This window comes from Eublepharis macularius, chromosome 15 (genome assembly GCF_028583425.1).
Source record: "Eublepharis macularius isolate TG4126 chromosome 15, MPM_Emac_v1.0, whole genome shotgun sequence".
Taxonomy (NCBI): Eukaryota; Metazoa; Chordata; class Lepidosauria; order Squamata; family Eublepharidae; genus Eublepharis; species Eublepharis macularius.
In genome coordinates, this window is record NC_072804.1 from 27,190,757 (window position 1) to 27,309,205 (window position 118,449).

Sequence of the window (118,449 nt, forward strand, 5' to 3'; positions counted from 1 at the left end):
ATGCCGTAGGTCACTGAAGCCTCATGGAATGCACTTCCTGCCAAATTTCAGTTGTTGAGAATTTTCTGGAACTCTTGACAAACTCCTAAAGGAGGATTAGAGTTACAGGACTAAATGTGTAATCCAAAGACCAATCATTTCTTTGGATGCTGTTGAAAAATAAATTTAGCTATGATCTCTGCTGGTTCCATTTCTGGAAAGGAAATACAGATGAATTACCTCCAGATCACAGAGGTCTGTCTGGTCGGCAGCTTGTTCTGAAGGGCTTTTCTTTCTCCCTGAGATTTTAACAGGGGTCTTCTTCTGGCCTTGCTTTCCTTTCTTAGGCATTTTACTCGAGGCCATGTCTTGAAGGAACTGCGGCACCTGTAGATAAATATTGGAAAACTGAATGAGTCTGTGGTTACTCAGCATGATTAGGTTAGTGTAGCTTATCTTTTAAAAAGATAAAGCCTTCCTGGGACATGCGCTTGTGACTTCTGGTGGTTCTTTTGGCTCCTCTTTAAGAAAAAGGAGACATCTGAGATTGTTCCCTCCAAAATGCCAACAGTTCTCCCCCTTTTTGCTTTGAACTTACAACAGACTGTCTCGGGACCACCTCCAGGTTCTTCTGGGCAGCTTTCCTTGTCACACTGCCGTCCGTTACTGGCTGGTTTTTCAGGATTGACTGGACCTGTGGAAGGACATTTCAATGGTGGATCATTTTGGAAGAGAGGAGAAAAATATTAGCCCTACCATTCCATATCCCTTCTCTCTTTTTTCTTTGGCCAGGGATTATCCTTATTTCCTGACTACAGGTTCTGAAAAATCACCATCCCTTTTGCGCCTGGAAAATGACAGTTGTATTTTTGGCTGCTTCCAGTCCTAACGGTTCAAGTCTCCTCCCTGCTTTTCTATAAGCTGACTCTCTGAGAGACGAGCTACAAGTGACGCCTGACACAGGTTGGACACTTATTAGCTTCCCTCAAGTTTGGATGGGAAATGTAGGCATCCTGGTCTTGCAGCTGTAATGGAGAGCCAAGACCAGGACGCCTACATTTCCCATCCAAACTTGAGGGAAGCTGACAAGTGTGCAACCTGTGTAAGGCGTCACTTGTAGCTTGGCTCTGAGTGGGCAGAAGGATTGGAGACTTGGGCAGAAGGTTGGACACTTGTCAGCTTCCCTCAAGTTTGGATGGGAAATGAAGATGTCCTGGACTTGCAGCTGTAATGGAGAGCCAAGCTGTAAGACCAGGACGCCTACATTTCCCATCCAAACTTGAGGGAAGCTGACAAGTGTGCAACCTGTGTAAGGCGTCACTTGTAGCTTGGCTCTGAGTGGGCAGAAGCACGTATGTTCCCTCTAGGGCACAGCAGTGAAGATACATGCCGTAGGTCACTGAAGCCTCATGGAATGCACTTCCCGCCAAATTTCAGTTGTTGAGAATTTTCTGGAACTCTTGACAAGCTCCTAAAGGAGGATTAGAGTTACAGGACTAAATGTGTAATCCAAAGACCAATCATTTCTTTGGATGCTGTTGAAAAATAAATTTAGCTATGATCTCTGCTGGTTCCTTTTCTGGAAAGGAAATACAGATGAATTACCTCCAGATCACAGAGGTCTGTCTGGTCGGCAGCTTGTTCTGAAGGGCTTTTCTTTCTCCCTGAGATTTTAACAGGGGTCTTCTTCTGGCCTTGCTTTCCTTTCTTAGGCATTTTACTCGAGGCCATGTCTTGAAGGAACTGCGGCACCTGTAGATAAATATTGGAAAACTGAATGAGTCTGTGGTTACTCAGCATGATGTGGCAAAGGGGAGAAATGGAGGATAGATAGCAGGATCTCTCTTCTTCCGCAAGGTGGGCCTTCCTTTGGAACTACGGCTACATCCCAGGAACAGTCAGCGTTTTGGGAGAAAGCTGTAGAAATCACCTGCTCTCTCCAACTTGCACAATGACCAAGGACATATCTGCAGTATCAAGCTGGCTGGGGGGAGACTGTATGTTAGAAGGGGGCCGGCCATTTCCATCTGCTTTGTTCCAACTAAGTTCCTTCCTCGATCTGCAGGTACATCGCAAAGATGCTCAGTAGTTGGCAGAAAAGCTCTAGTCAAAGCCAACCATTACTACCCCCCCACAATGTCCAAGGGCCTGTGCAAACTACTAACTGATTTGGTTTTCATACCAGTTTAGGTCCCTTGACTTTCCCTAATGAATCCTATCAAGTTTGTTGATCTTTTTTTGTTGGAGAAATCCCACTGAATTATATTTCCCAGAGTTCCCTGGCATCGAGACCCTCTCCTTTTGGGGGGGGGGCTTCCCCTTTTGATGGGGCCTGCAAGGGAAAGAGTCCACAGTGAAACTGGAGTATATGGGTATTACAAGATCCCATCAGCCAATGTGAGAGTGAGGTCACAGGAAGTAGGGCTCAGGTCAACAAGTGAGTGGTGTCTGGTGTCAGCTATCATCATGTCTCAGTCACATCCTTGTTGCTCCTGGCTTTGATTGTCTGTACAATGCCCATCAGTCTACTCAGACCAAAGAACCCCTCTTACAGGAGCGTGTGGGTAATATCTGCTGAAATTTCAGAGGCTGTCTAAAATGGAAAGAGACAAGAAGTAGATGCTCTGTAATCAAAGCACATGGCTGACTAGAGCGTTCTTGCAAACTCATAGATATTCTGAGCTTTCAATTTCGAGTATGGTGGTTGCGTTACAAAGCCATGGAACAGCCAAGTGGAGTGGGGTGGGTTGGATAGCAAGAATGGGTGTGTCATGCGAAGGCAGTGTGGTTGCAGAGGGTGGGGGTGGGACTTGCTTGGGGCTGTTCCTCAACGCTTAATCCTTCACTCTGCATGGTGTGACAGTGGAGGGAGTGTCTCTGCCCAAGTGTGGTGCAGACAAGGAAAAGCAAGCCATGGCATTCAGGGTTGTTGGGCTTGGAGCCAGGGTCCATTGCCCAAAGCCTTGCAGAGCGGATGGGGGCAGCCTCTTCGGGATCCTGCATTATGGGGGGGAGCGTTTCATCTTTTGGGCAATTTGGATTGTAATGAAGAAATCTTAGTGTCAGCTTCATGTTTGGTCCGATGTGTTTCTTTTGGCTACGGGGGCAATTAGGTTAGTGTAGCTTATCTTTTAAAAAGATAAAGCCTTCCTGGGACATGCGCTTGTGACTTCTGGTGGTTCTTTTGGCTCCTCTTTAAGAAAAAGGAGACATCTGAGATTGTTCCCTCTAAAATGCCAGCAGTTCTCCCCCTTTTTGCTTTGAACTTACAACAGACTGTCTCGGGACCACCTCCAGGTTCTTCTGGGCAGCTTTCCTTGTCACACTGCCGTCCGTTACGGGCTGGTTTTTCAGGATTGACTGAACCTGTGGAAGGACATTTCAATGGTGGATCATTTTGGAAGAGAGGAGAAAAATATTAGCCCTACCATTCCATATCCCTTCTTTCTTTTTTCTTTGGCCAGGGATTATCCTTATTTCCTGGCTATAGGTTCTAAAAAATCACCGTCCCTTTTGCGCCTGGAAAATGACAGTTGTATTTTTGGCTGCTTCCAGTCCTAATGGTTCAAGTCTCCTCCCTGCTTTTCTATAAGCTGACTCTGAAAGATGAGCTACAAGTGATGCCTGACACAGGTTGGACACTTATTAGCTTCCCTCAAGTTTGGATAGGAAATGTAGGCATCCTGGTCTTGCAGCTGTAATGGAGAGCCTGGTCTTGCAGCTGTAATGGAGAGCCAAGACCAGGACGCCTACATTTCCCATCCAAACTTGAGGGAAGCTGACAAGTGTGCAACCTGTGTAAGGCGTCACTTGTAGCTTGGTTCTGAGTGGGCAAAAGCACGTATATTCCCTCTAGGGCACAGCAGTGAAGATACATGCCGTAGGTCACTGAAGCCTCATGGAATGCACTTCCCACCAAATTTCAGTTGCTGAGAATTTTCTGGAACTCTTGACAAGCTCCAAAGGAGGATTAGAGTTACAGGACTAAATGTGTAATCCAAAGACCAATCATTTCTTTGGATGCTGTTGAAAAATAAATTTAGCTATGATCTCTGCTGGTTCCATTTCTGGAAAGGAAATACAGATGAATTACCTCCAGATCACAGAGGTCTGTCTGGTCGGCAGCTTGTTCTGAAGGGCTTTTCTTTCTCCCTGAGATTTTAACAGGGGTCTTCTTCTGGCCTTGCTTTCCTTTCTTAGGCATTTTACTCGAGGCCATGTCTTGAAGGAACTGCGGCACCTGTAGATAAATATTGGAAAACTGAATGAGTCTGTGGTTACTCAGCATGATGTGGCAAAGGGGAGAAATGGAGGATAGATAGCAGGATCTCTCTTCTTCCGCAAGGTGGGCCTTCCTTTGGAACTACGGCTACATCCCAGGAACAGTCAGCGTTTTGGGAGAAAGCTGTAGAAATCACCTGCTCTCTCCAACTTGCACAATGACCAAGGACATATCTGCAGCATCAAGCTGGCTGGGGGGGAGACTGTATGTTAGAAGGGGGCCGGCCATTTCCATCTGCTTTGTTCCAACTAAGTTCCTTCCTCGATCTGCAGGTACATCGCAAAGATGCTCAGTAGTTGGCAGAAAAGCTCTAGTCAAAGCCAACCATTACTACCCCTCCACAATGTCCAAGGGCCTGTGCAAACTACTAACTGATTTGGTTTTCATACCAGTTTAGGTCCCTTGACTTTCCCTAATGAATCCTATCAAGTTTGTTGATCTTTTTTTGTTGGAGAAATCCCACTGAATTATATTTCCCAGAGTTCCCTGGCATCAAGCCCCTCTCCTTTTGGGGGGGGCCTTCCCCTTTTATGGGGCGTGCAAGGGAAAGAGTCCACAGTGAAACTGGAGTATATGGGTATTACAAGATCCCATCAGCCAATGTGAGAGTGAGGTCACAGGAAGTAGGGCTCAGGTCAACAAGTGAGTGATGTCTGGTGTCAGCTATCATCATATCTCAGTCACATCCTTGTTGCTCCTGGCTTTGATTGTCTGTACAATGCCCATCAGTCTACTCAGACCAAAGAACCCCTCTTACAGGAGCGTGTGGGTAATATCTGCTGAAATTTCAGAGGCTGTCTAAAATGGAAAGAGACAAGAAGTAGATGCTCTGTAATCAAAGCACATGGCTGACTAGAGCGTTCTTGCAAACTCATAGATATTCTGAGCTTTCAATTTCGAGTATGGTGGTTGCGTTACAAAGCCATGGAACAGCCAAGTGGGGTGGGGTGGGTTGGATAGCAAGAATGGGTGTGTGATGCGAAGGCAGTGTGGTCGCAGAGGGTGGGGGTGGGACTTGCTTGGGGCTGCTCCTCAGCGTTTAATCCTTCGCTCTGCATGGTGTGACAGTGGAGGGAGTGTCTCTGCCCAAGTGTGCAGATGAGGAAAAGCAAGCCATGGCATTCAGGGTTGTTGGGCCTGGAGCCAGGGTCCGTTGCCCAAAGCCTTGCAGAGCGAATGGGGGCAGCCTCTTCGGGATCCTGCATTATAGAGGGGGAGCGTTTGATCTTTTGGGCAATTTGGATTGTAAAGAAGAAATCTTAGTGTCAGCTTCATGTTTGGTCCGATGTGTTTGTTTTGGCTATGGGGGCAATTAGGTTAGTGTAGCTTATCTTTTAAAAAGATAAAGCCTTCCTGGGACATGCGCTTGTGACTTCTGGTGGTTCTTTTGGCTCCTCTTTAAGAAAAAGGAGACATCTGAGATTGTTCCCTCCAAAATGCCAACAGTTCTCCCCCTTTTTGCTTTGAACTTACAACAGACTGTCTCGGGACCACCTCCAGGTTCTTCTGGGCAGCTTTCCTTGTCACACTGCCGTCCGTTACGGGCTGGTTTTTCAGGATTGACTGAACCTGTGGAAGGACATTTCAATGGTGGATCATTTTGGAAGAGAGGAGAAAAATATTAGCCCTACCATTCCATATCCCTTCTTTCTTTTTTCTTTGGCCAGGGATTATCTTTATTTCCTGGCTACAGGTTCTGAAAAAACACCATCCCTTTTGTGCCTGGAAAATGACAGTTGTATTTTTGGCTGCTTCCAGTCCTAACGGTTCAAGTCTCCTCCCTGCTTTTCTATAAGCTGACTCTCTGAGAGACGAGCTACAAGTGACGCCTGACACAGGTTGGACACTTGTCAGCTTCCCTCAAGTTTGGATGGGAAATGTAGGCATCCTGGTCTTGCAGCTGTAATGGAGAGCCAAGCTGTAAGACCAGGACGCCTACATTTCCCATCCAAACTTGAGGGAAGCTGACAAGTGTGCAACCTGTGTAAGGCGTCACTTGTAGCTTGGTTCTGAGTGGGCAGAAGCACATATGTTCCCTCTAGGGCGCAACAGTGAAGATACATGCCGTAGGTCACTTAAGCCTCATGGAATGCACTTCCCGCCAAATTTCAGTTGTTGAGAATTTTCTGGAACTCTTGACAAGCTACTAAAGGAGGATTAGAGTTACAGGACTAAATGTGTAATCCAAAAACCAATCATTTCTTTGGATGCTGTTGAAAAATAAATTTAGCTATGATCTCTGCTGGTTCCATTTCTGGAAAGGAAATACAGATGAATTACCTCCAGATCAGAGAGGTCTGTCTGGTCGGCAGCTTCTTCTGATGGGCATTTCTTTGTCCCTGAGATTTTAACAGGGGTCTTCTGCTGGCCCTTCTTTCCTTTCTTAGTCAGTTTAATCAAGACCATGTCCTGAAGGAACAGCGGCACCTGTAGATAAAGGTTGGAAAACTGGATAAATCTGTGGTTACTCAGCATGATGTGGCAAAGGGGAGAAATGGAGGATAGATAAGAGGATCTCTCTTCTTCTGCAAGGAGGGCCTGTCTCTGGAACTACGGCTACATCCCAGGAACACGCAGCGTTTTGGGAGAAAGCTGTAGAAGTCACCTGCTCTCTCCAACTTGCACAATGACCAAGGACATATCTGCAGTATCAAGCTGGCTGGGGAGGGGACTGTATGCTAGAAGGGTCCAGCCATTTCCATCTGCTTTGTTGCAACTCAGTTCCTGCTTCTGGATCTGCAGCTACTTTGCAAGAATGGTCAGTCGTTGGCAGAAAAGCTCTAGTCACAGCCGACCATTGCTATCCCTCCACAATATCCAAGAGCCTGTGTGAACTACTAACTGATTTGGTTTTCATACCAGTTTAGGTCCCTTTACTTTCCCTAATGAATCCTACCAAGTTTGTTGAGCGTTCGTTGTTGGAGAAATCCGACTGAATAATGTTTCCCAGATCACTGAAGCCCCATGCAATGCATTTCCCACCATATTTCAATTGCTGAGAATTTTCTTAAATTCGTGACAAGCTACTAGAGGATGATTAAAGTCACAGGAGTAAATGTGTAATCCAAAGACCAATAGTGTCTTTGGATGTTGTTCAAAAATAAACTCAGCTGTGTTCTCTGCTGGTTCCTCCATTTCTGGAAAGGAAATACAGATGAATTACCTCTGGATCCAAGCGGTCTGTCAGGTCAGCAACCTGTTCTGAAAGGATCTTCTCTAGCCGTGCGATTTCAGCGCTGGTCAGCCGGCCCACCTCTCCTTTCTTAGCTGGTTCATTCTGGAACAGGTTTTCAAGGAAGAGCAGAATCAGTGGATGAAGGTTGGAAACCTGGTTGAATCTGTGTATACTCAGCATGTAGCAAAGGGGAGAAATGGAGGATAAACCATAGGATCTCTCTACTTCTGCAAGGAGGGCCTGTCTCTGGAACTATGGCTACATCCCAGGAACACGCAGCATTTTGGGAGAAAGCTGTAGAAGTCACCTGTTGTTTCCAACCTGCACAATGACCAAGGACATATCTGGAGTATGAAGCTGGCTGGGTGGAGACTGTATGTTAGAAGGGGGCCGGCCATTTCCATCTGCTTTGTTCCAACTAAGTTCCTGCCTCTGGATCTGCAGTTACATCGCAAAGATGCTCAGTAGTTGGCAAAAAGCTCTAGTCAAAGCCAACCATTACTACCCCTCCACAATGTCCAAGGGACTGTCCAAACTATAAAGTGACTTGGTTTTCATACCAGTTTAGTTCTCTTGGCTTTCCCTAATGAATCCTATCAAGTTTGTAGAGCTGTCTTTGTTGGAGAAATCCCACTGAATTATATTTCTCAGATCACTGAAGCCCCATGGAATGCACTTCCCACCAAATTTCAGTTGCTGAGAATTTTCTTGAATTCTTGACAAGCTACTGGAGGATGATTAGAGTCACAGGAGCAAATATGTAATCCAAAGACCAATAGTGTCTTTGGATGCTGTTCAGAAATAAACTCAGCTGTGATCTCTGCTGGCTCCTCCGTTTCTGGAAAGGAAATAAAGATGAATTACCTCCAGTTCACAGAGGTTTGTCTGGTCGGCAGCTTGTTCTGATGGGCTATTCTGTATCCCTGAGTTCTCAACGCTAGTCTGCTGGCCCACCTCTCCTACCATAGCCGGTACACTTGGGGATATTTCTTCAAGGAACAGCGGAACCTGTAGATGAAGTTTGGAAAACTGGTCTACTCAGCATGTAGCAAAGGGGAGAAATGGAGGATAGATAACAGGATCTCTCTTCTTCCGCAAGGAGGGCCTGTCTCTGGAACTATGGCTACATCCCAGGAACACGCAGTGTTTTAGGAGAAAGCTGTAGTAGTCACCTGCTCTCTCCAACTTGCACAATGACCAAGGACATATCTGCAGTATCAAGCTGGCTGGGGGAACATTGTATGTTAGAAGGGTCCAGCCATTTGCATCTGCTTTGTTGCAACTCAGTTCCTGCCTCTGGATCTGCAGCTACTTTGCAAGAATGGTCAGTCGTTGGCAGAAAAGCTCTAGTCATAGCCGACCCTTGCTACCCCTCCACAATGACCAAAGGCCTGTGCAAACTACTAACTGATTTGGTTTTCATACCAGTTTAGGTCCCTTGGCTTTCCCAGATCACTGAAGCCCCATGCAATGCACTTCCCACCAAATGTCAGTTGCTGAGAATTTTCTTGAATTCTTGACAAGCTACTGGAGGATAATTAGAGTCACAGGAGCAAATATGTAATCCAAAGACCAATAGTGTCTTTGGATGCTGTTCAATAATAAACTCAGCTGTGATCTCTGCTGGCTCCTCCGTTTCTGGAAAGGAAATAAAGATGAATTACCTCCAGTTCACAGAGGTCTGTCTGGTCGGCAGCTTGTTCTGGAGGGCTATTCTGTATCCCTGAGATCTCAACGCTAGTCTGCTGGCCCTCCTCTCCTACCATGGCCGGTACACTTGGGGATATTTCTTCAAGGAACAGCGGAACCTGTAGACGAAGTTTGGAAAACTGGTCTACTCAGCATGTAGCGAAGGGGAGAAATGGAGGATAGATAACAGGATCTCTCTTCTTCCGCAAGGAGGGCCTGTCTCTGGAACTATGGCTACATCCCAGGAACACGCAGTGTTTTTGGTGAAAGCTGTAGTAGTCACCTGCTCTCTCCAACTTGCACAATGACCAAGGACATATCTGCGGTATCAAGCTGGCTGGGGGAACACTGTATGTTAGAAGGGTCCAGCCATTTCCATCTGCTTTGTTGCAACTCAGTTCCTGCCTCTGGATCTGCAGCTACTTTGCAAGAATGGTCAGTCGTTGGCAGAAAAGCTCTAGTCATAGCCGACCCTTGCTACCCCTCCACAATGACCAAAGGCCTGTGCAAACTACTAACTGATTTGGTTTTCATACCAGTTTAGGTCCCTTGGCTTTCCCAGATCACTGAAGCCCCATGCAATGCACTTCCCACCAAATGTCAGTTGCTGAGAATTTTCTTGAATTCTTGACAAGCTACTGGAGGATAATTAGAGTCACAGGAGCAAATATGTAATCCAAAGACCAATAGTGTCTTTGGATGCTGTTCAATAATAAACTCAGCTGTGATCTCTGCTGGCTCCTCCGTTTCTGGAAAGGAAATAAAGATGAATTACCTCCAGTTCACAGAGGTCTGTCTGGTCGGCAGCTTGTTCTGGAGGGCTATTCTGTATCCCTGAGATCTCAACGCTAGTCTGCTGGCCCACCTCTCCTTCTATAGCCGGTTCACTTGGGGATATTTCTTCAAGGAACAGCGGAACCTGTGGACGAAGTTCAGAAAACTGGTCTACTCAGCATGTAGCAAAGGGGAGAAATGGAGGATAGATAACAGGATCTCTCTTCTTCCGCAAGGAGGGCCTGTCTCTGGAACTACGGCTACATCCCAGGAACACGGAGTGTTTTTGGTGAAAGCTGTAGTAGTCACCTGCTCTCTCCAACTTACACAATAACCCAGGACATATCTGCAGTATCAAGCTGGCTGGGGGGAGACTGTATGCTAGAAGGCGTCTAGCCATTTCCATCTGCTTTGTTCCAACTAAGTTCCTTCCTCGATCTGCAGTTACATCGCAAAGATGCTCAGTAGTTGGCAGAAAAGCTCTAGTCAAAGCCAACCATTGCTACCCCTCCACAATGTCCAAGGGCCTGTGCAAACTACTAACTGATTTGGTTTTCATACCAGTTTAGGTCCCTTGACTTTCCCTAATGAATCCTATCAAGTTTGTTGAACTTTCTTTGTTGGAGAAATCCCAATGAATTATATTTCCCAGATCACTGAAGCCCTATGGAATGCACTTCCCACCAAATGTCAGTTGCTGACAATTTTCTTGAATTCTTGACAAGCTACTGGAGGATGATTAGAGTTACAGGAGTAAATATGTAATCTAAAGACCAATAGTGTCTTTGGATGCTGTTCAAAAATAAACTCTTTTTTAAAAAAAAAATTATAGGATGGGTTAACATATACAAATCATAATATCTAATATCAATCTCCATCGCATAATATTATTCCCACCCATTCCCCCCTTTTTCATTGACTTCCAACAGTTTTCCATTCCCTTCATATCCATTACATCACATTACATCTCTATCTCCTATAATAATAATTTCTATAATATTAGTTTCTACATTATACTGTATAATATATACTGTATAATATATAATATATAATATATATATATCCATCTTCATCTACATTACATAGCTATCTCCTAAGCTTAGTACAATTCATCATTTATAATATAAACTTCTAATTTATATATTATATATTATATATAATATAGTATATGCTATAACATACCACTATCTACAACATTTAAGCCAGCTTTCTATTATTATTAAATTCTAACTTATAATATGTAATATAGTACCTTATTTTAACCTCTAAATAAAATAAAGACCTATCTTTCCCTTAACAATTAATCAAAGACCACATCTTCCCTTTCATGTTCCACTTTTTTTCCAAAAAATTCTTAAGTTTCTCCCAACTCATAATGTATTCCTCTGTATCTTGTTCTTTAAGCTTCCTTGTAAGGTTATCCATTTCTGCCATATTTAATAGCTTCAAAATCCAATCTTCTACTGGTGGTGTTTCTTGTGTCTTCCACAACTGTGCATATAACATTCTAGCCGCAGTAATCATATAAAAAACCATTACTCTGTCCATTCTATCAAATTCTTCCAGGTTCATACATAATAATAACAATTCTGGGTTTTTAACAACATTTTTCTGTAAAATCTCTGACATAACTTCTACAATTTCCCCCCAGAACTGTTTAGCTTTTTCACAAGTCCACCACATATCATAAAATGAACCTTCATGTTTCTTACACTTCCAACATTTGTCTGACATTTGATTATTACCATTAGCTAACTTTTTTGGTGTTAAATACCATCTATACATCATTTTATAAACATTTTCTCTTATAGTGGTACATGTTGATATTTTCATAGTATTTTTCCACAACCTCTCCCAAGTTTCCATCGGTATATCTTTATTACAGTTTATTGCCCATTTTACCATTTGCACTTTTAACTACCTCATCTTCAGTAAACCATATCAACAAAATCTTACATATTTTAGATATCATTTTTTCCCCCTCTTGAAGTAGACACTCTTCTAACTCTGAGTTTTCCATCCTAAATCCTACTTTTCTTCGGTCTATATCATACAAATCTTTTATCTGTCTATATTGAAACCAACCATACTGAAATAACAGCTCTTCATTAGTTTTGATAGTATATACATTCTGATCCACTCTACGAATTTCTTTATATGTCAACCACTCCTCCCCCTCATACTCCGTCTTTGGATTCACAACTTCCGCTGGAATAATCCACATAGGAATCTTCTCTTCTAGGTATCTCTTGTATTTTGTCCAAACCGCAAATAAGCTCCGTCTCACAAAATGGTGTAGAAACATAGCATCAGCTTTAGTCTTTCCATACCACAAGTATGCGTGCCATCCAAAAAGTTTATTTTATCCTTCCAGAGTCAATGGTTTTTCAATAACATCCATTCTTTCAACCATACCAAACATATAGCCTCATGATATAATTTTAAATTTGGTAGTTGTAATCCATCTCTTTCCTTGGCATCATATAATACCTTCATCTTCACTCTAGGCTTTTTCCCTGCCCACACAAAGCTCAATATCTTTCTTTGCCATTTTTCAAATTGCTTATTGTCTTTCACAATTGGTATTGTTTGCATTAAGAACATAATCCTCAGCAACACATTCATCTTAATAACAGCAATACGTCCCAGCCATGACAAATTCATCTTGTTCCAATTCAACATGTCCTTATCAATTTGTTGCCATAGCTTATCATAATTATTCTTGAATAAATCAATATTTTTTGCAGTCAACTCAATACCTAGATATTTTGTTTTGTGAACTACCTCACAATTCGTTATCTCCATTAGTTCTTGTTGTCATTGTTTAGACATATTTTTACATAATATTTTAGATTTGTCTTTATTAATATAAAATCCTGCCAGATCTCCAAATTCTTTTATTTTCTCTATCAGTCTTGGCATATTTTGAATAGGATCTTCAATTATAACCATCACATCGTCTGCAAAAGCTCTAACTTTGTAGGAAAGACCCTTAATTTTCAAACCTTTTATCATGTCATCATCCCGTATTTGTCTAAGTAAAATTTCCAATACCATCACAAATAACAATGGAGAAAGTGGACATCCTTGTCTCGTTCCTTTTCTTATCTCCAACTTTTTTGTTATATCACAATTTACAACTACAGCTGCAGATTGATTCTTATATATAGACTTCACTGCTTGAATAAACATTTCTCCCATTTGCATCTTTTCCATCGTGGCAATCATAAAATCCCAATTTAAGTTGTATTGTCGAAGGCTTTCACGGCTGGAGAACGATGGTTGTTGTGGGTTTTCCGGGCTGTATTGCCGTGGTCTTGGCATTGTAGTTCCTGACGTTTCGCCAGCAGCTGTGGCTGGCATCTTCAGAGGTGTAGCACCAAAAGACAGAGATCTCTCAGTGTCACAGTGTGGAAAAGATGCAGGTCATTTGTATCTACTCAGGAGGGGTGGGGTTGAGCTGAGTCATCCTGTAAGAGTTTCCCAGGGTGTGGAATGCTAATGGCGGGAGGCTTCACTGTATCCTGAGGAGGTTCTTTTGCATATGGATTGGTACTTGATGTGCTAATCTTCTCTGCAGGGCTATTGTCGGGGATAGAATGTTTTGTTAGCCTGGTGTTTTTCAGAACTGGAAACCATGCTCTGTTCATTCTTAAGGTTTCTTCTTTCCTGTTGAAGTTTTGCTTATGCTTGTGAATTTCAATGGCTTCCCTGTGCAGTCTGACAAAGTAGTTGGAAGTGTTGTCCAGTATTTTGGTGTCCTGGAATAAGATACTGTGCCCTGTTTGCGTTAGGCTATGTTCAGCCACTGCTGATTTTTCAGGTTGTCCAAGTCTGCAGTGTCTTTCATGTTCTTTTATTCTTGTCTGGATGCTACGCTTTGTGGTCCCGATGTAAACTTGTGTGTAAAGTTGTCAAACGCTTTTTCTGCATCAACAAAAAAGAATCCAACTTCCTTCCCTGGATTCTTATCATAGTACTCTATAGTGTTCAAAACTACTCTTAAATTGTCTTTTATTTGTCTATCCAGCAAAAAGCCCGCTTGTTCTTCTGTAATAAATTCCACCAACTAGGTTTTGAGTCTTTCAGCCAAAATTTTGGCAAAAATCTTATAGTCATTGTTGGTTAACGATATCAGTCTGTAATTTTTAACATTTGTTAAATCCTGTGTTTCTTTCAGTATCAATGTAATGTTGGCTTCATTCCATGTTTCCGGTATCTCTTGTCCTCCCAATTTTGCATTCATTACTTTTAGCATCAGCTGCTTTAATTCATCAGCCATCACTTTATAAAATTTAGCTGTAAGTCCATCTGGTTCTGGCGCCTTCCCCACTTTTGTGCCTTGTATCGCATCCATAATTTCCATTACTGTAATTGGGGCATTCAACTTATCTTTCAGTATCTTAGGCACTGTTGGCAAACTCAATTTATGAAAATATTCCTCTATTAATCTTTTATCCACAGATTTTTTCTGATATAATCTCGCATAGTATTTGTAAAATGCTCTCTGAATTGAAGTTTGATCCAATAACTCTTTTCCATCTTCAATTATTTTACTTATTATTTTCTTCTCTTTTTTTCTTCAGCTGCCAAGCCAAATATTTCCCGGGTTTATTGGCTCTTTCAAATGACTTTTGTTTCAGTTTTTTTCAGTTCCCATTCCATCTCCTTATTTTCCATCACTTTTATTTGTTCCTGTAGTATTTTAATTTCATATTGCAATTTCTTTTTGCCTGGTCTTTTCCTTAATTGCTGTTCTTTTTGCGCTATTTTTTTCTTGCATTTCCTTCATTTTCATTTCTTTATTTTTCTTATCTCTTGCATTTAAATCTATAAGCACTCCTCGCATAACCGCTTTATACGTATCCCAAATTTTATGAATTGACACCCCTTGGTCCACATTATATTGAATAAAGCATTTAGTCTCTTTTTTGAGAACCTCTAAATTCACCTGACTACTCAGAATGTCTTCATTTATTCTCCATCTTAATTTTGTACTCCTCATTCCAAATCTCCATAACATAGGATTATGATCTGAACTAATTTTGGGCAAAATGTCAGTTTCTTTTGTACAAACTACCAACTCTTTTGATGCCCAGATCATATCTATTCTCGATAATGATTGATGACTTGCCGAAAAAAACGTGTATTGCTTGGTTTTAGGATTATATTTTCTCCAAACGTCCTCTAATTCTTCTTGCCTTTGCAACTCAAAAAAAGACTTTGGCAATTTTCCCACATTGTTTTTACTCAAACATGTTTTTTTATCTAGTTGTAAGTCCACCACTCCATTAAAATCCCCTGCCACCACCACTTGATCATATGTCACTTGTCCCAGCTGAATCATAATTTCATTAAAAAAATGTTCTTTTGCTCCGTTTGGCGCATAAATTCCCAAAATTAATGCTTTTTTTGCATTACACACAAACTCCACCGCCAAATATCTACCATCTTTATCAGTAGCAATCAATTTAGGTTGCAGTTCTTCTTTAATATAAATTACAATTCCCCTCTTTTTTTGCTTTGTTGCTGCTACAAATTATTTTCCCAGTTTTTTATTTTGTAGATACTTAACATCTTGATCTCTTATGTGGGTTTCTTGCAGGCAAATCATATTACATCTTTGCTTGGCAAGCCAATGAAATATTGCTTTTCGTTTTGAGGGTGAATTAAGTCCATTTACATTCCATGATAATAATTTGTACTCCATAATTACAGCCTAGTTGCTTTAGGTAAGTCCTTTTCTTGTTCTAACAAAAACATTTCCATTGCATGCCTTGATTTGATCACTTGTCTCATGGATTGGAACTCAAAGCTCAAGCCTTCTGGTATTTCCCATCTATATCTTATGTTCACAGTTTTCAGTTTTTGCGTTTGATCTCTATTTCTTTCTCTCTTGCAAAACTCTCCTTGGTAGCTCCTTCATGATTCTGATCCGTGCCCCTTCAAGTACTAATGGGGATTCAAAATGTTTTCTGATAATCTCCTCCTTCATTCTCTTTGTAGTCAACTGGGCAATAATATCTCTTGGTAAATCCTTTTGCTGTGCATACTTTGAATTTACTCTGTAGGCTATATCCAGATTAGCTAACTCCTCTTCTTTCTCTTTGTTTAAACATTCTGCAATTATTTCTGTGATTTGTTTCAAGGTTGATTCAGCCATTTTTTCTGAAACGCCTCTAAAACGAAGTTGTTTTTCCGTTGCTTTACGTTCCATCACAACCATCTTATCACTCAAAACTGATGTTTCTGCTTTTAGACTTTCCGTCTTCGTTTCCACCTCTTGTACCTTCTTTTGTGTAACTTGAAGCTCCATTCTTATCTCATCAATACTTTTCGCCAGCTCAGCAACTTCTGACCTTATAGCCTCTTTAATATCCTTCAATAAGTTTTGCTGTGACTCTTGAATTTGCTTTTGTGACTCCCGCACCATTTTTTGTGTTTTTTGTATGGTTTTTTGTATAGTCTCATTTATTTCTTTATTGCCCTCTGTTACTTTCTTATCCAAGTTCTCAATCGCTGCCTGCCAGTCTTTGTCTTTATCTTTTTTTGCCATCGCTGGGCTTGCCTTGGCACCCCACGAATCCGCTCTCTTTCTCAGCTCCGTCTTCTTATCTGTCTTTTTACTCTCGTGTCAAACTTTAACTCAATAATGCCCCCCAAAAAAACAAAAGAAGAATTTTACCGCATTCAAAATGTCAGGCATTTTTTCTCTATGGTACAGCCTATAGTAAAATCTTCAGCTTTTCCCTTACTCAAAATGGCGAATTTCACTTCCTTTTCAAAATGTCAGGCATTTTTTCTCTATGATATAGTCTATAATGAAGTCTTCCAGCTTTCCCACTTTCAAGATGGCGAACTTCCTCTTCCTCTCCAGATCCTCTGTCGCCTGTTGTTTTCCTTCCGCTGCTCCCCTGACGCGTTTCATGCCCTTCTAGCCACGGCTCACTGCTATTACAAACAGACTACTTCTCGCGATCTTTCCGCTGCTTCCCACACTCCTTCCCTTCACGTCGTTATCTCACAAACCACAGGTATGCAAAACAAAAAGTTCTTTTCGCTCTTTTTCAACTCTTTAGTTCAAATGATTCACAAATTTCCACTCCCCACCACTTTTTAAATTCTTCCGCTTTAGGTATCTGTCTCTTTAAATTAGTAAACGTTGATCTTTGTGTAGTAATCAAGCCCATTAGGGGAGATAGCAATCTTTACTTCTTTCGTTCTTCTTGGGTTGTACTCACTGTTTCTTTTGTTCAATTCTACTTCCTGTTTCTGAAGTTTGGGTACAACGGTCCTGTGCCAATTAAATGACTCCAAAAGCTGCTACAGAGATAATAGCCTCCCTTCTATGAGGGGATCTCAAGGCAGGGGGAGAATCCTTGATTCAGAACCCCCCTCTGCCGAGATCACACCCTCTTGGGGCTGTAAAAGTGTTCCTGCCCGATTTCTGCCTGAAATCAGGGGGCTGCGGGTGGTCAAAGCACCTTGCCAGCCAAAAAACAGCACCTCAGATGATCCAGCTCCCTGGATCACTTCAGATCCGCCATAATCCCAAACCGGAAGTCTGTTCAAAAATAAACTCAGCTGTGATCTGTGCTGGTTCCTCCGTTTCTGGAAAGGAAATAAAGATGAATTACCTCCAGTTCACAGAGGTCTGTCTGGTCGGCAGCTTGTTCTGATGGGCGATTCTGTATCCCTGAGTTCTCAATGCTAGTCTGCTGGCCCACCTCTCCTTCTATAGCCGGTTCACTCGGGGACAGTTCTTCAAGGAACAGTGGAACCTGTGGATGAAGTTCGGAAAACTGGTCTACTCAGCATGTAGCAAAGGGGAGAAATGGAGGATAGACCAAAGGATCTCTCTTCTTCTGCAAGGAGGGCCTGTCTCTGGAACTACGGCTACATCCCAGGAACACACAGCATTTTTGGAGAAAGCTGTAGAAGTCACCTGCTCTCTCCAACTTACACAATAACCCAGGACATATCTGCAGCATAAAGCTGGCTGGGGGGAGACTGTATGCTAGAAGGTGTCCAGCCATTTCCATCTGCTTTGTTCCAACTAAGTTCCTTCCTCGATCTGCAGTTACATCACAAAGATGCTCAGTAGTTGGCAGAAAAGCTCTAGTCAAAGCCAACCATTGCTACCCCTCCACAATATCCAAGGGCCTGTGCAAACTACTAACTGATTTGGTTTTCATACCAGTTTAGGTCCCTTGACTTTCCCTAATGAATCCTATCAAGTTTGTTGAGCTTTCTTTGTTAGAGAAATCCCACTGAATTATATTTCCCAGGTCACTGAAGCCCTATGGAATGCACTTCCCACCAAATGTCAGTTGCTGAGAATTTTCTTGAATTCTTGACAAGCTACTGGAGGATGATTAAAGTTATAACACGAAGGCTGCTTCCACACTACTCATCTTCAGGAATGCTGTGGAACATTCGCAAAAAAAAATGGGGAAGAGAGTGTCTTCCTACTTGAGTATTGCACAAGATCATGCAAAACTCGTGCAAGAAGACACAATCTTCCACTTTTTTTCATGACGTTCCGCAGCCTTTTGGAGGAAGGCGAGTAGTGTGGAAATGGCCTAAATGTGTAATCCAAAGACCAATAGTGTCTTTGGATGCTGTTCAGAAATAAATTCAGCTGTGATCTCTGCTGGTTCCTCCGTTTCTGGAAAGGAAATAAAGATGAATTACCTCCCGATCCAAGAGGTCTGTCTGGTCAACAGCTTGTCCTGAAGGACTATTCTGTGTCCCTGCGATGTCAGCACTGGTCTGCTGGCCCACCTCTCCTTCCATAGCTGGTTCACTCAGGGTCAGTTTTTCAAGAAGCCGCTGAATCTGTGGATGAAGGTTGGAAAACTGGTTGAATCTGTGTCTACTCAGCATGTAGCAAAGGGGAGTAATGGAGGATAGACCAAAGGATCTCTCTACTTCTGCAAGGAGGGCCTTCCTCTGGAACTACGGCTACATCCCAGGAACACTCAGCATTTTGAGAGAAAGCTGTAGTAGTCACCTGCTCTCTCCAACTTGCACAATGACCAAGGACATATCTGCAATATCAAGGTGGCTGGGGGGGGGGGACTGTATGTTAGAAGGGGTCCTAATGAATCCTATCAAGTTTGTTGAGCTTTCTTTGTTGGAGAAATCCCACTGAATTATATTTCCCAGAGTTCCCTAGCATCGAGACCCTCCCCTTTTTGGGGGGGGACCTTCCACTTCTGAGGGGGCCTGCAAGGGAAAGAGTCCACAGTGAAACTGGAGTATATGGGTATTACAAGATCCCATCAGCCAATATGAGAGTGAAGTCACAGGAAGTAGGGCTCAGGTCAACAAGTGAGTGATGTCTGGCGTCAGCTATCATCATGTCTCAGTCACATCCTCCTTGCTCCTGGCTTTGATTGTCCGTACAATGCCCATCAGTCTACTCAGACCAAAGAACCCCTCTTACAGGAGCGTGTGGGTAATATCTGCTGAAATTTCAGAGGCTGTCTAAAATGGAAAAATGTCAGGAAGTAGATGCTCTGTAACCAAAGCACATGGCTGTCTAGAGCGTTCTTGCAAACTCATAGATATTCTGAGCTTTCAATTTCGAGTATGGTGGTTGCGTTACAAAGCCATGGAACATCCAAGTGGGGTGGGGTGGGTTGGATAGCAAGAATGGGTGTGTCATGCGAAGGCAGTGTGGTTGCAGAGGGTGGGGGTGGGACTTGCTTGGGGCTGCTCCTCAACGCTTAATCCTTCGCTCTGCATGGTGTGACAGTAGAGGGAGTGTCTCTGCCCAAGTGTGGTGCAGACGAGGAAAAGCAAGCCATGGCATTCAGGGTTGTTGGGCTTGGAGCCAGGGTCCGTTGCCCAAAGCCTTGCAGAGCGGATGGGGGCAGCCTCTTCGGGATCCTGCATTATAGGGGGGGAGCGTTTGATCTTTTGGGCAATTTGGATTGTAATGAAGAAATCTTAGTGTCAGCTACATGTTTGGTCCGATATGTTTCTTTTGGCTATGGGGGCAATTAGGTTAGGGTAGCTTATCTTTTAAAAAGATAAAGCCTTCATGGGACATGCACTTGTGACTTCTGGTGGTTCTTTTGGCCCATCTTTAAGAAAAAGGAGACATCTGAGATTGTTCCCTCCAGAATGCTATCATAAACTCAGCTGCAATCTCTGCTGGTTCCAAATCACAGAGCTCTGTCTTGTAGGCAGCTTGTCCTGAAGGGCTATTCTGTCTCCCTGAGATTTCAACACTGGTCTGCTGGCTCACCTCTCTTTCTATAGGCGGTTCACTCAGGGACAGATTTTCAAAGAGCTGCTGAATCTGTGGGTGAAAGTTGGAAAACTGGTTGAATTTGTGTTTACTCAGCATGACGCAAAGGGGAGAAATGGAGGACAGACCAAAGGATCTCTCTTCTTCCTCAAGGAGGGCCTTCCTCTGGAACTACAGCTACATTCCAGGAACACTCAGCGTTTTTGGAGAAAGCTGTAGAAATCACCTGCTCTCTCCATCTTGCACAATGACCAAGGACATATCTGCAGTATCAAGCTGGCTGGGGGGGGGGGACTGTATGTTAGAAGGGGTCTGGCCATTTCCATCTGTGTTGTTCCAACTCAGTTCCTGCCTCTGGATCTGCAGCTACTTTGCAAGAATGCTCAGTAGTTGGCAAAAAGCTCTAGTCACAGCCAACCATTGCTACCCCTCCACAATGTCCAAGGGCCTGTGTGAACTACTAACTGATTTGGTTTTCATACCAATTTAGGTCCCTTGGCTTTCCCTAATGAATCCTACCAAGTTTGTTGAGCTTTCTTTGTTGAAGAAATCCCACTGAATTATATATCCCAGAGTTCCCTGGCATCGAGATGCCCCCCCTTTTTGGGGGGACCTTCCCCTTTTGATGGGGTCTGCAAGGTAAAGAGTCCACAGAGAAACCTGTGTTGGAGTATATTGGGTATTACAAAATCCCATCAGCCAATTTGAGATCAGAGTCACAGGAAGAAGGGCCCAGATTAGCAACCAAGTGATGTCTGATGTCAGCTACCATGATGTCTTGTTGACATCCTCATTGCTCCTGGCTTTGATTGTCTGTACAATGCACATCAGTGTACACAGACCAAAATACCCTTAGTCCCACTTCTTCTCTTTGAACCATCACCATTTGCACCAGTTAACTCTTTATGTCCCTTACACAGACACACACCAAGACACAAAGAAAATTAAGCTGAATCATAGTTCTAGTATCATGGCATTGTTATATTCTTATAACTATGAACCAAAGAGAAGGCAGGGGTAATTCTTTCCACAAACCAGACAGAATGTACTAGGGAACAGAAAAGGGGATACAAAGTGATTAAACCCTACACGATTACTCCCAAAGCCCCACTTGGTCAATGTATGCAGGTATATTTTCACTGGCTGCAGCTGCAGAGACCAATGTTTTCTTGTCTTTTGAACTAGAAGAACAGTCATCTTTGGGAAAGATTTGACCAACAACACGACCTTGGGAAGAATTACCTCCAAGTCTTCTTCTTCCCGTGGTGGGGTTTCTCCTTCAAGTCGCCCTGAAACCCTCCTCTCGAGTGTTGGACTTTCCGGTGGCCTCCGCTGGACGGTTTCCCCTGAATTTCGGTACTGGAGCCATGTGCGTTGGTGCTGCTGGACCTGTGGAAGAAAGTTGCATGCCTGGAATAGTCACTGGAAGTTTTGCAGCTGTTTCCTCACGACTTGGAGCAAGAAGATACAAACGGCATTTGACCCATGGATCTGAATATTGTAGAGCCAACTGCTGGGACTCCAGCCATGTGCCAGGAATGCTCAGCATTTTGGCAAAATGCCCCTGGAAAGTCAGTGCCCTGTCCAGAACTCAAAGGTGATATACTGTCTATACTCCTGGAAGTACAGGAGGACAGCCATGGCTTTCAAAGGCTGGTGAAGAAACCTCTTAAAATGGATTAGAAATCCCTAATCTCTCGTATTGAACTGCAGTTCATTCAGTTTCCTGAAAAAGGGAATAATTTTTAAATTACTTCATGTCCGTACCATGTGTGAACCCAAGAGAATGCTCTGAACAGAAGCATATAGGCAGACACATCGAGGCAAGTTTGAGTAAATCCAATAGTATGAAATGAAGGTACTGTGCATAACCTAGCATTGTCCTTTTCACAGACAGATGTCAAGGAACTAACATTCCCAAGCATGCCAGGCCCCAATTCAGATTGGAAGCTTGGTGCAAGGGAGAGGAGCTTTGGCCTCCCCCCCCCCCACCGCCATTTTCCTCAACTGAAACTATCGTGAGAGGGCATATTTAAAACGCTGTGGAGCTTCGCGGGAAGGCTGAAGCCCAGCTTCTCCTGCTGCTGCGCTCCCAAGCCAAACCAGGTGCAGCATGCCAAATGTCCAGTCTGTTTGTGAGAAGATCAATTTGGGCTGGAGAAAGGCCAACTCACCTCTTCAAAGAGAGAATGTTAGTTTGGCCCTCCTATGAGACTGGAACTCTAGATAGGATACTTAGAACTCTCTCTTCGTAGCAGAATCCCTTTCACCCAAACAACTGCCATGTTTGGATGTTGTTCAGATCGGAACCTAGTTCCATCTTCTGTTCTCTTGCCTTTCCTCTAAGGAATGGGAGCCCTTTGCGTGCATTACCTACCTCCATTGTGTTGCTGCTCCCGCTATTGAGCCCTGTCTTGTCCTGCCACAGCTGATCGATCTGCAGAGGAAAGTTTGGGGTTTGAACTGGTGTTTCCTCAAGTTCTTGGTGAAGGACCCACATACCATTTCAGTTGCGGTGCCCACTTCTGCATGCCCTACTTTTGCAACTCCAGGGACAGCCGCAGAACAGTCAACATTTTTGCACATATGCTGAGTGCAAAGGGGTGCAGACCTATTTTGCCCACTTTCACAATACTGGCTTTGACACCAGGGCGAGAGTACTGCAAACTCTATCTTCGAACCTAGAGTTCTCTGGTAGGGGCCAAGACTGTTAAACCCATTGAAGCCTGGTAAAGATCGACTGACCCTTTTCTTTTTGCCATATTCATTGAGCACTGGTCCCTCTCCCTCTTTGGTAATACATGATTGAAAATGGGGCCATATCTTTTCCCACTCTACAGAGAAACCAACATCCAAAGAAAAGAAAAACTGGTTCGTAAAATGCTTCTAAATCTTATGCCACTGTTCCAGATCACTCCCTAAATCTTTTTCTGATCAAGTCTGAACTCCACCTGCCTATCCTCTTTCTCCACTGTTGCCCCCATCCACTCCAACAGCCCCTACCAAGCAAGGATTGTCCCTTTTTACTGGTGTCCCTTTTTTCTGAACAATCACATCTTATCCTGAGTAAAATAAGGTCAGGATCTCTGCAAGACCCCAGTCTCTTGAAAGGTTAAGTCCTTGAGAGGGTGGCAGAACACCTCGTTTCCATTGTGCATGAATATTGCCTAGAACGCAAGTCAGCCACTTTACATGTGGCAGCTCCTGAAGTTCCTTTTGGCGCGCTGAAAAGGAAGTTCTATGATATCCCTAACCAGGGCTTTTTTTCAGCTGGAACGCGGTGGAACAGAGTTCCGGAACCTCTTGAAAATGGTCACATGGCTGGTGGCCCCGCCCCCTGATCTCCAGACAGAGAGGCGGGGCCACCAGCCATGTGACCATTTTCTCTGAGGGCAACCCACTGAGTTCCACCACCTCTTTTCCCAGAAAAAAGGGCCCTGTCCGTAACCAAGCACCATCACCTTTTTGGCAGCTACGGAGAGACAATGTCAGCCTAAATGGCTTTTGTACATTGTTCTTTCTGCATCCTCTATCTCCTTGTCAAAAATGAATATTATCAGTGTTACCAGTGAATCACAGAGTTTGAGTTGCTTCTGTATTTGCTGGCCCTGGATTTTTCTCTTCTGAGATGCCAGCATTTCCCGTTTCTGACGCTCCTGTGTGTGAAAGATTCAAGCTTGGATCAGTAACTGGAGTGTTCAGACCTTCTGTTTTATACTAGTTGAACTGTTTAGACAAGTCCAAGAACAACCAAAGAGGTCTAAATTGGGGGAAGGATTGAGAACTTGGCAGTTCGTTATCTGGAAAACAATTCCTTTGCAGACTTCAGAATGTTTAGTGGAGAGTTGCCCAATGGGCACCCTCGTGCCTCTCAGCACTTCCCTTTCTTCTCATTCCTCCCCCTTTCTTTCTCCCTTCCTCATCCCAGGCTCTCTTCTGGTTCTTTTCACTCCCCTTCTGAATGTCTTTTCCAAAAGGAGGAGGGAGACACTGTATTTGGCTCTGCTTCCTTCAGCGGCCCATCTGGGGTCTCGCTTGCTGCTCCCTCTCGGAATTCTCAAGGTGCCCACAGGTTAAAATAAGGTTGGGAACCCCTAGGGTTTCCTGGGGAGGGGAATTGTTATTAACCCCGTTGAAGCCTGAAGCCCAGATAAGCCTCAAGGGAAAGTCCTGAACACGAGTATACCGGTAGGGTTTCTTTAAAAAACCCTTCACCCCAAAGGTGTATTTTATAAGGTTTATCTCTTGATCCCTTTAGTTAACCTGAACCGTTTTTATCCTACACCTTTAGACAAAAATTCCTCCCAAATACCACTGAACCAAAGAGTTGGGGAAATAGGATGAGGAAGAAGGTTGTCTCACAAGGTCACCATGTGCTCATCTTCCTTGGTAACTTCTTTTATTCTTTCATTTTGTAGCTTGACCCTGAGAGCTAAGAGCCAAGCTACAAGTGATGACACTTGCCTGGCAAGTGAACAGACTCACGTGTATTCCTCCCTATTCACTTGCCATTCACTTGCTCTCCACGTGATCAAGTGGAGCGCAAGTGAACGGCAAGTGACCAGGGAGGAATACACATGAGTCTGTTCACTTGCCAGGCAAGTGTCATTCGTCACTTGTAGCTTGACCCTGACACCACTTTTTGGTCTGTTTGTGGTCTGGGATCCTAAGCAAAGCAGTCGGAGGGACCCAACAGCCTAAGCAGGCCAAACAATCTCTTGCACTCAACGGTTGACCTTTAATCAAGTCCCACTTAGCACTAGCCATCTCTTTGGCCATGCCTCTTCTTTAAAAGAATAACACAGCTCAATGATATTAGATGATTATAACTCCAGACTAGAAAGACTATAGAATCCAAGCCACAGAGGGGGAAGGTGCCGCCAAAATCTTACAGTTTATTGCAGTAATCCTGCACCAAAACACAGGTTAATCTTTGTAATTGTATTGCTGTGTTAGTGATTTGTTTTTCTCATGGAGGCTCAAAGCTTTGCCCAGAATCAAAAAGGGAAATTCTAGACAATTCAGGAATTCTCCAGCTCCTAAATGCCATTGAAAAAGATGTCTTTGACTACTAACATCCATGTGACCCCACTGCTGCTGGCTCTCCCTCCTGCTTGACAGGGAACATAATAATTTTAGATGCTTTACCTGTGCAAAGGCGATTTTTTGTTGTTCTTTCAAATCATCCTTTTTCCTTCTTCTGGTGCATAGTAGGAACCCAGGAAACTGGGACAAAGAAAAAAAACTTGGCAACTTCACAAATGGAACTCCCAACACCACTTCCAGTCATAAATACATGATAGACCATTGCTCTAACATCTAGAGCTGTGTCATGTACTCTGTCTGACAGCAGGTCTCCAGCATCTAAGGCAGGCCAGGTACAGGTATAGGTAGTCCCCTGTGCAAGCACTGAGTCATAACTGACCCATGGGGGACATCACATCATGACGTTTTCTTGGCAGACTTTTTAAGGGGTGTGTTTGCCATTGCTTTCCCAAGTCCTCTACAGTTTACCCCCAGGAAACTGGGTACTCATTTTACCAACCTTGGAAGGATGGAAGGCTGAGTCAACCATGAGCCGGCTACCTAAACCCAGCTTCTGCTGGGATAGAACTTGGGTCGTGAGCAGAGCTTGGGCTGCAGTACTGCAGCTTACCACTCTGCGCCATGGGGCTTCTATGGCAGGCCAAGATCTTTCTCAAACCAGATTTCTGAGTCCCTTCTACTAGCGATTACACCTTCTGCATGTGAACCAGGTCCTCTCCCCTCTAAGACCAGAAATGAGGGGGCACCCAATGAAGTTGAATGAAGACAGTGTGAATTCAGGATTCACAACAAGATGTCATTCTATGCACAATGAAGACATTGACTTGTTTGGCTAGAAAAAGGGATCGGACAGATTCGTGGTGCAGCCCTGATTTGTGAAGGTATCTCATACTGTTGGAGAGAATAATGGTATGAAGAACTCCCTTAGTACACATTAAACATCTGACACCATTTACAAATCAAATATCCAGTTGCTTTCTCATTTATGTGTGTCTCTTTAAAACTCTTTGGCTGTTAAGTGTCAGCTTTCTACTTGAGTCTGATTTTTGAGCACTTAATGACATTTCTGGGGTGGGAAGTAGGTAATTAGAATACCTTACTCAACCCAGAAAAATTGGGATGTTCCTTTAGGTTAGACTTCTCAGCTAACATAAGAAACCAGTCCCAAGTCCACAGGTGTTATTGCACTAGACATAGGGTCGCACTACAAGTGACGAATGACACTTGCCTAGCAAGTGAACAGACTCACGTGTATTCCTCCCTGTTCACTTGCTATTCACTTGCTCTCCACTTGATCAAAATGGAGCACAAGTGAATGGCAAGTGAACAGGGAGGAATACACGTGAGTCTGTTCACTTGCCAGGCAAGTGTCATGCGTCACTTGTAGTGCGGACCCGTAGCCCTACTGGCCCTGTTCTATCACTTGTTCCATCCTGAATATGCAGGGCTCATTTTGAGGGGGGACACACAGGAACGCAGTTCCAGCAGTTCTCCCAAGAGGTCATGTGTCTGGTGGCCCCACCCACCTTATTTTTGGCCATTTGGGGCCCGTTTTGGCCTGGATTGGGGCCAAAACGGCCTGGATCGTGTCGGTGCTGGGTGGGGGAACCCTCCCCCACCCAGCACCAACCTGGTCCCAGCTGTTTCGGTCCTGATACGGGCCCAAACAGGCCCAAAATGGCCATTTTCTGCCCCTTTGGGCCCATTTCCGCTGGGATTAGGGCCAAAACCCCTCCACTGACTGGAACCAACCTGATTTGGGCCATTTTGGGCCCAATGCAGGCCAAAACATGCCCGAAATGGCCATTTTGAGGCATTTTGGGCCCATTTCGGCCTGGATTGGGGAGTTTCGTACCAAATTGGGGCCAAAATGGCCCTGATCAGGCCACTGCCAGGTGGGGGACCACTCCCCCATCTGGCAGCAGACGAATCCTGGCTATTTTGGGCCCGATCCAATTAATTATGCTAATGACAAACTTCCGGTGATGTTTAGTGGTGCGGCATATGCTAATGAGTTCCTGCAGCTCTCTTTCTATGAAATGACCCCTATGAATATGTGTTGCTGTAATACTACCAGTGGCCACCCAGAGTGAAGGTGCTGAAGAGCAGACCATCAGCTCGCTTCTCTGTCAAGCTTCCTCCCAGTTGCAAAACCAAGGGCCTCGGTCCCGCAGCTAGAATCCCCACTGCTAGGCCTTGTTGTTTATGCACTGATGCTCCACTGTCTTTCTGGGAAATGTGGGGTGCTAGGAAGCGGTGCATCAGAGACTGATAAGGCAACTTGGCATTTTTTTCTGCCTCAAATACCCGCTACAGGTTTAACAATTGAGATGGGTTTCCTAAGAAACATCCCAAGGACTGCAGCAATGATTTGGTAGCCTTGATCCCAGAGTTCTTCAAACATCATTCCAGAAAAATGGGTTTCAAACCTCCCATTTAGGCACAAGGGGAACTATAACTGCTGGGGTAGGGGGCAGGGAATGTCTTCCACAAGCTCCTAGTACATTGCTGTATCTCCTTGGCCTTCACACGTGGGGGAAGTGGGAAAGCAATTTCAGACGGTTATTGCTGCACTCCCATGCCAGAGCATAAACCTCCAGGAGACTGCTACGGTACAAATGATGTTGTTGGCCCACTTTGTACATCCATGCCCCACAAGCTCCAACTTTACCAGGGGCAGGGCTTTTTTTCTGGGGGAAAAGGTGGTGGAACTCAGTGGGTTGCCCTCGGAGAAAATGGTCACATGGCTGGTGGCCCCGCCCCCTGATCTCCAGAAAGAGGGAATTTAGATTGCCCTCTGCGCCGTTTGGCGGCGTGGAGGGCAATCTAAGATTCCCTCTGTCTGGAGATCAGGGGGCGGGGCCACCAGCCATGTGACCATTTTGAAGAGGTTCCGGAACTCCATTCCACCACATTCCAGCTAAAAAAAGCCCTGACCAGGGGGAATCTCAGCTTTTGTGTCCTCACAAAGTCACGTTCATTTTTTCTATTCCTCCCTCCCCCCAAACTCTCGGCTGTCTGAATGGTCAGTTTTGACATTCTTCAATGCCCAGAAGGACCTCATATCCTTGGTGTGTTGCCTGTCTCGAACTGATGTTAAGGTAGGTACACAAAGGCTAAGGATTGAGAACTTGACTGTTCGTTATCTGGAAAACAATTCCTTTGCAGACTTCAGAATGTTTAGTGGAGAGTTGCCCAATGGGCACCCTCGTGCCTCTCAGCACTTCCCTTCTCATTCCTCCCCCCTTCTTTCTCCCTTCCTCATCCCAGGCTCTCTTCTGGTTCTTTTCACTCCCTTTCTGAATGTCTTTTCCAAAGGGAGGAGGGAGACACTGTATTTGGCTCTGCTTCCTTCAGCGGCCCATCTGGGATCTCGCTTGCTGCTCCCTCTCGGAATTCTCAAGGTGCCCACAGGTTAAAATAAGGTTGGGAACCCCTAGGGTTTCCTGGGGAGGGGAATTGTTATTAACCCCGTTGAAGCCTGAAGCCCAGATAAGCCTCAAGGGAAAGTCCTGAACACGAGTATACCGGTAGGGTTTCTTTAAAAAACCCTTCACCCCAAAGGTGTATTTTATAAGATTTATCTCTTGATCCCTTTAGTTAACATGAACTGTTCTTATCGTACACCTTTAGACAAAAATTCCTCCCAAATACCACCGAACCAAAGAGTTGGGGAAATAGGATGAGGAAGAAGGTTGTCTCACAAGGTCACCATGTGCTCATCTTCCTTGGTAACTTCTTTTGTTCTTTCATTTTACTGCCCAAGTTCCCAGTTTGTTTGCTATTCGTACTTATTTTATCAAAGGAAAACCACTTCAACAAAAGATTCTTTTAAAGCATGTCTGAGGGGACAGTGGCTGACCAGGGAATTGAGACCCTGTGGTTATCTGACACCACTTTTTGGTCTACTCCTCTTCTGGGATCCAAGCAAAGCAGTCGGAGGGACCCAACAGCCAAAGTAGGCCAAACAATCTCTTGCACTCAACGGTTGACCTTTTCAACTCACATATTTTTCTTTAATCAAGTCCTATTTAGCACTAGACCAACATCTCTTTGGCCATGCCTCTTCTTTAAAAAAAATAACACAGCTCAATGATGTTAGACGATTATAACTCCAAACTAGAAAGACTAGAGAACCCAAGCGGGGGGGGGGGAGGGGGCGGGGGGGGGGAGATGCCACCGAAATCAATCTTTGTAATTGTATTAGATCCTGAGGAGTTAGCCGTGTTAGTCTGTAGTAGCAAAATCAAAAAGAGTCCAGTAGCACCTTTAAGACTAACCAATTTTATTATAGCATAAGCTTTCGAGAATCAAGTTCTCTTCATCAGATGCCTGATCAAAACTGGGCAGATACTCTTTCCCCTCTTTCCCTCTTTCTCTCTCTTTCCCCCTCCTCTTCTGTATCTGCCCAGTTTTGATCAGGCATCTGATGAAGAGAACTTGATTCTCGAAAGCTTATGCTATAATAAAATTGGTTAGTCTTAAAGGTGCTACTGGACTCTTTTTGATTTTGTAATTGTATTGACTTTGTTAGTGATTCGTTTTTCTCATGGAGGCTCAAAGTGAATCTCCTTTGTCTCCCCCTCCCCCCGCCACCTCTTGTGCCGAATGCTTCATTTGTTGCCCTTTGCCCAGAATCAAAAGGAGAAATTCTAGGCAATTCAGGGATTCTCCCGCTCCTAAATGCCACTGGAAAAGATGTTTTTGACTACTAACATCAATGTGGCGCCACTGCTGCTGGCTCTCCCTCCTACATGACAGGGAACATAATAATTTTAGATACATTACCTGTGCAAAGGTGGTCTTTTTTTGTTCTTTCTCTTCATCCTTTTTCCTTTTTCTGACACATATTACGTACCCAGGAACCTGGGACAAAGAAAACAATCTTGGCAACTCCACAAATGGAACTCCCAACACCACTTCCAGTCATAAACACATGATAGACCATTGCTCTATCATCTAGAGCTGTGTCATGTACTCTGTGTCACGTACACCAAACTCTCCACTGCCGGAATGGTCAGTTTTGACATTCTTCAGTGACCAGAAGGACCTTATATCCCTGGTGTGTTGCTTGTATCTCTAACTAATGTTAACTCAGGCACACAAAGGCTAAGGCCCAAGCAGTGCATATCCTGCTGGACTGAGGTTCATTTCGGATGGCTGATAACCCACTGTATGAAAATTAGGTTGTTAAATCATGTCTTCGAGGAAAAGATTCATCGGTCTCCTGGAAGAAGCAGGCTATACCACACTGGAATGTTTCATACCTTGTTGACAAGAGGCCCTTTCTGTTCACACTCAGTGGCCTTTCTGTACATGACTGGTCCGCTCGTTATCTTTAATCTGTCCATCGACGACATCCTCGTCCCAAATCGGCATGCCTGTGGATTCTATTTATGAAAAAACATGTTGGCAATTCAAAACATGACACTTCTAACACCACCTCCAGTTAGGGACAAATGAAGTCAGCTTCGACCATTGTTTCCCCTGCCTGGCAGCAGGTCTCCAGCATCTCAGAGGCAAGTTACAAGTGACCCCTTACACAGGTTGGACACTTGTCAGCTTCCTTTAAGTTTGGATGGGAAATGTCAGCGTCCTGGTCTTGCAGCTGTAATGGAGAGCCAAGCTGTAAAACCAGGATGCCTACATTTCCCATCAAAACTTGAGGTAAGCAGACAAGTGTCCAACCTGTGAAAGGCGTCACTTGTAGCTTGGCTCTCAGACAGAGAAAATTCTTTCCCAAATCAGATTTCTGAGGGCCATTTTCTAGTCTCTCCAGGAGCTGAGCCCTGCTTTCACCATCCTCTAAAAGTTTCCCTTGAGCAACAGTCAAGGCTGGCTAGTTTCTTTATGGAACCAAACAAGCAGTCCACTGGAGAGAAAAACTGGAATTATCAGTGCTGAAACCACAGATTATTTCATGTAACTGGCCAGGTGTTTCCCAGGAACTTTGGTAGTTGTTGCCAGTGAAACCCATAGCTTAAGAAGGATGGAGTAATCTCTCTCTCCAGAGTGTCTCCACTGAAATGCCATCTTTTCAAACCTTCCCATGTTTACATCTTGAGGCAAGAGGTTCCCATGTTTACATCTTCAGGCTTGCCATCTTCCTTACCTCAATGCCCTAGGATGTAGTGATGGCTGCTAACTTGGCTGGGCTTTCCAGGGGACTGGATGAAGGGGAAGTGTAGGAATGACTACTATGCATGCTATAGCTTAAGAAGGATGGCGTAATCTCTCTCTCCAGAGTGTCTCCACTGAAATGCCATCTTTTCAAACCTTCCCATGTTTACATCTTGAGGCAAGAAAGATGTGTCACGTACACCAAACTCTCCGCTGCTGGAATGGTCAGTTTTGACATTCTTCAATGACCAGAAGGACCTTATATCCCTGGTGTGTTGCTTGTATCTCTAACTAATGTTAACTCAGGCACACAAAGGCTAAGGCCCGAGCAGTGCATCTCCTGCTGGACTAAGGTTCATTTCGAATGGCTGATAACCCACTGTATGAAAATTAGGTTGCTAAATCATGTCTTCAAGGAAAAGATTCAACGGTCTCCTGGAAGAAGCAGGCTGTACCACACTGGAATGTTTCATACCTTCTCAACAGGAGGCCCTTTCTGTTCACACTCAGTGGCCTTTCTGTACATGACTGGTCCGCTCGTATAGGTTAATCTGTCCATCGACGACATCCTCGTCCAAGATCGGCATGCCTGTGGATTCTATTTATGAAAAAACATGTTGGCAATTCAAAACATGACCCTTCTAACACCACCTCCAGTTAGGGACAAATGAAGTCAGCTTCGACCATTGTCTACCCTGCCTGGCAGCAGGTCTCCAGCATCTCAGAGCCAAACTACAAGTGATGCCTTAAACAGGTTGGACACTTGTCAGGTTCCTTCAAGTTTGGATGGGAAATGTAGGCTTCCTGGTCTTGCAGGTGTAATGGAGAGCCAAGCTGTATAACCAGGACGCCTACATTTCCCATCAAAACTTGAGGTAAGCAGACAAGTGTCCAACCTGTGAAAGGCGTCACTTGTAGCTTGGCTCTCAGACAGAGAAAATTTTTTCCCAAATCAGATTTCTGAGGGCCATTATCTAGTCTCTCCAGGAGCTGAGCCCTGCTTTCACCGTCCTCTAAAAGTTTCCCTTGAGCAACAGTCGAGGCTGGCTAGTTTCTTTATGGAACCAAACAAGCGGTCCACTGGAGAGAAAAACTGGAATTATCAGTGCTGAAACCGCAGATTATTTCATGTAACTGGCCGGGTGTTTCCCAGGACGTTTGGTAGTTGTTGCCAGTGAAACCCATAGCTTAAGAAGGATGGAGTAATCTCTCTCTCCAGAGTGTCTCCACTGAAATGCCATCTTTTCAAACCTTCCCATGTTTACCTCTTGAGGCAAGAAAGATGTGTCACGTACACCAAACTCTCCGCTGCTGGAATGGTCAGTTTTGACATTCTTCAGTGACCAGAAGGACCTTATATCCCTGGTGTGTTGCTTGTATCTCTAACTAATGTTAACTCAGGCACACAAAGGCTAAGGCCCGAGCAGTGCATATCCTGCTGGACTGAGGTTCATTTCGGATGGCTGATAACCCACTGTATGAAAATTAGGTTGCTAAATCATGTCTTCGAGGAAAAGATTCAACAGTCTCCTGGAAGAAGCAGGCTATACCACACTGGAATGTTTCATACCTTGTTGACAAGAGGCCCTTTCTGTTCACACTCAGTGGCCTTTCTGTACATGACTGGTCCGCTCGTTATCTTTAATCTGTCCATCGACGACATCCTCGTCCCAAATCGGCATGCCTGTGGATTCTATTTATGAAAAAACATGTTGGCAATTCAAAACATGACACTTCTAACACCACCTCCAGTTAGGGACAAATGAAGTCAGCTTCGACCATTGTTTCCCCTGCCTGGCAGCAGGTCTCCAGCATCTCAGAGGCAAGTTACAAGTGACCCCTTACACAGGTTGGACACTTGTCAGCTTCCTTTAAGTTTGGATGGGAAATGTCAGCGTCCTGGTCTTGCAGCTGTAATGGACAGCCAAGCTGTAAAACCAGGATGCCTACATTTCCCATCAAAACTTGAGGTAAGCAGACAAGTGTCCAACCTGTGAAAGGCGTCACTTGTAGCTTGGCTCTCAGACAGAGAAAATTCTTTCCCAAATCAGATTTCTGAGGGCCATTTTCTAGTCTCTCCAGGAGCTGAGCCCTGCTTTCACCATCCTCTAAAAGTTTCCCTTGAGCAACAGTCGAGGCTGGCTAGTTTCTTTATGGAACCAAACAAGCAGTCCACTGGAGAGAAAAACTGGAATTATCAGTGCTGAAACCACAGATTATTTCATGTAACTGGCCAGGTGTTTCCCAGGAACTTTGGTAGTTGTTGCCAGTGAAACCCATAGCTTAAGAAGGATGGAGTAATCTCTCTCTCCAGAGTGTCTCCACTGAAATGCCATCTTTTCAAACCTTCCCATGTTTACATCTTGAGGCAAGAGGTTCCCATGTTTACATCTTCAGGCTTGCCATCTTTCTTACCTCAATGCCCTAGGATGTAGTGATGGCTGCTAACTTGGCTGGGCTTTCCAGGGGACTGGATGAAGGGGAAGTGTAGGAATGACTACTATGCATGCTATAGCTTAAGAAGGATGGCGTAATCTCTCTCTCCAGAGTGTCTCCACTGAAATGCCATCTTTTCAAACCTTCCCATGTTTACATCTTGAGGCAAGAAAGATGGCCTCTTTCTTGAGGCAAGAAAGATGTGTCACGTACACCAAACTCTCCGCTGCTGGAATGGTCAGTTTTGACATTCTTCAATGACCAGAAGGACCTTATATCCCTGGTGTGTTGCTTGTATCTCTAACTAATGTTAACTCAGGCACACAAAGGCTAAGGCCCAAGCAGTGCATCTCCTGCTGGACTGAGTTTCATTTCGGATGGCTGATAACCCACTGTATGAAAATTAGGTTGCTAAATCATGTCTTCGAGGAAAAGATTCAACAGTCTCCTGGAAGAAGCAGGCTATACCACACTGGAATGTTTCATACCTTCTCGACAGGAGGCCCTTTCTGTTCACACTCAGTGGCCTTTCTGTACATGACTGGTCCACTCGTATTCTTTAATCTGTCCATCGACGACATCCTCGTCCAAGATTGGCATGCCTGTGGATTCTATTTATGAAAAAACATGTTGGCAATTCAAAACATGACACTTCTAACACCACCTCCAGTTAGGGACAAATGAAGTCAGCTTCGACCATTGTCTACCCTGCCTGGCAGCAGGTCTCCAGCATCTCAGAGCCAAGCTACAAGTGACCCCTTACACAGGTTGGACATTTGTCAGCTTCCTTTAAGTTTGGATGGGAAATGTCGGCGTCCTGGTCTTGCAGCTGTAATGGAGAGCCAAGCTGTAAAACCAGGACGCCTACATTTCCCCCTACATTTCCCATCAAAACTTGAGGTAAGCAGACAAGTGTCCAACCTGTGAAAGGCGTCACTTGTAGCTTGGCTCTCAGACAGAGAAAATTCTTTCCCAAATCAGATTTCTGAGGGCCATTATCTAGTCTCTCCAGGAGCTGAGCCCTGCTTTCACCGTCCTCTAAAAGTTTCCCTTGAGCAACAGTCAAGGCTGGCTAATTTCTTTATGGAACCAAACAAGCAGTCCACTGGAGAGAAAAACTGAAATTATCAGTGCTGAAACCGCAGATTATTTCATGTAACTAGCTAGGTGTTTCCCAGGAACTTTGGTAGTTGTTGCCAGTGAAACCCGTAGCTTAAGAAGGATGGAGTAATCTCTCTCTCCAGAGTGTCTCCACTGAAATGCCATCTTTTCAAACCTTCCCATGTTTACATCTTGAGGCAAGAGGTTCCCATGTTTACATCTTCAGGCTTGCCATCTTTCTTACCTCAATGCCCTAGAATGTAGTGATGGCTGCTAACTTGGCTGGGCTTTCCAGGGGACTGGATGAAGGGAAAGTGTTGGAATGACTACTATGCATGCTATAGCTTAAGAAGGATGGCGTAATCTCTCTCTCCAGAGTGTCTCCACTGAAATGCCATCTTTTCAAACCTTCCCATGTTTACATCTTGAGGCAAGAAAGATGGCCTCTTTCTTGAGGCAAGAAAGATGTGTCACGTACACCAAACTCTCTGCTGCCGGAATGGTCAGTTTTGACATTCTTCAATGACCCGAAGGACCTTATATCCCTGGTGTGTTGCTTGTATCTCTAACTAATGTTAACTCAGGCACACAAAGGCTAAGGCCCGAGCAGTGCATATCCTGCTGGACTGAGGTTCATTTCGAATGGCTGATAACCCACTGTATGAAAATTAGGTTGCTAAATCATGTCTTCGAGGAAAAGATTCAACGGTCTCCTGGAAGAAGCAGGCTATACCACACTGGAATGTTTCATACCTTCTTTATAGGAGGCCCTTTCTGTTCACACTCATTTCTGCACCCACACCAGCCAGCAGAACCAGCTCACAACCACCTATAATCATGCTTCCACTGCTAACTCTGCTAACAGCCCAAACATGGAATCCTTTAATTAGGTTTCTGTGGCCAACATATGATTTATTTATGAAAGACCTCCCTCCGTCTGGACTAATGAATGCTCCTTGAGTCCAACTTTCTAAGCAACTATGAATCCACCCAATGATGCTATTGTCTAGCCCACACCAAACCCATTTCCTTGCTCAAATATACATGGGACGAAGTCAACTGTCTTGTTGAAATCAAGATAAATGTTTGAAAAGTGTCTTAAAATGTTTGAAAAATAAATTCATTTTTTAAAAAAGATATGTTCGCTCAGTGATGTTCTCACCATCTAGGACAGTCACCCAAACCCTGAGGGCCAAGCTACAAGTGATGAATGACACTGGAACAGCAAGTGTATTTCTCCCTGTTCACTTGCCCTCCACTCAATCCACTTGCCATTCAAGTGTCATTTGTCAGTTGTACCTTGGCCCTAAAGCAGTACGGTTTTTCCACCAGGGGTTATGGTTAGGGCCGGTCACTTCGGGTTTCGCTTCGGGTAAAGTTACCCGAAGCTACCCGCTTCGTGTAAATTTGGAATTTCCCGAAGTGGGGCCAGCAAGATGGCCCCGCTTCGGAAATACTGAAGCTAAGCAACCCGAAGCGATTCGTGTCGCTTGGGCTCCGAGCGCCGTTATTTTTTTTTTTTTAGCACGGAAAGCTTTTTGCTTGCTGCTGCTGATCTCCATTGCTGGCTGCTTGCAATTCCAAGCAACCGCAATGGAGATCAGCAGCAGCAAGCAAAAAGCTTCCCCTGCTTAAAAAAAAAAAGGCAACGTTTTGAAGCCTATTCAAGGCTTCCAGCTCCGGCTTTGGAGAGGGGAGGGGGAGTAGTAGTAAGTGACTCACTCTAACCTCCTCCTTCCCCCTCCCATCCCTGAAAAAGTGGCGGAAGTTTTTGCTTGCTGCTTGATCTCCATTGCCAATGCACTGCAAAATCTGCAAACAGTGCAAACCTGCACATTTGGAGAGATTCTTTGCACTGTTTGCAGACTTTGCAATGAGTGCAAGGGGGAGGAGGGGTTAGGAGTGGCCAATCCTGCAGTAGCATTCTCCTTCCAGCCCAGCCAATGGGGATTCTCTGGAAGTAGAGTGCCTTTTTTAAAATGCTGCAGCGCAGGGCTATAAATTGGAGGCTTCCCTTTAGGAATCTTCCAATTTACCCTGACATTGACAGAGCAGCTTGCCTGGACAGAAATTGGAAGAGGAGGACCCTGCTGTGGAGCACTGCTGACTGGCCCTGCATCTCACGGGTAAGTGAGTCCCACTGACTCACAAGATTCTTTGATCTTTGGGGGAGGGGGTGGTTGGGGGGCAATGGGTTTGGGAAAGAATTTGTTTTAAGTTTGCATTTTATTTTTATTTTTTTAAATTTAACATTGGCTTCCCAGGGACAGACTCATGCCAAGTCCTGGTGTGTGCCAAGGCTTTGGCCTAGGTGTGTGTGTGGGGGGGTTAACTTGAAGCTGGCCCACTGCTGCTCTGTTTAAAGGTTTTTTTTTTTACTGTGCGTGCCTTTCATTTCTACAGTGGGTGGCTTCCCTGGTGTGTGCCAAGGCTTTGGCCTAGTTTTTTACTCTGGCTTCCACACTTTGGGACTGAGGGCTTAGAATTTAGAAGTAGTTGTTAAAGAGTTAATATACTTATTTAATAACCAGTTTCCATTCTGCTTTTTCCTAGACTGAGAGACTTGAGAGACTCCTGCTGCTGCTGATGTGGCTGGTCGAGCATCTCTTCTCTGCAGTCTTGCTGTGGAGGACTTCCCCCGTTGAATTCCTGCCTGTCGCCTGACCATCGCTGGACTGCAGGAGTGGTGAGCAAGTCAGTGACTCACAGGGTTTTCTCAGGGGGGTTGTCTTGGTGGGTGTGGGGAGGGGAGGGGAGGATTAAGGGCTTGACTGGGTGGGAGTGAATTTTTTTTAAAAAAAATAATTTTTTTCTACATTTTTTCAGAATTTTTTCTTGATTCATTTTTACTGTTGTTGGTTGGGGGAGGGAATTTGTACCTGTTTAAAGCATTTTAAGTTTTCTTGGGGGGATTGTCTTGGTGGGTGTGGGGAGGGGAGGGGAGGATTAGTGGCTTGACTGGGTGGGAGTGAATTTTTAAAAAAAAATTTTTTTTTTCTACATTTGGTGTGTGTGTGGTTAGGGGGGGAGTGTTTCCTGGTGTGTGTGAGTGTCTGCCCCAAGCTAAGATTTTAAAGGGTTGGGAGGGGGAGGAAGGGTGTTTCCTGGTGTGTGTGTGAGTGTCTGTGTGTCTGCCCCAAGCTAAGATTTTTAAGGGTTGGGGGGAGGAGGGGTGTTTCCTGGTGTGTAGTGAGTTGTGTTCCTTTGGGATGGGGGCGGCGGCGGCTGCGATGCCCTTGGGGTTGTGTTCATGCTGTGTAACTTGAATCACAACAGGAAATAAAGATTTTTTGCATGCAACTGTGTTTTTCAGATTCTCTGGTGTGTAGTGAGTTGTGTTCCTTTGGGGTGGGGTGGGGGAATGGTGTGCTGTGCCACACTATTGTGCCTTTTTTCTGTATTTGAAGGTTGAAAAATAAAGATTTTAAGCTTTATTCATTGTGTGTTTGTGGTTTTGTTCTTTGGTATTAGGTTAGTTCCCCTCATAGGGAACAGTGGGGCTGGCTGGCCAGCCCTCTCTGTAGGTGGTGGGGGAATTTTGGGGAGGGTGTCTGGGGTTCAGGTGTGCTTTCACAGGGACAAGCTTGCACTCAGGAGTGTGCCCTCCATTATAGCACCCCTGGGATGTGCATAATTGCCCTGGGAAAGAGAGTTTAAAAGTTCCCATCATAGGGAACAATGGGAGATGGCTGGCCAGCCTGCTCTTGGGGTAGGGGGAAAGAGTGGGAATGTTGGGGAGGGTGTCCTTGGGGCTGTGTGGGGCTGTTGGGGGTTTCAGGTTAGGCCCCCCCCCAAATGGCCCCACAAAGTCGGAGCAGGTTGAGCCTTGGTGGGGAGTGGGAGGACAGGTAGGAGGAGGTCCCCTGAGGGTTGGGGGCATTTTGCATGCAAAATGCCACCCCTAGTCTGACAAGCCTCTTCTCCCCCACCCCATAGAATATAATGGAGAAAAGGAGGGGGGCTGAGGGCAGCTCCTTTGGGAGGCCATACAATGCCCCCCCAAAGTGGGAGCAGGTTGAGCCTTGGTGGGGGGTGGGAGGACAGGTGGGAGGAGGTCCCCTGAGGGCTGGGGGCATTTTGCATGCAAAATGCCACCTCTATCAACCTAGAAAGGTTGCCTGTTTTTCCCATAGGGAATAATGGCAAATGGAGGAGGGTGGGGGTACCGTCTTTGTCCAAAGTCCAAACTTTCCGAAACTTGGGAGGTTGTTAGAGAAGAGGTAGGAGAAGGTCTCCACCAAGTTTGGTTTGCCTCAGAAAGAAATTGCCCCCCTCAGGGGCACCTTCTTTGAGGGGCCATAAAATGCCCCCCCAAAGTGGGAGCAGGTCGAGCCTTGGTGGGAGGACAGGTCCTCTCAGGGTTGGGGGCATTTTCCATGCCAAATGCCACCCCTAGCCTGACAAGCCTCTTCTCCCCCCCCTAGGATATAATGGAGAAAAGGAGGGGGCTGAGGGCAGCTTCTTTGGGAGGCCATAAAATGGCCCCCCAAAGTGGGAGCAGGTTGAACCTTGGTGGGGGGTGGGAGGACAGGTAGGAGGAGATCCCCTGTGTGTTGGGGCCATTTTGCATGCCAAATGCCACCCCTAGCCTGACAATCCTCTTCTTTCCCCCACTCATAGGATATAGTGGCGAAGGCGAGGATAGGGGCACCTTCTTTGAGGGTGCCCTAAAGTGGGAGCAGGGTGCCTCGGAAAGAAATTCCCCCCCCCAGGGCACCCGAAAGCCAGAAGTGAAATTGACACCCGAATCTTTCCGAGGCAAACCTGAAGCTATACGAAGCAGTATCTCCGAAGGAGCTTTACCCGAAGCTGTTTCCCGGTTCGGGTAAACCCGAAGCTTTAAACCCAAAGCGACCAGGGCCGATTCCAGACGGCCCTCTGCAATCCGAAACGTTGCGCGTTGTCGCGCGTCATCGCACGGAAAACACAAAATATCGCATTTTCTCGCATGAGTTTTGCGTGAACTCACGCAAGAAAACGCGATATTTCGCATTTTCCGCACGATGACGTGCGACAACGCACAATGTTTTGGATTGCAGAGGGCCGTCTGGAATCGGCCCAGGGCTTGCACAGCCCTGGTTATGGTTGAAAAAGCCATGCTGGCTTCTATTAAGTGCTTTCTTTTCACAATGCTTGCAGATTGAGGGCTTTAGAATCTGTTGCACCACCTTCCTTGTAGCAGCGTCAGGCTGACTATTCTGTAGTTCCCCATTACGCCTGTTTGCCATTATGCCTTCACCAATTCCTTTCTCAATCACGCCTTCCCATCTTGGGCTCCTTTCGTATGGGAGACCCATTTAGCAATGGGATCTTATGTGTCATTTCTCTCAAGTTATCGAAGTCCCTTTTGTGACAGGTAGAGCTCAGAAATGTACCCCAGAGATGCAGGATCTATGTAAGCAGGCCTCCATGTTAGCCAGTGGAATTGTGGGCTTGGGAATCGTTCAGGTCTGATAGCTGAGAGACGAAGGAGACATTACAGCATCCGTGGGTCAGACCGGGGGAAGCCAGGGCGCATTTCGAGCTGAAGGTGGCCATTTAGGACTGCCTTCGGGGCCTGGTCCTGATCTTGCCTGCAATGCAGAGGGACCAGGCAATCTTAGCCACCCCACCCCGCCCCGCCACCAGGTGTATGAGTTTTCTCAAGTGCCATTGGAACCAGTGGAATTGTCTTCTGTAGTCTTTACTTCCAGTGTTAAAGAATCAGATCTGAGGATTTAAACTGACAAGAGACCCTGCTCTGAATCCAACTTGGTTTGGCACATCCATTAATGACCCTTTTCTTTTCCTCTCTTCTTCTATTACCTAAAGGAGATTCTTGGGGCAAGCAACGGGCTTCATTTACTTTGCTCTGGAAAGCTCTTATGCGCTCTTACGGCAGGCTATCAGGCTATACCTGCAATGCTACTAGTTGAAGGACCAGGACTCCTGTGATCACTAGTCCTGCTTAGGACAATTTCTTCTACTATGAGTCATACTCACTGGCTCTGGAACGTGGCTTGCCTGAGGGGGCCTTCTTCGCAGATCTGTGGAAAATTTTGATCAAGACTTTGGTTATGCGGGACTTCAAGTAACTTGCTACTTTAAGAGGACTGTAGCAAGCAAAAGGGGGGCTTTGAGTGGTCTGAAAGGTGGGACCCATTGAGCTCCCCCTTCCCAGTCCCCTTCCCAGTCCCTTTATTTCTCCCACCCAAGTCAAGAGGACTCTTCTCTGATGGGCAAGAGGAAGAGCCTCCATACCAGCCCTACAAGGAGCAGAGCTCTCTGATGCTAGCCAAGGGAACTGGGATGCCTTGACAGGTGGAATTAAGGGGATGTCTCAACGGGCAGTGGACCGATCCAGCGATATCATGTGAGAGATTGTTCCCTGCTTCTTGGAGCTGCTCACACTATATCCCCAGGGCTCCTCTCCGAAAGAGATGGCCCTTCCTCCCCTAAGACAATAGTGCCTTACCATTCTCTTCTGTGCGACCGCGAGGAATCACGTAGTCCACCCACCTTGCCAACCATCTCAAGGCGAAAAGGGATGGAGCAGCCACACAGTGAACAGCCGTCCCCAAAACTCCCTGTTTTGATATCAAACACAAAGAAGGTGGGACTTAGAAGGTTATGGTGCACACCAAATTTATGTCACCAGACTCTCCACAAACTCTCTGGATCCCATCACCCATCCAGTCATCTTTCTGCAAACTTTTTTGGGAGCGCCTGTCTGCAGTTTTCTTCTTCAAGTCAGGAAGGAGATTGCTAACCTCCACTATAGTTCCACTATAATTCAACCCAACCATTTAATTCAACTCCCAAACATCTGGACTTGCGTGGCAGTTAGACTGCCATTATTTTCTTCACCCCTGTGGAAAACAGTGGCCATTCCTGAAAGTGGAGACTGGACCAAAAAGTGCAGTTCCTGCCCTAAGTCGCTATCCCTACCCAATCCAAATCTGCCCCTCTGGCTGAAACGCCAGACTTCCCACCACTCACTCCTCCATCCACTCTTAGAACCACATTTGTTCTTACCCGCCATTTACTCTCCTGGTGAGTTTTCTCTCTCCTATAGACAGGCATTTTCGTGCCTGTCTTATCAACCCTGACTCGGTTAAGAGCCTGAGGCTGACTCCTGTTCAGTTCCTAACGGCTGTTTGAAGCATTTTTCACAGTTCTCCATCGCCATGGATGCCGGAACCCCGGAATGGTGACATCAGTGCCTGGAGGTTCCGTAGTTCCACCAGCTGGGCAGAAGAGGCTGATCTCTGGGGCCGGAGGCTTGTGGGCTGGGCTGGTGAATTTGAAACCGGGCAGGCAGGGGAATGCTGCCCAGGGAAAGGATGTGAATCAAAGCAGAGCCTCCTCTACCTCCCTTTCCATCCCTCCGCGGAGCTTCAGCATTGTAGACCCTGTGGACTGCACCCTTGGTCTTTTCAAATTTATTATAAAGCACTCTGTTGTTTTTCAGCATTCAATAAAATGTTGGTATGTGAATCTATCATGTGCCTGACAATGCCCTAAACTGGTATGTGGCAGGAGTGTGATTTTATCCTCCAGAAGCCCAACAAGAGATTAGCAGAGGTATCGGGGCCTGGGGGCATGGAACCAGGTGCACACTGGCACCCTTCCTTTGAGGAGTCATGACACAATGGGATACTGGAGATCTCCGGGCCTGAGGAAGCCAGAGGTACAGGGAGACTCCACCATGTCTTAAAGCAGAAGGATTCTGAGGAGGAGCTTTGGAGACATCCGTCTTCGGCAATGAGAGAAGAACTGAGGCAGGGTGCTGCTCACGCATGCTTTTATAGCCATGTCTGAAGGGAAAGAGCCCAGTGTCTTGAGCCTTCTTGAGCTGGGGGACATCTGGGGCTGAGCTGTGCACGCACAGAACCCATGTGGGACTACGCGGAAGCCACCAGGATGATCTCCGGACCTTAGAGTTGCAATAGGGCTGTGAAAGGCTGGTGCTCAGCTCCACTCTCCATCCGCATTCTGCATCCTTTCCTGTCTTCTCTCTGATGAGTGCTGGACCCACAAATTGCAGCTTATGGCTGTTTTGCAGAGAGGAAATCACTACAGAAAAAGTCATGGGCAGCAATCTGCAAAAAATCATAGGACAAACACAGCCAATTGCAGCTGCCAATGCAGAGACAGCCTCCTGAGGAGTTCCTGCTGACACGTGGAGCAGCTGAATACAGGCAGGGCTGAGGGAGGAAGACTTCATCCATTGCCATCCACGATGGTTGGGCAACAGGACTGGGGAGGGAGGAGCACCGGAGCTAGAGGTCTCTCTCTAGAGTGGAATTGTTGGAAGGCAAGGAGAGTGCAGGGCCTGGGACAGCCACAAGAGAACGTCCAACTGTACCTTTACTCAAGAGCTCACTAAGGAAAGACAGCTATCTGGGAGATGGGAGGCACAATTTCCATTTCCAGCGGGGGCATGTTGGCCCAAAGGCAACACTTTGCTTCTGCGAGGCAGCAACAGGCCAAAGGGTAGCAGATGAAGAGGCAGAGGGTAGACTAGAACCCACACCTCAGGTCCCAAAGACAGAGAAGCAGCAAAAAGTAAAGACAAACATGACACAGGGGCAAATCTCAAGAGTGACTGGAGGTCAAGCAGGACCATCTCTTTTTTCCCTTCCCATGTGGAGACTCAACGCTGGGGCCTTGGATCCTCTGAGCTGGGGCCTTTCCACTGTGCCACCCTTTCCCCTGTGGTCTCCCCTTCCCAGCTCCAGATACCAGGTGGGCAGTGGCAGGGATGGTGAGGGTTGCCAAAGGTGCAAATGGTTCCTGCAAAAGGGAACATAATGGGGTTTCCAGCTTGAGTTGTGAACCTCCAGGTGACGGCTGGAGATCTCCTGGAATCACACCTGATCTCCAGGCCACAGAGATCAGCTCCCTGGGAGAAAATGGGTGCTTTGGTGGGTGACGGCGCTAGAACATGCTGAGTTCCAGCTCCTCCCTAAACTCTGGCTTCCCCAGACTCCAGCCCCATCCCCAAATTTCCAGGTATTTCCTAACCCAGAGCCGGCAATAGGGTTGCCAGTTTCAGGTTGGGAAATTCCTGGGGATTTGGGGTGAGGCCTGAAGAGGGTGCAGTTTGAGGAGAGGCTCCTCTTCTCCGATTTCTTGGGCTCTGCATGATGGAGGAGGGAAGGGTGTTTACTCTGGACCATGAAACCTGCCACCATCCCTCTTCAGTTCCCCTCAGAACATCCCTTTGGTTGGCATCTTGGGTGTGTTGCACTCAGCCGAAACGACTTCAGATCTGGGGGATAAACAAACGCATAGGTCTCATGGATTTAGAGACTCCTGATGAAATGAGATCACCAAAGCTTTTTAAACTGGAACACATTGTTAGCCTCTCAGATGTCACTGGGCTCCTGTTGCGATTTTGCTGCTACAGATGAATACAGCTATCTAACTTTAAAAAAAAACACCTGTAACTAAAAACATGGATTCTGCAGCATCTGGTGTTCCAAAGCACTTGTAGTCTGTACAGCAACCCTATAAGGCAGGACAGTATCAGCCCTAGTTTACAGATAAGGCTGAGAAAATGGTTAGCCTAACACGACCTCCAGAGGTTATAGTAGATACGAACTGGAGGGACCCCCTAGTGATTACAGAAGCTCCTTCTCAGTCACTGTAGGACACCAGATCCCTATTCAGAGCGGTGTCTTAGCCACTCACTGCTAACTTGTCAGCACCGGCTTTAAGAGAGAACATGGTTTGCCATGAACAACAGAAGAAAAAAGGCAAATTGATATCATGGCTGTTTTTATTGCCTGGAAGAGGGTTATATTGACTAACAGGTTGTGGTTTGTTTCTGGTTATAAACAAGATAGTCATATTCACAACTGGTTGGATTGCAGTGACTATATTTACAAAACTTTTTTGTATTTTGAGGGTATTAACAACAGTGTGGTTAAAGAGCAAGGCCAGGGAGATGCATGTTCAAATCACCAGGAAACAAAATCCAGTGACACCTTAAGGACAAAACACTACAGTTTTCTATCACTTACCTGACAAACTGGGCCATGCCTCCCCAAAGGTCCTATTGAAATAAACGTTCCTCTTTAAGGTGTCACTGTTTGTGGTTTTTGCTAGGACAAACACAAACGACCACTCCACACTCCACCATTCTCTCAGAAACATACTGGTGGGCCAAACACACTCTTCTTAGCCTAACCAACCATATAGGGATGTTAAGAGGACAAAACGGAGGGAATAATTGTGGGGGTCTCTCTGAAGAGGGCAAAAATGCTACAAATAGATGCCTCTGGCATTAATAGCTGTAGTGCTAGTTGTCTTTTTTTTAAAAAATGCAGATTAGCAGGAGTCATCATGCAGGCAAGGAAGTTTGCCAGCATCGGTATGATTGTTCTAACACTGCCAGTTCAAGCATGCAACTACAGGCAGCTGCAGAAATCTGATAGAAGCATCCAAGCATAGATGGCAAGGAAAGAAGCTTTTTCTCCCCAGCATACCACCAGGCTAGCGCTCAAGAATCATGGGTGAAAAACTAGAACCCACTCATTGGTTCTTCCAAGATTCCTCTCTAGTGGGGTAGGTGGTTAATAAATCACTAGAAATTGCTTATGGGCAGGCTACAACCACTCAGTTACTGAGAAAACAGTAGCAACGTAACCCATGAGCCATTCAAGTTCAGCATCTCCTATTTAAACAGGCCCACCCAGCTCTTACAGCAAGGTCCTTTATATTGAATTGCCCCTCCTATAAGCTCAGAACTGCATAGCGGGAAGAATGTGTGACTGACACAAGGTCACCCTGTCAGCCTCACATGCATTTGAACCCACAGGCACCACCGCATTGGCTAAACAGCAGCTCAGCAAACAAAATGGCTGACATGGAGGCCGGAACACTAGTCACAAAATACAAAGAAGCTCCAGGACAAGCATCTTTCAGCGGAGGCAGATGTTCCAAACAAGGCAGATACGAAAGTGATGCCTCCCCAAAGTGTCTGAAGCACCTCTTGCTTCAGTGAGGTGGAGCAAAGACAGGACTGGTTCTTTACTTGAAGGAATCAGCCACCACGAGGGGGGAGGGGGGTGTCACTGTTTTAAGTCCTAGCCCAACCCTCTTAAACCCCCTTAACCCTCACTTCAGCACCTAACCTCATTGCAAGGGCGAGATTTACAAATTGGCAAAGTATTTTAATCATTTAAGTGAATGGAATCAGACCCCACCCACCCACTCCAAGGCCCCTTAATTTTTCTAGAGACATCGTTTAGCTGCTTCACACCCAGTATCTATTTCACAGGTTGGCTAAAATTACTCTTAAAATAGCTCACTTAAGAGAGTTAAGCCCCAGGAAAGGTGCTGTAAGGACTGCTGTGTGGTAAGTTAAGTTAAAATACTGTGTGAAAAGCAGTATTTTATCATCGCCATCTGAAGAGAAGCTGTACTGTATAGTTGTTTTAATTTTTTTTGTATACTGTTTTATCTGTTTAACTGTATTTATGTAAATTGAAATGTTGTACTCTGCCCTAAGCCCGCCTGGTGGCGAGGTCAGACTAAAAAAAATCCAATATAATAAATTAAATTAGGCTAGTTAAATGGCCAGATAGTTGGTGTGCAAGGAGCCAATTCATAGGCTTTTAATTCATACTGTTAAATATCTGATGAGAGAAGTAAGATAAACACAACAGTCAGGAAAAGAGTGGAAATCTTTTAATTCCATATAGTTTGCCAATAGTTGACACTGACATTAAAGTTTAGGTATAAGCAATCAAGGAGAGAGAACTGTTACATATGCTAGTTGTGTTGTCACATATTTTGAATATACTTTTCTGTCGTAGCTTAAATGTAGCACTTTCTATTCTGTACTTTCTATTGTCCTTTCTATTTCTCTTTTCAAATAAACTTTATTTTTAAAAAATTCTATATAGCTTGCATTTGCTTTAAGCTCAACTGCAAAATTTTAGTCCAAAAGCTTCTTTGTAGACAGATCTGACTCCTGAAGAGCTTCTGAAATCCTAAGGAAAAAACAAACGTATTAATTTAGTAATAATTTGCCATTATCTGCACCCCACAGATCAGAATGTGCTGAGCAGAATACAAATTAAAGAGTATATATGCTTGTTCTGCAAGATTTACCAAAGTGAGAATCATTAATAGATTATTGTGTTCAAATTTCGAAAAATAAGAAGGCCTGCAGTCTTAAGTTTTATGGAAATTTACAGTTTGTTGATGTAGTCATGGCTACCGTACCAGATGGGTTAAAAGGGAGCTATAGTTTCACGGAGAACGGGACTATCAATGACTACTAGGCAAGATGACTAAAGATACTAGGTAAGATGACTAAAAAGAAGATAACCTCCAAGTACCAGCACCAGGAGACAACTCTGGCTTCTATGACCTGTTCACTGGGCACTGCGTGAGACAAGATGCAGGACTAGAGAGGCCGTTGGCCTAAGCCAGCAGGGCCCTTGAGTTGCTTTCCCTAGTTGACCAGAACTACCTACTGGATGGAAAAGTCACTGCCCCATCCTGTTGTTCTCCCCGTTCCCTGGAAAGCTAGGGTACAAAACTCAAGGAACCCTACAAACCAATCTGAGCGCATTCATCCCTTCCAAGCAGCCACCCTTTGAAAAGAGCTAGGGGTGCCCTTTCTCAGCATGAAGTTAGCAAATATAGGGAGAAAATCTGGCTCAAAGGTTTTACCCACTGGGAATTTCCTCCTTCACCCGCTGCCTTGTCTCAGCCCCATATCCGCAGGATTCATCCAGCAGTCACCATAAGAAACTCGTGTCATCACAGACCAGGCAGAGGTGGTGGATGCAGTGTTGGAACACCATCCAGGTGTTTTCAACACAAAGTAGCTGTTGATATGCTTTCTAATCCAGCTATCTAGCCATGATTGCTAACAAGATGCTGTTGGTAGCTTGGTCTTACTTTGCTGAAGAGGTCAGCCGAGATGTAGAATCCAGTCGGGTGGGTGGGTCAGGATTTGCCTGGAAAGAACAGAAGCTCGTCAAATGTTCAAAGAATTTTTAAAAAGGATTTTCATCAACTCTCAGATATTTGAACCCTGTTCTGCTGCCCAGTGGGAACTCCAAAACAACCTCCTTCTCCTCTCTCTGAATAACCCTGCAAAGTAGAACAACATTCGACTTATATGTAGGTTAGGCTGAGTGTAACTGGCTGAGGTCAAGGCACAATAGGGACGTGAACCCCGGTCTCCCAGTCACAGTCTGATATTTTAACCACTACAGCACACTAGCTCTTGAGTTTTAAGTCTGGAGAACATTACTGGTAATCTTGACACATCTGTTTATGAAATAGCCTGTAGTAACACCAAGATCGATAGCAAAGGCCAGGCATTCAGAAAGCACACGTCATTGTAAACTCTAAGACAAGCAGAAAACACTGAAACTTCTTGATAATCTGGCCCCTTCCAAGCAATGGGATCACTGTTAAGCAAATAACCTACAAAAGGTCCAGACACCAATCCAAAGCCTTGCTTACGCTGTACCTTCTTCTGCAACAGAGAGTCTTATGCGCAGAAGGTATTCTTCCAGTGCTGCACAGCACAAAAGGAGAGCAAGAAGATAGGATCCAAGCTCAATGAGAGACTCCAACGTAGACGTGTGTGTATGAATACTTGCTTATCTTTTTGAAAATCAGAATTCCCTTTCCTACAACAGCTTTAAGTCCCGGTAGGGGGGAAAGGTACAATGTAGTTGCTTTCTAAGGCCAAACACCACATCTGCTGGGTTCTAACGTCCATACTATAACACATGTTCCTGCAAGAGAACATTGTTCATATTCTTTTCAAGAGTTTGACTTTGTCTGTAACTACTTTGTGTATTGGGGGATAAAAAAGCAAAGAACCTAGGTCTCACCTCAATGGGGTAATTTATCTCTGTGACCTTTTCCCCTAGTTTTAAGACCTGACGAACCCAATTAAGCATCAATGTTAATATCAAAAATTTAAATCAAAGGTTAAGCACACTGTTTGCCACAAAATTTTGCGCAACAGCTCAATGGTATTTTCCTACGCTCAGCTGTTTTCCAGGGATTCTCTCATCTACTCAGTGTTATGTAAACAGTGTGTTGTGCATAACCCAAGTGTGTAGCTACATCCAGTGCAGCTGGGACAAGGGACCACAAGAAGGTCAAACGGGAGCCAGTATGGTACAGCTGTCAGGGAGCTGGCCTGGGACTCGGGCTCAAAACCCCACCACCGTCAGGAAGCTCACTATGTCTCAGCATAACCCACCTCACAGGGATGTTGTGAGGAAAACATAGTAGGAAACCATGTATGGAGAGGGAGCTGCCAGAAAACGGTGGGATAAAGATACTCCAGGTAACAGTCAGAACTGCACCTCCTATTCTGGCCATTCTGATTAAGGTGTGCAGAATAGCCTGCAAAGTTAGCATTTTGTTCATCCAAAGGTTGTAATATTCCATAAGAGTATAGGAGACATTTTTGAAATGTACATTATTTGTTTGGTGCGTGTGTGCCGTCAAGTCACCTCTGACCTATGGCGACCCTATGAAGACCGCCAAACGCCCTATCATTAACAGACTTGCTCAGATCCTGCAAACTGGAGGACGTGGCTTCTTTGATTGAGTCAAGCCATCCCATTTTAAGTCTTCCTCTTTTCCTACTGCCTTCCACTTTCCCTAGCATTATTGACTTTTCCAGAGAATCTTGTCTTCTCATGATGTGAGCCTCGCTATTGCACATTATTTATAGTCTACCTTTTTCACTAGGATTCAAACCAGATTAGAGACCTGCCCGCCATCCTAGAGTTGCTAGACCCAGGAGATTCTTCCTGCTACTTCACCCATCACTTTCATCTCACCCTCCTCCAAGGCGTTCGTAACAACATACCTGGATCTTTCATCCTCACAGCCATTTTGCAGGACAGGCTGGGGGTGTGACTGGCCATGGGCATCCCAGGAGCTTCTAGGCTAGGGCCAAGCTTCCAACCTGCACTTCCCCAATCCTCATCTGATAATCTAACCACTACCCCGTAGCGGCTCTTAGCCCTGTGAACTCAGCTGCAGTGCCACTCAGAATAGGATGCACTTTGTTCCAGTATGGAAAAGAGTGGAGCAAATAGGAGGTATGCCATGACATGGCACAGCAGCATCGATCCCCCCACCACAGCGTGCTGGTCCTGAAGCTGCAAAGGAGACAATTATCAGCAATGCTGCTCCATTGGAGTCCAGAGAAGTTGTTTCAAGCCAGCCTCATTCTGTGCGGAATTATCTCCACAAAGAGGGCAAGGCCGGCTTGCAGTTGAATCTCCCTCCTTTTTGACCATAAGATCGGTATTCAGATCTGATGGGAAAGGGATAGGGAGGCAACCAAGATCTGCCCTCCTTAGCGGGTTCTCCTTGTCTTACAAACCGGCACCCCCCCCTTCCAAAAAACCGTAACTGCAGATCTAAGGTGTACCTTTTAAAACAGGCCGCTAGGAACCTTCTCTGTTGCAGCAGGAAAACTGTTCCATCTGTTCCAGCTCTTGAAATGGCTCTAGATGATAGCTACTTAAAAAAAACAAAACCCGTATATACACACACTTCAAACATTTGCCAAAAGAAATGCAGCTCTCTGCATCAAAGCTACTCAGGCTCTGTAAAGACATCAAGCACGGCTGCTTGTATCTTGTACATTATCTTGTACATTAGTTGCAATCAGTTCTACAAAGTCAAGTTTCAAGAATTCATGATTCCCAAAGGGAAAAAACACCAAGAGGTGTGGGTGCCATCTATAAAGCAGCTTCATTCTGCAGCTTCCTCCAAAGGTAACCTCTGAAAATCCCACAGGCAAATGGCTCAATAAAAGGAGGGGGTTTTTTTAAAAGCCTACAAAGGAATATATTCCTGCCAGATTGCAGCAATATAGGAGAGTTGAGTGACATCCCCAACTACCAAGTCTGAAGAGTCAAAGTCTCTCCGCCTTGTTCTCGCATGTTGTTGGAGATCCAGTGGCTACTTGCAAAGCCACAGCTCTTGGTTAACATGCATTCCACTTGCCCGGTAAGAGGGCAAGCAAGAACATTAGACCTCGTGCTGAAGCATCTTCCTTACCTGTGCTCTGAACAGGCTGTGAAGAAGGCAACTTCTTGGAACTCACGGACATGTTATTCTTTCACCTGGTAGGAGAGATGAAAGGCAATGCATGACAGCAACTCACATGTCTTGTATTAGATCAAACTTCTGAGCACACATGAGCACTTTGGGAGGTTCTAAGCTAAGCCTCCTCCTACAACGGAGAGAATCAGCACTTTCTACAGACTCTAAGGCGATGCCTCCGGGGTGCTTGTGAAGCACTGTGTGCTTCAAGGACATGGAGGAAAGCCCAGCTTGGCTCCTTGCTTTGGGAAACAAGGGAATCAAGCACCAGGAAGCAGATCAGCAGGCACCACGGCACTGGGGCTCATTGGAGTCAGCAGTTCCCGGTCCATGCAAGATTTCCCCCCCTCCTCCACTACCAATGCCCCAAGATCGATCCAGACCATTCCATCCCAAAGAAACAACCCTTCTACAGTTGCATACACTTGGAAACTTGGGCTGACACTGGGTGGGTTCTAAACACTGAACTTGCATGTATTTTCCAAAAAATGTTGCTGGACAGTTACGTGGAGACCAACTGAACAGCGACCGTCAAGGAAAAGAATTACTTTTGGCACCTTTTTGACCACATCAGCCACACAAGAGACAGACGCAGCTTCGATAGGGCCAAGGGGGGACAGCTGTTAAGTCAGCTTCCAAAGGACAGAGGCAACATAGTTCAGAGGGAAAGAATACCATAGTTGCCCCATTTGGCAATCCAGGAGCAACTATACAGCTGCAATAGGAAAGCTGCATCAAGACCCGACCTGCACCCAACCAACAGAGGCATAGACATTCGTTTTAACTTACAGCCAGCAAAATCCACAGCTGCTCAGGTCACTGGCAAGGATGAAGCAAGAGAGCCATTAGTGTTACCATCTGCGGTCCAGTAGCAGAGTTGGCCTGCAGTAGAACAGCTGGACCCGAGGGAGCCACTGGACTTCATTTCCATCTTCAGTCTGGAGCTTTTTCGGAAAGAAAGATGCTTAGGTCAGAAACTGCTTTACACCTGTGTGCGCCTCTAAGGGCAGAGGACACCAAATACTTTTGCTTTCTTAGCAGGGCCTCTCTCCCAGCCACCCTCCCGCCCCTGGTTCTTGTGCATGCAAGCACTTTAGGATTTCTGAGCAAAGGTAGTGTCAGTGGCCCATCGGGGTGTCAAATTAGCAACCTGAGACCACTACAACAAAAGCCTAAGGAGCCAATGCTGGCTTTTCTAATTCACCTGGGAGCAGCTTACTGCATGGGTTAGTGCTACCCACTCCTCTCCACGTCCCCCTAAAGGAGGAGGTAAGTCTACCTGTTTTGTTTCTGGCAGAAGCCCAGCCCCACAGATAAGCCACTGGGGACTCCCAACACAGCGGTAAAACCCAGAGTCAGAAATTATTGAGCATAAGTAGCTGTGGGAAGCACCTGAGCCCCAAATCCTCTCTGGCATACATCCGCAGTTCTCCCACCTTTCCTCCAAGGAGTTCGTGATGGCATGCCGAATTCTTGTTTTAACTCCTCATCACAATCCTGTAAGGCAGACTAGCCTAAAAGGTATTTGTCCACAGTCACCCAGCAAGCTCTGCAGCCAAGCCGAGCTATGAACCACAATCTCCCTAACATTAGCTTGAGCAACACATAAAGGGGGAGAAAATTGCAAAGGCAAAAGGGGTTTTTCCATTTCACACAGTGGCTGGGAGAAGGAATCACATGTATTGTTCGCCCAATGGCTGTAAAAAGCATATACAACATTAGCACATTAAATCTAGCCCTTGTGTGATCCAACAATTGGAGTGTCAGACTAGAATCGGTATATCCAGGTTCAAATTCCTCCGCCATGAAAGCTCATTGGGTGAACTTGAGCCAGCCTCTCTCTCTCTCTCTCTCAAGCTACCTCACAGGGCTGTTGTTGTAAGGATAAAATACAGCAAAAAGGAGAGAAAACTATTGTGAGCTGCTTACAATACAACAGTTTGGTATAATGGTCGAGTGGTAGGACTCTAATCTGGAGAACCAGGTTTGATTCCCCACTCCTCCTCCATTTGAAGCCAGGTGGGTGACCTTAGAGGTCAGTCACAGCTCTCTCAGCCCACCCACCTCACAGGGTGATTGTTGTGAGGATAACATACTTTATAAACTGCTCTTAGTTGGTGTTAAGTTGTCCTGAAGGGTGATATATAAATTGAATGTTGCTGTTATTATTATGGTCCTTATTGGGAAGTAAGGCGAGGTATATCTAAATATATATTTATAAACACAGAAGTTAGAAAAATGTTATTCTGCCAGTGTCTGCAGTGGTGCATCCCTTCTCTTCCCAACCAAGCTCTCCCACCTCATCCTGCTGCGTATGCTCACCAGGATAACCGCTTTGCCATACTGGCTTCAACAGAAGGGGGAGTAATGAGAATTAAACCGCTACAAGGAGTGGCCTTAGCTTCATACTGCGGCAAGATTACAACATGTGCAAGGACAGGGTATATATTTCAATGAGGATAAAGCTCTACTTTCATCCCTAAAAGTTGTCAAGTCAGAGCAGAAAATGTTTCACCCAGAATTGTTTCTATGATCAAGCTGAACACGTCAGAGGGCTGGTTCACACATGCAAGAGCATGGGAGGGAAGAACCCAGAGTTCAGGGTGGAATACATGACATTCCCTTCCCCGTTCCATCCTCACAATAACCCTGCAAGGAAGGCAAGGTCAACTAAGGCCATCCAGCAAGCTTCATAGCCACATGGAGATTCTAACTTAGATGCTAGTCATCATCATCATAATTGCACTTATATACCACTCTTCCAGACAGATTAGTGCCTCACCCAGAGCAGTGAACAAGTTAGTGTTATTATTATCCCACAATCCAGCTGGGGCTGAGAGGAGTGACTTACCCAAGGCCACCTACTGAGCTCAGGACAGTAGTGGAATTCGAACCAGTAGAGTGCCGATTCGCAGCTGAACCCCCTTAACCACTGTGCTACAGCAGTTCTCTAAAGCTATCTAAGCCACCTCAGCTGGCTTTTACCGTACTATACCACACCATACTGCCAGCTGAGGATCATGTTTTGAAACCTCCCCCTGCCCACCAAAAAAATGTCCCTCTGAGCAATGAGGGGGAAGAAATTTGGCTCCACACCGTATTTTTTTTTGTATATGGAGCTTTTTTTAATGCAAAGAAGTATTCAAAGCAAGCATGCCCACATGTAATGGGGAGGTACCGCCTCAAACTCACCCTCCACCCATAAGCTACCAGACCTCAGTAGCACAGGTTTAGCCTGCTAAAGCATCATTTCCAATGATGATCTAAATAATACCAGGCAGTGAGGCTTTAACACACCTGCATGAAATGGGGGAGACCACCCACTTCTAACAAAAACAGTATGCTTATCTACCACTCTTCAAGACAGATCAGCGCCCCACAAAGAGCAGTGAACAAAGTCTGTGTTATTGCTATCCCCACAATACAGCAGGGGGCTGAGAGGAATGGCTTACCCAAGCCCCCCTGTAGAGCTCATGATAGTAGTGCGATTCTACCCGCAGAATGCTGAATCACAGCCCAGCCACTTAACCACTATTACGAGCAGCTTCAATGCAGGCGTTTAGGCCCCCTCCTCGAAGTCTACACTAAGCGAAATAGGAGGCACGTTTGAGATAAGCAGCACAGCCGTGCTCACTTCCCATAACCAGCAGCTTAAAGGATACTTGGCCTCTCCCCCCCGCCCCTGTACAAGGGACTGGAGAACCCCCCAGCCCAGCCAACTTTGGGGGTGGGAAGCGCCGTCAAGCTGCAGCTGATTTAAAGCAACTCCGTAGGGTTTTTAAGGCAAGAGACGAACAGAAGTGGATCGCCATTGCCTAGCATTGCATAGCGATCTTCGTCTTCCTTTGTGGTCTCCCATCCAGGTCCTGAACCGACCCTGCTTCGCTTTCGAGATCTGTTCAAACTGGACTAGCCTACACCACGCCAAATTTGGAATACTACCCGCCAGCCAATTGTTTTTTGTTATTTAACAGAAAATGAGAAACTTCAATGGATAGTATCGACACTCAACAAAGACCCCCGCCCCGGAATCACGGAGGATGGCGACGGATTACATTCCTCGCCTCCCCCCACCCCTTACCAGCCGCCTTCCAGAACGGAGAAAACGCAGGAAAGGACGCACAGCGCTCGGGATTGGCCTTTTATAGCCGCTTCAACTAACGTCGGCTCCGATTGGCTCTTTTTCAAAAAAGAAACGCCATCCCGGTGAAAAGACTCTTGGGAAATGTAGTTGCCTGAAAAGTTGGCTTCGCGCGCGATTTCTGTTGGTTAACAAAATACCGCCCCCCCCCTGCCCAGTGAAGAAGCGCATCCTTGGCATGCTAAGTGCCCGTGATTTACCTGAAAGGAACTCAGGTAGAAATAAACAGGAGTCTGATATATTGTCGAAGGCATTCACGGCCTGAGAATGATGGTTGTTGTGGATTTTCCGGGCTGTATCACTGTGGTCTTGGCATTGTAGTTCCTGACGTGACACCGAGAGATCTCTGTCTTTTGGTGCTACACCTCTGAAGATGCCAGTCACAGCTGCTGGAGAAACGTCAGGAACTACAATGCCAAGACCGCGGCAATACAGCCTGGAAAACCCACAACAACCATCAAACAGGAGTCTATTAGACCCTTAAGATTTTGTTCCGGTATTAACCATTAAGGCCTACAGCCCTTTTAAAAAAAAAAAACCAATGCAGACATTTTACATAGAAAATATGAAAATAAAAATAGTAGTGGCAAATGGGCATGAAATGCAGGAACTGAAATGGAATTGTGCAAAAATCAAAGTAAGCAAAATCAAAGACTTATGCAAAACTACTTAACACCTGAAACAGGTGGGGAGACCCCCCAAATTGCTTAAAATGGGCAACAAAAAAATCCCACATCCTTCTTGGTGTGAAACTTCTTAATCCTAATTCTGAGTCTGCTTTTAATCAGGTTGCAGGTGCTAATGAAAGCTTTAGTAAGTGAGAGGAAGAGACCGACCAACCCACCCTTGGGAGAGCCATGGATCATGGTCTAATAAGAGTATAAGACAACAATGTACTGAATTTACATAAAAGGAAGATGGCCCCAAATGTAAGACAACCCCCTTTAAAATGATTTACCCAGAAACTTTTATATTACTGGACATAACTCTAATTTGTACGTTGGCACCTTTTTATAGCATACCTGGAAAAAAGATCTGGTCTTGAATCTGAGTAGATTCAGTATTGGTATGAAGTGCTCTGGACTATTGGGAAAGGGTGCGGGATGTTTCCTGATGCCCTGCTCTGAGGTGTAACTGTATTTGGAATGCTTCTGGTCTCCATATCTCCAAAAAGATGATAGAGCTACAAAAGGGTGCCCAAAACAATCAAGGTGTTGGAGCATTTTCCCTAAAAAGAAAGGCAAAAGAATTTGGGGTTTTGCAGTACAATCCTAAACAGAGTTTCTCCAGTCTAAGCCCACTGAAATCAAAGGGCTTAGACTGGTGTAACTCTTTTTAGGATTGCACTGTTTGCCCATGGACCAAACATTTAATACCAGATGTTGGTATCAGGTTTTTTGTTTTTCTGAAAAGTCTATGTCTACATTGTCTTGCTACAATTGTCTAATATACTTTACATGACTATCCGGATTAGAAAATGCCAAATGCCATGAACCTTAAAAAAGGGATTTTTTTCAAACTTTTCCTTTGATTTATGGCTTATATCACAAAAATGGCAAAGAATAGAGGCATTATTAGCATTAGGAGGGGAATTTCTTTTTGTAAAATTTGAAATTGGTCACTTGAATGTTATAGCTCAAATTAGAAACAGTAAGAAAAATCGGCTTCAGCCATTTCAATGACATTATAAAAAGCTTAAGTGACCAATCAGAATGGGTTATCACATCAAAACATAATACATAGGCATACACCTTTCAGAAAAACATAAAGAAGTTTTGCCACTGTATCTGATACCAATGTGCCATTTTGGAGCTCTTGGCCCATGGACTGTTTAGGGGAAAACATGACTAAGGAGGAATAAGATAGAGATTTTAAAAATTATTTCCCACATAGAGAAAGCTTAGAGAAAACATTTCTCGGTACAACCCAATGAAGTAGATTGGTGGTAGATTCAGGATAGATATGAAAAAGTGCCTCTTCAAAGAATTCATTTACGCATGATGGCTACTAATTTAGATGGCTTTAAAATTGTATTAGATACATTAATGGCTATTTGTTGCCATGGCAAAATAGGAGGAGTTCTATGTTCAAAAACAGTACCTCTGAATACCCCCTGCTAGGGGGTGTTAAAAGGGGGAAAGGCTCTTGGGGCTTTCAGGGGACCTGCTTGGCCCCTGTCGCTCCTTTTATGTCCTTTCATTAGTGTCATTGTAATTATCAGCACCAAATAAAAGAGGAGTTGGTGAACCACAAGCTATGCACAGGAGGGATGTGAGGCCAGTGTCCAGCTATTAAGCAAGATGCAGATGAAGGAAGGCCATAATTTGCTCTGGGTAATTAGCAGAGCTATCCCTATGAGGTGCTTAGGTGGAGAGAATTATAGCTCATGATTAGATAGCAGAGAGAATATTCTATCCACAGGTCTGGATAAAACATTCAGAAACCTCTGCACATTGCTCAAGGACAGCCGCATGTAGAACTCATAAACTACCTATTTCAGAGCCCTCTGCAGATGATCAGAAGCGCTTTGGTCATCGCAGTGGACATCTACAGTCCAAGAGCAATGTTAATGGGGCTTGCAGAATAAAATTTCATAGGGGCTTGTGCCCAAAAACACATACAGGAGGGAAAGCTACAGTCACAAGTTGGCCTCAGCTGGGAATAGACTGTCAGCTTTTCATACAGCAAGTCTAGGTCTGCAAACAAACAAAAAAATTAAATCATAGCCTATAATCTGTGTACATTTTGTTTGTTAATTTACTTTGATCTCAGAAACAGAGTTTTCCAAGTTGCAGCTGGTACAGAATCATTCTGGTGCTGAATGTGTAAAATGTTTTGTCTCTGTCCTTTGAAACACATTCTTTAAGAAAATAACCTTGAAAAGTAGTGCAGGTGCTTTCCCCATACAATTTATTGCATTAATCAACAACTGCAGAAAAACACAGAAAGAGAGACAGGATTTGGTGGTCTGGAATGGACAGACCACTAAATAGAATTCCCTGGAATTCAGATCCCCAACTTTGGAGTGTCTCTAGTGACTGGCTGCAGCCGTTTCTTGCTCCCTTCCCCACAACAAAGTGAATACGATCTCTTTCCATGACCTAGAGATTGTTAAAGGATTTTTAGGCCCCTTTTCATAAATCCTTGTTCTGAGCATATATTCAAAGCTGACAGCACACAAAACGTGTAAACAAGTAAGAAAGCCTTGCTCTAAGTGTCACATTCCTTCCTCTGAGATATCCTGCTAGGCAGAAAGGGGTAGGTGAGAAAGATCACTGAACAAAGTATAAACATTTCCTTGTTTTGGTAATTCTAATTAGATAAATAAGATTTCAACCTTGAATGAATTCCTTCCCAAGGAATATATCAGATACATGGCTCCAGCTTCTCAAATGTTTGTAGAATTCATTTGTCACTCAAGTTTGTCAAATATCCTGTTCTCTGGGAAATGTATCATTTTGCATCACTCTGACAGTGTATGCATCATTTTGACAGGGTTTTATCCTAAAATTTGATCTTTTATTCTGTAAACAAATAGGAATTATTCTGTAAACAATCGAGGCTGAAGGGTATATAAAGCCCTCCAATGCTACTGGTCCTTACACATTTCTGCCTAAAATGGTGGATGTGTCATGGATTTATTAATGTAAACAATAAACCCATATTTCTTTGAAGATCACTGCTTTTGGTGTCTTGATTGTGTGTGAAGTTTTTTGGCTGAAAGGGGGTAATGAACAAAATACAGAGTACTTCAAATTAAATTCCCCTTCAATGATGACCAATTAAAGTTGTATTAATTATTAAAACAGTAAATGGATAAAGATGCCGAGTCATGAAAATACGGAATCTAGGCCAAATTGCAATGCGTTAATTCCACAGGACGTTTTGGCCTGGATACCGTGCATCAGATCCGTGAATGAGGTTGCTTTTCCCCACTGCAAGGAGTTTCCCCCTCGCACTGGGGAAAATGCGATGGTTTGCAGGATTCGGCTCAATAGAGCATATAGCAATACAATGCTGTATGATAGCATGGATAGTCCTGAAGAGGCAGTCCCTTGTTCAAGAAGCTCAGTTCTAATGTTGAGGTTTTACAAAATACTGTTCAGTGGCCACTTCCAAAGTTAGCAGGTCAGTTGCATATCGGCTAGTTTGTTGTATTCTTGAGGGCTGTCAGGCCAGGATCGGGTAGGTGGCCGCGGTCGCTACCCCACAGTTGTTCTCCTTCATGGACATGAGAATGTACCCGTCGTTTCCCCAGTAGGTGGACCAGGAGTTCTTGATAAGCCAGTAGCTCTCCCCGTGAAGAACCCCATATCCCACAGCTAGGACTGCATGATCCAACATCATGGTGTGATTTCCTGGAAGAAAAAATAGGGGAAAGTCAGTTCAGGACTCTCTATTTTTGAGAAGAGGTTGGACTATTATTGCAACCAATCTTACGCTCAAAAGACACTCATCTTTCAGGGCTGCTTTTTAGAGGGGAACGACCGAGAAGAGGAGCTTTTAACTCTGACCTCCCCTGCCTTTCCTCCAATACATAAAGCAGGAAGATGGCAGGGTAGGAGGAGGTTAGCGGCCCCACTGTATCTGCCCCATTTCCTCCCTTTAGAAAAAAGTCTTTCAAAATGATCGTGAAAGATGAAAGAGAAGTAGGAGCCTTAATAGACCATACCTGGTCTATTATTGCAAACATAAAAAATGAAATACCAGTTGGCAGGGGAGTCATTCAAGTGGCTTTACTATGCAGAAGCAAGAACGTTGGGACAAATGATCAAATCCGGTCTCAGCAGAATTTCAGGCTTTTAAAAAAAACCACAAAGATTTTAGTCCTCTGGTTAGAAAAGATGATGCGGAAAGAATGGAGTAGTTGTCATGCCGTACAGCTTCCAGATCTTTCAGTTCCTCACAAAGACCAAGACTTCAATCTTGGTTGTTGTACGAAGTTCTCAGGTTCTGCAAACCCCTCAACCCGTGCAAAGACATGCTATTCACAAGTGCATGCAACCGGTCTAAATTTTTTATTCAAAGCTTACATGTTCTAGGAAAGTGTGGAGAGGTCTGTCACAGACAAGAAACCTTGTATCTTTTAGGGAAGAAGAAAAGTTAGAATAGTTCCATCATGAGATGCTAAAGGGTTAAAAGGGGCATGGATAGGAATACAAAGCTTAGTTCTGCTATTTTGAAGACAAAATTTAGCTCCATATCCCTGCCTGGATTGGCTGTGGATAGAGTGTCCACATGGACTCTCTCTGCTTATCACCACCCCTATTTCTTCCTTTGAATTGGATGAGGAGGTTCTCCTTTGATCCAATTTAAACAAAAAAGACCTGCAAGTCATGCTCAGAAATTCTAAAAAATGTGGAAGGATGATGTATTCCGGGCAGGGCGGGGGGGAGCCCATGCCATGTGGAAGGAGCCATAAACTTGTCCCCCTTTTATTGATGAAGTTTATTGAGGCTTTCTATAGTGTGAGTCGAAACCACCCAAACTTCTACCCACCAAAGAGACCTCAAGCTCAGGAGCCAAATTGTACTTACCACACTCTGGTTCATAGTAGATGCCATTGGCATAGAAGGCAAAGGATTTGTGGGAGGCCTCGATGTTCACAGCCACAGGGCCATGCTTGTGTAGAGCAGCCTTGAGGGCCGTGGCATTTCCAGATTCCACATTGAAATAGCCAGAGACTTTTGCCATCAGTTCTGATTGGTTGTAGTGACAATAGCCGTTCTGGAAAGCAAGTACAATAGAAGAGGGTGAAAAAGCTCTTGTAGATCTGGCTGTGAGCCTACAGTTCAGAGATTCCATCTGATTTTTAAACTGCCAATGCTGGGTGCAAGATATGAATCTAATGGGCTACCTGGGGGATCATAATTCCGTAGGAGTGCAGAGAAGCTACAGGTTTGACAGATCCCTAAAACAGTGATTTCCTACCGGGTGGTGTCCATGGGCACCGTGGGACTTGCCAATATATTCCCAGTATGTTTCCTGGTGCCCAGATGGTTATTCCCCAAAGTGCTTTCCTCCACTTCACAGGAGTAGGAGTTGCTTCAGAAGATGCCATCTCCCTTTGCATCTCAAGGGAGCACCAATTCAAAAACAGCTGTCTCCATCACAGAAGGATGTTTGGCTAAAAAGCTCCTGTTTTGTGAAACCTCCTAATATTTTGTGATTAGACACAGCCATTTTGTGGTTGGTCCCTTCACTGTGGCAGCTATCTTGTTATTGTCTCTACTACCTGTTCGCAGAATTGCCAAAGTGTCCACAGTACGGTTGCTTGGGCTGGCCTAGCAACCAGTGGGTGATAGGAGACCATGTCGGGGAGTCTGTTTTACCATAGAGTTTTGGCCAATTCCTACAGAGGTATGACATCAGTTTTGAGTTTTCCCAGAAGTGATATCACACTAGTAGCACTTTTAATATATTTTTTATTTTTTATTTTATTAAGGTTGTCAATGCTAGTCCATGGGTTGGGGGGCTTGTTCTAAAGAGAAAACAAGAAGTGGACAAATTGCAGGGCAGTCCTAAGCACTGGATACAGAAGGTTGTAATAACTCTGATTAAATTGCACTGTTTTGGACAGACATGTATGCACTTGTTCCCAGATCACATGGCTTTAGTTTGGAACATACAATGCAGTGTGGCATTGTGGTTAGAGTTTGAACTAGGCCTGGCGAGACAAATCTCACCAGATAATCCCTTCTGAAACAAATCTCACTGGGCAGTAGGGATGCCACATGCCTGCTTTGGATGGTCATTCTCCTACTGAAGACCTCCCCTCCCTCGCTTCCATGCCTGGCAGGAGAACAGTGTGGAGTGGCAATGACATTGTGCTAACTTCCTGTCCAGGCAAAACCTCAGATGCAATGTCAGCTGATGCTCTAGAAACTGTACAGGATTAGCATAGAGTTTCTAAAGTGTCTGCTGACATGCTGACATCATGTCCAGGTTTTTGCCCTGATGTGATGTCAGCCTAGAGCAGAACATCAAGTCCAACTCTTGCCCTGTCCCCAAAGCTTCCAGGCACGCCAGGCAGTCTGACATCCCTGTTAGGTAACTCTGGGGCTAGTCACTCTCTATCTCCCTAACCTACCTTACAGGGGTTTTGCAAGATGAGGGAATGAAGAACCGTGTGTTTCTCAGCTTCTTGGGGGAATTGTGAGATAAAAATGTGAGAGGGCGATCAAGTCACTGGTGGACTCACCTGGCCCAGGTAAGGCCCATAGGACTCTGTGCTCGGAATTCCACCGTGTCTCATGATCCACTCGTATGCATACCACTCCTCGCCGCCATCACAAGCACGGTTTCCAAAGCCCCAGGAGCAATCAATCAAAGCTTGCTGAGACAGCGGAGTCAGTACTCCAGTCTTAGGGAAAGGAAGGAAAAAAGATTCCTTAGTCAGGCCAGCACCCAAATCGCCAAGGTTCAATGGACAGATCTCCAGGTTTATTAGTTGTTGCTATTGTACATTTAGGGGCAACCCCACAAACTGTGCAACTAATGGTGTGTACAGACAGGATGTATGTGAATAGAAACAGGACTGTAGGTTAAAAGCTCCTTTGTATAGTGAAAAGCAGATACCAGTCAGGGAAGCTTGGATCTTTTCTTTGTTATGTTAGTTTTGTATGTGCGGGAACATTTTTCACAAGGAAGCATTCCACTGTGCAGTCCCTTCCCCATGGAAGTCTAAGTCTACAGCGTCTGTGGCTTTTCAGTTTAAAAGAGAGAAAGAGATGGGTTGTCTATAAAATTATGCCTAACACAGAAAAAGTAGTCACACACACACACACACACACAGAGAGAGAGAGAGAGAGAGAGCATTTTTCTCCCCCTCCCATAAAGCTATCACTCTGGCTCAAACTAAATGCCATATCTTGCATGAATGTTTGTCCTCCTGACTTGCTGTCACACACTAGAATGCAGTTGATAATTTCAGATCAACAAAAAACATTTTCCAACACAATGCAGAATTAGGAAGTCACTACCCCAAGATGTAGATTTGTGGAGGAAAACTCTCTCAATCGTTATTAGCCATGAAGGCTAAATGGAACCTCCATTTGGGGGGGAAGTGTGGCTATGAATAATAGTTGCTGGGGGGGCAACTACTACTACTACTACTACTGATAATAATAACAGTAACAACAACAACAACAATAGATTTGTATACTGCCCCTCAGGACAACTTAATGCCCACTCAGAGCAGTTCATAAAGTGTGTTATTATCCCCACAACAATCACCCTGTGAAGTGGGTGGGGCTGAGAGAGCTCTGAAAGAGCTGTGACTGACCGAAGGTCACCCAGCTGGCTTCAAGCGGAGGAGTGGGGCATCAAACCTGGTTCTCCAGATTAGAGTCCTGCCGCTCTTAACCACTACACCAAACTAGGGGCAGGGGGTTGGCCTCTGTGTCTTCTAATTGTCCACTGTGGGAAAGAGGTTACTGGACTTGGCAGACCTTTGAACCGATCCAGCAGGGTTGGTCTTATGTTCTCCCATGAGCAGCCTGAAGGGGAGTATGTCCAGAAACAGGTTCACCTGCTGTCTGTGAGAGCTAGACTTGAAAATGTTCTCTCTCTCACACACACACACACACATACACCCCTTATGAAGGCACATAATGCAACAATTTTGCTGAAGCTACTCTGGTATGGACAGTGTTCTTTCTCTCTTCAAGCCTCTTGACTCACCTTGAGGAACAGAGCCCCTTCCAGGGCTCCAGTGGTAGCAAAACTCCAGCAGGATCCACACACGGCCTGGTCTTTGACAGGGGTCACAGCACCTTCATTGGTGGCCAGGGAGAAGAAAGGACACGTGTTAACGCACCACTCTCACTATCTAATTTTTAAAAACAATCCTCCCCTAATTATACACACACATTTTTTCAGGGTGCAAATGAAAGAATGACATCTTTCTTATTCTTAAGCTAATAGGCAAATATGCAAACTGAGGCCTGGTTTTAGGGTCACCAACAGGCCTGGTGAAAAACACCCTGTCCCTTTAACAGAGGCTTAATGGGATGTTATTTGCTTGGAGATAAGACTTACCTTCATGCCATGAAAATAGTCAACTGCCATTTTCTATAAATTGTCTCTAATTTCTATAAATGAAACCTCTACGTGCCATCAAGTCGCCTCCAACCTATGGTGACCCTATGAAGGAAAGACCTCCAAAATGTCCTTCATTAACTGACTTGCTCAGATCCTGAAAACTGGAGGATGTGGCTTCTTTTATCGAGTTAAGCCATCTCGTTTTAGGTCTTCCTCTTTTCCTATTGCCTTCCACTTTTCCTAACATTATTGACTTTTCCAGAGAATCTTGTCATCAAAGTATGATAGCCTCAGTTTGTCATTTTAGCTTCTAGGGAGAATTAAACTTCTAGACAGGACATTTTTCACTAAGCATACTTGCCACCCTACCTGATGAGTACACATGCAAAGGAATAACATGGCAGAACCACAGGAATAGATTATCGTTTTAGTAGCCAGTGGTGGATCTGTGTGTGAACAAGTGAGCAACTGGCTCCATGCAATAGATAAAAGAGCATGGAGGAAAAAGACTTTCTATGTACAGGGAATTTTCTAGCATAGGTGCACATACCAAAAGGTACCCCGTATGATCTGCCAATAGCATCTGAAATTATGTCGTCAATGCTACCTTCTCCAATCAGTGCCACCTGGTTTCCCAGAATTTATGAACCGGGTTTTTCATTTTTGAGCAAGACAATATTTTTATTGTTAAAGAAATTTAGGACCCAGCTGAGAACCTGTACCCGAGACGCTCGTATGCTTACCATAAAGCCTCCAATCCAGGCTGTCTGGCAGGCTGAGGTCATTATAGGTTTGCGATGGGAAAGACCACCCATTATTGGGTCCGCCAGATTTTAACCTCCCCCTCAGCACTGCCATCTCCTCGGCGGTATGATCAGCCAGGTGGTTCACAGCAAGCTTGTAGGACAGGTTCGCTCGGTTCCTGGAGTGGATGTACCTGGGAGGAAACAAAAAGGGAGCTGGAGAAACCATCGGTTTAAGACATGAAGGTGATTCAAGAGCCACGGTGCTGTGGTGGCTAGAGGACTGGCCTGGGACCTAGAAGAGTCTGACTTTCAGTCCCTGTTCAGCCACGAAGCTCACGGGATGATCTTGGGCCAGTCATTCTTAACCTACCAGCAAAGGTTGTTGTGGGTATAAAATGGAGGCAGGGAGAACCACATACACTGTTCTAAGCTTCTTTGAAGAGGGGCAGATGACCCATATGATAGCAGCATCCTTTCCCATAACACATCCACTCATCCCACTATCGGATTTGTTCCCAGGTTCTGCAGGTTTATATTGTAAAACCTGCAGAACTCATTTGTCCAGAAATGACAGCAAGACAAAAGAAACCAATTCCGGTTCTCACATTGCAAAGTCCGTGCGGCCACTCCAAGCCCTTTGGATCAGCTGTAATTCCCAGGCATGTCCAGCCTGATCCAGATTAGGACCACGATGCTTAAACCTTTCCCTCCCCGTGCCCCTTTTCTGATCTGCCTATTCCAGAGGACCTGCTATTCCCCTGTTGGTGAAACTACTGATGGCTATAAATCAGTTTTGGTCCTGTGACCCTGGGAATCGACTATCTCAGGGTGAGAAGGCACCGCTGGGGAAAAGAGAATGCAGCACAGATCCTAGGCTTACCGGTCCCCTGGTGGGAGTGAGGGATCCCCTGTTTACACCCTCCAACTCATGCCACCACTCACCCGGCCAGCGGGGGGAAAGGCACGGGAACGGGCCTCTCAGGTGCGCTCTTGGGGCAGTGTGACAATGTCACTTCCTGGGAGTGATGTCATCATGCCAGCCATGCTTCACAGTGGGCTGATTTGCGCTCCAAATGGGACCCATTTGACGTCGCCTGGAAGTGATGTCACCAAAAGTGATGTCATCGCGCAAAAATGGGGGTGGCCGCGTGAAAGCGAGTGCCTTGTATTCACCCTCCCACTGGGAGAGAAAGGGGACCGGATAACCCTAACGGATCCACAGTACTTGACCCCATGGATCATTGGGACCCACAGTCATGATTCTGACCACTTTTGTGGGCTTTTCTGACCCCTTTTTGTCAGCCAAATCTGGGTGTGTGGAGAAGCGGCTGAACTTAACGAAACTGCTGTCTCTGGTACCTCATGTTATGAATGAAGTTGTGTTTCCGGTGCTCCATCTCCTTCTCGCTCTTGTAGGTCTTCCTGTATTTTTTCTTATAGCGCTGAAAGATATGCTCGTGGTGTCTGCTTATCTCTCCAGTCGTCCCAACAAATTCCTGCATGGGATTGGCCATGATCCGGTGCTCTGGTCCTGGCGTGGGCCAGCTTTCACATTTGATATCTATGAAAGAAAAGCAAAAGTTACTGAGGTGGCATTCTTCAGTATTGCCTTGTCCTGATGGAGAAAGTTGAAATGATACACTGTGCTCTGGAGACACATGAGTTGAAAACTTCGTCGAAGCTAAGCAGGTCCGGTTCTGGCCCATTCCTGGATGAAGACCTCTTGAGATCCCCAAAAGCTGCTTTGAGTTCCAGGATGGGAAAAGGTAGGATATAAATAAGTCATGGTCAGGGCTTTTTTTCTGAGAAAAGAGGTGGTGGAACTCAGTGGTGGAAGTCAAGACCACACAATGACGTCACTTTGGGTCAGCTGGAACAAGGGGGAAGTTTTTTAAAGTTTAAATTGCCCTCCGTGAAAATGGTCACATGGCCAGTGGCCCCGCCCCCCTGATCTCCAGACAGAGGGGAGTTTAGATTGCCCTCCACGCCGCTGAGCAGCGCAGAGGGCAATCTAAAGTCCCCTCTGTCTGGAGATCAGGGGGCGGGGCCACCGGCCATGTGACCATTTTTAAGAGGTGCCGGAACTCCATTCCAATGCGTTCCTGCTGAAAAAAAGCCCAGGTCATGGTGATGAATTGCTTTGAGTCATAGAATCTGTGGGCACTTTGGAAAATTGGAGAACAAGCAGTGGGCACTTGCAGCAAAATGACTCATGGAGGGGGGTGGGCAATCACAAAATGGCTGCCATTGGGCTGGAACTAACCACAGAATATTGGGAGGCTGCAAGCCAAGCACCCTTCCACGCTGGAAGTAGCTCTTTCCAAATGGGAGCCTCTGCAAGTACAAAGGTGATGCCTCCTGTGGCCTTCTGAAGCACCTCACGTGTTCCAATGGAGCAAAGCCAGGACAGGCTCTGTTCTTTGAGGGAAGAACCCAGAGGGCAACAGGAAATGAAGCAGTGGGCATCAGTGGGCATCATAGTCACATGGGGTGGGGGAGCTAAAGGGAGCTGAGAAACAAAAATGGTCCTGATGTTGGTAGGACCTTAAAAAATGCACATCTTCTCATTCACACAGCATGCAAACATCAGACTGTGATCTTTTTAAAAGATCATATAAAACCAGGTGTCTGAAAGACTGGAGCCAAGCAAGAGAAAACTGGGCTAGTAGGTGATTACGGGACACATGGTATGGATGCTAAAAAAATACTTCAGTGCAGTTTGGATGTCCAGTGGAAGAAAAAGCCTCCTGTGGGAGAAACACAGATTGGGTCATGTGGCAGCCATACTCAAGAGCACAGTATTGTTTTGTACATACCATGAGGGAGATCAAAGACATTGGATGGGAAGGTCTGGGAAAAGCTGGTGTAGTCAATTTCATACTTGTCATAGTGGGAGCCCAAGAGGGTGTTGAATCCTGACATCTCATAATGCATAGGCGCAAGTCCAGTGGAAGTATCTGCCAGCCATAATTTATAGACGTTTTTCTTCTTGCCCCAGTAAGACACGCGCTCCAGCACTGTGCAGTTCTGTCCATTGTAGGTTTCTTGCCGTACAGGCTGGAGTTGGCAGTAGGGGAAAATGCAAGGAGAATGAAGTGTTTATTTCAATATTTATATCCCACTTTTCCTCATAGCTCAAGGCAACTAACAAACCATAATTTAATACAGGGCTTTTTTTCAGCGGTGTTCCGGAACCTCTTGAAAACAGTCACATGGCTGGTGGCCCCGCCCCCTGATCTCCAGACAGAGGGGAGTTTAGATTGCCCTCCATGCCACTGAGCAGCCTGGAGGCCAATCTCAACTCCCCTCTGTCTGGAGATCAGGGGGCAGGGCCACCAGCCATGTGACCATTTTCTCTAAGGGCAACCCACTGACTTCCACCACCTCTTTTCCCAGAAAAAAGCCGATTTAATACATACAGAATAAAACAGAACCCAAAATAATCCTTCCTGCGTAACAGATACTACCTACAATCTATATCCTATTAAAGCCCCAGGAAATAAAATGTTCTTGTTGAGCCTTCTAAAAATTGCTAGAGATGGCATCCCCCAACACACACACCTCCTTAGGGGCCCCGTTCCAAAAAAATAGGAGCCATGACAGAAAAGGCACAGGCTCTAGTTTGATGCCAAGTGGACTATGCTATGCCGGTTGGCAACCTGAAGAGCTCAACTGGAACATGGGAAGAGGTAGTCCATTATATATGTGGGATGTGGGCTCTTTTGGATTATTAGTCAGGTGGTGGAACAAAGGCTCTGACAATCTCCTCCAGGCACCACACTAAAACACACTCGCACGCACGCACACACTCCAATGAAGAGGAAGACCCTGAGGCACTCACCTGGAACCCAGTTAGTTCAGGGAAGATATTTTGAGGCCTAATGGGAGACTCAGATGTGCCATTGATCTGGAAACATTTTCTCATATTCAGCTTGGCCTCTGTGGTTTCTGGGGTTACCTTGAAGCTGGCCCCAAAGGGCTTCAAGGAGCCACACTGGTAAGTGATCACCTGGCCTGAAGCAAGGGAAGAGACATGGATTATTTCATTGCTTCAGAAAAAGCACCTGTTCCTTATAAAATGAGCATTTCCAGCCCACCAGGCTCTCAGATATTGAGCTTTCCTTTTAATAAGGGCACTTAACTTACAAGTACTGTTTCTCTCAGCCTAACCTACCTCACAGGGTTGTTGTGAGGGGTAGAGTTTCCAGCATCCAGGACAAACATCCAGGTGAAGCCTGGAGATCTCCCAGAATTACAAGTCATCTCCAGACAATAGAGATCAGTTCCTCAGGAGAAAATTAGGGGTTGCCAACTCTGGGTTGGGAATGTCCTGGAGATTTGGGGGTAGATCCTAGGGAAGACAAGGTTTAGGTCGAGGAAGGACTTCAGCAGAGTATAATACCACAGAGTCCATTCTCCAAAGTGGACATTTCCTTCCATCGAATTGATCTCTGTAATCTAGAAATCAGTTGTACTTTTAGGGGGCTGGAGGCTGGCAACCCTAAGAAAATGGCAGCTTTGGAGGGTAGCCTTTATGTCATTATGCTCTTCTGAGGTCCTTTCACATGCTCTACTCCCAAATATCCAGGAAATTCCCAACTGAGAACAGGCAGTCCTAAGAGGAAGGACAATGTTGTGAGCCACTTTGGGTCCCTATTAAAGGGGGAAGTGTGGTATAAATTTACCAGGCCATTGACATGTTTCTTTGGTTGAAAGCCTGTGTGGTGGTGTGTCAAACCAAGAGGATGGGGGATACACAGACCCAAATCCTCAGCCATCCGTAAAGCCAGCTAGCTAATCTACCTCACAGAACTGTGGTGAAGGGGGGGGGGAAGGAAAGAGAGAACTACATACACCACCACCCTCAACTCCTTGAAGGAAATCCAAGATAAGGTTGTGACAGATGGAAAAGTCTGTCTCCTGCTCCTTTTTTAAAATGAAAAGAAGTTTGGGGAGGGAGCTATTATGAGAGACAGTAGGGGAGGGGATCCTCCTTGACACTTTGCCTGCTATTTTTTTCACTTGAAATTGCTTCTCCACCCCACCCTGCCATTTTCTCCCTGCAGATTTCCTCACTTGCACTTTTCCCAGGTAGAGCTTCTATCTCAAGAAACAACCAGGGAAGGCAACACCTTGTGATGCAGCGCAGATCATCAATGCTAAGTATACATGTGGGTAAAGACAGATAGATGCCTGCCCTCAGAGGGGCTAAGCAATGACTCTTTTCCTTATGACTCCCCTTACCATGATAATACTCGATCCGGCTGTTTCCTTCTGTTGCGTTGAACCAGGCCTCAAAGGGCTCCTCTATTTCAGCATAAGGCAGTTTGAGAACCCCTGGAGGAAGCGAGATGGTTGGAACTGGTTAGCCTGGAAACAGAAATCATTGTGGAATCTGGAAACATTATGGGGCTTGTCACGAAGCTCACGGACTGTTTTCACCTGCACAAAGGCAGGGCACGAGGTTTGAACTTGACCTTCCAAATCACTCAGCTACAGTGCTACATTTGATCACATTATGGGCTTTCAAAAGTAAAGAAATTGTCCCCGTTTTAATCATCTGCTTAGGTGTGACTGGTCTGAACCATATAGCATAAGCATAGGGCCCTGCAGTTGGCAGAAACAGTCCTGATCCATAGCCCTCATCCCCGCATGGAAAGTCTATTTGTAGCATTTCTTCTTGATGGGTTGAAAACTTGGAATATCATCCCCCCTGCCCCCGCCGACCATCTGTTGAGATTTTGCAAGTGCTGAGATGCACCATTGACCTTCCTCCTGTTCCCATATCACAAAATCCTGATGCCTCTCAGAGACACAAATCACTAAACAGATAAGCAAACAAACATTCAAGGGTCCCGAGAGCCCAGCTTTACCTGTGGCATGATAGGCTTTCCCATAGTTGACAAGTGTCTGCAGAGGTTTGCTTTCCGTTGCTGAAAGAGAAAAAAAGGGGGGCTTGTTTTGTAAGTCCCCATATAGCTTCGTTTCTTTCCAAGTCTGCAAAGATTTCAGCTCACAGCGATCAGCAAGACAGATGTAGAATAACAAAGAATGACAAAAGAAACAGAATCGGAGTGGGGTTTTTTTTCCAAGTGAAAAATTATGCCAAGACACAAACAACTTGCCCGTGAAGATAGTTTGGGTGGGTAGCTGTGTTGGCCTGCGATAGATGAGCAAGGTTTGAGCCCTAGGATCTCGGCTTCATTTAACCACACAGGATATTTCTATGCTCTGCCTGAGATTCAGCCCTTGCTCATCACACAGCTCATCTGCAGGATCACACTCTTGTATAAAGACAAGCTTACCAAGGAAACAAGCCCATAACACAACCACCAGCATCCCCATCGCTGCAACATTCGCCGATCACTCAGGATGTTCTCCAAGGCACGTGAAAAAGGAGCAACTTTTTGTTGCTGTCAATTAGCCAGTGGTGAAAGCTGGGCCCTCCCTCAGGGTGGGACTAGAAAGGCTGCAGAAATCTTGAACGGGACTGGGAAGGGCTGCTTAGAGCTCCCCCAAAAGGAGCAGTAAGTCTGGCTACCAGATTTTCCAGAAAGCCATGTTAAAACTGATCATGGCCAAATCGGTTGATCACTGGTGGTGGTGCCAGCCAGATGCCTCTGGGAAGCCCGGAACAGGGCCATGCCACCCTCCCCAAGCTGTTTGTCTTCCAGCAACTTGTATTTGGAGGTATACTGCCTCTAAACATGGAAGCTCCAAACAGACTAGCCACAGCGGATGGACCTATCATCCATGCATTTGTCTAACCCTTTTAAAAAGATATCTAAGCCACCTCCACAGCTCGGAAGATGAATTCCATAAGTCATTGATGAGTATTGTGAAATAATACAGGGTTGGAGCCACACAGGGGCATTTTCCCTTGGCACAAGCAGTCTTGCAGGGAAGACTCCTTGCACTGGAGGAAAACACCAGGGGAACAGATCCGTGGGATCCATCCCAAGTTCTTGTGTCTATTTTGACACTGACAATCAGTTTCACTATGTGATTCCAAGTTTTAGAATTATGAGAGGGGAAGAATAATCCTTTCCAATTACATAAATCTCTATTATTTTTTCCTCTTCATCATCTTTTAACAAACACACACACACACACACACATGTTGATTTACTTTATTTATACCCCACATTTCTCCCCAGCGGGGACCCAAAGTGGCGTCAGCATTCTTTCCTTTGACATTTCAGGCCATCTCAAAATAGACATATTGAACCCCTGATCATTTTGGTTGCTCTTTTCTTTACCATTCCAGGTCTAGGCTGCAGTTGTCACCTATGTGCTAATCCCACCTCCCCTGCATCCTGCACCCAGTGCCAACCCAGCTTGCCGGTAAGTTGTCAAGCTTCCTTTTAGAAACAGGATGCTGGATTAAGGGGACCTTTGATCCAATCCATTAGGCATCTCTTGACATTCTTAAAGAGGAATATAAGAAAATGGAATACTTGAGCTTTTGTTAACTTTGCATTTTCTTTGTTTATTCTTCTTGCCCTAAACTCATCTGGCTTCTGTCCCAAGGTTGATGCATTTGCCTCCTTGAGGTCAGGATGTCCCCTCTGAAACCATAACACAGTCAGATGAGAAGCCAGACCTTTGAGCCAGATTCTGAATCCGCAGGTTCAGAGCCTTGCTTGGTCAAAGTTACGTGATGTTTTCCATCCTGAGCTTGAAATGCTTTTTCTGTCCAAGCTCCACTTTGGAAGAAGTCAGCCATTTTTATTGTAATCCTGAGCACAATTATTCCCTCCAAGGTGTGTGTAGCCCCACCACCAGAAGCTTCCTCATCTGTCATGCAATCGCTTTCTGTCCCTGTCCGGCACTTCCAGAGCCTCAGAACTGGAGAGGGAGTTTGTAGCACTTGGTTCCTCTTCCTCTTGGCTGGGTCTCTCCTGCGTAGCCTGGAATGAGAACTCAGCCACCTTCTTGCTGGCCTGCTTCTTAGCCTCTTATGACTTCAGGGGGATCTTGGGCTGCATCTACACAGCTAAACCTCTGGCTGCTGTTGGCAGCACCTGCATTGGGGCCTTGAAGGTCAAGTCAAGTCAAGTCAAGTTTATTCTTACAGTCTGCGACCAGTACATATAAAACCATTTGCAAATCAGTTTAAAAACAGTTGAGACTGGATACAGGGGAAGAACGATGAATAAATATAAGAGTAAAAAAATAAGATCATCATAAATTAGTTGTTTAAAAGGTTAAAATACATTCCGTCTGCCTTATGCCATTTACATTGCTTGTAGACCTGGGCACAGAATCTTGCTACTTGACGTGTTGTCCGATCAGACAAAAGATAATCAAGTTTGATTTTATTTGAACTTCCAGGGCATCTTTCTACTAATGGACTGATGGTTTCCGCTCTAATTTTACTATGACTTGGGCAGTTAAAGAAGATGTGCTCCATTGAGTCAATTTCTCTTAGGGGACAGGAACAAATCCTAAGAGAGTAAGGGCCTTAAAGGTCAAAACCGACCTGTTATGTTCTTGCAGCAATCCTCCTTGTTGCTGCTGCTATGGCGGGCTTCTCTGTTGCCATCACAGGGGGTTTCCAAATGAACAAACCTGTGGCTCGCAGCTAAGTCTAGGGTAGCCTTAGCAGTTGGTCTGGGCCTGCTTCTGGACACCATCTAAGCCCATTAACTTCGATGGACTTACAGCCCTCCTTAAGATACGAACAGTGCCACCAAGAGGTGCTGAAATGCAAAAGCTCTCAGATGGTGACATTTCTATGCAAAGCTAAAAGTTAAGCACCACCCTCTCCAAAGCATACAACATTCCTTTGTTGCTGCATAGAATCTCCGTCTGAGTTCAGAACAAACAGAACGTCATGGTAATCAAATCAACCAGTTTGAGTGAACATCTGAATGAAATTCATTTTATTAACAAATTAGGATCCCTCAAACCAGGATCTGAAAACCTGGCATGAGGCTGATTTTATTAACCTCCATTTGTCCTAACTATGGTTCTGCATGATGTACAGACACAGACATATTCTGGCCTGATCTTGGCTTGTTCTTCCATGGTGTCCTCCCTGGCTACCTCCCTAGAGCAAACGTGCATTTCTTAAAACAAACCAGGAATTGAAAGATCGTCTGTGAGTCAAATTCTAGTTACAAAAACCAACTGTAGTTAGGATAAACCATGGTTATGTTTGAATCAAGCAGGACTTCACAAGAATTATCAGCAGAACGTGTCACCACCATCCTGTCTCCCCTTCCCCCGATCTAAGAGAAATACCAGTTCTATACATTAGGTCAATATTATTTTCATCCCCATATTGCAGTTGGGCACAGGCAGTGACTTGCCTAAGTCCGCCAAATAAATTCATGGCAGAGGTATGATTTGAACTGGGAATTTCCTGGAAACATAGACTGAATGCTGTGCTAGGTCTTCAACCAGAAGCCAGCCAAAGCTGCCAGATTGGAATGAATTGCAATCCAAATTCCTGGCCTTTGAGACTTCAACATACTTGACACACTAAGACAGAGATCCCCAACATGGCTCCTTCAGTGCCACAGCACCCAAAGCAAAGAGCCAGTCCTGGCTTTCCTTCACCTTCTTTGAGCAGAATGTGCTTCAGAAGGACTGAGGAGGCATCATGTTTGTGCCTGCAGGGAGCACCCATTCAGGAACAGCTGCCTCCACTACAAGAGGCTGCTTGGTCTGAGAAGTCCCCATGGCAACCATTTAATGGAGGCCTTTCCTCCCATGGCAGCCATTTTTTGTAGAAGTCCACTACCCTTTCTCAAAATTCCAGATGCATCCACAGGTGCAACGAAGTCGAGTACCCCTGCACTAGGAAATACTCTCTTTATATCTTTGTGTTCCCCATAACTGGAATGTTAGCTAACTGTAGAGTAAGGCAGTAACATACTTTTGATTTTAAAGAGATGCAGTTGCTAGACTATAATATAGTACGCAGTTCCAATTCCAGTCTCTGTTTCTGCTGATGTGCCATATGAGATTGTGTCTGGAAAGGACAGTCCTAGAGGAACAAAAACTTCTTTGAAGCTTGAAAACTGAGATGTTGCATGTCAGTGAAGTTCACGCACTGATTCACACACACACACGACTTAGAAAATACAGCATGCCAAAGAACAGGTCATAGTAGACAGCAAGAATGTCCACGAGCCTCAAGGACAGATAACAGGATGGAGATTAATCGGGCTGAAGGTGAAACTAGTATCATCTTGACGCTGTAAGTACTGTGAATATCTCTTGTTGGAGTCATAACACCACCATCACTTCAACATCAGCTTAACTAGGAAAGGAGCAGAAAGTAAGAGTGGAGGTCGAATCATTATCTTTATGTGAACAATTTTTCAGCTTCTGCAGAGTTCATCAGAAGTGTTTTCTTTTTCAGGCAAGGTATACTGACACGGGTTTCTTTTTCCAATATGGCCCCCCATCCGTGCCCAAACAGTGTTGCCAACTTTTTACCAGCACCCTCTTCCTGTACCTCGTACAGCCACTTGATCTGAAGTTTTCTTTAAGGGCACAGCAACAGGTCAGTTTGGGGTGCTTGAACACACCACAATTCAGTGTACAATCTGTCAGCCAGTGATGAACGGGGAGCCAAACTTTCAAGACCATTTTTCTATTCATCGACTTGTTTGTGGCTGTTCAGCAGCTGGCTTCAACTGTCCCTTCCTAACAGTCCAGTGCAGTGCAAATGACTTGTTGACCATGCACATTCTCCCATCAATTGTGGAGTGCTATTTCCCATTGTCCTTGTTGCTTTGCTCAGTGGGCAGTTGTTTTACAAAGTTAAATTAGTTGCAACTAAGTCATGTAATTCACTCATAATAATTGCTATGTTTTCTTTAAAAAATCTAACCATTCAGTGTTCATCATGTGGTCCTTAGCAGTGTCAAGGCTGCCAATGTGTTTGCACTGAGATTGTTTGCATGCATGCACAGCTTTACAAAAACCTGATGCAACCCTAAACAGTAGGAAATTGAACAGACCCAGTGCTAACATCCAATTGGCACAGTTTAACAAGGTAAGTTTGACTGCTGAACGTGTTCTTCATGAAATTTGTAGCATCTCTTTTTGCAACACCATTAGCTTTCTCCAACGTGGAAGCATGTTGGCTTTGAGTGGTTTCATTTCAGAAACTGTAGCCCACTATTTTTAATCCTTACTGTAGGATCCCTGCCTATCCTTTAGCATATTGAGTATCTTCCTGCCAAAAGCCCTAGTAGAGAAAAAAAAAACAGGCACTATTCAAAGACCTGAGACCGCCCGCCCGCCCGCCCGCCCGCCATGAGTCTTAAAGTAAATCAGGAGAAGTCCTTTTTAATCAGAGAAACGGTACATAGAGGGAAGAGTTAACCCCCTTTCCTTCCCCATTTCTACAACCCCAATCCATACTGGCATCTCTGCAGCTACTTTTTGCAGCTAAATGACATGTCAAGGAGTGTGCAATCATGGATACCCAATATCACTTTTTTAAAAAATTTCATGATGTTGCCCCAATGCCTTCCAATAGTGTGAACATTATGATGGAGAGGTAATTTAAACTGGGTTGCCCAGGTAAAAATATTAAATGCAACATTATATGCACATTTGCGCCCCCCCCCAAAAAAACCCAAACCCTCAGACAAAGAGGATGATGCCTCCTGTCTTATTTCCATCTTCATGCACCCATTCTTCTTGCATAGCACCAAGGCTGTTTCTTAGCCCTTTACCCCATTTCATACCACGCATATTTTAAATGCCTGAAAATGTGCACAAGCTGACCCACTGTACCTAACATAAGAAATCAACTTTAATCCATCAAAAGGTCAATTGGGAAGGGAAGGCCAGCCCCTGCCTCCTCTCCCCTCCCTTCTGTTCACCCCCAGAGGTGATAGCACAGCCTCTCAGAAGATCTCTTAAGCAGCTTCTCATACAGTTGTGCTTGGAGAGTCTTTGGAGTGGTGCTGGAGCAGGGCGTGGTTCCGCCAGGATGGTCTCTCTCAGATGGGCTTTTATGATTCTTTCCATGTTCTGCTGCTTCTCAGGTAAACCCAAACCTGAACACTTCATTTTCACTTCCTGTTCTCCTTGCAAAAGGAACTTGAGCTAGAATTGTTCTTTTGTTTTGAAAGAGCACCTGGATAATTTTTTCCCTATTTGCAAATTTCACTTTTTTTTTTTTTTAATGAGCTTTGGTCACGGTTAAACATCCCCTACAGGTTAGTCTGTTGCAGCCCACTAGACCTATGGTTGCCTACAGAAACTTTTATGGGTTCTGAATGGAGTGTCAAGGTTGTTGGTAGAGCTGCCAACTCCAGCCTGGGAAATTCCTGGGGATTTGGTGGCACTACAGGGGGAAGGCAGAATTTTTGGGAGGAGCGAGAGCTCAGTGGGAATGTGAGTTTTCCATCTGAAGCTGTTGTTTCCTTAAGGGGAACTGATCTTTGTAGTCTGGAGATCAGTTGTAGTTCTGGGAGAACTCCAGGCCCCACCTGGAGGTTGGCAATGGTAGTCCCTGGAAGGCATAGACTTTAAACACTCCCCCTCCCCATTCTTCATGGGCTGAACTAGAGTTAGAGTCTCCGTTCTTCAGGGATCTATGCCTTCCCCACAATCTCTAGAACGTAAATTAACAGAGAAATCTTAGGCAGATTTACACCCTTCTAAACCCATGGATGCTTTTTAAGATTGTACTGTAAATTAACCTGTCACTCATACCTCCTCTGCACACACACATAAATAAACCCATGCACACACTAATGTACCACATAGCACACAGCCTGCTATTTCAGGTATAATAAAAACTCTTTTTCAATTGTAAATAGAACGTAGGACAATTATTTTCCTTGATCCAGAAGAGTTAGCTGTGTTAGTCTGTAGTAGCAAAATAGAAAAGAGTCCAGTAGCACCTTTAAGACTAACCAACTTTACTGTAGCATAAGCTTTTGAGAATCACAGTTCTCTTTGTCAGATGCATGGTATTATTCTCCTTGGAGATCTTTAACCTAAAGAATAAACATCTTGGCTTTCGAAGCAGTCCCTGACTGGTTATTTTGGGATTATAGTTGATAGGGAAGAGCCATTAGGTTTGTGTTGGGGGAGTCTTAAAAGTGTCATCCTTGAAAGGAGAAGTGGTGAAAGCATTCCCCACCCCCCTTATTTGGGAAAGGGTATGCATTCTCTTTCAATATTATTTTTTGAAATGGTTTTATTGTTAAATTATTTTGTGTTACAGTTTGTGGTTTTCTGTGATGTTTTTGTTTGATGTAAACTGTATGGGTGTGTTGGAAATGGCTTGGAAATATGCTGGGGAAGCAGGTCAGAAATCTTATAAATCAATAAGTTGATTTGCAAGGTGAGAATCCAATAAAAGCAGTTACATATGCTAAACTAAACCAATGCAACCTACCCTGTCATGCTCAGGAGTCCACTTCCCCTTCTCTAGCTCTTCCTAACTCTCTTCAAAAAAGTGAAGAACCAGGGCATATATGGAACATTATTGACTTTTGCCCATCATTTCCAAATGTCAGTTTTTCTGCTTGTGTAGTTACAAGAACTGTACCGCAGTGCATTTCTAGGCAAAGGATTGCTCTGTTAACAAACAGGTCTGTTTTGAATCAGATCACGTTCTGACTTTGTTCTGTCTACATCCTTATTCTTAAGTACAACATTTCCTATGAATAGCAGTCTAGGGACTGGATCTGAAGTAGAAAAGAAAAAATGATGTGCATTTTGCACATCATAGAAGGTTATTTTACAGATCCTGTGGAGAAGCAGCATGTGAAATGCATGGGGATCTCTAAGTGAAATATAATAAATATCTTTTCCTCACTGCACCGTTTTTTCTTCTCAGCCTTGACTCTGTATTGGTGCACCTCCTGCCCTTTTGCACTAGGGATTGGATCCAGCCAGCTTTTCCAAAGAATCTCACAATTCCCCTTCTTGCTACAGTCTTCATCCTACATGGCTTTTGTCCATGCTGGTTTCATGATCCCCAGTATAACAAAATATTCCCTGGGGACATACAGGGTCGTTCTGACCCTATAGCTGAAACAGAGGTATGAGTAGGTCTTAGATGTGGTTGCAGAAGGGATGGCTTAGCATGCAGAGGTGGGGGGAGCCATCCTACACAGGACAGTTGAGCACCCATACGCTCTGCCACTGACCCACACAGTCCCTCCCAGTTCAATCCTCTTTGAACTGCATCCAGTGCTCCATTTGGATTCAAAGTATACTTTGAAAAGGAATCAGGGTTGTTGTTGGGCTTGCACAGCTGGTGCGGTTCTCTCCTCCCCCTTGTTCTTTTCTCTTTCCCAAAGAAGCTTGAAATGATTTTTTCCCTTCTTTTTCCTTCCCAGGATCTGAATGCAATGTTTTGGGGAAGCTCCCTGAATTTGGAGAGATCTATCATGTCACAGGTAATCCCTGACAGTTTGCCTTTGGTTTAGTGGGGGTGTTAGGAGGATGTACCATGGCAAATGCACATTCTTCCTGTGGTCTGGGAACAGTCTCTATTTTAAAGGACAGCTCCTGTTTTGAAAGCATGGGCTGATCCTGAAACAATCCAAGCGAGCATTCATCGATGATTCTTCCAGCGACACCTCCTATAATCTGTAGCCATGGAGATTATTGGTCAGGGGCTTTGTATTGTGAAGTAAGGCAGACCAGCTCGTTGGGATCTGCATGTAGGTTGCCTTCCAGATCATCTGCTGGTTTTGAAAGAGCTGGAGATTTAAAGGGGAAGTCTCCAAATGAAATAGCAAACAACAAGAGGGGGGGAAACCCCAAAGGAGACTGAATACAATCCACAAATTAGGTCCAATTAATTATAAGCATTCATAGACAAAGTGCAAGCGCTCCAAAGTGCCAAGATATAACAATAAATAACAATGTATACTAACAATCTTATTACATCATTTCATATTGCAACCATTTAAGAGGGTATCCACCCCATATAAATATCAGTAAACAGACTCGATGTGTTCATTTCAATGACGCTGGAGGAGACTTTCTTCTCTGCCAGGACGGTTTGCCTGTGAAATGAACACACAACATTATGAATAGGAAAACTCATGGAGTTATGAATTCATTCTATATACTTCCCTTATTGATTTTGAATGTTGTACTTGGATTTCTGCAATGAGTCTGTTTACTGATATTTATATGGGGTGGGTACCCTTTTGAATGGTTGCAGTATGAAACGATGTAATAAGATTGTTAGTATACATTGTTATTTATTGTTATATCTTGGCACTTGGGAGCGCTTGCGTTTTGTCTATGAATGCTTATAATTAATTGGACCTAGTTTGTGGATTGTATTGTCTCACCTTCATCCGGAACGCTGCAGAACGTTATGAAAAAAAATGCAGAAGATAGCATCTTCTCGCGCGAGTTTTGCACAATGTCGCGCAAAATTCACACGAGAAGAAGCTGTCTTCTGCATTTTTTTCACGACGTTCCGCAGCGTTCTGGATGAAGGTGAGCAGTGTGGAAACGGCCCAGGTGCTCCACTTCTGAGCCAGAGCCTTTCCCCTTTACCAAAAGAGTCTTCCAGGGAAGGCTACCACTAGCCAAACAAATGAGTAGGATCCATCCCATAATCAACATTAACAGGAGCAAATAGCATTTGGTATTTCTATGGGGTCTCCTCAAATGTGAGTCCGGGGTGGGGGTCCACACAGATCTATAGGAGTATCTTCCCAGTGGGAACCAGGGATAATGTTCATTGAAGACCTTCAGAGATTTTTCCTTTGTTGTGCTGTTACCTCTAAGCTTTTCTGGCACTGGACAATTATTCGTCATACTCCATACATACATTAAAACAACTGCTTTAGTTCCAGAGCTCATGATCATGGGAGCTGCTCACTGAATTCAGCTGAATGAATCATGTGCAAATTAGCCACATGGATGTTGCACTTCCAAGAGTTTTGATTACATGATTACTCTTATTTATGTATTTAGATATTTACAAGTGAGAGACCCTCAAGGACTTCGGGGATTTATCTCATTTTCTCCTCCCCCAATATTTCCTTTCACTGAAAACCCCTAAAGGCTTTCCCAGTTTTGTGCTTCCTTCTTTCCTTCCCACCTCCAAGTCAACCTACTTTTATTTGCCCCTCTGTCTTCAGCTTCCGCTCCTTGCCTCCCCCTGGCAGCTTCTTCTTGGGAAAACTTGGCATGGTTTTGGCCACCAGGCTGGGCCAGACCCAGTTGTATAGTGGAGAACCTCAGTCTGTGAGGAGAAGCTCACTTTCCCCTTTACCCCTCTCCCCATACTATTTGCTCTTTTCCTACTCCTGGCAATTCCAGTATCCTTTTTTCCCGTGCTTCCTTCTCTCCTTGCCATCCACCACCCAAACAACCTTTTATCTGCAACAGTATTTATTATTTATTTCATTTATAGTCCGCCTTTCTCCACAGGGGGTATCCAAAGCAGCTTACATTGTCCTCTTCACCCTCATTTTATCCTCACTACAACCCTGTGAAGTGGTTTAGGCTGAGAGTGTGTGACTGTCTCAAGGTCACCCAACAACCGCAGCTGAGTAAGGATTTGAACCTGTGTCTCCCAGATCCAAGTCCAGCACTCTAACCATTACACCACACTGGCTTTCACTAGTCTTTAAGAGAACAAGCTCCCCAATCCTCTCACTAACCAACCTTTTAATCACCCTCAAGGAAATGAACTAGATGTCTGTTAACCTTTAACACTTAGCAGTTCTGTCTGAGAGGGGAATCGCGCCACAAACCAGAGTCATGACGGGAAATTGCGCCAGGAAGAGATCATCATTCCAGGAGTTTTGCACGATTTTGCACGGCCAGTAAGATGTGTGAAAAGATTGTTCGTTGGGTGGCCGCTTGCCTGCCTGCCTGCCCCCCCTGCTGCCAGTAATGATGTACTCAGTTATCCTTTATGAAAAACACAGGATCGCTTTACTCTTTCCTCCTGCAGGAACAATCTACCTACCTTATGCTGAAATTGAGGAGCCTTTCGAAGCCTGGTACAATCTGACTGCAAGGAAGAGTCGCATTCAGTATTATCATGGTAGGCGAGCTGGGAACTTAGCCTGAGGGTCACATCGGCCAATTCTTGTCCCCATTTTGTCCCTATCACAAATTTCAAGTCAGGAAATTTAATTATAACAATATAAGCTAATATTATGATTAAGAAAATTTGATTTAGATTATATAGTTTAACAAAGGAAAAGTAAAATGGATACATTAGAAAATTTATACTATACATTACATATATTATGATGTTTGGTGTTAGTATATTACACTGTATACTATATTGGGATGTTATATTATAATGCATGCTAGGTTATATTGTATGGAATAGTATACAACAAATACTATATTGATAGTATGTTTGATAGAGAATATGCATAAAAGAACTAGAACATGCTTAGAGTAAGAGATATTATGATCTATGTGTTGCAGATAAATATAGGTTATGTTATATTACAATGCATGCTATGTTATGTTGCATGGTATAGTATACAGCAAATACTATATTGATAGTATATTTGACAGAGTATCTGTATAAAAGAATTAGAATATGCTTAGAGTAAGAGATATGATGATCTATGTGTTGCAGAAAAATATAAGTGAAATAGTATTAAGCAACACAAGGGGGTAAGGGTTGGAAAGCTGTTGGAAGTCAATAGGGAGGGGGGAGGGAAAAGGTGGGGAACAGAACTAATTAGATATGAAGGGAATGTATGTATCAAACTTGGAAATTCAAACTCACCAATAAATTTTTTTAAAAACAAACAAACAAATTTCAAGTCAGGTCTCAGGTAGTTTGAGTCCCCCCACTCAGGAAATCCCAGCAACTATAATCTTGCAAAGCTAGATATCATAGAGTACAATCCTAACAAGAGTTACTCCCATCTAAGCACGTTAGCTACCAAATAGGACCAGATTTCTCATTGGAAGTTCCAGTCACATAAATCCAGCATTATATGTGGTTTAACTCTACAGCTTATTCTTGTCAGCCAACTACCTACTCTGCCCCTTTTCCTTCAGCCAGCCTTCTTTGGTCCTTAATTCTGCCACCTCGCAGGATCCCACCCTCAGCTCCCCAGTGTATGCCCTTTACTGCATACCTCATCTTTGCTCTTTCTTCCAGCCATCAATTGCATATGTTATCCAGTCCATAGGGCAGTATATTTTTCCTCCATGTTTGAACCAATGTTTTGCTTCCCTCATGCAAGGCGCACATCAGTATTCTGTTGCTAGTGTGTAACTTCTCTTTTCATGGGTTCTGTGGGGCTTAGGAAGCAACTTTCACACAATTTTAAGGAAGTTTTTTTTCCTTTTAAACGTTTTAACAATTAATAAAATACAACTTAAAAAAAACTAACTTGTAAGTGCGACCATACTTTTCTGTATGGTTTAAATCAACAGTGTTTCTGAAATGGTAAAGCAGTTCAGTCTTTCCCGAAGTGATGAGTCCTCTTTCATTCATTTGAAGCAGCTGCACCCCAGGCGTCTGTCTTCTTCTTGGGGAATTACAGCCCTGCAAAAAGAGTACAATCCCAGTAACACCAACCGAACACAATACACAAACACCACTTTAAATCATATGGTTTACATACAACATTTGATTACCTTAATCAAGGTGATAAGAGCTTATAATTTATTAAGCTGCCCAGCAACCAGCCCCCTCCTCAGCAGCCTGCCTCTAGCTTCTGACTCCACCCCACTGGGCTAAACCAATTAACCTCATAGGGGTTACACTAGCACCTTCACCCCTGTTGCTGATACATTTGTGAACATTCCTTGGTATCACAGCAAGTCAGGCAATGACTCCTATATTTCGGAACTCTGGAGTGATCTCTTTGGAGTCTCCATAAGAGAGCAAATGGGGCCTCTGTTATTGCTCCCCCCTTCTCACTCTGTCCTGTGTTCTTTCCAGGTCAAGTCATCACCTATCAAGTCGGGACTGAGCGTCCATGGGGTGCCTACTACAAGGTCACCCCAGAGACCACAGAAATAGAGACAAATGTCCTCAAGTGCTTCCGATTAAACGGCAGTGCAGTAAACCTTGTCAAACCCCAGAGTGTCTTCCCTAGTATGGACGGCTTTAGGGTGAGTCCTTTATTTATGGGCATACAAAAGGACTGGGCAAGCTAATGGTAGAATTTCAGGAAGTAAACTCTGGGATCCTTTCCATGTAATGGCTCTCTCTAAGTGATGCTCATCCTGATCCATGACTCAATTCCTAAATGTGTAATTCAGCTGCAGAAAGCAACCACAGGGAACCCAATCTGAATTAGAACTGCAGTGTTTACGACAGGAGGATGCCATTTCACAGATAGAAAATGCCCTCTCTGCAGCTTCTTTTACCTTTGGCAGGGAAAAAAGATAGGATTTTATGGACACCTGTCTTTTTTCCTTAAAGGAATTTCAAGCACTCTGGGAATGGGGGAGTATTTCTGATTGGGGAAATGGTGTGGGGTGTACCTCCCTTTCTGGTGCTGTGGCCCTGAACTATTTACCCTCCCATACCTACATTGTAAGACTACTTTATTCACCTGGGCTTTAATCATCTAACATATGAAATCATTTGGCCCTCAGTGATTGGCAGAATTTGAGTCCAGTGGCACCTTAGAGGAACAAGATTTCCGGGGTGTAAGCTTTCAAGAGTCAAAGCTCCTTTTGGTATCTGAAGAAGGGAGCTTTGATCCTTAAAATGTGTACCCCGAAGGTCTTCTTGGTCTCTACGGTGCCACTGGACTCATATCCTGCTGTTCTATGGCAGACCAACACAGCTAATTGAAAGTAATTGGCAAAGTTATTCCCTTGGAAATTAGTGACAAATCAGAGAGCAACATGGACTCAAATTCTCATCCCACTCATGTGTGCATTGAAATGAGAGCCGTATATTGACTCTGTACACTGAGGGTGGGCACTTTATTATTATTTTTTTAATTATTTTTTTAATTAAAGGTCATCAAGCACATAGACCAATTCAAGTCTTACTTTTACATTCATGTAACAATAACTTATTTACAAGTTTACTATTAACATTTAAAGTTTCTTTTTCTTTGAATGGTTTTTCCCATATAGATCCATGAAAGTTTTGCTGTTCTTCAGTTGCTTATATTTCTATTAATGACTGGTAGATTGTATGTTGCTTGTTGTAATGTAGTCAAGAAATGGCTTCTACTTACAGTAAAATTCTGTTGTCTTTTCTTTTCCTGATGATTGTTGAATTCAGAATCAGCACTTTATTATTATTAACATTTATTGAAATACCAAAATATTCTATACTTAATCAGCATTCAGTTATTTGAGAGTGCGGGCATGACTGTCAACTCTTCAACAGTATACTTGTATGTACAATCATTACTGAAAGGTTGACCAGTTTGAATACAATTTAAAGGCAAGCATCAAATAAGGCATTCCTAACTTTAAGTCTATCAAAGTTAAAGTGCAAAGTGCTATATAACAGCTTAAATGGTTGTTATAAAATAGGCATTAGCACTTTGTATATGAATACAGGAATGTTTATATAGCACTTTGCACTTTAACTTTGATAGACTTAAAGTTAGGAATGCCTTATTTGATGCTTGCCTTCAGATTGTAACCTGTTTTCAAATTCTTGTATATGTCTGTACATATAAACACTTCATCTGTGTTTATATAAAACATTGAAAATATAAGTTTCTTTACTTTCTCTCCCCTCCAGCTGGTACGAAGGGAATACTACAAAGGACACTTATGTGACATGTGGCAGAATGTGTCGTACTGGGGCACAAAGAAGAATGTCTACTCCCTGTGGGTGACTGCTTCTGAAGATCATCCTGTCCCCGTGCATTACGAGATGAGGGGCTACAACAACCTCCTAGGTTCTCACTATGATAAGTATGAGATTGACTATGCTGGCTTATCCCACAACTTCTCAGCCAGCATCTTGGACCTACCAAAAGGTATGTTGCATAAGGGACCCTTGGGCTCCGTTTGGTGTTACAGAGACATTTGATTAACCACCGTTTAATATATTTACAATGGGAGGTGACCTTTTTTGAACACCTAAATGAACACCTGCCTTCTATTGATCTCCTTGGTCTATCAAGGTCGATGTTGTCTTCTCTTGACTAGCAGTAGTTCTCCAGATTTTTGAACAGAGGTCTTTCACATCATATGCTACCTGATCCTTTTAACTGAAGATGCCAAAGATTGAAACTGGGACAATCTGCATACAAAACAGATGCTGTACCACTGAGCTGCATCTCCCCTTTTTTCCTGAAGGCCAAAGGTGCAACATGACATCAGTTCCACCCACCACCCATTTATTCAAGCCTACTTGATATTCTACACAGAACACAAGCAAGGGGCCTTAAGATCATTCCCTAAAACATATTCCCCCCTTCCTCTGTTGAAGAGTTCTACAGAAATCAAAACTTGCACACTGTTTTAATTAAGACCAATTAAAATAACACCAAGTATTGCTTGGCTTTTACTTAGGGCAAGAGCCTATTTTCTATATCTCTGGGGAAATCCTTGTGGCGATTGGGAGTTCTTTTTCAAAAGCATAGTTAGTGTTTCCAGCAGCCTATCCAGGTAAATAAATGTGTTTTGAGTTGTGTAACTATTGAGAAGAGAACACAAAGCTGTCTTCTTCTGAAGGGCCTGACTACAAGTCTCTCTTCATGAGACATCTGACAGGTGAAGAACATGTGTCGGGAGTTGCAATGGTAGCTGGGAAGGGTAGTTTAAAAAGACAGAGCTGGGGGCAGGGCAAAGGCTTTGCTATACACTGCAGCTGTGTGAAGGGGCTGTGAAATGCCAGAAGGGAAACTTCAGCCCATTATAACCTCTCCAGGTCCAAGACCAGCTCTGGAAGGCAGCTCCAGCCCATTTCCATTCCTTGCTGCCCTCTGGTTGTGATCCCACACACTGTTTTAGACTGGAGAGGTGAAATTGGCAGAGCCTTTGGGGAGGAGAAGATGAAATTAACAAACCCTCTGAAGAGTGATCTCTGCCCGCTCTGTCTTTTAAAACCACACTTCTCGGCTAACATTGCATCTCCCCACACTTAACGAACATGGGCCAAGGTGCCTCATGTAGATACACTGTGCCTCGCTCTTTTGCAGAGTCCAGTCAACAAATGTGCCCAGGGAGTTCCGTGCTTGGAATTTAATTCTTAATTTGGCTCATGGTACATGTAGGCTTAAGCTTCTCCTTGCATCTTTTCCCCAACAGTCTTGTACAGTTGCTGTACAGTTGCTAGTTGCTCCACTGGGGGGAAAAGTCCCCCCAGCACTGCAAATAACAGTTCCCCAGTGGGGCCAATTTACTTATTTGCTTCATTTATAGTCCACCTTTCTTTTTGAGACTCAAAGTGAGTTACACAATTTTGGAAAGATGCAATCAAAAAGACTAACTCTGGATCACAAAATTTATGAATGATGCACAAAAACAATATAATACAAGCAAATAGTTCAAAAGAACTGCAAAATTGGTGAACAATGCAATAAACACTGTAATATATACAAGGAACAAAGAAATGAAAACTGACATTTCACAGACATTAAAATATCTTATTCCCTATTATAAGAATGGTGCCCTGAACAATTCCTTTTTGCACATTCTGTGGCATGATAAGAACATGGGAGCTTTCCTAGCCTTATCAGGCAGGCTATTCCACCAACTGGAGCCAGAACAAAGAATACTTGAGCATTCTTTGGGCAGTTCTTTTGGCAGCTGTCAATCTTATCCAAAGGAGGGTGAAAGTTAAATGGAAAGAATCAAAGGGAGCTCATCCAGCTTTTCGTCTCTTCCAGACATGGATTGTGAGTGGCCTCCAGGACAAGGGGAGGAGCACCTCATCCTGGCTAACCCCATGCAAGATTACATCGAGAGGGAAGAGGACAGAGGTCATCGTCTCTTCCATCAGTACAGGAAGAAGTTTGGGAAGCGGTATGGCAGTCAGGAGGAACTGGAGCAGAGGTCGCATACCTTCATCCACAATATGAGGTAGGGGAAAGGCATGAGGCACCTTCTCTCCCTTCCCACTAGAACAGCAGGGTATGGGCCCAGGGAACGGTCTGAAGGCAAAACAGCCTAACTCTTGGGTGAAAGTGTGATTCTCAGTTGTAATCAGAATAGTCCCAATTGTAGGAAACTTTGGATCAAGTCCATCAAATTAGTCTGGATTTACTAAATTTACTGAAACACATGCAGAAGCAACCCTTCCACTAGGCCCACCCAGTCAATTACCTAGGGACCAAAGATGAGGGACACTAATAGCCCAGGTGATCCTGATCTTGTCAGATCTCAGAAGCTAAGCAGGGTCAGCCTTGGTTAGTAATTGGATGGGAGACCTCCAGCGAAGATCAAGGTTGCAGAGGCAGGCAATGGCAAACCACCTCTGTTCGTCTCTTCCACGAAAACCCCACCGGGAGTCACCATAAGTCAGCTTTGACTTGAGGTCACTCTTGACCACCAACCAGCTCTGTCAGTGCCCCGCCCCACCTCAAAGCCCACAGCCTGCCTTGGCAAATGGCAGACCTGAGAGGCACTCCTAGCCCCCTAGCTCTTCCTTTTCCCCTCCCCCATGGTGGGGTAAGGAGGGTGGTGATGCCTTCCTGTCTCCCCAAGGTGTGGAGGAAGAGAGGAGTGAGGAGAGTGGGTGAAAGACTTGCCTCCCTCCTCTCCAATGTGCAGGGTTGAAAAGAAGAGCAAGCTGAAGGCTTGTCTCCTGCATCTCTGAGATGCAGGGTGAGAGCAGCAGATTTACCTGCTACCCACCTCCTTGAGATACAGGAAGTGGCAAGGAGGGCAGGTGGCAGCTTTGGCACCTAGGGTGCAAAAAACCTGAACCCATACCTAATATCTGGTCAGAAATTCCCCTATGGCTATCTGTCCATCTCACTTTTCTTCCCGATGGGGACTCAAACTGGAGTACAATAAACAAAATACAATAGTAACAAAGAAAGGTGTTGGTTGTTGTGGGTTTTCCGGGCTGTATTGCCGTGGTCTTGGCATTGTAGTTCCTGACGTTTCGCCAGCAGCTGTGGCTGGCATCTTCAGAGGTGTAGCACCAAAAGACAGAGATCTCAGAGAGCAGAACTACAAGTGCCAAAAGGCACAGATTGGACACTTGTCAGCTTCCCTCAAGTTTTGATGGGAAATGTAGGCAGCTTGGCGGAATGTTGGACAAGTGACAGTTGAAAAGTCCATTGGACAGCAGTCGGAGAGCCAAGCTGCAAGACCAGGATGCCTACATTTCCCATCAAAACTTGAGGGAAGCTGACAAGTATCCAACCAGTGCTTTTTGTCACTTGTAGTTCCACTCTCAGTGTCACACTGAGGGCCAAGCTACACATGACGAATGACACTTGAATGGCAAGTGTATTTCTCCCTGTTCACTTGCCCTCCACTCAATCCACTTGCCGTTCAAGTGTCATTCGTCATGTGTAGCTTGGCCCTGAGAGACACACACTCTCAATGTGTGACACTGAGAGATCTCTGTCTTTTGGTGCTACACCTCTGAAGATGCCAGCCACAGCTGCTGGCGAAACGTCAGGAACTACAATGCCAAGACCACGGCAATACAGCCCGGAAAACCCACAACAACCATCGTTCTCCGGCCGTGAAAGCCTTCGACAATACAAAGAAAGGTGTCTTCCATGTGGGTTACCTGCCCCAAATTCAATGCTTTGGAGGAGTGGATTTTTGCCCCATTTCCCCACCGTATCATGGTGCTGTTCTCTAATTCTTCTCAAACCTGCTTTGCTCTGAAGCTTTGGGGGAAAATACAGTAAAGCCAGGAAGGCTGCAATATGTGGGAAGAAATTTGGATTTTCCATCTCGCATGGCAGTCATTTTCACTGACCCTGCCCCCATGGTAGCCATTTCCTTCCTCCACCACTGATTGGGCTTTTTATTTTTATTTTTTAAATGGCGCTAGAATATCATTATATTGATATACCTAGGGTTGCTGTGTTCTCCCCAGTGCGGACAAACTCCTGGGGATCCCTGCCTCTGCCTGCTGATTGCTGGTGATGAGCGGGAGGCGGCAGGGTCCCAAAGATGGTCCTCCCTTGCCAAACAGGCCCAGGAAATGGCACCCTGCACGCTCCTGTGCACGGGCCGGACGACGTCACTTCTGGTGTCACCAAAGGGCTGATTCTTTAATAATCAGCCCCAAACATAGCAAAAAAGCTATGACGTCACTTCCGTTTGCACCAGAAGTGCCATCATGCCCCATGCAGGCTTGCATTAACACCACATGTATGGAGATTAAGAAATAAAGTAAGTGTCCGTGCCTCCTGACAGTTGCCAAGAGAGACCTGGTGCAGGAAAATATAGCAGAGTTTGTGCGAAGATTGTGCATTGGAAGTAATGAGAATAGACTCACACACACTCTAGTGTAGCTCTGTAAAATACTTTTACTAAAGGATAAAAATAGGGTTACATTTGGAGAAAATAATCAATTGCTAAGCTGACTACATCTTGCTAGAAAAGTAAGATTAGAAGACAAGTGAACAAAGAGCAATAAAACTTCAGTATGTAGCATCAATGAATGGCCCCCAATAAACAAACTGCCCAATAGAAAATCCTAATCCTACTTCGTTATGCTTAGTGACTCCCCTTTCTATGGCGGGAATCTTATTCGAAGCTCTAATGGTTACTATCCTAGTTACATTCAAAGTAAGTCTACTAATTAAGTAGGTAACACTTTAACTCTTTCATGACTGAAATGAAAACACTCGCTAAATCCCAACACCTGGTAACCCTACCTATACCATTGCCACAATAGGTGTAGTCGATTCTCTGAATTCCCAGCTTTCATTTTTCAAAAAAGTCTCTAGCTCCATCCCTTGTGGAGATACAAGGGAAACGGCATATTTTGAGTGAGCTAAAGACTCACTTTTAAAAAAGAAAAAGGAAAGAAAGAAAACTGGCAATTCAGAGAACCCGCTCACCTATTGTTACAACAGAATATCACTGTATCAGAATATCACAGAATATCACTGTAATGATATTCTAGTGCCAATTTTTTTAAAAATTGCAAAAGCCCTCTTGGCCTAGGGGGTGGGGGTGGCCATTTCGAGGGACTGGGGGCAGGGAAACTATGAGGAAATCCACCCTGTGAAAGACCCATTGCTGCTGAGCGGAGACTGCAGCTACACCAGCAATGGAGGGACCATAAAATCCTGTCCCTGTGTTGAAGACATCAAAATCTCTCTTTTTGCGTGTCTCTACACAAGACCTCAAACATGAGGATGCTTACATGAAGAGAGACGCAGTGTTAGCCAGGAAGCGTAGTCTCGCCCCTCCAGAGCGGGCACTCCTCCGGGGGTTTGTTTATTTCACTTCCCATTAAGGAATAGACAAGGGAGTGGGAAGCTCTGTCTTTTAAAACTATGCTTCCTGGCTAGCATTGGGTCTCCCTTCACTTGAGCGTCCTCATGAAAGAAGTCTCGTGCCGAGAGACACTTTCTCTCTTAGTAATAGATCTTCCTCACAGTTCTTAGCTTAAGAGAAATAGCTAGGGTTTGTTTGTTTGTTTATGTCATTTATAGTCCGCCTTTCTCACTGAGACTCAAGGCGGATTACATAGTGGGAAATTATTAAAATTAGTATCAAGGACATTTCCATAAACAATGCTATAGGGTAAATAAGTACAAGTTTACAAAGACATAGCATTAGTAAGGATCCAATACAGAGTTGAAGAATTGCTGAAATAGAACATAATCAATTTAGGACTGACATTAGACAACGTGAAGCACGGTAGTACATAGGAGTACGTATTTAAAGCAACAGATAATTTGTAAGGCAACATGGTGATGAAGTCTATGGTCCCTAACTCATTAGTGATCTGAGACCCCCCCTCCCTACAATACAGCCCTCCCTCTGTGCAAAAGAATAAATGGACACAAATCTGACATTAAAAATGGCAACATCCAGAAACCAGTGTGAGAACACTTCAATCTACCAGGACATTCCATCAAGGACTTAAAGGTCACTGTAGTTCAACAGAAACCTTTCAAAAACAGAATTCAATGGGAAGCTGCTGAATTGGAATTCATATGTAAATTTGACTCAGGCTGTGATTGAATAGAGACTATGAATGGTTATCTCATTATCAGAAGTAACTGACTTCCTTAACAGAAGCAGACTGATCTCCATATCAGAAGCTACTGTTTGCATCTACTCCTCCCTCCCCTCTCCACCTATATATCTGACCAGTTTCTTCTTGCCCTCCATACATCTGACGAAGAAAACTGTGATGCTCGAAAGCTTATGCTACAATAAAGTTGGTTAGTCTTAAAGGTGCTACTGGACTCTTTTTGATTTTGCTGAGTAAAAAGCCTTTTAAAATAATTTGTTGCCACATTCAGCCTGCCAAGTGTCAGGAAACTTACATGCTGCTGGGGGGGGGGGAGGCACTTGCCATTGATGTCATGGTGGCACCAGCAATGTGCTCACATCACTGGTGACATACTAATGTCACTCCTGGGCACCTGGAAGTTACATCAGCGACTGAGCGTGTTACTGGGGATGCGCTGGTATTTCTGAAATGCCAGAGTATCCCTTGCCACTTCTGGTTCAAACTGGAAGTGGCACTGGTGCACCAGGCCTCCCCGCTCCTTTCCCTCTGGTGGGCATTGGAGAAAATTGGCTAGAGATTGCCCACCGTAAACTGGCACCTGGCAAGCCTCGATATAGCCTAAATAATTAGTTCCCAATCTCATTGAGGAACATTAACATTCTTTTCTCATAAGTTCTGGCTCTGCCCCCTTTAGGTGAAACTGTTCACAGCAACCCACAACCCTAATTATTGGGTCTGGGATAAAACATGTCAGGAACATCAGTACAGCCCAGGACAAAGAACTAACAGTGTGATCCTATGCAAAGTTAGTCCAGTCTAAATACATTTAAATCAATGTGGTTTAGACTGGAATAACACTCCATAGGATTACACTGGTACATGTGCAGTCCTAAATAGAGTTAATCCCTTTTAGGTAAAGGTAAAGATAGTCCCCTGTGCAAGCACCGAGTCATTACTGACCCATGGGGGGACGTCGCATTACGACATTTTCTTGGCAGACTTTTTTTGATGGGGTGGTTTGCCATTGCCTTCCCTAGTCATCTACACTTTACCCCTAGGAAACTGGGTACTCATTTTACTAACCTTTGAAGGACAGAAGACTGAGTCAACCTTGAGCCGGCTACCTGAACCCAGCTTCTGCCAGGATCGAACTCACGTCGTGAGCAGAGCTTGGGCTGCAGTACTGCTGCTTACCACTCTGTGCCACGGGGCTCTTAACAAATCCCTTTTAAGTACATTGAAATCAGCTTCTTAAATTGCAGGGAATATACACTCCTGAATCTCCAAATGTCTATTTTGGCCATGATCCGTGGCCATTCCTAGGCTTTAGTGCTTGAATCTGAGTGCTGCAATGTGTCCACGTATAGTGAGAGACGAGAATCCTGCTGAGCATGCGCAGACAGCCTCTAATCAGGAGCAAAAGCCATGGTCTCCAGGCACACATGTCCAGCCTGTTTGGAATCCTGGCTGGATGGGGATGGGTCTAATTTGAGAGAGTAGACACTGGCTGCAAATCTAAACAGTCAAAGAATCCTTTGCTTCTACAGCCACCCAGTCTTCTCCAGGTATCCCCTTCCTTTTGTCAGAAATAGCAATGTTTGGTGTACAAGAGGGAAGAATAGAAGAAGACCCTTTCCATACAGCGGGCAGCAAGGATCAGTTAGATAGGATAGTGAGGGCAGCAAATCTCTTGTCTCCTAAAGGTCATTTCCTTGTTTTGTCTCCTCTTGGGCTAAACAGGGCAATAGCCTCCTCCTCCTTCTCTCTCCTGAATCCACTCTCTCTACTATGTAGTCAGACAGCCTCTGTCGCTATCTCTTCTCTTTGCTATCAGACATGTAGTAGGGGTGTGCGCTTCGGGTTCCCTATTCAGAAAAAAACCCTGAATCGGGCCAATTCATAAAAATTGGGTTGCCGATTCAGAAATACCAAATCAAAGCTTCCCGAAGTGGGAAAACCAAATATTTTACCAGTGCACACCCCTGACATGTAGTTCCCAAATAAACTCTTTTAACCTTTAATCAGTACTGCGTAACTACCGCTGTGTTATTTAGCACTCCTGCTAACACCTTTCAGCAAGAACATGCCCAGGTGATCACCGCTGAACTTTTCCCCCTGCATTGCTCTCCTCAAGGTTTGTCCACTCCAAGAATCGAGCCCGCCTGTCCTACAAACTGGCCCTCAATCACCTGGCTGACCACACCCCAGAAGAGATGGCTTCCCTGCGGGGACTCCTGCAGGACCAAACACCAAATGTTGGGGAACCTTTCCCAGGAGCGCCATACTCCCACCTCCTCCTCCCTGAGAGCTTCGACTGGAGGCTGTACGGTGAGTGGGCATGGCTGCCATCTCTCGCCCGTCAGTCTCTGCTGCAAACCCAAAACTCTCATCAGAATTATAGTTCTGCAAAGGTGTTCAGGGACTCCTCGGGGAGGCTTTGAACCTTCCTCACAACAGGACAGCATCCAGTGTTCCTAAGGATTGCCAGGTTGCGACCAGGAGAGTATATCCCTTCTTCTTTGACCCTAAGAGGATGTGTCCCTGGCTTCTCCCATTGTAAATCTCTGCTCAAATGGAACGTGTTTTGGAGAGTTTCAACAACCCAGCATTTTGGGGCTGGAAGTTTACTTCGTTTGCTGGTTCCAACTCAAAAAGCCCTCAACTGACTCCCTTCCTATTCACCTACAGGTGCAGTGACCCCCGTCAAGGATCAGGCCATCTGTGGTTCCTGCTGGAGCTTTGCTACCACCGGAGTTTTGGAAGGAGCCCTCTTCCTCAAGGTAAACCTTCTCATTTCTCTTCTGCCCGGTCCCCATGAGAGGCTGCTTCGTGCTCAACAGAGGAACGCACCTGTGAACTGACTTAAAATAATAATAACTGCGCTTATATATTGCTCTTCTAGACAGATTAGTGCCTTACTAATAACACTAACAAGTTAGTGTTATTATTATCTCCACAATCCAGCTGTGGAGCTGGGGCTGAGAGAAGTGGCTTGCTGAGCTCATGGCTTGCTGGGATTCGAACCAGCAGAGTGCTGATTCACAGCTGAACTACTTAACCACAGCAGCTCTCAACTTGTCTTATTATACAGAGTCAAACCATGGCTCTGTCTTGCTCAGTAGTGTTTCCTCAGACTGGCAGCTGCTCTCCAGGATCTCTGGCACAGGAAGGCCATTCCCAGCTCCTGCTACCTGAGATACTAAAGTGGAGAGGCCAGGAATTTGTGTGTGTGTAGGGGGGGCGGGGAGGTAGTTGTGAATTTCCTGCATTGTGCAGGGGGTTGGACTAGCTGACCTTGGAGGTCCCTTCCAACTCTATGATTCTATGAATTGACCTGGGATCTTCTGTGTGAAGAGCAGATGCTCTGCAACTGGATGAACTATGATATTTCCGATGTATGATCTTTCCCTTCCCAATGAATGAACATATGAAATTGCCTTATACCAAGTCAGGTCATTGGTTCATCTCGCTAAGTACTTTTACTTCCTCTGCGGGCTAAGGAAGTCCTAGATATTTATACCCCACTTTTCTCTCCAAAACAGATGCAAAGCAGCCTAAAAATCATTATCCCCTCCTCCATTTCATCCTGCAAGGTGGGTCAGGCTGAGAGTACCTGGCCCAAGGACACACAGAAAGATTCTTGGTAGAGAGGAGATTTGAACCTGGGTCTCCCAGATTTTAGTCTGACACTCTAACTACTATGCAATGCAGCTACTAACCATGATTTATTTTTAAAATAGTTAGTTGTGAAACCAAGATTTGGCTCACAGACGATCCCTCCAATCCTTGTTTGCCTTAATAAAGGGGGGCTTTGTGCCCTTCCCTTTATCTCAGCATCTCATTCTCTCTACACATTGCGAATTACCTGGGGACACTCTAGTGCAGGATTTATACGTTCAATTCATGGGCAGGTTGTTCTTGCTCGGTGGGTGTGCATGCTGCTTCCACAGGAGCTCCCTTTGTGTAATTGTATATTCAAGTGAGTCTAGCTCTGTTTTCGCTGCAAGGCTCCTTTGCAAGGCGCCAATTGGTATTTCTTGAAGGTGTGAGAAGGGATGTGGGAAGGGGGGTGGGAAACTGGGGTACTTTTAGCAGTTGAGGTGGAACTGATATCCAACATGTGAATGGACTCATGGGGAGCAAATTGAACTGTGACTGTGCAATTGAGTGCATGGGAAGTTGGAGGGGAGACGCATGAAAGGAGGTTCACTTGAGCATCCCCAGGTACTTAGTAACATGTACAAAGGCTGTCTGTAGCCAGGCAGTGAGAGTGGGAGAGCAGCACCAGGGCACAAACCAAGTTTAAGTCTGTCTGTATTACAACATTGATCATTAAGCCAACTGTGGTTAGTAAATCAAGTTCAAACCATGGTTTCCAGTCCTGGATTGACCAACTCATAGCTAACCGTAACTGGCAGGGTGGACTGTATTAAGATACAGAGGAGTTAGCCATGTTAGTTTGTAGTAGAAAAATAGTAGAGTTCAGTAGCACGTTTAAGACTAACCAACTTTATTGTAGCATAAGCTTTCGAGAGCCACAGTCCTCTTCGTCAGATGCATTAAGATAATCACATTAATCACAGGCAGTTGGGTCAAGCAGTGGTTTCATGTGACGTCTGAACGGAGCCTTTGAGTAAAACCTTTGCACTTTCTTCCAGACAGGAGTGCTGACCTCCTTGTCCCAACAAGCATTGATGGATTGCTCATGGGGCTTTGGGAACTATGGATGTGATGGAGGCCTAGCGTGGCGGGCCCTTGAATGGGTCAAGAAGCATGGGGGTATACCGAGCGCCGAATCCTATGCACCATACAGGGGCCAGGTAAGCAGGGCCTTCAGACCAGGCAGTGAATGTGGAGGAGGATTCAAGCACACAGAAGTGCCCGCTTGTACATTGTATATTGTTGTGCTGTTGATGCATTGTAACCATAATTTGTGAGTGGACTGTGTTCATCCCAAAAGGAAAATCAGATTGCAAATGGTTCCTATAGTGCACTGATAGTGCAATATCCAATGATGATTAGATGCAGCCATAAATAACTTTATTTACTGTATTTCCAGACTATGTTTTCAACACAAATGTTGACCCATGCCCTTGTGAACAAAGGAAATAGGAATCAGCCGGAGGGATTCGGATATCCCTGCTCAGTGTGTATAGCAAAGTGACCACTCTGTGTGTGTGTGTGCCTTTGACCTATGGCGAGCCCAGCAAGAGGCTTTCAAGGCAAGGGAGAAGCAGAGGTGGATTGCCAGTGCCTTCCTCTGCAGAGTCTTCCCTGGTGGTCCCCCATCCAACTACAGACTCTACTTAGCTTCCAAGATCTGACAAGATCAGGCTATCCCATGCTGGCGACCATTACAGAGTTTAATTTAAAAGCTCTTACTTTTATGACCCGGAGCCAGATTCCACCCTTGGATATGTCTTTCTGTGTGATTTCGAGCTTCTCATTGGCATTCTTTTCTCCAGTAAGATTGCAATCTTAAGCATGCTTCCTAGATTGTAAACGAGTAACTAGATGAGACACAGGGGATCTTAGCCTTTGGAGCGTTCTTTGAGCTTTTAAAAATAGTAGGTGTGTGTGTGTGTGTGTGTGTGTGAGAGAGAGAGAGAGAGAGAGAGAGAGAGAGAGAGAGATTCAGATGAGGATTGTGTCGCTCACGGATATCATGTCCCTGCTCCTTTTCTGATACAAATCAGGTGTCTAGAGGGACTATATGCCCTAGCAGAAAAAGTATATGGGAAAAATCAGACCTCTCATTATTTAAAGATGGGAGATCCCATCTCAGTCTCCAACATCTCTTTACACCGCAGTCCTATGCCTCATGAGCCTACAGTGCTCATTGGGGCGCTGTATTGAAGTCGGTGAAATTTTCTTCTGCCATAGAGAAGTCAAAACATCAGGTACAACATAGTTTTGGAACCCTCTGCTGGCATACCTCCAGATGCTATCATTAGACAACATTGCATATTTAAGAACATGGAATATCAACATAGTAAATAGATAATTTTGTAAGCAGGGTTTAATGACAATAAAATAATTAGTAACCATAGACAATGATCCACTAGATAGGCTTCCTATTTGTCTCTGTAAATCATTGAACTAAAGCCGAAAGGTCAGATGGATACAATCTTATCCACTATCCACAGGCAATATGAACACAGACAGCTCCTCAGCTTTATGTGGCCCTGGGGCAGTTTGGACCCTTTTCTCTCGCTTTTTTGCATTCCTGGTTATCTTTGGTCCACAATAACTGAGAAGGCACAGAAAACAAATGTTTTAATAAGCCTCAATTTCAGCCATGCATGCCCTCCTTGGAGTCAGAGGGAATCCTCTGTATCTCTTCATACATGCAGTCTGCCCTCATCTTTCTCGCCTTGCAGAATGGCTTCTGCCACTACAACCAATCTGAGTTCCTAGCCAATGTGTCAAGGTACATCCGTGTTCCCTACGGCAACATCACTGCCTTGAAAGCTGCTGTCTTCAAGAACGGGCCTGTGGCTGTGAGCATTGATGCAGCTCCGAGGTCATTTGCATTCTATGCCAACGGTGTCTACTATGAGCCCGAGTGCAGTGAGTCAAAGCTACCAATTTCAGGGAGGGGGGGGGCATTTGCCTTTTTATACCTCCATACTTTTTTTAAAAATGCTTTCTATGTAGAAAGGCACACGATGTTGAAATCAATGACCTTAGGCAGACATAAAATCAGTCTGTTGCGCCAGCTGTGCAAAACATTAGATGTTTTCTTGAAATGGCATGTGCATAAATGCATGGGAGACAGAATTTAACTAATTTTCATAGAGGGTAAGGTTGCAGCTGTCGTAACTTGGGACTGAAGAAAAGGTAGCCTAGATCTAGAGGAGAAAGCATTAGGAAACAGAAGATGGAGGAAAGAAGAAAGCATAAATAAAATAAACATAGCTGCTTCTCAACTGGGGGTCTGTTGAACTGCCACTCCCCCCCCCCCAGTCTTGGGAATTGTAGTATGGTGAAGGTATTGAGAACTGCCACCCACATATTGCTGGCTATTGCTGCGCTATAACAGTCATTCACAACTGAATAATCTCATCCACGCAAGACAGTTTAGTTGCAAACTGTTACTACAGCCCAGCCATAGTGCCATATCCAATGATGGATGGATGGAGCCTGCTCAGAAATGCTCATGGAAGAGAAGAGATTTATTCTAACTGCACAAAGCAGCTTTAATGTAATGACAAGGATGGCGCATTCCTGCAGAGTCTCTAACGTAAGATGCTTTCTTGTAGGCTCACATTGTTGCCCTTCTGTTGGAACTCTTTGGCTGTGAATCTTCTTGCCCGGCACTGCAGCAAAGATTCAGCGGGGAGGGGTGTTATGGGGGACCCGGAGCGGGTTACCGGGAAGCTTTGCTATGACTGTGCCACTAGATGGCAGCAGTATACTGTTCAAGCATATCGGTCCTTGCTGTAGCCTACACCTTCCCTATAAGACCCAAGGCCAAGCTACAAGCGACAAATTACACTTGAATGGGAAGTGAACAGACTCACGTGTATTCCTCCCTATTCACTTGCACTCCACTTGCACTACGTGATCGAGTGGAGTGCAAGTGGAGCGCAAGTGAACAGGGAGGAATACACGTGAGTCTGTTCTCTTGCCATTCAAGTGTAATTTGTCACTTCTAGCTTGGCCCTTAGTCACTCTCCACTTACTTCTTTTATGAGTTCTTACGAGTTCTGCACAGAGCCAACCCATTTTCTGCGCAAACACACATCATCTCGAGGATTGGCTTCTATAAAAGAAAACAGCATTCAAAAGGGCTCAAAAAGCTGCCGATGGGGGAAGAAATGCTCCTGCCTTTCTCCCAAGCTCCCCCCCCTCCATGCAAAAACAGCGAAACGAAGGAGAGTTTTTCCCTTCCGCTGCCTCGCATGTACACAATACCTCCATACGGAGCAGCAAAAATGGGGAAACGTCTCCCCTCTGCATTGTTTTTGCACAGGGGAAAAAAGCTTAGGAGAAAGGCAGGAGCTTTCCCTCCCCTGGTGGCAGCTTTCTGAGCCCATTTGCATGCTGTTTTTTTAAAATAGAAGCTGATCCCCGGGGTTGGCTCCATGCAGAACTCGTAAAACAAGTAATGTCTACAGTGACTGTCAGTTTATCATGTAGCTGGTTAGAGACCCCAAAGATACACTGAACGTGAACACTCCAAGACTAGAAATCTGTTCTCTGCTTCTTCTTCTTCACCACAGGCAATGACAGTGGCAATTTGAACCATGCTGTGCTGGTGGTGGGCTACGGGGTCCTGCAAGGGGAGACGTACTGGCTGATCAAGAACTCCTGGTCTACTCACTGGGGGAACGACGGCTACATCCTCCTCTCAATGAAGGACAACATCTGTGGGGTGGCCAATGCCGGCATCTTTCCTATTCTGGCCTAAGGGGGGGTGGGAAGACTTGGCCTGCTCTTGTGCTTCTAACTTTGTGTTTACAAATCAGTAAGTGAAGCTTTTCATGACGTGGAGTTAAAACATGGTCACCTGCTGAGGTCTGCACAAGGAAGTGTCATTAAAAACGCAACTACAGAGGCCAGTTGAAAAACTGGCAACCTCTTCTGGCATTGCCCAGAGCTCATCGGGAGGGGACTGAATGGCATCAGGCTTGCATGGGCACCTACAGTCCTGAATCCTAAGTACGCCAATTGAAATGAATGGACACCAGCTATATTGTTGAAGCTTACTGGGTGCTTGAATGGTTATGGAAATGGATTCCAGCACAGCATAGATGGCACATCACCCTCAGTCCCTTTCTCAAAAGTGCTATAAAAGGTGCCTTGCCTGTTTCAAATCTCTGTCTAGAAAACTAACTAAATCACAAGTCAAAAGATGATGTTCAATAAAGTTCTTAATAATACAAAAACAATCAGATTCAAATGTGTGTGTATTTAATCAGTTACAAAGCTTTTTAATACCTAATAAAGCTCATCAAAGATTTAACAAAACAATCCATTAACTCTCTTTTGTGTATTCAAATCTTTGTCTGGCAGGAGCCAAGGGAGATGATTATATTCGGCTGTATTTTGAGGGCCAATAACCTTGAACGTTCATCTTTTGCAATAAACAGCGTGCCTCACTAGTCACTTTACTATATGACCTACAAGTTGGAAGGGCATATTTTCCTACATGGACATAGAGATAGGAATTTGGAGGAGTGTGGAACAGTGTTAGCATCAACATATGCATGGATGGGCGGCGGGGGGGGGGGCAAGGAATGAGTGCTAGGCCACAGCAAGTTTCCCCCAAAAGTTTAGAAATGGGATCATCAACATACCTAACTCTCAACAAGGATACTTGAATATGTGGATCGAGACTATGTGGAAAGAAGAGACATTTTCTGCAGACTTTAGGGACGCACTAGGTTTGCAGAAAAGTATGGACGTTTACAAAATTGTGTGTGAAGGATTTACATTCCTCCAAAAACAGAGGAGCCCCTGGCCTGGCAGCATTAGGGATGCCAGGTCCCCCTACCCTCCTGGTGGAAAGGTGGGGCACCCAGCATTTCCCTTTTTGGCATCCCCAGGTGCTCCTCATGCATGCGCTCCTGTGTCTACGTGATGATGTCACTTCCAGGAAGTGATGTCATTATGCAGGCATGGGAACGTGTGCATGCTTCTCAGTGAGCAGATTTTGGCCCCAAACGTGTCCAATTTGGAGCCAAAATCAGCCCATTGAAAAGTGCAGATGAAATCTCAGTGCGCCCAGGGTGGTATTCCCCTACCTTTCCTCCCCACCCCCTGGCCAGGTGAGTAGAGACGGGGAGCGGAGGGTGGGAGTGGGTGATCTCCCACCCCCAGCAGGGGAACGGCCATCCCTAGGCAGCATCCCTCCTCCTCATGGCATGTGTGAGATATTGGAAGAGGGGGACCCCCATTGGCTGCAGGCTAGAGGGCAGGGTGGACAGGAGCCACTCTCACGACTGCCACTCCTCAGAGCTGCAATGGTTGGACCAATTGGTGGGGGAAAGGGGAGGGGAAATGGCCAGGGGAGCATGTGAGTGGGCAAGCAGAAGCGGCAGCTGTGCAAGGAGCCCCCACTGCCCCTACTGCTGCATCAGACAGACAGGCAGGAAGAACAGGTGGCACTGCAGATGGGCAGGTGGCTAGCTGGGGAGTTAGTGGTCAGGTGAGGCAGTGTGACAGGCAGGATGTTCAATGTGTAGGAGAAGTAGAGAGGATGGTGACAGACCTCAAGAGAAGGAAGTAGAGATGGGGGAAAGGGGAAATGACAGAAACGGGGGGGGGGGAGGTGAGAAAATATCCATGGGGGGCAGGACGAGATAGTGAGAGGCCAGTATTTATTTTATTTATTTACTTAAAACATTCCTGCCAACTTTTCACCCAAGTAGGGTACCCAAGGCAAGGAACACCAAACATTAAAATATTTTAACATTAAAAGCATTTCAAATCGTCTACACACTCACAATAATTCAATAAAAGCATAAAACACACATAACACCAAAAACCAGGAAGGAGGGCCAACAAGAGTTACTGGGGGCATGCCGAATAAAAAATATCACCTGCTAGCAGAAGACAACAATAAGGAGAGGCGTTTTGTACCACAACAGAGAAGGCTCTTTCTCACATTGCCACCCAGACGGCAGGGGCACCCAAAGCAGGGCCCCTGAACATGACCAGAGTGGCCGAGTAGGTGATCCTTTAGGTCGCTATGGATGGAACTGCCCCCTTCATGAGAGTTGCAAGTCCTCACTTATTCCCTTCTTAATCCATGACATCTTCTATATCTCTATATACTTAATTGCTCAGTGTTTCCCATCTCTGTGTGAATTAAAGAAAATTCTACTCAACAGGGCCACCCAGGGCTATGAGACAGGGGGGAAAATTGGGGGGGAAAGTCTGGTTTTCTAAATAAAAATATTTTGGGGAGGGGTAAACTCCCACAAATGGTAACTATGAGTGATGATACTTTGGACTGCCAAAGCAACCTAAAATTGCACCCAACAACCAGGGTCAATGCAGGGGATCCTCTGCCCCTGCCTTTTGCTCCCCCAGCCCCAATCTCCTGGCAGGGGGGAAGGAGGGAGGAGGCAGGCTGGGAGGCACTGGAGCATGCGGTGAAATGGCACGCATGCATGCTCCAGAGGTCCCGATGGTTCAGCTCCAGTTGGAAACCGGAGCTACAGGGTCTCAGTGCTATATTTGGGGCCAGTTCCTCAACATTCCAGAAGTGCCCTACCCAAAGTTGAGGACCCCTGCCAAGTACCAGAGCAAAAGTTTTGGCTTCTTTTGTATTGGTGAATATTGGCATTGTGTTCTAGCAAATGTTCTAGATTCAGGAAGTTTCCTAACATCCTTATTTTTTTCTGCCTTGAGCTTTTTGGGAAGTGTTTGGTGGCAAATTGGTAGCTCACTAGGTACCCAAAACGGAGTCTTTCAAACAAAACCAAACCCTGAGTACACAATACCTGGACAGGCCCATAGGTGGAGCCAATTAATCATTTCAAGCTTTGGAAGAAGTTGGCCAGTCCTGTCTCTAATAATCAGAAATTACAATCCGCCTGAGCTAGCTGATTTCAGAAGCTAAGCAGGGTCAGTCTTGGTTAGTAATTGGATGGGAGATCACAAAGGAAGACCAGAGTTACTATGCAGAGGCAGGCAATGGCAAAACACCTCTGAAGATGCCAGCCACAGCTGCTGCTGGCGAAACGCCAGGAACTACAATGCCAAGACCACGGCAATACAGCCCGGAAAACCCACAACAACCATCGTTCGCCGGCCATGAAAGCCTTCGACAGTATACCTCTGTTTGCTTCTTGCCTTGAAAATCCTAGCAGGGGTCACCATAAGTCAGCTAAGATTTAATGGCACTTTCTGCCACCCCCCCCCCCAGAAACTTGCAAGGGAGGGAGAATCCCATTGGTAATGGTGCTCAGCTGCTGCTCTGTTTGCAGGGACACTGGTTGGCTCCTCTTGCCACCACTCTCATTGCTGGCCTGCCCTACTGCTCCCTGCTACTGCTGTGCCTGCCCCCTCAGCAGCAGAGGGGGGAAGGCAAGAATGGCTTCCAAACCTCCCAGTCAGCCCCCCCACCTCCTCCTCCACCCTGCCCACCTGCTGTATGGCCTCGACAATGAGGGAGGAGCAGTGGTGGATCTAGGAGGAATCCCGAGCTTCCCTCATCCCTTCACTCGCTTTTCTGCCCACCTGCAGTGCTGCTGTAGTTCCGCCAACCTCCACCTGACAAGGAACACAAGAACATAAGAAGAGCCCGGCTGGATCAGACCCAGAGAGGATCTAGTCCAGTATCCTCTCTCACACAGTAGCCAGCCAATTACTCTGGAGGGCAAGTGACAGGTAGGTTTGCCAGCTCCAGGTTGTGAAATTACTGGAGTTTGGGGAGGGCAGGGGCTGCAGTGGGGCTAGAGCTCAGCAGGTTACAATGCCATAGAGCCCACCTTCCAAAGCAGCCACTTTCCCCAGGAGAACTGATCTCTGTCACCTGGACATCCGTTGTGATTCTGGGAGATCTCCAGCTGTATGTTTGGAGGAACGTTCAGCTCAAGTTCTTCTAGACACTATGCCGTTGAATCTGTGAATGGAAGAAAAAACTGTTAATTGTGTGGTTCTCACCAGTTGGGCTCTTTACTTTATGAACTTTGTCTTCACCAGTTGAATTTCGTGATTCTGTATTAATTGAATAATAACTATTGTCTTTGCCCTTTGCACATTTAAAAAAAACTTTAAAAATTGACAAATTATTTCATGAATTCCCCCCCCCCCGGGTTGTATATAGATATTGTTTTACCTGTCTGGGTGATCTCCCCTTGTAGTTGTTGACCACCTGGAGGCTGGCAACCCTAAAGGGCATAGAGGCGGAGACCTTCTCCTGATGTTGCCTCCTAGTAGTGCTCTTCAGAGCTGACCACCTTTGAATGTGGAAGTTCCCTTTACTCCGTGGCCTCTGATAGGCCCATTCTTTATGAATCTCTCCAATCCCCTTTCAAAGTTGCCTGCGCCTGGGGCCATCACTACATTCTCAGGCAGCGAATTCCACACCTCCGTCCCTCATTGTGTGAAGTATTTCCTTTTGTCTGTCCTGAATCTACTGTTCATCAAGTTCATTAGATGCCCTTGAGTTCTAGCACTTGATGAGAAGGAGAAAAAGTGCTCTCTGTCTTCTGTCTCTACCCTGCACTTAATTTTATAAACCTCTATCATGTCCCCCCATTAATTTTCTTTTCTAAACTGAAAAGCCCCAGACTCTTCAGCCTTTCCTCACAGGAAAGGGGCTCCAACCTCCCTAATCATCTTGCTTGCCCCACTTCTGTACTTTTTCCTGCTCTGAATGTCCTTTGGAGATACAGTGACCAGAACTGGGGCAAATGATTTTGACAGAAGAGGGGTGAACTCATCAGCCAGCCCCCGCTGCATTTTGCCATCTGCCAGCTCCCTGCTCTTTGCATTTGTCCCCCTCCCCATTGCCTGTTATGAAGCAGCAGCACTTCCCACTCCCCTCCCCCGCCTCCACCTGTCAACAGATGATGGCTTTCTGACAGAAGCACCTAGCAAGTGCAGATAATGTTCCTCTTTGGGGGCCATTTCATCCCCTCACCACATTTTTTTAAGTTTTCAGATTTTTGTTGCAAATCTCGGGTTTCCCCCAGTGTGTGCAAATATCTGTTTTCTCTGTACATGGTCCCCAAAAATCCATGGATTTAATTATCCACAGATGAAGCCATATTGAGATTAGATATATTGATTATGATAATGATTACTTTCCTTCCTAGTCATTGCATAATGGAATGTGATTGGCATGTGTCAAACGATTACAGCAAAAGACGAGATCTTGTAGCAGAATGAGGCATCTGAAAGTTATTTGGGTTTTGTAAACGGTTCCCAACGTCCTCTAGAAAGCAGGTCACTTATCAAGGGGAGCGGGAAATGTGAGGCTTCAAGGATAGAGCAGTTATGTATCATTTATGGTATCTTCCTTTTATGATACCTTCTATCATCCCATAAATCAAACATACCACGTTAGTTGAGGAGGAGATGGTGAGAGATCAACAAATGGACTGAGCTTGGTTCTGCAGTTGTGTTATTTCCTTCACATGTGATTTAGAACTTCAGTTGTTTAACCACACTTTCTCCAAACACTGAGGCTCTACAAAACGTTCACCAGACTGTGGAAATATCTACGTTGCAGACTCACATAATTTTTGTACCGGTTTAACTTTCATGACTTCCTTTCAAAGAATCCTCCTGGAGATTGATTAAAGTTCTCTGTAAGAGATCTCTTGCCTCCCTTAGAAAATTATGATTTCCAGTAGAGAGGGCATAACTACTGTGAGCCAAGCTACAAGTGACGCCTTACACAGGTTGGACGCTTGTCAGCTTACCTCAAGTTTTGATGGGAAATGTAGGCATCATGGTCTCACAGCTTGGCTCTCCATTACAGCTGTAAAACCAGGACGCCTACATTTCCCATCAAAACTTGAGGGAAGCTGACAAGTGTCCAACCTGTGTCAGGCGTCACTTGTAGCTTGGCTCTGAGAAGTTTTAGTGGAGACATGCCCTGCTTCACTCCTACCTGGTTGCTAGTCTCAAGGCGAGTTGTCCTTAAATTACAGCTCCAGACTTTTAAGATCAGTTCCTCTGGAGGAAATGACATCTTTATAGCTGTCATCACTTCCCTGCTGAGCTCTTTCTGCTCCCCAAACCCTGCCCTCCCAAAGCTCCATTCCCAAATCTCCAGGAATTTCCCAATCTGGAGTTGACAACCCTGTATGGTAGTGTGTTGAGGTGTAGGTGCTGTGCTCATTTTGACTTTCCCACATGAGACGGCCATCTTTTATCTGTGGGCCTCCCTGGGAAGATTGTCCAGAAACGTCAGTTAGCTCTGAATGTAGCCGTGGACCTCTTCTCTCCACCTAAATCTGCTCAACAGTTAAGACCTCCAGGAGTGTCACTCTACGTGCGGCTGACTTTGGAAGTGAGGTAGGCGGCTATGCAAAACAGGACATTCTCTGTTACGGTGTCGTGTTAATACAATTCCTTCCTCACACGAATGCACTTAATTGTAATAAGTCCTTCTCCACATCAGTTAACTTAATTCAAAGAATCCCATTCCCACACAAATTCACCTAACTGAAAGAACTACATCCCCACACTAATTGGCCTCATCCATGGAATTTCTTCTTCACACAAATCCACCTAATTGAAGAAATTCCATCCCCATGCAAATTTACGTTATTGCATCCCCTCTCGACATCATTTTTCCTTTTCAGTAGAATTTCTTCCCCATACGGCTCTGGCTGGTGCCTATATTGCTGAGTTAGGCATCAGGTGAGAACAATCTTATTTGCTCAGGGACCAAAAATTGCTTTTGCCTTCTGCTGATTTTGGCTAAATCCTGTCTCAGTGACTTTTGCTTGATTTAATTGGGTATTATACTTAGGGGTGTAGAAAAAAGCCCTTTTCTGTTTCTTTTTTGCTTTCATATGATGCTGTTATGAGACTTTTTGGTTTGACCATTTTTCGTTGCTGGTATCCTCACTTTGTTTTATGGCATTTTTATGCTATTTTAATGTCTTTCTCCCCCACATTTTTATACAATTGATGGAGAAACAGCACCAATTTTAGCAGCAGTATTTCTTTCAAATTTTATTAGCATGATTGGGGAGAAAAGATTGCCATTTCATCCCGAGCACCGCGGAACAACGATCTGAACTGGATGACAGTCCGTGGCAAGAAAATCCCCAAGTTCTTCACATCAATCACACAGGTGATTTGGTTGAAATAAACTTTATTAGAGATCCATCAAGTTCAAGGTGCTCAGGCAGTGAAATTGGCAGAAGTGACGTGTAGAGGAAAAGCATGGTTAGTTATAGGGTAAAGTCCCACCCCCCAGGTTAATAATCTGTTGAAATTCTGGCGCGAACACCAGAGACAAAAAGTATCAAAGTTTAGACTATGATAGGAAACAATAGCAAGTGAGGAATTAAATCATCCTTGTTCTCATGGCAGATATGATTCAGTCTAGCTGCACCTGGCTCCAAGGCCGTCGGCTACAGAAGTGAAAGTTTTTAGCTTCAAAGGAGAGCGAACACAGTGAGCTTCTAAACAACAGGCATTGAAAGGCACTCAGAACTCTTCACAGTGTCAGGAGACCAGGGCCGGTGTGCCCATTGAGGCCAGGTAGGCAGTGGCTTCAGGGTGCAAGGGCACTGGAGAGGTGTCGGAGGGGGTGTCGGGGGCGGAGGTGCACGCCATGGAGCTGGCGCGGCTGGCCCGCAGCTGCTGCAGCCAGCCAGCCAGCCCTGTGCCACTGCTGCTGCCGCCACCACTGCCACATGCCCCCCAGCCTGGCACAGCAGCCACGAGCCGCTGCTGGGGCAGCATGCGGAGCGTGGAGCAGCCTCCACCTGCCACCCCAGCCATCCGTCGGCCAATGCCCCCGGCTTGCACTGCATGATGATGTCATCGCATGATGACATCATCACACAGTCCGTGGCGCACATGCGTGCGTGTGGGGGGTTGCCACAGGTGCCAGAAACCCTGGCGCCGGCAGTGCAGGAGACTACTGGGCAGCATACAACACACCCATGGCACGTATTGCAGGCTAGCATACATGACACTGGAACTTTCAAATCTGTTCATGAAATTTGATAAAAGCTCTCATTTTATTGTAAACCATGTGTCTCCTCATTTAAAAGTTTCTTCATGTTTCATCCAGTATTTTCAGATTGTGTATAAACTGCTCCAAAAAATCCTGTAGCAAGGTAGAAATCTTTTTTTTAAATAAATAAATGTACTGTGTGTGATCCTAGGAGAAATTGAACTACCTATTGGTAGGAGATCAAGATAGGTAGCCGTGTTAGTTTGTAGCAGTAGAAAAGAGCAAGAGTCCAGTAACATGTATAAGACTAAAATTTGTGGTAGGGGATGAGCTTTTGCAAGTCACAGATCACTTCTGGTACAAGAGTAGTTGTTAGTTAATGGAAAACTGGCTTCATGCCCTGACTACAGAAATATCACTCTTTCAGTAAAAGTCTCATAAAAGCATGCGGTCTGCCTCATCTACACACAATTTCATACCCCACCGTGGCCTTTTATCTGAGTATGTATACTGTGCTACCAGTGGGAACATCAGTCTAGATCAGGGCTTTTTTTCAGCTGGAACACAGTGGAACGGAGTTCTGGCACCTCTTGAAAATGGTCACATGGCTGGTGGCCCCGCCCCCTGATCTCCAGACAGAGGGGAGTTGAGATTGCCCTCCGCGCCACTGGAGTGGCATGGAGGGCAATCTAAACTCTCCTCTGTCTGGAGATCAGGGGACGGGGCCACCAGCCATGTGACCATTTTCACCAAGGGCGATTTAAACTTTTAAAAACTCCTCCCTTGTTCCAGCTGACCCAAAGTGATGTCATTGTGCAGTCCTGAGTTCCACCACAGTTCCACCACCTCTTTTCCCAGAAAAAAAGCCCTGGTCTAGATATTGACGGTGAGGCATTTTCCCTCTTTGGTTTTCCTCACCTCCATTTTAATGCCCTGGGCCTTCCTTATGGCTCTTTTTCACACACCCCTTTAAATATACCTAGCATGAATGACATAATTATGTAATCTTCTGATTGTCCTATATTATTAGAATTTGATTATCTATGGGAAGTGTAAGGCCTAGCAATGCAATTGTGGCTCACCAATTTAGAGTTGAGAAATCACACAAACTATGAACAAGAAGGAACAAGGAAAAGAAACCAGACTGACAATAATGTAGCACTGTAAAAAAAAAAGATAGCAGGAGAAATAATGAAAGAGTGAAGGGGAACAAAACAGTTTTTGCTGGGGGCAGATGGTGTGTGTGGGGAGAAACAGCATTGGAAAAGGGCCTCATTCCCAGCCTACCGACCCCCCCCCCCAGAAAAGAGGGAAGGAGAGTTTGCTGAGCCAGCCCCAATTAGGAGTGCCCAGCCAAGCAGGGGCAGACAGGCAGGATAGTCTAGGCAGGCACATTTCTTGCCACCAAAGTAAAGATATAAATCTTCCATGGGAAACTAACACCAACAGGTTAGTATATTAAAATATTACTTTTTAAAATTTTTAACTCTTAATTTTGGTTATAGTACAGTGCTTACAGTGAATAGTTAATCCTATCTCCTTAAATAGTATAACTACAATAACTACAATAAATATTTATATAAAATACAATTCTATAGGTCTCAATACTCAATGTTCTCTCTATGAAATCATTAATAACCTGTGCTTATTTTCATAAGGACCAGCTGGGCATCCAGATACCAAAGTCTCCAACATTTACTTCAAGAGATAAGGTAAGTATCGTATCGTTATTTCCAGCCAAACTTTCCTTCAAGTTCTCCTCTGTGTATATTTCAAGATAGCTGTATGAGAAGTGCTTTCAAGACAAACAGCAAAAATTGCCTGCCAGACTTCACCAGGGCCCTTTTCACACTACTCACCGGCTTCCGAAACATCGTGAGATGTAGTGCAAAAAACGTGGAAGATAGTGTCTTCTCGCACGAGTTTTGTGCGACATCGTGCAAAACTTGCGTGATAAGACTCTATCTTCTGCATTTTTTGTGCTACATTTCGCAATGTTGCGGAAGCCGGTGAGTAGTGTGAAAAGGGCCCAGTTGTGTCTCAACTGACTAAGTCCACGTTGTAGTAGTCATTGCAAATCAGTTTTCCATTATGTTCAATGGGATGTTAGCTCTCAGCCTGTTTCGAACAACCATCTTTCTCAAGAACACCATGGAACTTCAAAACTGTGGCCCGTAAGATTCTTGCCACAAGATTCTTGTTCATCTTTCCAATTTATTGGTATAGTATTGTGCTGCAATTAGCAGAGATAAACTTGTCTATTTATTTGCAAAATTTATACCCCGCTTTTCTGCCTTCATCATAGTCACCAAGGTGGCTAACAGATTGAAAGCATACATAATAAAAAGTCTTCTTAAAAAAAATGAAAACCAAAAAAAAATGCATCACTCAATTAATTAAATTCAAGTTAAAATACAGATACAATGCAATAAAACACACATACATAAAAGCAACAATTAAAAACTGTGCAAGAAGCAGAGATCACTGAGAGTGTCTCTACACGAGATGCCTTGGCATGTATTTGACAAGTGTAGGGAAATGCAAGGTTAGCTGGAAAGCATAGTTTAAAAAGACAGAGCCAGTTGAGATCGCCCCTCAGAGGTTTGTTAATTTCATCTTCCTCTCCCCAAGGCTCTGTCAATTTCACCTCTCTAAAACTGTGTGGGATGGCAACCAGGGGATAGCCGGAAATGGGCTGGAGCTGCCTTCCAGAGCCAGGCTTCAAACTGGAGAGATTATAATAGGCGGAAGTTTCTCTTCTGGCATTTCACAGCCTCTTCACACAGCTTCAGTGTATAGCAAAGCCTTTGCCCTGCTGCCAGTTCTTTTAAAACTATCCTTCCCGGCCAACATTGCATCTCCCGACACGTGTTGTTCACGTGTCTGATGTCTCGTGTACAGAGACTTTGATGGAACACCAGACAAAATCAAAAAGTGTTGTTCACGTGTCCAATGTCTCGTGTACAGAGACTTTGATAGAATACCAGACAAAATCAAAAAGTTATCACTGGCTGGTGGAAGACAGCAACCAAAGGGAAAATCTTGCTGGGGGGGCATGCTCTGACCAAGAAGCCCTTCTCTTGAGTTGCTCCCTGCTTCATCTCCAAAGGCAAGGGCACCTGAAGCAGGGCTTCAGAAAATGACTATAGTGGTAAGGTAAGTTATATGGGAGTAGGCAGTCCTTGGAGTGTGCCAGTCCCAAGCCATGCAGTGTTTTAAATGTCAACACCAGCATCTTGAAATATGCTCAGAGAAGGATTTGGAACCAGTGTCGATGAACCATGACTGAAATGATATGTTCCCTGCGACCCACTCCAGTCAACATCCTGGCTGCAGTATTCTGCACCAGTTGAAGTTTCCAAACACTTTTCAAGCTTATGGCAATAATCTAATCAAAATTTGACACTGGTAAAGCATTCCTGGCCACAGCTCCCACCTGCTTATCCAGCAGTAAGCCTGAGTCCAAGAGCATCCCCAAACTACAAAGCTGTCCTTCAAGGGGAGTGCAACCTCATCCAAAACAGGTGATACCTTAAGCCCCGAGTCAGACTTTCTGCAGTAGTTCTACAGTAGTACTTCCATCTTGTCATGATTAAGCTTCAGTTTATTAGTGTGTATACCCTCCAAAACTGCCTCTAGGCACCAAATTCAGAGTTTCTGCCGCCTCCCTGAGATTGGCCAGAACTGCAAGATAGAGCTGAGTGTCATCTGCATATCGGTGACAACTTAATGCCTATGTCCATTTATTTACTATTTGTATATTCTACGTTACTTCTTGTTGTCCGGTATTAATTTTTGGCAACCTCTTTTTATTCTTTGGTCTTTATTGTGGATTTTGCTTTATTTCATGGTATGTTGCCACAAGAGCCCTGGCTGGTTGAACGAGCATGGGATTGGCTTGGTTCAAGGGGAGGCCAAGGGTTTTTCCATCCTCCTTTGTCCCCACAGGGCAGACTGCATCTTTTATATCTTCTCCAACATGAACACTGCAATGCACTGACTTAGAATGGGGCTACCCTCAGGAAGCCAGCCTCAAACGACACGTTTCTCGAGTTTTCAAGCACCCACATCTTGTGAGTTCCTGATGGTTCCTGCAGTTCCTGCTGGTTCCCGCAACCCAGTGACACAACAGCATTGCAAGCACTCCTTCCCCCACTGACTGGGATGAACAGGATCTTCCAGGGTGCACAGAGGGAACCTGGTTGTCTTCTGCTGACTACCAGGAGCAGAAATTCATCCCTTCGCCAAGTTGCCCAAGGCTCAGCATTTCTGGGAACTGATGGCTTCTGTTTGCCAGCGTTGGCAAGATTAATGGGGAAGTCCAAAGCAGGCCGCAAGCGCTCCTCCCCAGCCCCCAGGGTAGATTCCCACGCAGAGGCAGAAAGAAGAACTAGTGTCTTGCCTACATGCAAATAGCCGTGACAAACAGCTGAGTTTCAGTCAAGATTCTCTGCTGTGCTGTATTTTTCTTTTCTGTTTTCTCCTTTAATTTTTCCATAATAAAATTAAAAAATTAAGCCCTGGAAAGATTCTCTGCCATGGGAGTTTCTTATGTAACTAAACGGGGGCAGTGAAGAAGACCAGGATAGCAAGTAGAGGAAGAAATGTCAACCAATCCCTTATTTTCACAACAGCACATTCCTTTTGCAACACCGCAGGAGGGGACAGTAGCAGAGGAGCTACAGGAAATGTGTGGGTTATTCTAATGTTCTGCTAGATGAGTTTGTTCAATGTCCAAACAAAACAAAACAAAACAAAACAATGTGCTGTGAAATAAGGTTTTGTGCTGATGGGCATATGGGATTGAAACAAGTGAGAGAAAAAAGAAAACGATGAATGCCATTTCCTTTTAATCTTCATGATCTCATATAGGACTGTATTGATTATTTGACAACTCGGAGGCAATTTATTTACTCATCCTGAACTCTCCTTAAGAACAGAGGTTGGCAAAGTCTGAAGTTTTCCTCCAGCTGAAAGATCCTCCTAGAAATGGAAGTGGCTCTTCCACTGAAGGAACAGCTTTTATTTTTTTAATCAGAGAAACTTCCTTAATCCAGAAAAATGCTTCAAACTTTGTTGAGAGGACTGCTAGGAAACAAGCCAGTGTACGCAGGCAAGCAATGGGGGTTGCACCAACCATTTATTTCTACTTCTGAGTCATGAAAAATATGCCAAATTACTCCACCCCACATGTTTTTGTCCTGTCCTAGAATCACAATGTGGACTAGGACAAGCACCAGAACTAAAAAAGCCAATGGTTTAACCATAGAGATTTCAGCAAATGCGGGAGTGTCACCTGACATGATAATGTCAATTCCAGGTAGTGCAGGAAGTGACATCATGTCATTGGCCCACCGCTAATCAACCCCGCCCATTCCCCCAAGTATTTTTCCATTGCTCCCTGCTCAGTGGCAGTCGGTACAGCCAGTAGAGGGCTGGAAGTCTCTTACCAAAGTAGGAGGCCTGTCCTTTCTATTTGTGAGCTATCTTGAGTCTAAGGTCTCTCTAGACATGCAGGTTTTTAAATAGTTTGGTCTGGGTTCCTCAGACCAACTCGGGTTCCGGCAGCTGCACAGCAGCTGTGAGGAATGGCTGTTAAAAAATAAAGGCGAGCCCAAACAGAACAGTACAATGGGGGGAGGAAAGGCTCCCCCCCTCAAGCTGTTTCCCTGTGTCAAAATAGCCATTTGGAGCAGCAAAAATTCACACACCCCTCCCCTCTCACTCATTAATTTGGACAACAAATTCAGGGGGGGGAGGGAGGAGCCTTTGTTCCCACCCCATGGTGGCGTTCTGAGGCTGTTTGGACTCTTCCTTATTTTTTAACAGCCGTTTAATTTTTAACTGCTGTGTGGCTGTGGGAACCCAGACCCAACTCTTTAAAAATCTGCTCCTCTCGAGAGACCCTAAGAGTCTCTCTGCACAAGATGTCTTACACTGGGATGCTCAAGAGTAGGGAGATGCAATGTTAGCTAGGTAGTTTTAAAAGACAGCCAGCAGAGATTGCCCCCCAAAGGGTTTGTTAATTTCATTTTTGCCTCCTCAAAGGCTCTGTCAATTTCACCTCCCCTTGGGTGAGGCAGAGATGAAATTAACAAACCCTCTGAGGAAGGATCTCCTCCGGATCTGTCTTTTTATGTAGAGAGTCTCCCTATACTTGAGCGTCCCATGTAAGACGTCTTGTGTAGAGAGACTCTAATTGAATTAGTTTATTTACATTATTTATAGTCCACCTTTCTCTCTGAGACTCTGGGACCCCAAATCCCACCCTCCCAGGCTCCACCCCCAAATCTCTAGGAAATTCCTAACCCAGAGTTGGCCATCCTAAACACAATGCCTCCAGGCAAACTAAAAATTAGTCCAATATGTAGTTATTATTAAGTTTGTACTATAACCTTATTACAGAAAGTATCAATAAGACACAAATGTATTTATGATTATGATTATTACAGATAATTAATGGCAGTTTTGGAGCAGGCATTGTGTAAAGAGCCTCCATTAACCCCAACATAAACAGAACCTTCCACAGCGTTTACAGGGAGAAATAATCCTTTCTTCACAGAGGGCAAAATCTAATGATCAGAATTATAATGGGAGGTCAGCCCCTCAGTTATGTTTTTTATGTAGAAGGGAGTCTCAAGTCGCTACGTTAATGTTCTAGGTCTTTCCCAAATCTCTATGGTTTTGGTTTTATGGTTTTTACCACAGAGATCGAGGACATTCCTAGAGCATCACCTCAACACTTTGATGTCACTCCCAGGTATGTAACTGTGTTAGCCACACAGATTTTAACATACAGATTTCAGGCTTCCATGTCTGAGAAAAGGTTTCGAGGCCTGAATGAGAAATTCTTCACTTTTACCTGACTGCTGTGACTGTAGTCAGAGTGATCTAGGCAAACTCCCAGAGATTGTAGAATACTTGTTTTAAGTTCTTGGACAGAGAGCTCAGGTGTTGGGATGGTCAGAAGTCAACCATTTTTAAGTAAAACTATACATATTTAATAGGAATTAAGCATTCTGACTGCCAAGGGGAAATTTTGCCTGTATTGATATTGTTCTTGAAGATTTGATGATTAAAGTAATCTGACGATTTAACAACCAAAGTAATTGATGTTAAGTCAAGTGAGGTTGGGCACACTTCAGGGTAAGTGTCTTATCTACAGCAAATCAGTCCTCTAAATAGTTGTTAAATGTTTGTTTTAAATTAAAAGTCAAAGGATTTTTAAAAAGATACTTTTGGGGAGTTGGGTGTCTGAGAGATAACCATTACTTGTTCCTTAGACAGCTTGGACAAGTTTGGCCCAAATTCAGGGATAGACTTGGACCAAAATTGGGATCCAACATGATACTTTAGGCAATACCAGGCATGATATAATTGGCAAAAGTTTATGATCCATGAAAAAGCCAAAAAGGGATGGCTTGACTGGGCATTCAAAATAAGACACAGCTTGAGGGAATCCAAATGGAATTTGTGTGTTTTCCTGTAATGCTAAATATCAACACAAAGAGCGCTTGTGAAGTTCCATGTCTATTGGGAGACCCTCAACAAGTTGGGGGTGCAGATTTTGGGGATAGGATCAGCAGACAGAGGTGGCTCCTAGGGTTACCAGGTGCCCACCGGTGGCAGGCAAACTCCTGGGGATTTGCCCCCTTATCTCCCGATCGCTGAGCAATCGGCGGGAGGGGGCAAACTCCTGGAGCGTGCCTGCCACTGGCACGCACCTCAGGAGCGTGCGCCATGCGCATGCTCCCACCCCTCGTGCTGGCCGCAGGAGCATCCCTGTGCTCCGATTTGGCCCCAAACCATGCACTTGGTGAGGTGACATCACTTCCGAAAGTGACATCATCATGCCGCCACTAGAGCATGTGTGCACGTGAGGGTAAGTTCCAGGCCCCTATCCTCCTGCTGAGAGGATAGAGGGACCTGGCAACCCTAATGGCTCCAGAGGGCGAGAAGAGAAGGCCTCTTGTTCTCCCTCTCTGCTCTTCTAATGAGGGGCGGGGCCTGCCCTTCTTTATAAGGGCCGGCAGCGGATCTGAGAGGAGGCTGCCCCTTCCAGGTCCACAGCCCTCTCCCCACCCCAGCCAGCCTGCTCTGATTGGCTGGCCACAGAGTTTGAATTGGGTGGTGAGGGCTGCCCCGCTGACCACAGGGAGCCCTAGCCAGCTTCCAATATGGCAGCTGCCATGCTGTCCTGCCCTTCCCCCTACGGCCCACAACTGAGCCCCCCAGCTATGTCTAAAGGGCTGGCGTTTGCAGGCCAGCATCAAGGGCGGGGAGCTAGGGTCAAGGCAACAAAATACGCAAGACAACCATGATCAGATTATTCTCTACCTCCTATTCCAAGTGAATTTAGGGAATGCTAGTGTAAAATCTCTCAGTTGACTGCTCCAATTAAATGAGAAATAGATGATTCAATCTGTTGTAATATTGATATTGGAAATTGGAGAGATTATTATAATCTGGTATGGTAAAGAGTTATCATTGATGTAAAATGTGTTAGAACTTATCTTGCTTTCCATTTGGAGGACTAGTTCTCTTGGTGGAAGAACTAATGGAGAATTTATCTTTTGGAATTTGTTTTTCTGGAGAATTTATCCTCTTGGGTTGAGGAATCTGTAATAAGAAGTTGAACTGATGAATGAACCACATTGACTTAGGGCCAAGCTACACATGACGAATGACACTTGAACAGCAAGTGTATTTCTCCCTGTTCACTTGCCCTCCAATCAATCCACTTGCTGTTCAAATGTCATTTGTCACGTGTAGCTTGGCCCTTAGAATCTTTGTTGCATTTCAGAGGTAAAATAATTAAATTGTACTAGGACTCTGTCTGCTGTCTTTCACATGGGATTTGCTTCTTTTGCACTCAGAATAAAAGACCCCTTCTAAATATGAGTTAACAGACAAATTAGCAACCAGAAGTGACATCATCTTACCACACCCATAAAAGCTCCCAGGGTTGGAAACCCTACTCACATCCTACTATATAAAAGGCAAGCTGTATTGGTGACGACGCTGGCCTCAAGCCTCCAGGCCTCTGCAAAGCACCTGCTTGCCGGCGGGAGGGGGCCTGCCAAATCAGTTTTCTACAGCCGGTTGTATTTTTCCTGCATAACGGGCATTGTTTCTAGCCCTAGTATAATTGGCATAGTTTCCTCCTAAGAATCTTGGGAATTGTGGTGTGGTGGTGGGGGAAGGGGCTGCTGAGTATTCTCTTTGAAGGCCCTAAACCATCCTTGGTGGGGGTGGCAAGACTGAATAATGAAATCATCTTTATGCGGGGGGGGGGGAGGTGCTTTACTAGAGATAAGCAGTCTGCACTTGCCCTGTTCATCGTTCCCTTTTTTTTTTTTTAATCGTTTCCAAAAGTGGGGAGTAGGAAGTAGTATTCTAATCTGATAAGTACCTTGGTACCTCATTTTATGATTTGGTTTCCCCTGACATGGCTGTTTTCGGGATATTATCTAACTAGAACGATTAGCACATTTTCCTGCCAAACCAGATTCGTCAACTAGGTAATTCCGTGCAGAGCATTTCCAGTTTCTGCCAGTTGTTCTCATGGGCTTTGCAAAGGCTTCCTCATTCTACACAAGCACAGATCCTGTTTGAGCAGACGGCTTCACTCTCTGGGGCTCCATAGATGCGCCAGGCAGAGGGAAAGCTTCATTTGTACCTGGTGCTAACAAAACAGGGCAGGCTGGAGAATAAAGGCAGAGACTACGGTTCCCAACCCCATGAAGGGTAGCTGGCCTGCTCCGCAGATACATGGGGACAGAAGCAGAGGAGTTAGCCGTGTTAGTCTGTGGTAGCAAAATCAAAAAGAGTCCAGTAGCACCTTTAAGACTAACCAATTTTATTGTAGCATAAGCTTTCGAGAACCAAGTTCTCTTCGTCAGATGCTACAGCTCCTCTCTCTCTT

The 118,449-nt window shown here is 45.0% G+C and overlaps 2 protein-coding genes, 1 long non-coding RNA gene and 3 other non-coding genes across 7 annotated transcripts; 1 reads left to right on the forward strand and 5 right to left on the reverse strand.

Annotated features, from left to right (window-relative positions):
• Positions 1-46,521: 46,521 nt before the first annotated feature.
• Positions 46,522-55,088, reverse strand: LOC129343676 (uncharacterized). Of its 2 annotated transcripts, none has more exons than XR_008598315.1 (6): positions 55,037-55,088; positions 51,745-51,899; positions 50,911-50,975; positions 50,276-50,364; positions 47,761-47,819; positions 46,522-46,841 (listed from the first exon to the last, which is right to left on the reverse strand). It is a non-coding gene; the product is annotated as an uncharacterized LOC129343676 (long non-coding RNA). The 2 variants fall into 2 exon arrangements; XR_008598316.1 differs by having other exon boundaries at positions 50,276-50,367.
• Positions 47,558-47,631, reverse strand: LOC129343768 (small nucleolar RNA SNORD99). The gene has a single exon (XR_008598343.1). It is a non-coding gene; the product is annotated as a small nucleolar RNA SNORD99 (small nucleolar RNA).
• LOC129343761 (small nucleolar RNA SNORA44) lies at positions 50,718-50,847 on the reverse strand. The gene has a single exon (XR_008598336.1). It is a non-coding gene; the product is annotated as a small nucleolar RNA SNORA44 (small nucleolar RNA).
• On the reverse strand, positions 51,426-51,567 carry LOC129343759 (small nucleolar RNA SNORA16B/SNORA16A family). The gene has a single exon (XR_008598334.1). It is a non-coding gene; the product is annotated as a small nucleolar RNA SNORA16B/SNORA16A family (small nucleolar RNA).
• A 4,178-nt stretch (positions 55,089-59,266) lies between the features above and the next one.
• Positions 59,267-71,229, reverse strand: LOC129342911 (digestive cysteine proteinase 2-like). Its single transcript, XM_054998870.1, has 11 exons — positions 71,190-71,229; positions 70,758-70,817; positions 70,129-70,221; positions 68,726-68,898; positions 67,701-67,941; positions 66,244-66,445; positions 64,882-65,075; positions 63,779-63,870; positions 62,298-62,459; positions 60,634-60,823; positions 59,267-59,454 (listed from the first exon to the last, which is right to left on the reverse strand). Exons 1-11 carry the CDS (start codon positions 71,227-71,229, stop codon positions 59,267-59,269), a joined length of 1,635 nt encoding a protein of 544 aa, XP_054854845.1.
• A 5,614-nt stretch (positions 71,230-76,843) lies between these two features.
• On the forward strand, positions 76,844-100,334 carry LOC129343606 (digestive cysteine proteinase 1-like). Its single transcript, XM_054999913.1, has 11 exons — positions 76,844-76,898; positions 79,212-79,271; positions 81,803-81,895; positions 83,771-83,943; positions 85,547-85,787; positions 87,645-87,837; positions 94,056-94,249; positions 94,610-94,701; positions 96,580-96,741; positions 98,302-98,491; positions 100,147-100,334. Exons 1-11 carry the CDS (start codon positions 76,844-76,846, stop codon positions 100,332-100,334), a joined length of 1,641 nt encoding a protein of 546 aa, XP_054855888.1.
• Positions 100,335-118,449: the final 18,115 nt, after the last annotated feature.

Excerpts from the sequence above, each read along its gene's own strand:
- LOC129343606 (XM_054999913.1), top strand. The coding sequence starts at position 76,844 with ATGGTCTCTCTCAGATGGGCTTTTATGATTCTTTCCATGTTCTGCTGC. Across the intron at positions 83,944-85,546 it reads CTAGTATGGACGGCTTTAGG|CTGGTACGAAGGGAATACTA; the intron begins GTGAGTCCTTTA and ends TCTCCCCTCCAG. Across the intron at positions 85,788-87,644 it reads CATCTTGGACCTACCAAAAG|ACATGGATTGTGAGTGGCCT; the intron begins GTATGTTGCATA and ends CGTCTCTTCCAG.
- LOC129342911 (XM_054998870.1), bottom strand. The coding sequence starts at position 71,229 with ATGGGGATGCTGGTGGTTGTGTTATGGGCTTGTTTCCTTG. Across the intron at positions 65,076-66,243 it reads AACTTCATTCATAACATGAG|GTACATCCACTCCAGGAACC; the intron begins GTACCAGAGACA and ends GTTTCCTCCCAG. Across the intron at positions 63,871-64,881 it reads CCTGGATTGGAGGCTTTATG|GTGCTGTGACCCCTGTCAAA; the intron begins GTAAGCATACGA and ends CCACCAATGAAG.